This window comes from Schistocerca serialis, chromosome 11, assembly GCF_023864345.2.
Source record: "Schistocerca serialis cubense isolate TAMUIC-IGC-003099 chromosome 11, iqSchSeri2.2, whole genome shotgun sequence".
Taxonomy (NCBI): Eukaryota; Metazoa; Arthropoda; class Insecta; order Orthoptera; family Acrididae; genus Schistocerca; species Schistocerca serialis.
This window is the reverse complement of record NC_064648.1, coordinates 20,020,847-20,165,025: the sequence shown is the minus strand read 5'-3', so window position 1 is coordinate 20,165,025 and position 144,179 is coordinate 20,020,847.

Genomic DNA, 144,179 nt, shown 5'->3' with positions numbered 1-144,179 from the left:
TCACTTTCTATGATTGAAACCTCTCCTGTGAGTCCAGTTTTAGATTCCGATGCTTCACTTCAGGTTTGCTGTATCCCTTGGACCTTCTTATTGACGATGAAACACAGAAATTGCATCGGAATTAAATTCAAAGCGCACAATGCCGACTTAAGTAAAAGAGGACTGACACTAACTTTCTATGATCTGAACCTCTCCTGTGAGTCCAGTTTTAGATTCCGATGCTTAACTTCAGGTTTACTGTATCCCTTGGACCTTCTTATTGACGATGAAACACAGAAATTGATCTGAATTAAATTCAAAAATCACAATGCCGACTTAAGTACAAGAGGACTGACACTCTAACATTCTATGATTTGATCCACTCCTGTGAGTCCAGTTTTAGATTCCGATGCTTCACTTCCAGTTTACTGTATCCCTTGGACCTTCTTATTGAAGATGAAACACAGAGTTTGCATCCAAATTTAATACAAAAGGCACAATGCTGACTTAAGTAAAAGAGGACTGACACTCTAACTTTCTATGATTTGAACCTCTCCTGTGAGTCCAGTTTTAGATTCCGATGCTTCACTTCAGGTTTACTGTATCCCTTGGACCATCTTATTGACGATGAAACACATAAATTGCATCCGAATTTAATAAAAAAGGCACAATACCGACTTAAGTACAAGAGGAGTGACACTCTAACTATCTATGATTTGAATCTCTCCTGTGAGTCCAGTTTTAGATTCCGATGCTTCACTTTAGGTTTACTGTATCCCTTGGACGTTCTTATTGGCGATGAAACACAGAAATTGCATCCGAATTTAATACAAACGGCACAATGCCGACTTAAGTACAAGAGGACCCACACTCCCACTTTAGATGTTTTGAACCTCTCCTGTGAGTCCAGTTTAAGATTCCGATGCTTCACTTCAGGTTTACTGTATCCCTTGGACCTTTGTAATGACGATGAATCACAGAAATTGCATCGGAATTAAATTGAAAAGGCACAATGCCGACTTAAGTTAAAGAGGACTGACACTCTCATTTTCTTGATTTGAACCTCTATTGTGAGTCCAGTTTTAGATTCCGATGCTTCGCTTCAGGTTTACTGTATCGCTTGGACCATCTTATTGACGATGAAACACAGAAATTGCATTGGAATTAAATTCAAAATGCACAATGCCGACTTAAGTAAAAGAGGACTGACACTCCCACTTTCTATGATTTAAATCTCTCCTGTGAGTCCAGTTTTAGATTCCGTGGCTTCACTTCAGGTTTACTGTATCCCTCGGACCCTCTTATTGACGATGAAACACAGAAATTGCATCCGAATTTAATACAAATGCCACAATGCAGACTTAAGTACAAGAGGACTGACACTCTCACTTTCTACGATTTGTACCTTTCCTGTGAATCCAGTTTTAGATTCCGATGCTTCACGTCAGGTTTACTGTATCCCTTGGACCTTCTTATTGACGATGAAACACAGAAATTGCTCCCGAATTTAATACAAATGGCACAATGCCGACTTAAGTACAAGAGGACTGACACTCCCACTTTCTATGATTTGAACCTCTCCTGTTAGTCCAGTTTTAGATACCGATGCTTCACTTCAGGTTAACTGTATCCCTTGGACCTTCTTATTGACGATGAAACACAGAAATTGCATCGGAATTAAATTCAAAACGCACAATGCTGCTTAAGTAAAAGTGGACTGACACTCTCACTTTCTATGATTTGAACTTCTCCTGTGAGTCCAGTTTTAGATTCCGATGCTCAACTTCCTGTTTTCTGTATCCCTTGGACCTTCTAATTGACGATGATACACAGAAATTGCATCGGAATTAAATTCAAAACTCACAATGCCGACTTAAGTACAAGAGGACTGACACTCTAACTTTCTATGATTTGAAACGCTCCCGTGAGTCCAGTTTCAGATTCCGATGCTTCACTTCAGGTTTACTGTATCCCTTGGACTTTCTTATTGACGATGAAACACAGAAATTGCATCGGAATTAAATTCAAAACGCACAATGCTGCTTAAGTAAAAGTGGACTGACACTCTCACTTTCTATGATTTGAACTTCTCCTGTGAGTCCAGTTGTAGATTCCGATGCTTAACTTCAGGTTTACTGTATCCCTTGGACCTTCTTATTGACGATGAAACACAGAAATTGCATCCGAATTTAATACAAAAATCACAATGGCGACTAAAGTACAAGAGTACTGACACTCTCACTTTCTATGAATTGAACCTCTCCTGTGAGTCCAGTTTTAGATTCCGATGCTTCACTTCAGGTTTTCTGTATCCCATGGACGTTCTTATTGACGATTAAACACAGAAATTCCATCCTAATTAAATACAAATGTCACAATGCCGACTTAAGTACAAGAGGACTGACACTCTCATTTTCTATGATTTGAACCTCTCCTGTGAGTCCAGTGTTAGATTCCGATGCTTCACTTCAGGTTTACTGTATACCTTGCTCCTTCTTATTGACGATGAGACACAGAAATTACATCCGAATTTAATACAAAAGGCACAATGCCGACTTAAGTACAAGAGGACTATTATTCTAACTTTCTATGATTTGAACCTCTCCTGTGAATCCAGTTTTAGATTCCGATGCTTCACTTCAGGTTTACTGTATCCCTTGGACATTCTTATTGACGATGAAACACAGAAATTGCTCCCCAATTAAATACAAAAGCACAATACCGACTCAAGTACAAGAGGAGTCACACTCTAATTTTCTATGATTTGAACCTCTCCTGTGAGTCCAGTTTTAGATTCCGATGCTTCACTTCTGGTTTACTGTATCCCATGGACGTTCTTATTGACGATGAAACACAGAAATTCCATCGTAATTAAATACAAATGCCACAATGCCGACTTAAGTACAAGAGGACTGACACTCTCATTTTCTATGATTTGAACCTCTCCTGTGAGTCCAGTTTTAGATTCCGATGCTTCACTTCACGTTTACTGTATACCTTGCTCCTTCTTATTGACGATGAGACACAGAAATTGCATCCGAATTTAATACAAAAGGCACAATGCCGACTTAAGTACAAGAGGACTTACATTCTAACTTTCTATGATTTGAACCTCTCCTGTGAATCCAGTTTTAGATTCCGATGCTTCACTTCAGGTTTACTGTATCCCTTGGACCTTCTTATTGACGATGAAACACAGAATTGCACCCGAATTTAATACAAATGACACAATGCCGACTTAAGTACAAGAGGACTGACACTCTGACTTTCTATGATTTGAACCTCTCCTGAGAGTCCTGTTTTAGATTCCGATGCTTCACTTCAGGTTTACTGTATCCCTTGGACCTTCTTATTGAAGATGAAACACAGAAATTGCATCGCAATTAAATTCAAAACGCACAATGCCGACTTAAGTAAAAGAGGACTGACACTCTCACTCTCTATGATTTGAACCTCTCCTGTGAGTCCTGTTTCAGATTCCGATGCTTCACTCCAGGTTTAATGTATCCCTTGGACATTCTTATTGACGATGAAACCCAGAAATTGCATCGGAATTAAATTCAAAAATCACAATGCCGTCTTAAGTACAAGAGGACTGACACTCTAACTTTCTATGATTTGAACCCCTCCTGTGAGTCCAGTTTTAGATTCCGATGCTTCACTTCAGGTTTACTATCTCCCTTGGACCCTCTTATTGACGATGAAACACAGAAATTGCATCCGAATTTAATATAAAAATCACAATGGCGACTAGAGTACAAGAGTACTGACACTCTCACTTCCTATAATTTGAACCTCTCCTGTGAGTCAAGTTTTAGATTCCGATGCTTTACTTCAGGTTTACTGTATCGCTTGGACATTCTTATTAACGATGAAACACATAGATTGCTACCGCATTTAATACAAATGCTACAATGCCGACTCAAGTACAATAGTACTGACACTCTCACTTTCTATGATTTGAACCTCTCCTGTGAGTCCAATTTTAGTTTCCAATGCTTCACTTCAGGTTTACTGTATACCTTGCACCTTCTTATTGACGATGAAACACAGAAATTTAATCCGAATTTAATACAAAAGTCACAATGCCGACTTAAGTACAAGAGGAGTGACACTCTAACTTTCTATGATTTGAATCTCTCCTGTGAGTACAGTTTTTGATTCCGATGCTTCACTTCAGGTTTACTGTATCCCTTGGACCTTCTTATTGATGATGAAACACAGAAATTGCACCCGAATTTAATACAAATGGCACAATGCCGACTTAAGTACAAGAGGACTGACACTCTCACTTTCTATGATTGAACCTCTCCTGTGAGTCCAGTTTTAGATTCCGATGCTTCACTTCAGGTTTACTGTATCCCTTGGACCTTCTTATTGACGATGGAACACAGATATTGCATCGGAATTAAATTCAAAACGCACAATGCCGACTTAAGTAAAAGAGGACTGACACTCTAACTTTCTATGATTTGAACCTCTCCTGTGTGTCGAGTTCTAGATTCCGATGCTTAACTTCAGGTTTACTGTATCCCTTCGACCTTCTTATTGACGATGAAACACAGAGTTTGCATCAGAATTTAATACAAAAGCACAATGCCGACTTAAGTACAAGAAGACTGACACTCTCACTTTCCATGATTTGAACCTCTCCTGTGAGTCCAGTTTTAGATTCCGATGCTTCACTTCAGGTTCACTGTATCTCTTGGACCTTCTCATTGACGATGAAACACAGAAATTGCATCTGAACTTAATACAAATGGCACAATGCCGACTTAAGTACAAGAGGACCGACACTCTCACTTTCTCTGATTTGAACCTCTCCTGCGAGTCCAGTTTTAGATTCCGATGCTTCACTTCAGGTTTGCTGTATCCCTTGGACCTTCTTATTGAAGATGAAACACAGAAATTGCATCTCAATTAAATTCAAAACGCACAATGCCGACTTAAGTAAAAGAGGACTGACACTCTCACTTTCTATGATTTGAACCTCTCCTGTGAGTCCAGTTTTAGATTCCGATGCTTCACCTCAGGTTTACTGTATCTGTTGGACCTTCTTATTGACGATGAAACACAGAAATTGCATCCGAATTTAATACAAATGTCACAATGCCGACTTAAGTACAAGAGGACTGACACTCTCACTTTCTCTGATTTTAACCTCTCCTGCGAGTACAGTTTTAGATTCCGATGCTTCACTTCAGGTCTGCTGTATCCCTTGGACCTTCTTATTGACGATGAAACACAGAAATTGCATCGGAATTAAATTCAAAATGCACAATGCCGACTTAAGTAAAAGAGGACTGACGCTCTCACTTTCTATGATTTAAATCTCTCCTGTGAGTCCAGTTTTCGATTCTGATGCTTCACTTCAGGTTTACTGTATCCCTTGGACCTTCTTATTGACGATGAAACACAGAAATTGCATCTGAATTAAATTCAAAAATCACAATGCCGACTTAAGTACAAGAGGACTGACACTCTAACATTCTATGATTTGATCCTCTCCTGTGAGTCCAGTTTTAGATTCCGATGCTTCACTTCAAGTTGACTGTATCCCTTGGACCTTCTTATTGAAGATGAAACACAGAGTTTGCATCCGAATTTAATACAAATGGCACAATGCCGACTTAAGTACAAGAGGACCGACACTCTCACTTTCTATGTTTTGAACCACTCCTGTGAGGCCAGTTTTAGATTACGATGCTTCACTTCAGGTTTACTGTATCCCTTGGACCTTCTTAGTGAGGATGAATCACAGAAATTACATCGGAATTAAATTGAAACGGCACAATGCCGACTTAAGTAAAAGAGGACTGACACTCTCAGTTTCTATGATTTGAACCTCTCCTGTGAGTCCAGTTTTAGATTTCGATGCTTCGCTTCAGGATTACTGTATCCCTTGGACCATCTTATTGACGATGAAACACAGAAATTGCATCCGAATTAAATTCATAAGGCACAATGCCGACTGAAGTACAACATGACTGACACTCAAACTTTCTATGATTTGAACTTCTCCTCTGAGTCCGGTTTTAGATTCCGATGCTTCTCTTCAGGTTTACTGTATCCCTTCGACCTTCTTATTGACGATGAAACACAGAGTTTGCATCCGAATTTAATACAAAAGGCACAATGCCGACTTAAGTACAAGAGGACGGACACTCTAACTTTCTATGATTTGAACCTCTCCTGTGAGTCCAGTTTTAGATTCCGATGCTTCACTTCAGGTTTACTGTATCCCTTGGACCTTCATATTGGCGATGAAACACAGGAATTGCATCCGAATGTAATACAAAAAGCACAATGGCGGCATAAGTACAAGAGGACTGACACTCTCACTTTCTATGATTTGATCCTCTCCTGTGAGTCCACTTTTACATTCCGTGCTTAACTTCAGGTTTACTGTATACCTTGCACCTTCTTATTGTCAATGATACACACAAGTTGCATCGGAATTAAATTCAAAATGCACCACGCCGACTTAAGTACAAGAGGACTGACACTTTAACTTCCTATGATTTGAACCTCTCCTGCGAGTCCAGTTTTAGATTCCGATGCTTCACTTCAGGTTTACTGTATCCCTTGGACCTTCTTATTGACGATGAAACACAGATATTGCATCCGAATTTAATACAAATGCCATAATGCAGACTTAAGTACCAGAGGACTGACACTCTCACTTTCTATGATTTTAACCTCTCCTGCGAGTACAGTTTTAGATTCCGATGCTTCACTTCAGGTCTGCTGTATCCCTTGGACCTTCTTATTGACGATGAAACACAGAAATTGCATCGGAATTAAATTCAAAATGCACAATGCCGACTTAAGTAAAAGAGGACTGACACTCTCACTTTCTACGATTTAAATCTCTCCTGTGAGTCCAGTTTTAGATTCTGATGCTTCACTTCAGGTTTACTGTATCCCTTGGACCTTCTAATTGACGATGAAACACAGATATTGCATCCGAATTTAATACAAATGCCATAATGCAGACTTAAGTACCAGAGGACTGACACTCTCACTTTCTATGATTTGAACTTTTCCTGTGAGTCCAGTTTTAGATTCCGATGCTTCACTTCAGGTTTACTGTATCCCTTGGACCTTCTTATTGACGATGAAACACAGAAATTGCACCCGAATTTAATACAAATGGCACAATGCCGACTTAAGTACAAGAGGACTGACACTCCCACTTTCTATGATTTGAACGTAACCTGTCAGTCCAGTTGTAGATTCCGATGCTTCACTTCAGGTTAACTGTACCCCTTGGACCTTCTTATTGACGATGAAACACAGAAATTGCATCGGAATTACATTCACAACGCACAATGCTTCTTAAGTAAAAGTGGACTGACACTCTCACTTTCCTTGATTTGAACTTCTCCTGTGAGTCCAGTTTTAGATTCCGATGCTTAACTTCAGGTTTACTGTATCCCTTGGACCTTCTTATTGACGATGAAACACAGAAATTGCATCGGAATTAAATTCAAAAATCACAATGCCGACTTAAGTACAAGTGGACTGACACTCTAACTTTCTATGATATGAACCTCTCCCGTGAGTCCAGTTTTAGATTCCGATGCTTAACTTCAGGTTTACTGTATCCCTTGGACCTTCTTATTGACGATGAAACACAGAAATTGCATCGGAATTAAATTCAAAAATCACAATGCCGACTTAAGTACAAGAGGACTGACACTCTCACTTTCTATGATTTGAACCTCTCCTGTGAGTCCAGTTTCAGATTCCGATGCTTCACTCCAGGTTTACTGTATACCTTGCACCTTCTTATTGACGATGAAACACAGAGATTGCATCGGAATTAAGTTCAAAATGCACAATGCCGACTTAAGTACAAGAGGACTGACACTCTAACTTTCTATGATTTGAACCTCTCCTGTGAGTCCAGTTTTAGATTCCGATGCTTCACTTTATGTTTACTGTATTCCTTGGACCTTCTTATTGACGATGAAACATAGAAATTGCATCCAAATTTAATACAAATGGCACAATGCCGACATAAGTAAAAGAAGACTGACACTCTAAATTTCTATGATTTGAACCTCTCCTATGAGTCCAGTTTTAGAATCCGATGCTTCACTTCAGGTTTACTGTAACCCTTCGACCTTCTTATTGACGATGAAACACAGAAATTGCATCCGAATTTAATACAAATGTCACAATGCCGTCTTAAGTACAAGAGGACTGACACTCTAACTTTCTATGATTTGAACCCCTCCTGTGAGTCCAGTTTTAGATTCCGATGCTTCACTTCAGGTTTACTATCTCCCTTGGACCCTCTTATTGACGATGAAACACAGAAATTGCATCCGAATTTAATATAAAAATCACAATGGCGACTAGAGTACAAGAGTACTGACACTCTCACTTCCTATAATTTGAACCTCTCCTGTGAGTCAAGTTTTAGATTCCGATGCTTTACTTCAGGTTTACTGTATCGCTTGGACATTCTTATTAACGATGAAACACATAGATTGCTACCGCATTTAATACAAATGCTACAATGCCGACTCAAGTACAATAGTACTGACACTCTCACTTTCTATGATTTGAACCTCTCCTGTGAGTCCAATTTTAGTTTCCAATGCTTCACTTCAGGTTTACTGTATACCTTGCACCTTCTTATTGACGATGAAACACAGAAATTTAATCCGAATTTAATACAAAAGTCACAATGCCGACTTAAGTACAAGAGGAGTGACACTCTAACTTTCTATGATTTGAATCTCTCCTGTGAGTACAGTTTTTGATTCCGATGCTTCACTTCAGGTTTACTGTATCCCTTGGACCTTCTTATTGATGATGAAACACAGAAATTGCACCCGAATTTAATACAAATGGCACAATGCCGACTTAAGTACAAGAGGACTGACACTCTCACTTTCTATGATTGAACCTCTCCTGTGAGTCCAGTTTTAGATTCCGATGCTTCACTTCAGGTTTACTGTATCCCTTGGACCTTCTTATTGACGATGGAACACAGATATTGCATCGGAATTAAATTCAAAACGCACAATGCCGACTTAAGTAAAAGAGGACTGACACTCTAACTTTCTATGATTTGAACCTCTCCTGTGTGTCGAGTTCTAGATTCCGATGCTTAACTTCAGGTTTACTGTATCCCTTCGACCTTCTTATTGACGATGAAACACAGAGTTTGCATCAGAATTTAATACAAAAGCACAATGCCGACTTAAGTACAAGAAGACTGACACTCTCACTTTCCATGATTTGAACCTCTCCTGTGAGTCCAGTTTTAGATTCCGATGCTTCACTTCAGGTTCACTGTATCTCTTGGACCTTCTCATTGACGATGAAACACAGAAATTGCATCTGAACTTAATACAAATGGCACAATGCCGACTTAAGTACAAGAGGACCGACACTCTCACTTTCTCTGATTTGAACCTCTCCTGCGAGTCCAGTTTTAGATTCCGATGCTTCACTTCAGGTTTGCTGTATCCCTTGGACCTTCTTATTGAAGATGAAACACAGAAATTGCATCTCAATTAAATTCAAAACGCACAATGCCGACTTAAGTAAAAGAGGACTGACACTCTCACTTTCTATGATTTGAACCTCTCCTGTGAGTCCAGTTTTAGATTCCGATGCTTCACCTCAGGTTTACTGTATCTGTTGGACCTTCTTATTGACGATGAAACACAGAAATTGCATCCGAATTTAATACAAATGTCACAATGCCGACTTAAGTACAAGAGGACTGACACTCTCACTTTCTCTGATTTTAACCTCTCCTGCGAGTACAGTTTTAGATTCCGATGCTTCACTTCAGGTCTGCTGTATCCCTTGGACCTTCTTATTGACGATGAAACACAGAAATTGCATCGGAATTAAATTCAAAATGCACAATGCCGACTTAAGTAAAAGAGGACTGACGCTCTCACTTTCTATGATTTAAATCTCTCCTGTGAGTCCAGTTTTCGATTCTGATGCTTCACTTCAGGTTTACTGTATCCCTTGGACCTTCTTATTGACGATGAAACACAGAAATTGCATCTGAATTAAATTCAAAAATCACAATGCCGACTTAAGTACAAGAGGACTGACACTCTAACATTCTATGATTTGATCCTCTCCTGTGAGTCCAGTTTTAGATTCCGATGCTTCACTTCAAGTTGACTGTATCCCTTGGACCTTCTTATTGAAGATGAAACACAGAGTTTGCATCCGAATTTAATACAAATGGCACAATGCCGACTTAAGTACAAGAGGACCGACACTCTCACTTTCTATGTTTTGAACCACTCCTGTGAGGCCAGTTTTAGATTACGATGCTTCACTTCAGGTTTACTGTATCCCTTGGACCTTCTTAGTGAGGATGAATCACAGAAATTACATCGGAATTAAATTGAAACGGCACAATGCCGACTTAAGTAAAAGAGGACTGACACTCTCAGTTTCTATGATTTGAACCTCTCCTGTGAGTCCAGTTTTAGATTTCGATGCTTCGCTTCAGGATTACTGTATCCCTTGGACCATCTTATTGACGATGAAACACAGAAATTGCATCCGAATTAAATTCATAAGGCACAATGCCGACTGAAGTACAACATGACTGACACTCAAACTTTCTATGATTTGAACTTCTCCTCTGAGTCCGGTTTTAGATTCCGATGCTTCTCTTCAGGTTTACTGTATCCCTTCGACCTTCTTATTGACGATGAAACACAGAGTTTGCATCCGAATTTAATACAAAAGGCACAATGCCGACTTAAGTACAAGAGGACGGACACTCTAACTTTCTATGATTTGAACCTCTCCTGTGAGTCCAGTTTTAGATTCCGATGCTTCACTTCAGGTTTACTGTATCCCTTGGACCTTCATATTGGCGATGAAACACAGGAATTGCATCCGAATGTAATACAAAAAGCACAATGGCGGCATAAGTACAAGAGGACTGACACTCTCACTTTCTATGATTTGATCCTCTCCTGTGAGTCCACTTTTACATTCCGTGCTTAACTTCAGGTTTACTGTATACCTTGCACCTTCTTATTGTCAATGATACACACAAGTTGCATCGGAATTAAATTCAAAATGCACCACGCCGACTTAAGTACAAGAGGACTGACACTTTAACTTCCTATGATTTGAACCTCTCCTGCGAGTCCAGTTTTAGATTCCGATGCTTCACTTCAGGTTTACTGTATCCCTTGGACCTTCTTATTGACGATGAAACACAGATATTGCATCCGAATTTAATACAAATGCCATAATGCAGACTTAAGTACCAGAGGACTGACACTCTCACTTTCTATGATTTTAACCTCTCCTGCGAGTACAGTTTTAGATTCCGATGCTTCACTTCAGGTCTGCTGTATCCCTTGGACCTTCTTATTGACGATGAAACACAGAAATTGCATCGGAATTAAATTCAAAATGCACAATGCCGACTTAAGTAAAAGAGGACTGACACTCTCACTTTCTACGATTTAAATCTCTCCTGTGAGTCCAGTTTTAGATTCTGATGCTTCACTTCAGGTTTACTGTATCCCTTGGACCTTCTAATTGACGATGAAACACAGATATTGCATCCGAATTTAATACAAATGCCATAATGCAGACTTAAGTACCAGAGGACTGACACTCTCACTTTCTATGATTTGAACTTTTCCTGTGAGTCCAGTTTTAGATTCCGATGCTTCACTTCAGGTTTACTGTATCCCTTGGACCTTCTTATTGACGATGAAACACAGAAATTGCACCCGAATTTAATACAAATGGCACAATGCCGACTTAAGTACAAGAGGACTGACACTCCCACTTTCTATGATTTGAACGTAACCTGTCAGTCCAGTTGTAGATTCCGATGCTTCACTTCAGGTTAACTGTACCCCTTGGACCTTCTTATTGACGATGAAACACAGAAATTGCATCGGAATTACATTCACAACGCACAATGCTTCTTAAGTAAAAGTGGACTGACACTCTCACTTTCCTTGATTTGAACTTCTCCTGTGAGTCCAGTTTTAGATTCCGATGCTTAACTTCAGGTTTACTGTATCCCTTGGACCTTCTTATTGACGATGAAACACAGAAATTGCATCGGAATTAAATTCAAAAATCACAATGCCGACTTAAGTACAAGTGGACTGACACTCTAACTTTCTATGATATGAACCTCTCCCGTGAGTCCAGTTTTAGATTCCGATGCTTAACTTCAGGTTTACTGTATCCCTTGGACCTTCTTATTGACGATGAAACACAGAAATTGCATCGGAATTAAATTCAAAAATCACAATGCCGACTTAAGTACAAGAGGACTGACACTCTCACTTTCTATGATTTGAACCTCTCCTGTGAGTCCAGTTTCAGATTCCGATGCTTCACTCCAGGTTTACTGTATACCTTGCACCTTCTTATTGACGATGAAACACAGAGATTGCATCGGAATTAAGTTCAAAATGCACAATGCCGACTTAAGTACAAGAGGACTGACACTCTAACTTTCTATGATTTGAACCTCTCCTGTGAGTCCAGTTTTAGATTCCGATGCTTCACTTTATGTTTACTGTATTCCTTGGACCTTCTTATTGACGATGAAACATAGAAATTGCATCCAAATTTAATACAAATGGCACAATGCCGACATAAGTAAAAGAAGACTGACACTCTAAATTTCTATGATTTGAACCTCTCCTATGAGTCCAGTTTTAGAATCCGATGCTTCACTTCAGGTTTACTGTAACCCTTCGACCTTCTTATTGACGATGAAACACAGAAATTGCATCCGAATTTAATACAAATGTCACAATGCCGACTTAAGTACAAGAGGACTGACACTCTCACTTTCTCTGATTTTAACCTCTCCTGCGAGTACAGTTTTAGATTCCGATGCTTCACTTCAGGTTTGCTGTATCCCTTGGACCTTCTTATTGACGATGAAACACAGAAATTGCATCGGAATTAAATTCAAAATGCACATTGCCGACTTAAGTAAAGGAGGACTAACACTCTCAGTATCTATGATTTAAATCTCTCCTGTGGGTCCAGTTTTTGATTCTGATGCTTCACTTCAGGTTTACTGTATCCCTTGGACCTTCTTATTGACGATGAAACACAGAAATTGCATTCGAATTTACTACAAATGCCACAATGCAGACTTAAGTACCAGAGGACTGACACTCTCACTTTCTATGATTTGAACCTGTCCTGTCAGTCCAGTTTTAGATTCCGATGCTTCACTTCAGGTTTACTGTATCTGTTGGACCTTCTTATTGACGATGAAACACAGAAATTGCATCCGAATTTAATACAAATGTCACAATGCAGACTTAAGTACAAGAGGACTGACACTCTCACTTTCTCTGATTTTAACCTCTCCTGGGAGTACAGTTTTAGATTCCGATGCTTCACTTCAGGTCTGCTGTATCCCTTGGACCTTCTTATTGACGATGAAACACAGAAATTACATCGGAATTAAATTCATAAGGCACAATGCCGACTTAAGTACAACATGACTGACACTCAAACTTTCTATGATTTGAACCTCTCCTGTGAGTCCAGTTTTAGATTCCGATGCTTAACTTCAGGTTTACTGTATCCCTTGGACCTTCTTAGTGAGGATGAATCACAGAAATTACATCGGAATTAAATTGAAAAGGCACAGTGCCGACTTAAGTAAAAGAGGACTGACACTCTCATTTTCTATGATTTGAACCTCTCCTGTGAGTCCAGTTTTAGATTCCGATGCTTCGCTTCAGGTTTACTGTATCCCTTGGACCATCTTACTGACGATGAAACACAGAAATTACATCGGAATTAAATTCATAAGGCACAATGCCGACTTAAGTACAACATGACTGACACTCAAACTTTCTATGATTTGAACTTCTCCTCTGAGTCCGGTTTTAGATTCCGATGCTTCACTTCAGGTTTACTGTATCCCTTCCACCTTTTTATTGACGACGAAACACAGAGTTTGCATCCGAATTTAATACAAAAGGCACAATGCCGAGTAAAGTACAAGAGGACTGACACTCTAACTTTCTATGATTTGAACCTCTCCTGTGAGTCCAGTTTTAGATTCCGATGCTTCACTTCAGGTTTACTGTATCCCTTGGACCTTCATATAGACGATGAAACACAGAAATTGCATCCGAATGTAATACAAAAAGCACAATGGCGGCTTAAGTACAAGAGGACTGACACTGCCACTTTCTATGATTTGAACCTCTCCTGTGAGTCCAGTTTTCGATTCCGGTGCTTCACTTCAGGTTCACTGTATCCCTTGGACCTTCTTATTTACGATGAAACACAGAAATTGCATCCGAACTTAATACAAATGGCACAATGCCGACCTAAGTACAAGAGGACCGACACTCTCACTTTCTCTGATTTGAACCTCTCCTGCGAGTCCAGTTTTAGATTCCGATGCTTCACTTCAGGTTTGCTTTATCCCTTGGACCTTCTTATTGAAGATGAAACACAGAAATTGCATCGCAATTAAATTCAAAACACACAATGCCGACTTAAGTAAAAGAGGACTGACACTCTCACTTTCTATGATTTGAACCTCTCCTGTGAGTCCAGTTTTAGATTCCGATACTTCACCTCAGGTTTATTGTATCTGTTGGTCCTTCTTATTGACGATGAAACACAGAAATTGCATCCGAATTTAATACAAATGCCACAATGCAGACTTAAGTACCAGAGGACTGACACTCTCACTTTCTATGATTTGAATCTTTCCTCTGACTCCAGTTTTAGATTCCGATGCTTCACTTCAGGTTTACTGTATCCCTTGGACCTTCTTATTGACGATGAAACACAGAAATTGCACCCGAATTTAATACAAATGGCACAATGCCGACTTAAGTACAAGAGGACTGACACTCCCACTTTCTATGATTTGAACCTGTCCTGTCAGTCCAGTTTTAGATTCCGATGCTTCACTTCAGGTTAACTGTATACCTTGGACCTTCTTATTGACGATGAAACACAGAAATTGCATCGGAATTAAATTCAAAACGCACAATGCTTCTTAAGTAAAAGTGGACTGACACTCTCACTGTCTATGATTTGAACTTCTCCTGTGAGTCCAGTTTTAGATTCCGATGCTTAACTTCAGGTTTACTGTATCCCTTGGACCTTCTTATTGACGATGAAGCACAGAAATTGCATCGGAATTAAATTCAAAAATCACAATGCCGACTTAAGTACAAGAGGCCTGACACTCTAACTTTCTATGATTTGAACCTCTCCCGTAAGTCCAGTATTAGATTCTGATGCTTCACTTCAGGTTTACTGTATCCCTTGGACCTTCTTATTGACGATGAAACACAGATATTGCATCCGAATTTAATACAAAGGCACAATGGCGACTTCAGTACAAGAGGACTGACACTCTCACTTTCTATGATTTGAACCTCTCCTGTGAGTCCAGTTTCAGATTCCGATGCTTCACTTCAGGTTTACTGTATACCTTGCACCTTCTTATTGACGATGAAACACAGAGATTGCATCGGAATTAAGTTCAAAATGCACTATGCCGACTTAAGTACAAGAGGACTGACACTCTAACTTTCTATGATTTGAACCTCTCCTGTGAGTCCAGTCTTAGATTCCGATGCTTCACTTTATGTTTACTGTATCCCTTGGACCTTCTTATTGACGATGAAACATAGAAATTGCTTCCGAATTTAATACAAATGGCACAATGCCGTCATAAGTAAAAGAAGACTGACACTCTAAATTTCTATGATTTGAACCTCTCCTATGAGTCCAGTTTTAGATTCCGATGCTTCACTTCAGGTTTACTGTATCCCTTCGACCTACTTATTGACGATGAAACACAGAAATTGCATCCGAATTTAATACAAATGTCACAATGCCGACTTAAGTACAATAGGACTGACACTCTCAGTTTCACTGATTTTAACCTCTCCTGCGAGTACAGTTTTAGATTACGATGCTTCACTTCAGGTTTGCTGTATCCCTTGGACCTTCTTATTGACGATGAAACACAGAAAATGCATCGGACTTAAATTCAAAATGCACAATGCCGACTTAAGTAAAGGAGGACTGACACTCTCACTTCCTATGATTTAAATCTCTCCTGTGAGTCCAGTTTTAGATTCTGATGCTTCACTTCAGGTTTACTGTATCCCTTGGACCTTCTTATTGACGATGAAACACAGAAATTGCATCCGAATTTAATACAAATGCCACAATGCTGACTTAAGTACCAGAGGACTGACACTCTCACTTTCTATGATTTGAACCTTTCCTGTGAGTCCGGTTTTAGATTCCGATGCTTCACTTCAGGTTTACTGTATCCCTTGGACCTTCTTATTGACGATGAAACACAGAAATTGCACCCGAATTTAATACAAATGGCACAATGCCGACTTAAGTACAAGAGGACTGACACTCTCACTTACTATGATTTGAACCTTTCCTGTGAGTCCGGTTTTAGATTCCGATGCTTCACTTCAGGTTTACTGTATCCCTTCGACCTACTTATTGACGATGAAACACAGAAATTGCATCCGAATTTAATACAAATGTCACAATGCCGACTTAAGTACAATAGGACTGACACTCTCAGTTTCTCTGATTTTAACCTCTCCTGCGAGTACAGTTTTAGATTCCGATGCTTCACTTCAGGTTTGCTGTATCCCTTGGACCTTCTTATTGACGATGAAACACAGAAAATGCATCGGAATTAAATTCAAAATGCACAATGACGACTTAAGTAAAGGAGGACTGACACTCTCACTTTCTATGATTTAAATCTCTCCTGTGAGTCCAGTTTTAGATTCCGATGCTTCACCTCAGGTTAACTGTATCCCTTGGACCTTCTTATTGACAATGAAACACAGAAATTGCAGCGCAATTAAATTCAAAACGCACAATGAGTTCTTAAGTAAAAGTGGACTGACACTCTCACTTTCTATGATTTGAAATTCTCCTTTGAGTCCAGTTTTAGATTCCGATGCTTAACTTCAGGTTTACTGTATCCCTTGGACCTTCTTATTGACGATGAAACACAGAAATTGCATCGGAATTAAATTCAAAAATCACAATGCCGACTTAAGTACAAGAGGACTGACACTCTAACTTTCTATGATTTGAACCTCTCCCGTGAGTCCAGTTTTAGATTCCGATGCTTCACTTCAGGTTTACTGTATCCCTTGGACCTTCTTATTGACGATGAAACACAGAAATTGCATCCGAATTTAATACAGAGGCACAATGGCGACTTAAGTACAAGAGGACTGACACTCTCACTTTCTATGATTTGAACCTCTCCTGTGAGTCCAGTATCAGATTCCGATGTTTCACTTCAGGTTTACTGTATACCTTGCACCTTCTTATTGACGATGAAACACAGAGATTGCATCGGAATTAAGTTCAAAATGCACAATGCCGACTTAAGTACAAGAGGACTGACACTCTAACTTTCTATGATTTGAACCTCTCCTGTGAGTCCAGTTTTAGATTCCGATGCTTCACTTTATGTTTACTGTATTCCTCGGACCTTCTTATTGACGATGAAACATAGAAATTGCATCCGAATTTAATACAAATGGCACAATGCCGACATAAGTAAAAGAAGACTGACACTCGAAATTTCTATGATTTGAACCTCTCCTGTGAGTCCAGTTTTAGATTCCGATGCTTCACTTCAGGTTTACTGTATCCCTTGGACCTTCTTATTGACGATGAAACACAGATATTGCATCCGAATTTAATACAAAGGCACAATGGCGACTTAAGTACAAGAGGACTGACACTCTCACTTTCTATGATTTTAACCTCTCCTGTGAGTCCAGTTTCAGATTCCGATGCTTCACTTCAGGTTTACTGTACACCTTGCACCTTCTTATTGACGATGTAACACAGAGATTGCATCGGAATTAAGTTCAAAATGCACAATGTCGACTTAAGTACAAGAGGACTGACACTCTAACTTTCTACGATTTGAACCTCTCCTGTGAGTCCAGTCTTAGTTTCCGAAGCTTCACTTTATGTTTACTGTATCCCTTGGACCTTCTTATTGACGATGAAACATAGAAATTGCATCCGAATTTAATACAAATGGCACAATGCCGACATATCTAAAAGAAGACTGACACTCCAAATTTCTATGATTTGAACCTCTCCTATGAGTCCAGTTTTAGATTCCGATGCTTCACTTCAGGTTTACTGTATCCCTTCGACCTACTTATTGACGATGAAACACAGATATTGCATCCGAATTTAATACAAATGTCACAATGCCGACTAAAGTACAAGAGGACTGACACTCTCACTTTCTCTGATTTTAACCTCTCCTGCGAGTACAGTTTTAGATTCCGATGCTTCACTTCAGGTTTGCTGTATCCCTTGGATATTCTTATTGACGATGAAACACAGAAATTGCATCGGAATTAAATTCAAAATGCACAATGCCGACTTAAGTAAAGGAGGACTGACACTCTCACTTTCTATCATTTAAATCTCTCCTGTGAGTCCAGTTTTAGATTCTGATGCTTCACTTCAGGTTTACTGTATCCCTTGGACCTTCTTACAGACGATGAAACACAGAAATTGCATCCGAATTTAATACAAATGCTACAATGCTGACTTAAGTACCAGAGGACTGACACTCTCACTTTCTATGATTTGAACCTTTCCTGTGAGTCCAGTTTTAGATTCCGATGCTTCACTTCAGGGTTACTGTATCCCTTGGACCTTCTTATTGACGATGAAACACAGATATTGCATCCGAATTTAATACAGAGGCACAATGGCGACTTAAGTACAAGAGGACTGACACTCTCACTTTCTATGATTTGAATCTCTCCTGTGAGTCCAGTATCAGATTCCGATGTTTCACTTCAGGTTTACTGTATACCTTGCACCTTCTTATTGACGATGAAACACAGAGATTGCATCGGAATTTAGTTCAAAATGCACAATGCCGACTTAAGTACAAGAGGACTGACACTCTAACTTTCTATGATTTGAACCTCTCCTGTGAGTCCAGTTTTAGATTCCGATGCTTCACTTCAGGTTTACTGTATCCCTTGGACCTTCTTATTGACAATGAAACACAGAAATTGCACCCGAATTTAATACAAATGGCACAATGCGGACTTAAGTACAAGAGGACTGACACTCTCACTTTCTATGATTTGAACCTGTCCTGTCAGTCCAGTTTTAGATTCCGATGCTTCACTTCAGGTTAACTGTATCCCTTGGACCTTCTTATTGATGATGAAACACAGAAATTGCATCGCAATTAAATTCAAAACGCACCATGCTTCTTAAGAAAAAGTGGACTGACACTCTCACTTTCTATGATTTGAACTTCTCCTGTGAGTCCAGTTTTAGATTCCGATGCTTAACTTCAGGTTTACTGTATTCCTTGGACCTTCTTATTGACGATGAAACACATATATTGCATCCGAATTTAATTCAAAGGCACAATGGCGACTTAAGTACAAGAGGACAGACACTCTCACTTTCTATGATTTGACCCTCTCCTGTGAGTCCAGTTTCAGAATCCGATGCTTCACTTCAGGTTTACTGTATACCTTGCACCTTCTTATTGACGATGAAACACAGAGATTGCATCGGAATTAAGTTCAAAATGCACAATGCCGACTTAAGTACAAGAGGACTGACACTCTAACTTTCTATGATTTGAACCTCTCCTGTGAGTCCAGTTTTAAACTCCGATGCTTCACTTTATGTTTACTGTATCCCTTGACCTTCTTATTGACGATGAAACATAGAAATTGCATCCGAATTTAATACAAATGGCACAATGCCGACATAAGTAAAAGAAGACTGACACTCTAAATTTCTATGATTTGAACCTCTCCTGTGAGTCCAGTTTTAGATTCGGATGTTTCACTTCAGGTTTACTGTATCCCTTGGACCTTCGTATTGACTTTGAATCACAGGAATTGCATCCGAATTTAATACAAATGGCACAATGCCGACTTAAGTACAAGAGGACTGACACTCTCACTTCCTATGATTTGAACCTCTCCTGTGAGTCCGGTTTTAGATTCAGATGCTTCACTTCAGGTTAACTGTATCCCTTGGACCTTCTTATTGACGATGAAACACAGAAATTGCATCGGAATTAAATTCAAAACGCACAATGCTGCTTAAGTAAAAGTGGACTGACACTCTCACTTTCTATGATTTGAACTTCTCCTGTGAGTCCAGTTTTAGATTCCGATGCTTAACTTCAGGTTTACTGTATCCCTTGGACCTTCTTATTGACGATGAAACACAGAAATTGCATCCGAATTTAATACAGAGGCACAATGGCGACTTAAGTACAAGAGGACTGACACTCTCACTTTCTATGATTTGAACCTCTCCTGTGAGTCCAGTATCAGATTCCGATGTTTCACTTCAGGTTTACTGTATACCTTGCACCTTCTTATTGACGATGAAACACAGAGATTGCATCGGAATTAAGTTCAAAATGCACAATGCCGACTTAAGTACAAGAGGACTGACACTCTAACTTTCTATGATTTGAACCTCTCCTGTGAGTCCAGTTTTAGATTCCGATGCTTCACTTTATGTTTACTGTATTCCTCGGACCTTCTTATTGACGATGAAACATAGAAATTGCATCCGAATTTAATACAAATGGCACAATGCCGACATAAGTAAAAGAAGACTGACACTCGAAATTTCTATGATTTGAACCTCTCCTGTGAGTCCAGTTTTAGATTCCGATGCTTCACTTCAGGTTTACTGTATCCCTTGGACCTTCTTATTGACGATGAAACACAGATATTGCATCCGAATTTAATACAAAGGCACAATGGCGACTTAAGTACAAGAGGACTGACACTCTCACTTTCTATGATTTTAACCTCTCCTGTGAGTCCAGTTTCAGATGCCGATGCTTCACTTCAGGTTTACTGTACACCTTGCACCTTCTTATTGACGATGTAACACAGAGATTGCATCGGAATTAAGTTCAAAATGCACAATGTCGACTTAAGTACAAGAGGACTGACACTCTAACTTTCTACGATTTGAACCTCTCCTGTGAGTCCAGTCTTAGTTTCCGAAGCTTCACTTTATGTTTACTGTATCCCTTGGACCTTCTTATTGACGATGAAACATAGAAATTGCATCCGAATTTAATACAAATGGCACAATGCCGACATATCTAAAAGAAGACTGACACTCCAAATTTCTATGATTTGAACCTCTCCTATGAGTCCAGTTTTAGATTCCGATGCTTCACTTCAGGTTTACTGTATCCCTTCGACCTACTTATTGACGATGAAACACAGATATTGCATCCGAATTTAATACAAATGTCACAATGCCGACTAAAGTACAAGAGGACTGACACTCTCACTTTCTCTGATTTTAACCTCTCCTGCGAGTACAGTTTTAGATTCCGATGCTTCACTTCAGGTTTGCTGTATCCCTTGGATATTCTTATTGACGATGAAACACAGAAATTGCATCGGAATTAAATTCAAAATGCACAATGCCGACTTAAGTAAAGGAGGACTGACACTCTCACTTTCTATCATTTAAATCTCTCCTGTGAGTCCAGTTTTAGATTCTGATGCTTCACTTCAGGTTTACTGTATCCCTTGGACCTTCTTACAGACGATGAAACACAGAAATTGCATCCGAATTTAATACAAATGCTACAATGCTGACTTAAGTACCAGAGGACTGACACTCTCACTTTCTATGATTTGAACCTTTCCTGTGAGTCCAGTTTTAGATTCCGATGCTTCACTTCAGGGTTACTGTATCCCTTGGACCTTCTTATTGACGATGAAACACAGATATTGCATCCGAATTTAATACAGAGGCACAATGGCGACTTAAGTACAAGAGGACTGACACTCTCACTTTCTATGATTTGAACCTCTCCTGTGAGTCCAGTATCAGATTCCGATGTTTCACTTCAGGTTTACTGTATACCTTGCACCTTCTTATTGACGATGAAACACAGAGATTGCATCGGAATTTAGTTCAAAATGCACAATGCCGACTTAAGTACAAGAGGACTGACACTCTAACTTTCTATGATTTGAACCTCTCCTGTGAGTCCAGTTTTAGATTCCGATGCTTCACTTCAGGTTTACTGTATCCCTTGGACCTTCTTATTGACAATGAAACACAGAAATTGCACCCGAATTTAATACAAATGGCACAATGCGGACTTAAGTACAAGAGGACTGACACTCTCACTTTCTATGATTTGAACCTGTCCTGTCAGTCCAGTTTTAGATTCCGATGCTTCACTTCAGGTTAACTGTATCCCTTGGACCTTCTTATTGATGATGAAACACAGAAATTGCATCGCAATTAAATTCAAAACGCACCATGCTTCTTAAGAAAAAGTGGACTGACACTCTCACTTTCTATGATTTGAACTTCTCCTGTGAGTCCAGTTTTAGATTCCGATGCTTAACTTCAGGTTTACTGTATTCCTTGGACCTTCTTATTGACGATGAAACACATATATTGCATCCGAATTTAATTCAAAGGCACAATGGCGACTTAAGTACAAGAGGACAGACACTCTCACTTTCTATGATTTGACCCTCTCCTGTGAGTCCAGTTTCAGAATCCGATGCTTCACTTCAGGTTTACTGTATACCTTGCACCTTCTTATTGACGATGAAACACAGAGATTGCATCGGAATTAAGTTCAAAATGCACAATGCCGACTTAAGTACAAGAGGACTGACACTCTAACTTTCTATGATTTGAACCTCTCCTGTGAGTCCAGTTTTAAACTCCGATGCTTCACTTTATGTTTACTGTATCCCTTGACCTTCTTATTGACGATGAAACATAGAAATTGCATCCGAATTTAATACAAATGGCACAATGCCGACATAAGTAAAAGAAGACTGACACTCTAAATTTCTATGATTTGAACCTCTCCTGTGAGTCCAGTTTTAGATTCGGATGTTTCACTTCAGGTTTACTGTATCCCTTGGACCTTCGTATTGACTTTGAATCACAGGAATTGCATCCGAATTTAATACAAATGGCACAATGCCGACTTAAGTACAAGAGGACTGACACTCTCACTTCCTATGATTTGAACCTCTCCTGTGAGTCCGGTTTTAGATTCAGATGCTTCACTTCAGGTTAACTGTATCCCTTGGACCTTCTTATTGACGATGAAACACAGAAATTGCATCGGAATTAAATTCAAAACGCACAATGCTGCTTAAGTAAAAGTGGACTGACACTCTCACTTTCTATGATTTGAACTTCTCCTGTGAGTCCAGTTTTAGATTCCGATGCTTAACTTCAGGTTTACTGTATCCCTTGGACCTTCTTATTGACGATGAAACACAGAAATTGCATCCGAATTTAATACAGAGGCACAATGGCGACTTAAGTACAAGAGGACTGACACTCTCACTTTCTATGATTTGAACCTCTCCTGTGAGTCCAGTATCAGATTCCGATGTTTCACTTCAGGTTTACTGTATACCTTGCACCTTCTTATTGACGATGAAACACAGAGATTGCATCGGAATTAAGTTCAAAATGCACAATGCCGACTTAAGTACAAGAGGACTGACACTCTAACTTTCTATGATTTGAACCTCTCCTGTGAGTCCAGTTTTAGATTCCGATGCTTCACTTTATGTTTACTGTATTCCTCGGACCTTCTTATTGACGATGAAACATAGAAATTGCATCCGAATTTAATACAAATGGCACAATGCCGACATAAGTAAAAGAAGACTGACACTCGAAATTTCTATGATTTGAACCTCTCCTGTGAGTCCAGTTTTAGATTCCGATGCTTCACTTCAGGTTTACTGTATCCCTTGGACCTTCTTATTGACGATGAAACACAGATATTGCATCCGAATTTAATACAAAGGCACAATGGCGACTTAAGTACAAGAGGACTGACACTCTCACTTTCTATGATTTTAACCTCTCCTGTGAGTCCAGTTTCAGATTCCGATGCTTCACTTCAGGTTTACTGTACACCTTGCACCTTCTTATTGACGATGTAACACAGAGATTGCATCGGAATTAAGTTCAAAATGCACAATGTCGACTTAAGTACAAGAGGACTGACACTCTAACTTTCTACGATTTGAACCTCTCCTGTGAGTCCAGTCTTAGTTTCCGAAGCTTCACTTTATGTTTACTGTATCCCTTGGACCTTCTTATTGACGATGAAACATAGAAATTGCATCCGAATTTAATACAAATGGCACAATGCCGACATATCTAAAAGAAGACTGACACTCCAAATTTCTATGATTTGAACCTCTCCTATGAGTCCAGTTTTAGATTCCGATGCTTCACTTCAGGTTTACTGTATCCCTTCGACCTACTTATTGACGATGAAACACAGATATTGCATCCGAATTTAATACAAATGTCACAATGCCGACTAAAGTACAAGAGGACTGACACTCTCACTTTCTCTGATTTTAACCTCTCCTGCGAGTACAGTTTTAGATTCCGATGCTTCACTTCATGTTAACTGTATCCCTTGGACCATCTTATTGGCGATGAAACACAGAAATTGCACCCAAATTTAATACAAATGGCACAATGCCAACTTAAGTACAAAAGGACTGACAGTCTCACTTTCTATGATTTGAACCTGACCTGTCAGTCCAGTTTTAGATTCCGATGCTTCACTTCAGGTTAACTGTATCCCTTGGACCTCATTATTGACGATGAAACACAGAAATTGCATCGGAATTAAATTCAAAACGCACAATTCTTCTTAAGTAAAAGTGGACTGACACTATCACTTTCTATGATTTGAACTTCTCCTGTGAGTCCAGTTTTAGATTCCGATGCTTAACTTCAGGTTTACTGTATCCCATGGACCTTCTTATTGACGATGAAACACAGAAATTGCATCGGAAATAAATTCAAAAATCACAATGCCGACTTAAGTACAAGAGGACTGACACTCTAATTTACTATGATTTGAACCTCTCCCGTGAGTCCAGTTTTAGAATCCGATGCTTCACTTCAGGTTTACTGTATCCCTTGGACCTACATATTGACGATTAAACACAGAAATTGCATCCGAATTTAATACAAATGGCACAATGCCGACATAAGTAAAAGAAGACTGACACTCTAAATTTGTATGATGTGAACCTCTCCTATGAGTCCAGTTTTAGATTCCGATGCTTCACTTCAGGTTTACTGTATCCCTTGGACCTTCTTATTGACGATTGAACACAGAAATTGCATCCGAATTTAATACAAAAGGCACAATGCTGACTTAAGTAAAAGAGGACCGGCACTCTAACTTTCTATGTTTGAACCTCTCCTGTGAGTCCAGTTTTAGATTCCGATGCTTCACTTCAGGTTTACTGTATCCCTTGGACCTTCTTATTGACAATGAAACACAGAAAAAGCATCGGGAATTAAATTCAAAAAGCACAATGCCGACTTAAGTACAAGAGGACTGACATTCTAACTTTCTATGATTTGAACCTGTCCTAAGAGTCCAGTTTTAGATTCCGATGCTTCACTTAAAGTTTACTGTATCCCTTGGACCTTCTTATTGACGAAGAATCACAGAAATTGCATCGGATTTTAATACAAAGGTCTCAATGCCGACTTAAGCACAAGAGGACTGATACTCTAACTTTCTATGATTTGAACCTCTCCTGTGAGTCCAGTGTTAGATTCCGATGCTTCACTTCAGGTTTGCTGTATCCCTTGGACCTTCTTATTGACGAGGAAACACAGAAATAGCATGCGAATGTAATACAAAAGGCACAATACCGACTTAAGTACAAGAGGAGAGACACTCTAACTCTCTATGATTTGAAATTCCCCTGTGAGTCCAGTTTTAGATTCTGATGCTTCACTTCAGGTTTACTGTATCCCTTGGATCTTCTAGTTGACGAAGAATCACAGAAATTGCATATGATTTTAATACAAAAGTCACAATGCCGACTTAAGTACAAGAGGACTGACACTCTCACTTTCTATGATTGGAACCTCTCCTGTGAGTCCAGTTTTAGATTCCGATGCTTCACGTCAGGTTTACTGTATCCCTTGGACCTTCTTATTGAAGATGAAACACAGAAAGTGCATCCGAATTTAATGCAAATGGCACAATGCCGCTTTAAGTACAAGAGGACTGACACTCTAGCTTTCTATGATTTGAATCACTCCTTTGAGTCCAGTTTTAGATTCCGATGCTTCACTTCAGGTTTACTGTATCCCTTGGACCTTCTTTTTGACGATGAAACACAGAAATTGCATCCGAATTTAATACAAAAGGCACAATACCGACTTAAGTACAAGAGGAGTGACACTATATCTATGATTTGAATCTCTCCTGTGAGTCCAGTTTTAGATTCCGATGCTTCACTTCAGGTTTACTGTATCCCTTGGACCTTCTTATTGACAATGAAACACAGAAATTGCATCCGAATTTAATACAAACAGCACAATGGCGACTAAAGTACAAGAGGACTGGCACTCTCACTTTCTATGATTTGAATCTCTCCTGTGAGCCCAGTTTTAGATTCTGGTGCTTCACTTCAGGTTTACTGTATGCCTTGCACCTTCTTATTGACGATGAAACACAGAAGATGCATCGGAATTAAATTCAAAAGGCACCACGCCGACTTAAGTACAAGAGGACTGACACTCTAACTTTCTATGTTTTGAACCTCTCCTGTTAGTCCAGTTTTAGATTCTGATGCTTCACTTCAGGTTTACTGTATCCCTTGGACCCTCTTATTGACGATGAAACACAGAGTTTGCATCCGAATTTAATACAAAAGGCACAATGCCGACTTACGTGCAAGAGGACTGACACTCTAACTTTCTATGATTTGAACCTCTCCTGTGAGTCTAGTTTTAGATTCGGATGCTTCACTTCAGGTTTACTGTATTCCGTGGACCTTCTTATTGAAGATGAAACACAGAAATTGGATCCGAATTTAATACAAATGGTACAAAGCCGACTTACGTGCACGAGGACTGACACTCTAACTTTCTATGATTTGAACCTCTCCTGTGAGTCCAGTTTTAGATTCCGATCCTTCACTTCAGGTTTACTGTATCCCTTGGACCATCTTATTGACGATGAAACACAGAAATTGCATCCGAATTTAATACAAATGGCACAATGCCGACATAAGTACAAGAGGTCTGACACTCTCACTTTCTATTTTTTGAACCTCTCCTGTGAGTCCAGTTTTAGATTCCGATGCTATACTTCAGGTTTACTGTATCCCTTGGACCTTCTTATTGACGATGAAACACAGAAATTGCATCCGAATTTAATACAAAAGGCACAATGGCGACTTAAGTACAAGAGGACTGAGACTCTCACTTTCTATGATTTGAACCTCTCCTGTGAGTCCAGTCTCAGATTCCGATGCTTCACTTCAGGTTTACTGTATACCTTGCACCTTCTTATTGACGATGAAACACAGAAGTTGCATCGGAATTAAATTCAAAAAGCACCACGCCGACATAAGTACAAGAGGACTGACACTCTAACTTTCTATGATTTGAACGTCTCTTCTGAGTCCAGTTTTAGATTCCGATGCTTCACTTCAGGTTTACTGTATCCCTTGGACCTTCTTATTGACGATGAAACACAGAAATTGCATCCGAATTTAATACAAATGGCACAATGCCGACTTAAGTACAAGAGGACTGACACTCTTACTCTCTATGATTCGAACCTCTCCTGTGAGGTCAGTTTTAGATTCGGATGCTTCACTTCAGGTTAACTGTATCCCTTGGACCTTCTTATTGACGAAAAAACACAGAAATTGTATCCGTATTTAATACAAATGGCACAATACCGACTTAAGTACAAGAGGAGTAACACTCTAACTGTCTATGATGTGAACCTCTCCTGTGAGTCCAGTTTTAGATTCCGATGTTTCACTTCATGTTTACAGTATCCCTTGGACCTTCTTATTGACGAAGAATCACAGAAATTGCATCCGATTTTAATACAAGAATCACAATGCCGACTTAAGTACAAGAGGACTGATACTTTTACTTTCTATGATTTGAACCTCGCCTGTGAGTCCAGTTTTAGATTCCGATGCTTCACTTCAGGTTAACTGTATCCCTTGGACCTTCTTATTGACGATGAAACACAGAAATTGCATCCGAATTTAATACAAAAGGCACGATACCGACTTAAGTACAAGAGGAGTGACACTATATCTATGATTTGAATCTCTCCTATGAGTCCAGTTTCAGATTCCGATGCTTCACTTCAGGTTAATTGTATCCCTTGGACCTTCTTATTGACGATGAAACACAGAAATTGCATCCGAATTTAATACAGATGGCACAATGCCGACATAAGTACAAGAGGACCGACACTCTCACTTTCTATGATTTGAACCTCTCCTGTGATTACAGATTTAGATTCCGATACTTCACTTCAGGTTTACTGTATCCCTTGGACCTTCTTATTGACGACGAAACACAGAAATTGCATCAGAATTAAATTCAAAAGGGACAATGCCGACTTCAGTAAAAGTGGACTGACACTCTCACTCTCTATGATTAGAACCTCTCCTGTGAGTCCAGATTTAGATTCCGATGCTTCGCTTAAGGTGTACTGTATCCCTTGGACCATCTTATTGACGATGAAACACAGAAATTGCATCGGAATTAAATGCAAAAGGCACAATGCCGACTTAAGTACAAGAGGACTGACACTCAAACTTTCTATGATTTGAACCTCTCCTGTGATTCCAGTTTCAGATTCCGATGTTTCACTTCAGGTTTACTGTATCCCTTGGACCTTCTGATTGACGATGAAACACAGAGTTTGCATCCGAATTTAATACCAAAGGCACAATTCCGACTTAAGTACAAGAGGACTGACACTCTAACTTTCTATGATTTGAACCTCTCCTGTGAGTCCGGTTTCAGATTCCGATGCTTCACTTCAGGTTTACTGTATACCTTGCACCTTCTTATTGACAATGAAACACAGAAATAGCATCCGAATGTAATACAAAAGGCACAATCCCGACTTAAGTACAGGAGGAGAGACACTCTAACTTTCTATGATTTGAACCTCCCCTGTGAGTCCAGTTTTAGATTCTGATGCATCACTTCAGTTTTGCTGTATCCCTTGGACCTTCTTATTGACGAAGAATCACAGAAATTGCATCCGATTTTAATACAAAAGTCACAATGCCCACTTAAGTACAAGAGGACTGACACTCTCACTTTCTATGATTGGAACCTCTCCTGTGAGTCCAGTTTTAGATTCCGATGCTTCACTTCAGGTTTACTGTATCCCTTGGCCCTTCTTATTGACGATGAAACACAGAAATTGCATCCGAATTTAATACAAAAGGCATAATACCGACTTAAGTACAAGAGGAGTGACACTATATCTATGATTTGAATCTCTCCTGTGAGTCCATTTTTAGATTCCGATGCTTCATTTCAGGTTTACTGTATCCCTTGGACCTTCTTATTGACGATGGAACACAGAAATTGCATCCGAATTTAATACAGATGGCACAATGCCGAATTAAGTACAAGAGGACTGACACTCTCACTTTCTATGATTGGAACCTCTCCTGTGAGTCTAGTTTTAGATTCCGATGCTTCACGTCAGGTTTACTGTATCCCTTGGACCATCTTATTGACGAGGAAACACAGAAATAGCATCCGAATGTAATACAAAAGGCACAATACCGACTTAAGTACAAGAGGAGAGACACTCTAACTCTCTATGATTTGAACCTCCCCTGTGAGTCCAGTTTTAGATTCTGATGCTTCACTTCAGGTTTACTGTACCCCTTGGATCTTCTTGTTGACGAAGAATCACAGAAATTGCATACGATTTTAATACAAAAGTCACAATGCCGACTTAAGTACAAGAGGACTGACACTCTCACTTTCTATGATTGGAACCTCTCCTGTGAGTCAAGTTTTAGATTCCGATGCTTCACGTCAGGTTTACTGTATCCCTTGGACCTTCTTATTGAAGATGAAACACAGAAAGTGCATCCGAATTTAATGCAAATGGCACAATGCCGCTTTAAGTACAAGAGGACAGACACTCTAGCTTTCTATGATTTGAATCTCTCCTTTGAGTCCAGTTTTAGATTCCGATGCTTCACTTCAGGTTTACTGTATCCCTTGGACCTTCTTTTTGACGATGAAACACAGAAATTGCATCCGAATTTAATACAAAAGGCACAATACCGACTTAAGTACAAGAGGAGTGACACTATATCTATGATTTGCATCTCTCCTGTGAGTCCAGTTTTAGATTCCGATGCTTCACTTCAGGTTTACTGTATCCCTTGGACCTTCTTATTGACAATGAAACACAGAAATTGCATCCGAATTTAACACAAACGGCTCAATGGCGACTAAAGTACAAGGGGACTGACACTCTCACTTTCTATGATTTGAATCTCTCCTGTGAACCCAGTTTTAGATTCTGGTGCTTCACTTCAGGATTACTGTATGCCTTGCACCTTCTTATTGACGATGAAACACAGATAATGCATCGGAATTAAATTCAAAAGGCACCACGCCGACTTAAGTACAAGAGGACTGAAACTCTAACTTTCTATGTTTTGAACCTCTCCTGTTAGTCCAGTTTTAGATTCTGATGCTTCACTTCAGGTTTACTGTATCCCTTGGACCTTCTTATTGACGATGAAACACAGAGTTTGCATCCGAATTTAATACAAAAGGCACAATGCCGACTTACGTGCAAGAGGACTGACACTCTAACTTTCTATGATTTGAACCTCTCCTGTGAGTCTAGTTTTAGATTCCGATGCTTCACTTCAGGTTTACTGTATTCCGTGGACCTTCTTATTGAAGATGAAACAAAGAAATTGGATCCGAATTTAATACAAATGGCACAAAGCCGACTTACGTGCACGAGGACTGACACTCTAACTTTCTATGATTTGAACCTCTCCTGTGAGTCCAGTTTTTGATTCCGATCCTTCACTTCAGGTTTACTGTATCCCTTGGACCATCTTATTGACGATGAAACACAGAAATTGCATCCGAATTTAATACAAATGGCACAATGCCGACATAAGTACAAGAGGTCTGACACTCTCACTTTCTATTTTTTGAACCTCTCCTGTGAGTCCAGTTTTAGATTCCGATGCTATACTTCAGGTTTACTGTATCCCTTGGACCTTCTTATTGACGATGAAACACAGAAATTGCATCCGAATTTAATACAAAAGGCACAATGGCGACTTAAGTACAAGAGGACTGAGACTCTCACTTTCTATGATTTGAACCTCTCCTGTGAGTCCAGTTTTAGATTCCGATCCTTCACTTCAGGTTTACTGTATCCCTTGGACCATCTTATTGACGATGAAACACAGAAATTGCATCCGAATTTAATACAAATGGCACAATGCCGACATAAGTACAAGAGGACTGACACTCTAACTTTCTATGATTTGAACGTCTCTTCTGAGTCCAGTTTTAGATTCCGATGCTTCACTTCAGGTTTACTGTATCCCTTGGACCTTCTTATTGACGATGAAACACAGAAATTGCATCCGAATTTAATACAAATGGCACAATGCCGACTTAAGTACAAGAGGACTGACACTCTTACTCTCTATGATTCGAACCTCTCCTGTGAGGTCAGTTTTAGATTCGGATGCTTCACTTCAGGTTAACTGTATCCCTTGGACCTTCTTATTGACGAAAAAACACAGAAATTGTATCCGTATTTAATACAAATGGCATAATACCGACTTAAGTACAAGAGGAGTAACACTCTAACTGTCTATGATTTGAACCTCTCCTGTGAGTCCAGTTTTAGATTCCGATGTTTCACTTCAGGTTTACTGTATCCCTTGGACCTTCTTATTGACGAAGAATCACAGAGATTGCATCCGATTTTAATACAAGAATCACAATGCCGACTTAAGTACAAGAGGACTGATACTTTTACTTTCTATGATTTGAACCTCGCCTGTGAGTCCAGTTTTAGATTCCGATGCTTCACTTCAGGTTAACTGTATCCCTTGGACCTTCTTATTGACGATGAAACACAGAAATTGCATCCGAATTTAATACAAAAGGCACAATACCGACTTAAGTACAAGAGGAGTGACACTATATCTATGATTTGAATCTCTCCTATGAGTCCAGTTTTAGATTCCGATGCTTCACTTCAGGTTAACTGTATCCCTTGGACCTTCTTATTGACGATGAAACACAGAAATTGCATCCGAATTTAATACAGATGGCACAATGCCGACATAAGTACAAGAGGACCGACACTCTCACTTTCTATGATTTGAACCTCTCCTGTGATTACAGTTTTAGATTCCGATACTTCACTTCAGGTTTACTGTATCCCTTGGACCTTCTTATTGACGACGAAACACAGAAATTGCATCAGAATTAAATTCAAAAGGGACAATGCCGACTTCAGTAAAAGTGGACTGACACTCTCACTCTCTATGATTTGAACCTCTCCTGTGAGTCCAGTTTTAGATTCCGATGCTTCGCTTAAGGTTTACTGTATCCCTTGGACCATCATATTGATGATGAAACACAGAAATTGCATCGGAATTAAATTCAAAAGGCACAATGCCGACTTAAGTACAAGAGGACTGACACTCAAACTTTCTATGATTTGAACCTCTCCTGTGATTCCAGTTTCAGATTCCGATGTTTCACTTCAGGTTTACTGTATCCCTTGGACCTTCTGATTGACGATGAAACACAGAGTTTGCATCCGAATTTAATACCAAAGTCACAATTCCGACTTAAGTACAAGAGGACTGACACTCTAACTTTCTATGATTTGAACCTCTCCTGTGAGTCCAGTTTCAGATTCCGATGCTTCACTTCAGGTTTACTGTATACCTTGCACCTTCTTATTGACAATGAAACACAGAAATAGCATCCGAATGTAATACAAAAGGCACAATCCCGACTTAAGTACAAGAGGAGAGACACTCTAACTCTCTATGATTTGAACCTCCCCTGTGAGTCCAGTTTTAGATTCTGATGCTTCACTTCAGTTTTGCTGTATCCCTTGGACCTTCTTATTGACGAAGAATCACAGAAATTGCATCCATTTTAATACAAAAGTCACAATGCCGACTTAAGTACAAGAGGACTGACACTCTAACTTTCTATGATTGGAACCTCTCCTGTGAGTCCAGTTTTAGATTCCGATGCTTCACTTCAGGTTTACTGTATCCATTGGCCCTTCTTATTGACGATGAAACACAGAAATTGCATCCGAATTAAATACAAAAGGCATAATACCGACTTAAGTACAAGAGGAGTGACACTATATCTATGATTTGAATCTCTCCTGTGAGTCCATTTTTAGATTCCGATGCTTCATTTCAGGTTTACTGTATCCCTTGGACCTTCTTATTGACGATGGAACACAGAAATTGCATCCGAATTTAATACAGATGGCACAATGCCGAATTAAGTACAAGAGGACTGACACTCTCACTTTCTATGATTGGAACCTCTCCAGTGAGTCTAGTTTTAGATTCCGATGCTTGACGTCAGGTTTACTGTATCCCTTGGACCTTCTTATTGAAGATGAAACACAGAAAGTGCATCCGAATTTATTGCAAATGGCACAATGCCGCATTAAGTACAAGAGGACTGACACTCTACTTTTCTATGATTTGAATCTCTCCTGCGAGTCCAGTTTTAGATTCCGATGCTTCACTTAAGGTTTACTGTATCCCTTCGACCTTCTTATTGACGATGAATCACAGAAATTGCATCCGAATTTATTACAAAAGGCATAATACCGACTTAAGTACAAGAGGAGTGACACTATATCTATGATTTGAATCTCTCCTGTGAGTCCAGTTTTAGATTCCGATGCTTCACTTCAGGTTTACTGTATCCCTTGGACCTTCTTATTGACGATGAAACACAGAAATTGCATCCGAATTTAATACAAACGGCACAATGGCGACTAAAGTACAAGAGGACTGACACTCTCACGTTCTATGATTTGAATCTCTCCTGTGAGCCCAGTTTTAGATTCTGGTGCTTCACTTCAGGTTTACTGTATGCCTTGCACCTTCTTATTGACGATGAAACACAGAGGTTGCATCGGAATTAAATTCAAACGGCACCACGCCGACTTAAGTACAAGAGGACTGACACTTTAACTTTCTATGTTTTGAACCTCTCCTGTGAGTCCAGTTTTAGATTCTGATGCTTCACTTCAGGTTTACTGTATCCCTTGGACCTTCTTATTGACGATGAAACACAGAGTTTGCATCCGAATTTAATACAAAAGGCACAATGCCGACTTACGTGCAAGAGGACTGACACTCTAACTTTCTATGATTTGAACCTCTCCTGTGAGTCTAGTTTTAGATTCCGATACTTCACTTCAGGTTTACTGTATTCCGGGGACCTTCTTATTGAAGATGAAACACAGAAATTGGATCCGAATTTAATACAAATGGCACAAAGCCGACTTACGTGCAAGAGGACTGACACTCTAACTTTCTATGATTTGAACCTCTCCTGTGAGTCCAGTTTTAGATTCCGATGCTTCACTTCAGGTTTACTGTATCCCTTAGACCATCGTATTGACGATGAAACACAGAAATTGCATCCGAATTTAATACAAATGGCACAATGCTGACTTAAGTACAAGTGGACTGACACTCTTACTCTCTATGATTCGAACCTCTCCTGTGAGGTCAGTTTTAGATTCGGATGCTTCACTTCAGGTTACCTGTATCCCTTGGACCTTCTTATTGACGAAAAAACACAGAAATTGTATCCGTATTTAATACAAATGGCACAATACCGACTTAAGTACAAGAGAAGTGACACTCTAACTTTCTATGATTTGAACCGCTCCTGTGAGTCCAGTTTTAGATTCCGATGCTTCACTTCAGGTTTACTGTATCCCTTGGACCTTCTTATTGACGATGAAACACAGAAATTGCATCCGAATTTAATACAAAAGGCACAATACCGACTTAAGTACAAGAGGAGTGACACTATATCTATGATCTGAATCTCTCCTGTGAGTCCAGTTTTAGATTCCGATGCTTCACTTCAGGTTTACTGTATCCCTTGGACCTTCTTATTGACGATGAAACACAGAAATTGCATCCGAATTTAATACAGATGGCACAATGCCGACATAAGTACAAGAGGACCGACACTCTCACTTTCTATGATTTGAACCTCTCCTGTGATTACAGTTTTAGATTCCGATACTTCACTTCAGGTTTACTGTATCCCTTGGACCTTCTTATTGACGACGAAACACAGAAATTGCATCAGAATTAAATTCAAATGGGACAATGCCGACTTCAGTAAAAGTGCACTGACACTCTCACTCTCTATGATTTGAACCTCTCCTGTGAGTCCAGTTTTAGATTCCGATGCTTCGCTTAAGGTTTACTGTATCCCTTGGACCATCCTATTGACGATGAAACACAGAAATTGCATCGGAATTAAATTCAAAAGGCACAATGCCGACTTAAGTACAAGAGGACTGACACTCAAACTTTCTATGATTTGAACCTCTCCTGTGATTCCAGTTTTAGATTCCGATGTTTCACTTCAGGTTAACTGTATCCCTTGGACCTTCTGATTGACGATGAAACACAGAGTTTGCGTTCGAATTTAATACCAAAGGCACAATTCCGACTTAAGTACAAGAGGACTGACACTCTAACTTTCTATGATTTGAACCTCTCCTGTGAGTCCAGTTTCAGATTCCGATGCTTCACTTGAGGTTTACTGTATGCCTTGCACCATCTTATTGACAATGAAACACAGAAATAGCATCCGATTTTAATACAAAAGTCACAATGCCGACTTAAGTACAAGAGGACTGACACTCTCACTTTCTATGATTGGAACCTCTCCTGTGAGTCCAGTTTTAGATTCCGATGCTTCACTTCAGGTTTACTGTATCCCTTGGACCTTCTTATTGACGATGAAACACAGAAATTGCATCCGAATTTAATACAAAAGGCACAATACCGACTTAAGTACAAGAGGAGTGACACTATATCTATGATTTGAATCTCTCCTGTGAGTCCATTTTTAGATTTCGATGCTTCACTTCAGGTTTGCTGTATCCCTTGGACCTTCTTATTAACGATGGAACACAGAAATTGCATCCGAATTTAATACAGATGGCACAATGCCGAATTAAGTACAAGAGGGCCGACACTCTCACTTTCCATGATTTGAACCTCTCCTGTGAGTCCAGTTTTAGATTCCGATGTTTTACTTCAGGTTTACTGTATCCCTTGGACCTTCTTATTGACGAAGAATCACAGAAATTCGATCCGATTTTAATACAAGAATCACAATGCCGACTTAGGTACAAGAGGACTGATACGTTTACTTTCTATGATTTGAACCTCTCCTGTGAGTCCAGTTTTAGATTCCGATGCTTCACTTCAGGTTTACTGTATCCCTTGGACCTTCTTATTGACGATGAAACACAGAAATTGCATCCGAATTTAATACAAAAGGCACAATACCGACTTAAGTACAAGAGGAGTGACACTATATCTATGATTTGAATCTCTCCTGTGAGGCCAGTTTTAGATTCCGATGCTTCACTTCAGGTTTACTGTATCCCTTGGACCTTCTTATTGACGATGAAACACAGAAATTGCATCCGAATTTAATACAGATGGCACAATGCCGACATAAGTACAAGAGGACCGACACTCTCACTTTCTATGATTTGAACCTCTCCTGTGATTACAGTTTTAGATTCCGATACTTCACTTCAGGTTTACTGTATCCCTTGGACCTTCTTATTGACGACGAAACACAGAAATTGCATCAGAATTAAATTCAAATGGGACAATGCCGACTTCAGTAAAAGTGTACTGACACTCTCACTCTCTATGATTTGAACCTCTCCTGTGAGTCCAGTTTTAGATTCCGATGCTTCGCTTAAGGTTTACTGTATCCCTTGGACCATCTTATTGACGATGAAACACAGAAATTGCATCGGAATTAAATTCAAAAGGCACAATGCCGACTTAAGTACAAGAGGACTGACACTCAAACTTTCTATGATTTGAACCTCTCCTGTGATTCCAGTTTTAGATTCCGATGTTTCACTTCAGGTTAACTGTATCCCTTGGACCATCTGATTGACGATGAAACACAGAGTTTGCGTTCGAATTTAATACCAAAGGCACAATTCCGACTTAAGTACAAGAGGACTGACACTCTAACTTTCTATGATTTGAACCTCTCCTGTGAGTCCAGTTTCAGATTCCGATGCTTCACTTGAGGTTTACTGTATGCCTTGCACCATCTTATTGACAATGAAACACAGAAATAGCATCCGATTTTAATACAAAAGTCACAATGCCGACTTAAGTACAAGAGGACTGACACTCTCACTTTCTATGATTGGAACCTCTCCTGTGAGTCCAGTTTTAGATTCCGATGCTTCACTTCAGGTTTACTGTATCCCTTGGACCTTCTTATTGACGATGAAACACAGAAATTGCATCCGAATTTAATACAAAAGGCACAATACCGACTTAAGTACAAGAGGAGTGACACTATATCTATGATATGAATCTCTCCTGTGAGTCCATTTTTAGATTCCGATGCTTCACTTCAGGTTTACTGTATCCCTTGGACCTTCTTATTGACGATGGAACACAGAAATTGCATCCGAATTTAATACAGATGGCACAATGCCGAATTAAGTACAAGAGGGCCGACACTCTCACTTTCCATGATTTGAACCTCTCCTGTGAGTACAGTTTTAGATTCCGATACTTCACTTCAGGTTTACTGTATCCCTTGGACCTTCTTATTGACTATGAAACACAGAAATTGCATCAGAATTTAATTCAAAAGGCACAATGCCGACTTAAGTAAAAGTGGACTGACACTCTCACTCTCTATGATTTGAACCTCTCCTGTGAGTCCAGTTTTAGATTCCGATGCTTCGCTTAAGGTTTACTGTATCCCTTGGACCATCTTATTGAAGATGAAACACAGAAATTGCATCGGAATTAAATTCAAAAGGCACAATGCCGACTTAAGTACAAGAGGACTGGCACTCTCACTTTCTATGATTTGAACCTCTCCTGTGATTCCAGTTTTAGATTCCGATCCTTCACTTCAGGTTTACTGTATCCCTTGGACCTTCTTATTGACGATGAAACACAGAAATTGCATCCGAATTTAATACCAAAGGCACAATTCCGACTTAAGTACAAGAGGGCTGACACTCTAACTTTCTATGATTTGAACCTCTCCTGTGAGTCCAGTTTTAGATTCCGATGCTATACTTCAGGTTTACTGTATTCCTTGGACCATCTTATAGACGATCAAACACAGAAATTGCATCCGAATTTAATACAAACGGCACAAAGGCGACTAAAATACAAGAGGACTGACACTCTCACTTTCTATGATTTGAACGTCTCCTGTGAGTCCTGTTTTAGATTCCGATGCTTTACTTTAGGTTTACTGTATCCCTTGGACCTTCTTATTGACGATGAAACACAGAAATTGCATCCGAATCTAATACAAAAGGTACAAAGGTGACTTAAGTACAAGAGGACTGACACTCTCACTTTCTATGATTTGAATCTCTCCTGTGAGTCCAGTATTAGATTCGGATGTTTCACTTCAGGTTTACTGTATCCCTTGGACCTTCGTATTGACTTTGAATCACAGGAATTGCATCCGAATTTAATACAAATCGCACAATGCCGACTTAAGTACAAGAGGACTGACACTCTCACTTTCTATGATTTGAACCTCTCCTGTGAGTCCGGTTCTAGACTCCGATGCTTAACTTCAGGTTTACTGTATACCTTGCACTTTCTTATTGACGATGAAACATAGAAATTGCATCGGAATTTAATACAAAAGGCACAATGGCGACTTAAGTACAAGAGGAGTGACACTCTCACTTTCTATGTTTTGAACCTCTCCTGTGAGTCCAGTTTTAGATTCCGATGCTTCTCTTCAGGTATACTGTATCCCTTGGACCTTGTAACTGACGATGAAACACAGAAATTGCATCCGAATTTGATACAAAAGGCACAATACCGACTTAAGTACAAGAGGAGTGACACTCTAACTATCTATGATTAGAAACTCTCCTGTGAGTCCACTTTTAGATTCCGATGCTTCACTGCAGGTTTACTGTATCCCTTGGACCTTCTTATTGATAATGAAACACAGAAAAAGTATCGGGAATTAAATTCAAAAGGCACAATGCCGACTTAAGTACAAGAGGACTGACATCCTAACTTTCTATGATTAGAACCTCTCCTTAGAGACCAGTTTTAGATTCCGATGCTTCACTTAAGGTTTACTGTATCCCTTGGACCTTCTTATTGACGATGAAACACAGAGTTTGCATTCGAATTTAATACAAAGGGCACAATGCCGACTTAAGTACAAGAGGACTGACACTCTAACTTTCTATGATTTGAACCTCTCGTGTGAGTCCAGTTTTAGATTCCGATGCTTCACTTCAGGTTTACTGTATCCCTTGGCCTTCTTATTGACGATGAAACACAGAAATTGCATCCGAATTTAATACAAAAGGCACAATGGCAGCTTAAGTACAAGAGGACTGACACTTTCACTTTCTATGATTTGAACCTTTCCTGTGAGTCCAGTTTTAGATTCCGATGCTTCACTTCAGGTTTACTGTATCCCTTGGACCTTCTTATTGACGATGAAACACAGAAATTGCACCCGAATTTAATACAAATGGCACAATGCCGACTTAAGTACAAGAGGACTGACACTCTCACTTTCTATGATTTGAACCTCTCCTGTTAGTCCAGCTTTAGATTCCGATGCTTCACTTCAGTTTTACTGTATCCTTGGACCTTCTTATTGAAGATGAAACACAGATATTGCATCGGAATTAAATTCAAAACGCACAATGCCGACTTAAGTAAAAGAGGACTAACACTCTCACTTTCTATGATTTTAACCTCTCCTGTGAGTCCAGTTTTAACTTCTGATGCTTCACTTCAGGTATACTGTATCCCTTGGACCTTCTTATTGACGATGAAACACAGAAGTTGCATCCGAATTTAATACAAAAGGCACAATACCGACTTAAGTACAAGAGGAGTGACACTATTTCTATGATTTCAATCTCTCCTGTGAGTCCAGTTTTAGATTCCGATGCTTCACTTCAGGTTTACTGTATCCCTTGGACCTTCTTATTGACGATGAAACACAGAAATTGCATCCGAATTTAATACAGATGGCACAATGCCGACTTAAGTACAAGAGGACCGACACTCTCACTTTCTATGATTTGAACCTCTCCTGTGAGTACAGTTTTAGATTCCGATACTTCACTTCAGGTTTACTGTATCCCTTGGACCTTCTTATTGACGATGAAACACAGAAATTGCATCAGAATTAAATTCAAAAGGCACTATGCCGACTTAAGTAAAAGTGGACTGACACTCTCACCCTCTATGGTTTGAACCTCTCCTGTGAGTCCAGTTTTAGATTCCGATGCTTCGCTTAAGGTTTACTGTATCCCTTGGACCATCTTATTGACGATGAAACACAGAAATTGCATCGGAAATAAATTCAAAAGGCACAATGCCGACTTAAGTACAAGAGGACTCACACTCAAACTCTCTATGATTTGAACCTCTCCTGTGATTCCAGTTTTAGATTCCGATGCTTCACTTCAGGTTTACTGTATACCTTGGACCTTCTTATTGACGATGAAACACAGAGTTTGCATCCGAATTTAATACCAAAGGCACAATTCCGACTTAAGTACAAGAGGACTGACACTCTAACTTTCTATGATTTGAACCTCTCCTGTGAGTCTAGTTTTGGATTCCGATGCTTCACTTCAGGTTTACTTTATCCCTTGGACCTTCTTATTGAAGATGAAAGACAGAAATTGTATCCGAATTTAATACAAATGGCACAATGCCGACTTAAGTACAAGAGGACTGACACTCTCACTTTCTATGATTTGAACCTCTCCTGTGAGTCCAGTTATAGATTCCGATGTTTCACTTCAGGTTTACTGTATCCCTTGGACCTTCTTATTGACTCTGGATCACAGGAATTGCATCCGAATTTAATACAAATGGCACAATGCCGACTTAAGTACAAGAGGTCTGACACTCTCACTTTCTATGATTTGAACCTTTCCTGTGAGTCCAGTTTTAGATTCCGATGCTATACTTCAGGTTTACTGTATCCCTTGGACCTTCTTGTTGACGATGAAACACAGAAATTGCATCCGAATTTAATACAAAAGGCACAATGGCGACATAAGTACAAGAGGACTGAGACTCTCACTTTCTATGATTTGAACCTCTCCTGTGAGTCCAGTTTGAGATTCCGATGCTTCACTTCAGGTTTACTGTATACCTTGCACCTTCTTATTGACGATGAAACACAGAAGTTGCATCGGAATTAAATTCAAAAGGCACCACGTCGACATAAGTACAAGAGGACTGACACTCTAATTTTCTATGATTTGAACGTCTCCTGTGAGTCCAGTTTTAGATTCCGATGCTTCACTTCAGGTTTACTGTATCCCTTGGACCATCTTATTGACGATGAAACACAGAAATTGCATCCGAATTTAATACAAAAGGCACAATGCCGACTTAAGTACAAGAGGACTGACACTCTTACTCTCTATGATTCGATCCACTCCTGTGAGGTCAGTTTTAGATTCGGATGCTTCACTTCAGGTTAACTGTATCCCTTTGACCTTCTTATTGACGAAAAAACACAGAAATTGTATCCGTATGTAGTACAAATAGCAAAATAGCGACTTAAACACAAGAGGAGTGACACTCTAACTTTCAACGATTTGAACCTCTCCTGTGAGTCCAGTTTTAGGTTCCGATGTTTCACTTCAGGTTTACTGTATCCCTTGGACCTTCTTATTGACTATGAATCACAGGAATTGCATACGAATCTAATACAAAAGGCACAATGCCGACTCAAGTGCAAGAGGACTGACACTCTCACTTTCTATGATTTGAACCTCTCCTCTTAGTCCAGTTTTAGATTCCGATGCTTCACTTCAGGTTTACTGTATCCTTGGACCTTCTTATTGACGATGAAACACAGAAATTGCATCGAAATTAAATTCAAAACGCACAATGCTGCTTAAGTAAAAGTGGACTGACTCTCTCACTTTCTATGATTTGAACCTCTCCTGTGAGTCCAGTTTTAGATTCTGATGCTTAACTTCAGGTTTACTGTATCCCTTGGACCTTCTTATTGACGATGAAACACAGAAATTGCATCGGAATTAAATTCAAAAATCACAATGCCGTCTTAAGTACAAGAGGACTGACGCTCTATCTTTCTATGATTTGAACCTCTCCCGTGAGTCCAGTTTTAGATTCCGATGCTTCACTTCATATTCACTGTATCCCTTGGACCTTCTTATTGACGATTTAACACAGAAATTGCATCCGAATTTAATACAAAAGGCACAATACCGACTTAAGTACAAGAGGAGTGACACTATATCTATGATTTGAATCTCTCCTGTGAGTCCAGTTTTAGATTCCGATGCTTCACTTCAGGATTACTGTATCCCTTGGACCTTCTTATTGACGATGAAACACAGAAATTGCATCGGAATTAAATTCAAAACGCACAATGCTGCTTAAGTAAAAGTGGACTGACTCTCTCACTTTCTATGATTTGAACCTCTCCTGTGAGTCCAGTTTTAGATTCTGATGCTTAACTTCAGGTTTACTGTATCCCTTGAACCTTCTTATTGACGATGAAACACAGAAATTGCATCCGAATTTAGTACAAACGGCACAATGGCGACTAAAGTACAAGAGGACTGACACTCTCACTTTCTATGATTTTAAACTCTCCTGTGAGGCCAGTTTTAGATTCCGGTGCTTCACTTCAGGTTTACTGTATACCTTGCACCTTCTTATTGACGATGAAACACAGAAGTTGCATCGGAATTAAATTCAAAAGGCACCACGCCGACTTAAGTACAAGAGGACGACACTCCAACTTTCTATTTTTTGAACCTCTCCTGTGAGTCCATTTTTAGATTCCGATGCTTCACTTCAGGTTTACTGTATCCCTTGGACCTTCTTATTGACGATGAAACACAGAGTTTGCATCCGAATTTAATACAAAAGGCACAAGGCCGACTTACGTGCAAGAGGACTGACACTCTAACTTTCTATGATTTGAACCTCTCCTGTGAGTCCAGTTTTAGATTCCGATGCTTTACTTCAGGTTTACTGTATCCCTTGGACCTTCTTATTGACGATGAAACACAGAAATTGCATCCGAATTTAATACAAAAGGCACAATGGCGACTTAAGTACAAGAGGACTGACACTCTCACTTTCTATGATTTGAACTTCTCCCGTGAGTCCAGTTTTAGATTCCGATGCTTCACTTCAGATTTACTGTATCCCTTGGACCTTCTTATTGACGATGAAACACAGAAATTGCATCGGAATTTAATACAGATGGCACAATGCCGACTTAAGTACAAGAGGACCGACACTCTCACTTTCTATGATTTGAACCTCTCCTGTGAGTCCACTTTCTGATTCCGATACTTCACTTCAGGTTAACTGTATCCCTTGGACCTTCTTATTGACGAGGAAACACAGAAATTGCATCAGATTTAAATTCAAAAGGCACAATGCCGACTTAAGTAAAAGTGGACTGACACTCTCACTCTCTATGATTTGAACCTCTCCTGTGAGTCCAGTTTTAGATTCCGATGCTTCGCTTAAGGTTTACTGTATCCCTTGGACCATCTTGTTGACGATGAAACACAGAAATTGCATCGGAAATAAATTCAAAAGGCACAATGCCGACTTAAGTACAAGAGGACTCACACTCAAACTATCAATGATTTGAACCTCTCCTGTGATTCCAGTTTTAGATTCCGATGCTTCACTTCAGGTTTACTGTATCCCTTGGATCTTCTTATTGACGATGAAACACAGAGTTTGCATCCGAATTTAATACCAAAGGCACAATTCCGACTTAAGTACAAGAGGACTGACACTCTAACTTTCTATGATTTGAACCTCTCCTGTGAGTCTAGTTTTAGATATCGATGCTTCACTTCAGGTTTACTGTATCCCTTGGCCTTCTTATTGAAGATGAAAGACAGAAATTGTATCCGAATTTAATACAAATGGCACAATGCCGACTTAAGTACAAGAGGACTGACACTCTCACTTTCTATGATTTGAACCTCTCCTGTGAGTCCAGTTATAGATTCCGATGTTTCACTTCAGGTTTACTGTATCCCTTGGACCTTCTTATTGACTCTGGATCACAGGAATTGCATCCGAATTTAATACAAATGGCACAATGCCGACTTAAGTACAAGAGGTCTGACACTCTCACTTTCTATGATTTGAACCTCTCCTGTGAGTCCAGTTTTAGATTCCTATGCTATACTTCAGGTTCACTGTATCCCTTGGACCTTCTTATTGACGATGAAACACAGAAATTGTTTCGAAATTAAATTCAAAACGCACAATGCTGCTTAAGTAAAAGTGGACTGACTCTCTCACTTTCTATGATTTGAACCTCTCCTGTGAGTCCAGTTTTAGATACTGATGCTTAACTTCAGGTTTACTGTATCCCTTGGACCTTCTTATTGACGATGAAACACAGAAATTGCATCGGAATTAAATTCAAAAATCACAATGCCGTCTTAAGTACAAGAGGACTGACGCTCTATCTTTCTATGATTTGAACCTCTCCCTTGAGTCCAGTTTTAGATTCCGATGCTTCACTTCATATTCACTGTATCCCTTGGACCTTCTTATTGACGATTTAACACAGAAATTGCATCCGAATTTAATACAAAAGGCACAATACCGACTTAAGTACAAGAGGAGTGACACTATATCTATGATTTGAATCTCTCCTGTGAGTCCAGTTTTAGATTCCGATGCTTCACTTCAGGATTACTGTATCCCTTGGACCTACTTATTGACGATGAAACACAGAAATTGCATCGGAAATTAATTCAAAACGCACAATGCTGCTTAAGTAAAAGTGGACTGACTCTCTCACTTTCTATGATTTGAAACTCTCCTGTGAGTCCAGTTTTAGATTCTGATGCTTAACTTCAGGTTTACTGTATACCTTGCACCTTCTTATTGACGATGAAACACAGAAGTTGCATCGGAATTAAATTCAAAATGCACCACGCCGACTTAAGTACAAGAGGACTGACACTCCAACTTTCTATGTTTTGAACCTCTCCTGTGAGTCCATTTTTAGATTCCGATGCTTCACTTCAGGTTTACTGTATCCCTTGGACCTTCTTATTGACGATGAAACACAGAGTTTGCATCCGAATTTAATACCAAAGGCACAATTCCGACTTAAGTACAAGAGGACTGACACTCTAACTTTCTATGATTTGAACCTCTCCTGTGAGTCTAGTTTTAGATATCGATGCTTCACTTCAGGTTTACTGTATCCCTTGGACCTTCTTATTGAAGATGAAAGACAGAAATTGTATCCGAATTTAATACAAATGGCACAATGCCGACTTAAGTACAAGAGGACTCACACTCTCACTTTCTATGATTTGAACCTCTCCTGTGAGTCCAGTTATAGATTCCGATGTTTCACTTCAGGTTTACTGTATCCCTTGGACCTTCTTATTGACTCTGGATCACAGGAATTGCATCCGAATTTAATACAAATGGCACAATGCCGACTTAAGTACAAGAGGTCTGACACTCTCACTTTCTATGATTTGAACCTCTCCTGTGAGTCCAGTTTTAGATTCCGATGCTATACTTCAGGTTTACCGTATCCCTTGGACCTTCTTATTGACGATGAAACACAGAAATTGCATCCGAATTTAATACAAAAGGCACAATGGCGACATAAGTACAAGAGGACTGAGACTCTCACTTTCTATGATTTGAACCTCTCCTGTGAGTCCAGTTTGAGATTCCGGTGCTTCACTTCAGGTTTACTGTAAACCTTGCACCTTCTTATTGACGATGAAACACAGAAGTTACATCGGAATTAAATTCAAAAGGCACCACGTCGACATAAGTACAAGAGGACTGACACTCTAATTTTCTATGATTTGAACGTCTCCTGTGAGTCCAGTTTTAGATTCCGATGCTTCACTTCAGTTTTACTGTATCCCTTGGACCTTCTTATTGACGATGAAACACAGAAATTGCATCCGAATTTAATACAAAAGGCACAATGCCGACTTAAGTACAAGAGGACTGACACTCTTACTCTCTATGATTCGATCCTCTCCTGTGAGGTCAGTTTTAGATTCGGATGCTTCACTTCAGGTTAACTGTATCCCTTTGACCTTCTTATTGACGAAAAAACACAGAAATTGTATCCGTATGTAATACAAATGGCAAAATACCGACTTAAATACAAGAGGAGTGACACTCTAACTTTCTACGATTTGAACCTCTCCTGTGAGTCCAGTTTTAGGTTCCGATGTCTCACTTCAGGTTTACTGTATCCCTTGGACCTTCTTATTGACTATGAATCACAGGAATTGCATTAGAATCTAATACAAAAGACACAATGCCGACTCAAGTGCAAGAGGACTGACACTCTCACTTTCTGTGATTTGAACCTCCCCTCTTAGTCCAGTTTTAAATTCCGATGCATCACTTCAGGTTTACTGTATCCTTGGACCTTCTTATTGACGATGAAACACAGAAATTGTTTCGAAATTAAATTCAAAACGCAAAATGCTGCTTAAGTAAAAGTGGACTGACTCTCTCACTTTCTATGATTTGAACCTCTCCTGTGAGTCCAGTTTTAGATTCTGATGCTTAACTTCAGGTTTACTGTATCCCTTGGACCTTCTTATTGACGATGAAACACAGAAATTGCATCGGAATTAAATTCAAAAATCACAATGCCAAGTACAAGAGGACTGACGCTCTATCTTTCTATGATTTGAACCTCTCCCGTGAGTCCAGTTTTAGATTCCGATGCTTCACTTCATATTCACTGTATCCCTTGGACCTTCTTATTGACGATTTAACACAGAAATTGCATCCGAATTTAATACAAGAGGCACAATACCGACTTAAGTACAAGAGGAGTGACACTATATCTATGATTTGAATCTCTCCTGTGAGTCCAGTTTTAGATTCCGATGCTTCACTTCAGGATTACTGTATCCCTTGGACCTTCTTATTGACGATGAAACACAGAAATTGCATCGGCATTAAATTCAAAACGCACAATGCTGCTTAAGTAAAAGTGGACTGACTCTCTCACTTTCTATGATTTGAAACTCTCCTGTGAGTCCAGTTTTAGATTCTGATGCTTAACTTCAGGTTTACTGTATCCCTTGAACCTTCTTATTGACAATGTAACACAGAAATTGCATCGGAATTAAATTCAAAAGGCACAATGCCGACTTAAGTAAAAGAGGACTGACACTCTCACTCTCTATGATTTGAACCTCTCCTGTGAGTCCAGTTTTAGATACCGATGATTCGCTTAAGGTTTACTGTATCCCTTGGACCATCTTATTGACCATGATACACAGAAATTGCATCGGAATTAAATTCAAAAGGCACAATGCCGACTTAAGTACAAGAGGACTGACACTCAAACTTTCTATGATTTGAACCTCTCCTGTGATTCCAGTTTTAGTTTCCGATGCTTCACTTCAGGTTTACTGTATCCCTTGGACCTTCTTATTGACGATGAAACACAGAAATTGCATCCGAATTTAGTACAAACGGCACAATGGCGACTAAAGTACAAGAGGACTGACACTCTCACTTTCTATGATTTTATACTCTCCTGTGAGGCCAGTTTTAGATTCCGGTGCTTCACTTCAGGTTTACTGTATACCTTGCACCTTCTTATTGACGATGAAACACAGAAGTTGCATCGGAATTAAATTCAAAATGCACCACGCCGACTTAAGTACAAGAGGACTGACACTCCAACTTTCTATGTTTTGAACCTCTCCTGTGAGTCCATTTTTAGATTCCGATGCTTCACTTCAGGTTTACTGTATCCCTTGGACCTTCTTATTGACGATGAAACACAGAGTTTGCATCCGAATTTAATACAAAAGGCACAAGGCCGACTTACGTGCAAGAGGACTGACACTCTAACTTTCTATGATTTGAACCTCTCCTGTGAGTCCAGTTTTAGATTCCGATGCTTTACTTCAGGTTTACTGTATCCCTTGGACCTTCTCATTGACGATGAAACACAGAAATTGCATCCGAATTTAATACAAAAGGCACAATACCGACTTAAGTACAAGAGGAGTGACACTATATCTATGATTTGAATCTCTCCTGTGAGTCCAGTTTTAGATTCCGATGCTTCACTTCAGGTTTACTGTATCCCTTGGACCTTCTTATTGACGATGAAACACAGAAAATGCATCGGAATTTAATACAGATGGCACAATGCCGACTTAAGTACAAGAAGACCGACACTCTCACTTTCTATGATTTGAACCTCTCCTGTGAGTCCACTTTTAGATTCCGATACTTCACTTCAGGTTAACTGTATCCCTTGGACCTTCTTATTGACGATGAAACACAGAAATTGCATCGGAATCAAATTCAAAAGGCACAATGCCGACTTAAGTAAAAGAGGACTGACACTCTCACTCTCTATGATTTGAACCTCTCCTGTGAGTCCAGTTTTAGATTCTGATGCTTCGCTGAAGGTTTACTGTATCCCTGGACCATCTTATTGACGATGATACACAGAAATTGCATCGGAATTAAATTCAAAAGGCACAATGCCGACTTAAGTACAAGAGGTCAGACACTCAAACTTTCTGTGATTTGAACCTCTCCTGTGATTCAAGTTTTAGATTCCGATGCTTCACTTCAGGTTTACTGTATCCTTTGGACCTTCTTATTGACGATGAAACACAGAGTTTGCATCCGAATTTAATACAAAAGGCACAATGCCGACTTCCGTGCAAGAGGACTGACACTCTAACTTTCTATGATTTGAACCTCTCCTGTGGGTCTAGTTTTAGATTCCGATGCTTCACTTCAGGTTTATTGTATCCCTTGGACCTTCTTATTGAAGATGAAACACAGAATTTGCATCCGAATTTAATACAAATGGCACAATGCCAACTTAAGTACAAGAGGACTGACACTCTAACTTTCTATGTTTTGAACCTCTCCTGTGAGTCCATTTTTAGATTCCGATGCTTCACTTCAGGTTTGCTGTATCCTTTGCACCTTCTTATTGACGATGAAACACAGAGTTTGCATCCGAATTTAATACAAAAGGCACAATGCCGACTTAAGTACCAGAGGACTACCACTCTAACTTTCTATGATTTGAACCTCTCCTGTGAGTCCACTTTTAGATTCCGATGCTTCACTTCAGGTTTACTGTATCCCTTGGACCTTCTTATTGACGATGAAATACAGATATTGCATCCGAATTTAATACAAAAGGCACAATAGCGACTTAAGTACAAGAGTACTGAGACTCTCACTTTCTATGATTTGAACCTCTCCTGTGAGTCCAGTTTCAAATTCCGATGCTTCACTTCAGGTTTACTGTATACCTTGCACCTTCTTATTGACGATGAAACACAGAAGTTGCATCGGAATTAAATTCAAAAGGCACCACGCCGACATAAGTACAAGAGGACTGACACTCTAACTTTCTATGATTTGAACCTCTCCTGTGAGTCCAGTTTTAGATTCGGATGCTTCACTTCAGGTTAACTGTATCCCTTTGACCTTCTTATTGACGAAAAAACACAGAAATTGTATCCGTATGTAATACAAATGGCAAAATACCGACTTAAATACAAGAGGAGTGACACTCTAACTTTCTACGATTTGAACCTCTCCTGTGAGTCCAGTTTTAGGTTCCGATGTCTCACTTCAGGTTTACTGTATCCCTTGGACCTTCTTATTGACTATGAATCACAGGAATTGCATTAGAATCTAATACAAAAGACACAATGCCGACTCAAGTGCAAGAGGACTGACACTCTCACTTTCTGTGATTTGAACCTCCCCTCTTAGTCCAGTTTTAAATTCCGATGCATCACTTCAGGTTTACTGTATCCTTGGACCTTCTTATTGACGATGAAACACAGAAATTGTTTCGAAATTAAATTCAAAACGCAAAATGCTGCTTAAGTAAAAGTGGACTGACTCTCTCACTTTCTATGATTTGAACCTCTCCTGTGAGTCCAGTTTTAGATTCTGATGCTTAACTTCAGGTTTACTGTATCCCTTGGACCTTCTTATTGACGATGAAACACAGAAATTGCATCGGAATTAAATTCAAAAATCACAATGCCAAGTACAAGAGGACTGACGCTCTATCTTTCTATGATTTGAACCTCTCCCGTGAGTCCAGTTTTAGATTCCGATGCTTCACTTCATATTCACTGTATCCCTTGGACCTTCTTATTGACGATTTAACACAGAAATTGCATCCGAATTTAATACAAGAGGCACAATACCGACTTAAGTACAAGAGGAGTGACACTATATCTATGATTTGAATCTCTCCTGTGAGTCCAGTTTTAGATTCCGATGCTTCACTTCAGGATTACTGTATCCCTTGGACCTTCTTATTGACGATGAAACACAGAAATTGCATCGGCATTAAATTCAAAACGCACAATGCTGCTTAAGTAAAAGTGGACTGACTCTCTCACTTTCTATGATTTGAAACTCTCCTGTGAGTCCAGTTTTAGATTCTGATGCTTAACTTCAGGTTTACTGTATCCCTTGAACCTTCTTATTGACAATGTAACACAGAAATTGCATCGGAATTAAATTCAAAAGGCACAATGCCGACTTAAGTAAAAGAGGACTGACACTCTCACTCTCTATGATTTGAACCTCTCCTGTGAGTCCAGTTTTAGATACCGATGATTCGCTTAAGGTTTACTGTATCCCTTGGACCATCTTATTGACCATGATACACAGAAATTGCATCGGAATTAAATTCAAAAGGCACAATGCCGACTTAAGTACAAGAGGACTGACACTCAAACTTTCTATGATTTGAACCTCTCCTGTGATTCCAGTTTTAGTTTCCGATGCTTCACTTCAGGTTTACTGTATCCCTTGGACCTTCTTATTGACGATGAAACACAGAAATTGCATCCGAATTTAGTACAAACGGCACAATGGCGACTAAAGTACAAGAGGACTGACACTCTCACTTTCTATGATTTTATACTCTCCTGTGAGGCCAGTTTTAGATTCCGGTGCTTCACTTCAGGTTTACTGTATACCTTGCACCTTCTTATTGACGATGAAACACAGAAGTTGCATCGGAATTAAATTCAAAATGCACCACGCCGACTTAAGTACAAGAGGACTGACACTCCAACTTTCTATGTTTTGAACCTCTCCTGTGAGTCCATTTTTAGATTCCGATGCTTCACTTCAGGTTTACTGTATCCCTTGGACCTTCTTATTGACGATGAAACACAGAGTTTGCATCCGAATTTAATACAAAAGGCACAAGGCCGACTTACGTGCAAGAGGACTGACACTCTAACTTTCTATGATTTGAACCTCTCCTGTGAGTCCAGTTTTAGATTCCGATGCTTTACTTCAGGTTTACTGTATCCCTTGGACCTTCTCATTGACGATGAAACACAGAAATTGCATCCGAATTTAATACAAAAGGCACAATACCGACTTAAGTACAAGAGGAGTGACACTATATCTATGATTTGAATCTCTCCTGTGAGTCCAGTTTTAGATTCCGATGCTTCACTTCAGGTTTACTGTATCCCTTGGACCTTCTTATTGACGATGAAACACAGAAAATGCATCGGAATTTAATACAGATGGCACAATGCCGACTTAAGTACAAGAAGACCGACACTCTCACTTTCTATGATTTGAACCTCTCCTGTGAGTCCACTTTTAGATTCCGATACTTCACTTCAGGTTAACTGTATCCCTTGGACCTTCTTATTGACGATGAAACACAGAAATTGCATCGGAATCAAATTCAAAAGGCACAATGCCGACTTAAGTAAAAGAGGACTGACACTCTCACTCTCTATGATTTGAACCTCTCCTGTGAGTCCAGTTTTAGATTCTGATGCTTCGCTGAAGGTTTACTGTATCCCTGGACCATCTTATTGACGATGATACACAGAAATTGCATCGGAATTAAATTCAAAAGGCACAATGCCGACTTAAGTACAAGAGGTCAGACACTCAAACTTTCTGTGATTTGAACCTCTCCTGTGATTCAAGTTTTAGATTCCGATGCTTCACTTCAGGTTTACTGTATCCTTTGGACCTTCTTATTGACGATGAAACACAGAGTTTGCATCCGAATTTAATACAAAAGGCACAATGCCGACTTCCGTGCAAGAGGACTGACACTCTAACTTTCTATGATTTGAACCTCTCCTGTGGGTCTAGTTTTAGATTCCGATGCTTCACTTCAGGTTTATTGTATCCCTTGGACCTTCTTATTGAAGATGAAACACAGAATTTGCATCCGAATTTAATACAAATGGCACAATGCCAACTTAAGTACAAGAGGACTGACACTCTAACTTTCTATGTTTTGAACCTCTCCTGTGAGTCCATTTTTAGATTCCGATGCTTCACTTCAGGTTTGCTGTATCCTTTGCACCTTCTTATTGACGATGAAACACAGAGTTTGCATCCGAATTTAATACAAAAGGCACAATGCCGACTTAAGTACCAGAGGACTACCACTCTAACTTTCTATGATTTGAACCTCTCCTGTGAGTCCACTTTTAGATTCCGATGCTTCACTTCAGGTTTACTGTATCCCTTGGACCTTCTTATTGACGATGAAATACAGATATTGCATCCGAATTTAATACAAAAGGCACAATAGCGACTTAAGTACAAGAGTACTGAGACTCTCACTTTCTATGATTTGAACCTCTCCTGTGAGTCCAGTTTCAAATTCCGATGCTTCACTTCAGGTTTACTGTATACCTTGCACCTTCTTATTGACGATGAAACACAGAAGTTGCATCGGAATTAAATTCAAAAGGCACCACGCCGACATAAGTACAAGAGGACTGACACTCTAACTTTCTATGATTTGAACCTCTCCTGTGAGTCCAGTTTTAGATTCCGATGCTTCACTTCAGGTTTACTGTATGCCTTGGACCTTTTTATTGACGATGAAACACAGAAAATGCATCCGAATTTAATCCAAAAGGCACAATACCGACTTAAGAACAAGAGGACTGACAATCTCACTTTCTATGATTTGAACCTTTCCTGTGAGTCCAGTTTTAGATTCCGATGCTTCACTTCAGGTTTACTGTATCCCCTGGACCTTCTTATTGACGATGAAACACAGAAATTGCACCCGAATTTAATACAAATGGCACAATGCCGACTTAAGTACAAGAGGACTGACACTCTCACTTTCAATGATTTGAACCTCTCCTGTTAGTCCAGTTTTAGTTTCCGATGCTTCACTTCAGGTTTACTGTATCCCTTGGACCTTCTTATTGAAGATGAAAGACAGAAATTGTATCCGAATTTAATACAAATGGCACAATGCCGACTTAAGTACAAGAGGACTGATACTCAAACTTTCTATGATTTGAACCTCTCCTGTGAGTCCAGTTTTAGGTTCCGATGCTTCACTTCAGGTTTACTGTATCCCTTGGACCTTCTTATTGACGAGGAAACACAGAAATAACATCCGAATTTAATACAAAAGGCACAATACCGACTTAAGTACAAGAGCAGAGACACTCTAACTCTCTATCATTTGAACCTCTCCTGTGAGTCCAGTTTTTGATTCTGATGCTTCACTTCAGGTTTACTGTATCCCTTGGACCTTCTTATTGACGATGAATCACAGAAATTGCATCAGATTTTAATACAATAGTCACAATGCCGCCTTAAGTACAAGAGGACTGACACTCTCACTTTCTATGATTAGAACCTCTCCTGTGAGTCCAGTTTTAGAATCCGATGCTTCACTTCAGGTTTACTGTATCCCTTGGACCCTCTTATTGAAGATGATACACAGAAAGTGCATCCGAATTTAATACAAATGGCACAATGCCGACTTAATTACAAGAGGACTGACACTCTCACTTTCCATGATTTGAACCTCTCCTGTGAGTCCGGTTTTAGATTCCGATGCTTCACTTCAGGTTTACTGTGTTTCTTGCACCTTCTTATTGGCGATGAAACATAGAAATTGCATCGGAAGTTAATACAAAAGGCACAATGATGACTTAAGTAAAAGAGGACTGACACTCTAAATTTCTATGATTTGAACCTCTCCTGTGAATCCAGTTTTAGATTCCGATGCTTCACTTCAGGTTTACTGTATCCCTTGGACCTTCTTATTGACGATGAAACACAGAGTTTGCATCCGAATATAATACAAAAGGCACAATTCTGACTTAAGTTCAAGAGGACTGACACTCTATCTTTCTATGGTTTGAACCTCTCATGTGAGTCCAGTTTTCGATTCCGATGCTATACTTCAGGTTTACTGTATCCCTTGGACCTTCTTATTGACGATGAAACACAGAAATTGCATCCGAATTTAATACAAAAGGCACAATACCGACTTAAGTACAAGAGGACTAACACTCTAACTATCTATGATTTGAATCTCTCCTGTGAGTCCAGTTTTAGGTTCTGATGCTTCACTTCAGGTTTACTGTATTCCTTGGACCTTCTTATTGACGATGAAACACAGAAATTGCATCTGAATTTAATACAAATGGCACAATGGCGACTTAAGTACAAGAGGACTGACACTCTAACTATCTATGATTTGAATCTCTCCTGTGAGTCCAGTTTTAGGTTCCGATGCTTCACGTCAGGTTTACTGTATACCTTGGACCTTCTTATTGACGATGAAACACAGATATTGCATCCGTATTTAATACAAAAGGCACAATACCGACTTAAGTACAAGAGGACTGACGCTCTAACTATCTATGATTTGAATCTCTCCTGTGAGTCCAGTTTTAGGTTCCGATGCTTCACTTCAGGTTTACTGTATCCCTTGGAACTTCTTATTGACGATGAAACACAGAAATTGAATCCGAATTTAATACAAATGGCACAATGCCGACTTAAGTACAAGAAAACTGACTCTTCTTACTGTCTATGTTTTGAACCATTTCTGGGACACTAGTTATTGATTCCGATACTTCACTTCAGTTTAATGTATCCCTCTGTCCTTGTTATTGACGATGAAACACAGAAATTGCATCGGAATTAAATACAAAAGGCACAATGCCGACTTAAGCACAAGAAAACTGACTCTTCTTACTGTCTATGTTTTGAACCATTCCTGTGACAATAGTTACAGATTCCGATGCTTCACTTCCGGTTTACTGTATCCCTCTGACCTTCTTATTGACGATGAAACACAGAAATTGCTTCGGAATTAAATACAAAAGGCACAATGCCGACTTAAGTACAAAAAAATTGACTCTTCTTACTGTCTATGTTTGAAACATGCCTGTGACACTAGTTATGGATTCCGATGCTTCACTTCAGGTTTACTGTATCCCTCTGACCTTCTTATTGACGATGAAACACAGAAATTGCATCGGAATTAAATACAATAGGCACATTGCCGACTTAAGTACAAGTAAACTGACTCATCTTACTGTCTATGATTTGAACCATTCCTGTTACACTAGTTATAGATTCCGATGTTACACTTCAGGTTTACAGTATCTCTCTGTCCTTCGTATTGACGATGACACAGAGAAATTGCATCGGAATTAAATACAAAAAGCACAATGCCGACTTAAGTACAAGAAAACTGACTCTTCTTACTGTCTATGTTTTGAACCATTCCTGTGACACTAGTTATAGATTCCGATGCTTCCCTTCAGGTTATTTCATCCCTCTGACCTTCTTATTGACGATGAAACTCTGAAATTGCAGCGTAATTAAATACAAATGGCACAATGCCGACTTAAGTACAAGAAAACTGACTCTTCTTACTCTCTATGTATTGAACCATTCTTGTGACACTAGTTATAGATTCCGATTCTTCACTTCAGGTTCACTGTATCCCACTGTCCTTCTGATTGACGATGAAACACAGAAATTGCATCGGAATTAAATACAAAAGGCACAATGCCGACTTAAGTACAAGAAAAATGACTCTTCTTACTGTATATGACTTGAACCATTCCTGTTACACTAGTTATAGATTGCGATACTTCACTTCAGGTTTACTGTATCCCTCTGACCTTCATATTGACGATGAAACACAGAAATTGCATCGGAATTATATACGAAAGGCACAATGCCGACTTAAGTATAAGAAAACTGACTCTTCTTACTGTCTATGCATTGAACCATTTCGGTGATACTAGTTATCGATTCCAATGCTTCACTTCAGGTTTTCTGTATACCTGTGACCTTCTTGTTGACGATGAAACACAGAAATTGCATCGGAATTGAATACAAAAGGCACAATGCCGACATAAGTACAAGAAAACTGACTCTTCTTACTATCTATGTTTTGAACCATTCCTGTGACACTAGTTATAGATTCCGATGCTTCACTTCAGGTTTACTGTATCCCTCTGACCTTCTTATTGACGATGAAACACGGAAATTGCATCGGAATTAAATACAAAAGGCACAATGCCGACATAAGTACTAGATGACTGACTCTTCCTACTGTCTATGCTTTGAACCATTTCTGTGACACTAGTTATAGATTCCGATGCTTCACTTCAGGTTTACTGTATCCCTCTGACCTTCTTATTGACGATGAAACACAGAAATTGCATTGGAATTAAATACAAAAGGCTCAATGCCGACTCAAGTACAAGAAGACTGGCTCTTCTTACTGTCTATGTTTTGAACCATTCCTCTGACACTAGTTACAGATTCCGATGCTTCACTTCAGGTTTACTGTATCCCTCTGCTCTTCTTATTGACGATGAAACACAGATATTGCATCGGAATTAAATACAAAAGGCACAATGCCGACTTAAGTACAAGAAGAATGACTCTTCTTGCTGTCTATGTTTTGAACCATTCCTGTGACACTAGTTATAGATTCCGATGCTTCACTTCCGGTTTACTGTATCCCTCTGACCTTCTTATTGGCGATGAAACACAGAAATTGCATCGGAATTAAATACAAAAGGCACAACGCCGACTTAAGTACAAGAAATTTGACTCTTCTTACTGTCTATGATTTGAACCATTCCTGTGACACTAGTTATAGATTCCGATGCTTCACTTCAGGTTTACTGTGTCCCTCTGACCTTCTTATTGACGAAGAAACACAGAAATTGCATCGGAATGAAATACAAAACGCAAAATGTCAACATAAGTGCAAGAAAAACGGTCTCTTCTTAATGTCTATGCTTTGAACCATTCCTGTGACACTAGTTATAGATTCCGATGCTTCACTTCAGGTTACTGTATCCCACTGACCTTCTTATTGACGATGAAACACAGAAATTGCATCGGAATTAAATACAAAAGGCACAATGCCGACTTAAGTACAAGAAAACTGACTCTTCTTACTGTATATGACTTGAACCATTCCTGTTACACTAGTTATAGATTGCGAAGCTTCACTTCAGGTTTACTGTTTCCCTCTGACGTTCCTATTGACGATGAAACACAGAAATTGCATCGGAATTAAATACAAAAGGCACAATGCCGAATTAAGTACAAGATAACTGACTCTACTTACTGTCTATGTTTTGAACCATTCCTGTGACACTAGTTATAGATTCCGATGCTTCACTTCAGGTTATTGTATCCCTCTGACCTTCTTATTGACGATGAAACACTGAAATTGCAGCGGAATTAAATACAAATGGCACAATGCCGACTTAAGTAAAGAAAACTGACTCTTCTTACTCTCTATGTTTTGAGTCATTCCTGTGACACTAGTTATAGATTCCGTCTCTTCACTTCAGGTTTACTGTATCCCTCTGTCCTTCTTATTGACGATGAAACACAGAAATTGCATCGGAATTAAATACAAAAGGCACAATGCCGTTTTAAGTACAAGAAAACTAACTCTTCTTACTGTATATGTTTTGAACCATTCCTGTGACACTAGTTATCGATTCCGATGCTTCACTTCAGGTTTACTGTATCCGTGTGACCTTCTTATTGACGATGAAACACAGAAATTGCATCGGAATTGAATACAAAAGGCTCAATGCCGACTCAAGTACAAGAAGACTGGCTCTTCTTACTGTCTATGTTTTGAACCATTTCTGTGACACTAGTTATAGATTCCGATGCTTCACTTCCAGTTTACTGTATCCCTCTGACCTTCTTATTGGCGATGAAACACAGAAATTGCATCGGAATTAAATACAAAAGGCCCAACGCCGACTTAAGTACAAGAAAATGGACTCTTCTTACTGTCTATGTTTAGAACCATTTCTGTGACACTGGTTATAGATTCCGATGCTTCACTTCAGGTTTACTGTATCCCTCTGACCTTCTTGGTGACGAAGAAACACAGAAATTGCATCGGAATGAAATACAAAACGCACAATGCCAACTTAAGTGCGAGAAAAACGGTCTCTTCTTACTGTCTATGTTTTGAACCATTCCTGTGACACTAGTTATAGATTCCGATGCTTCACTTCAGGTTACTGTATCCCTCTGACCTTCTTATTGACGATGAAACACAGAAATTGCAGCGGAATTAAATACAAATGCCACAATGCCGACTTAAGTACAAGAAAACTGACTCTTCTTACTGTCTATGGTTTGAATTATTCCTGTGACACTAGTTATAGATTCCGATACTTCACTTCAGGTTTACTGTCTCCCTCTGACCTTCTTATTGACGCTGAAACACAGAAATTGCATCGGAATTAAATACAAAAGGCACAATGCGGACTTAAGTACAAGAAAACTGACTCTTCTTACTGTATATGCCTTGAACCATTCCTGTTACACTAGTTATAGATTGCGATGCTTCACTTCAAGTTTACTGTATCCCACTGACCTTCATGTTGACGATGAAACACAGAAATTGCATCGGAATTAAATATAAAAGGCACAATGCCGACATAAGTACAGGAAAACTGATTCTTCTTACTGTCTATGATTTGTACCATTCCTGTGACAATAGTTACAGATTCAGATGTTTCACTTCAGGTTTACTGTATCCCTCTGACCTTCTTATTGACGATGAAACACAGAAGTTGCATCGGAATTAAATACCAAAGGCACAATGCCGAGTTAAGTACAAGAAAACTGACGCTTCTTACTGTTTATGCTTTGAACCATTCCAGTGACACTGGTTATAGATTCCGATGCTTCACTTCAGGTTTACTGTAACCCTGTGACCGTCTAATCGACGATGAAACACAGAAATTGCATCGGAATTAAATACAAAAGGCACAATGCCGACTTAAGTACAAGAAAACTGACTCTTCTTACTGTCTATGTTTTGAACCATTCCTGTGGTACTAGTTATAGATTCCGATGCTTCACTTCAGGTTTACTGTAACCCTCTGACCGTCTTATTGACGAAGTAACACAGAAATTGCATCGGAATTAAATACAAAAGGAACAATGCCGACTTAAGTACAAGAAGACTGACTCTTCTTACTGTCTAAGCTTTGAACCATTCCTGTGACACTTGTTATAGATTCCGATGCTTCACTTCAGGTTTACTGTATCCCTCTGACCTTACTATTGACGATAAAGCACAGAAATTGCATCGGAATTAAATACAAAAAACACAATGCCGAATTAAGTATAAGTAAACTGACTCTTCTTACTGTCTATGTTATGAACTATTCCTGTGACACTAGTTATAGATTCCGATGATTCACTTCAGGTTTACTGTATCCCTCTGACCTTCTTATTGACGATAAAACACAGAAATTGCATCGGAATTAAATACAAAAGTCACAATGCCCACTTAAGTACAAGAAAACTGACTCTTCTTACTGTCTATGTCTTGAACCATTCCTGTGACACTAGTTATAGAATCCGATGCTTCACTTCAAGTTTACTGTATCCCTCTGACCTTCTTATTGACGATGAAACACAGAAATTTCATCGGCATTAAATACAAAAGGCACAATGCTGACTTACGTACAAGGAAACTGACCCTTCTTACTGTCTATGTTTTGAACTACTCCTGTGAAAATAGTTACAGATTCAAATGCTTCACTTCAGGTGTACTGTATCCCCCTGACCTTCTTAATTACGAAGAAACACAGAAATTGCATCGGAATTAAATACAAGAGGCACAATGCCGACTTAAGTACTAGAAGACTGACTCTTCCTACTGTCTATGTTTTGAACCATTTCTGTGACACTAGTTATAGATTCCGATGCTTCACTTCGGGTTTACTGTATCCGTCTGACCTTCTTATTGACGATGAAACACAGAAATTGCATCGGAATGAAATACAAAACGCACAATGCCAACTTAAGTGCAAGTAAACTGACTCTTCTTACTGTCTATGATTTGAACCATTCCTGTGATACTAGTTATAGATTCCGATGCTTCACTTCAGGTTTACTGTATCCCTCTGACCTTCCTATTGACGATAAAACAACGAAATTGAATCGGAATTAAATACAAAATGCATAATGCCGAATTAAGTACAAGTAAACTGACTCTTCTTACTGTCTATGTTGCGAACTATTCCTGTGACACTAGTTATAGATTCCGATGCTTCACTTCAGGTTTACTGTATCCCTCTGACCTTCTTATTGACGATGAAACACAGAAATTGCATCGGAATTAAATACAGAAGTCACAATGCCCACTTAAGTTCAAGAAAACTGACTCTTCTTACTGTCTATGTCTTGAACCATTCCTGTGACACTAGTTATAGATTCCGATGCTTCACTTCAGGTTTACTGTATCCCTCTGACCTTCGTATTGTCGATGACACACAGAAATTGCATCGGAATTAAATACAAGAGGCACAATGCCGACTTAAGTACTAGAAGACTGACTCTTCCTACTGTCTATGTTTTGAACCATTTCTATGACACTAGTTATAGATTCCGATGCTTCACTTCGTGTTTACTGTATCCCTCTGACCTTCTTATTGACGATGAAACACAGAAGTTGCATCGGAATTGAATACAAAAGGCACAATGCCGAGTTAAGTACAAGAAAACTGACGCTTCTTACTGTTTATGCTTTGAACCATTCCAGTGACACTAGTTATAAATTCCGATGCTTCACTTCAGGTTTACTGTATCCCTGTGACCGTCTAATTGACGATGAAACACAGAAATTGCATCGGAATTAAATAATAAAGGCACAATGCCGACTTAAGTACAAGAAAACTGACTCTTCTTGCTGTCTATGTTTTGAACCATTCCTGTGGCACTAGTTATAGATTCCGATGCTTCACTTCAGGTTTACTGTAACCCTCTGACCGTCTTATTGACGAAGTAACACAGAAATTGCATCGGAATTAAATACAAAAGGCACAATGCCGACTGAAGTTCAAGAAAACTGACGCTTCATATTGTATATGTCTTGAACCATTCCTGTTACACTAGTTATAGATTGCGATGCTTCACTTCAGGTTTACTGTATCCCTCTGACCTTCATATTGACGATGAAACACAGAAATTGCATCGGAATTAAATACAAAAGGCACAATGCCGACTTAAGTACAAGAAAACTGTCTCTTCTTACTGTCTATGTTTTCAACCATTCCTGTGACAATAGTTACAAATTCCGATGCTTCACTTCAGGTTTACTGTATCCCTCTGACCTACTTATTGACGATGAAACACAGAAGTTGCATCGGAATTAAATACAAAAGGCACAATGCCGACTTAAGTACAAGTAAACTGACGCTTCTTACTGTTTATGTTTTGAACCATTCCTGTGACACTAGTTATAGATTCCGATACTTCACTTCAGGTTTACTGTCTCCCTCTGACCTTCTTGTTGACGATGAAACACAGAAATTGCATCGGAATTAAATACAAGATGCACAATGCTGAGTTAAGTACAAGAAAACTGACTCTTCTTACTGTATATGGCTTGAACCATTCCTGTTAAACTAGTTATAGTTTGCGATGCTTCACTTCAAGTTTACTGTATCCCTCTGACCTTCATATTGACGGTGAAACACAGAAATTGCATCGGAATTAAATACAAAAGGCCTAATGCCGACTTAAGTACAAGAAAACTGACTCTTCTTACTGTCTATGATTTGAACCATTCCTGTGATAATAGTTACAGATTCCGATGCTTCACTACAGGTTTACTGTATCCCTCTGACCTTCTTATTGACGATCAAACACAGAAGTTGCATCGGAATTAAATACAAAAGGCACAAGGCCGACTTAAGTACAAGAAAATTGACTCTTCTTACTGTCTATGTTTTGAACCATTCCTGTGACACTAGTTATAGATTCCGATGCTTCACTTCAGGTTTACTGTATCCCTCTGACCTTCTTATTGACGATGAAACACAGAATTTGCATCGGAATGAAATACAAAACGCACAATGACAACTTAAGTGCAAGTAAACTGACTCTTCTTACTGTCTATGATTTGAACCATTCCTGTGACACTAGTTATAGATTCAGATGCTTCACTTCAGGTTTACTGAATCCCTCTGACCGTCTTATAGACGATGAAACACAGAAATGGCATTCGAATTAAATACAAAAGGCACAATGCCGACTCAAGTACAAGAAGACTGGCTCTTCTTACTGTCTATGTTTTGAACCATTCCTGTGACAATAGTTACAAATTCCGATGCTTCACTTCAGGTTTACTGTATCCCTCTGACCTTCTTATTGACGATGAAACACAGAATTTGCATCGGAATGAAATACAAAACGCACAATGACAACTTAAGTGCAAGTAAACTGACTCTTCTTACTGTCTATGATTTGAACCATTCCTGTGACACTAGTTATAGATTCAGATGCTTCACTTCAGGTTTACTGAATCCCTCTGACCGTCTTATAGACGATGAAACACAGAAATGGCATTCGAATTAAATACAAAAGGCACAATGCCGACTCAAGTACAAGAAGACTGGCTCTTCTTACTGTCTATGTTTTGAACCATTCCTGTGACAATAGTTACAAATTCCGATGCTTCACTTCAGGTTTACTGTATCCCTCTGACCTTCTTATTGACGATGAAACACAGAAGTTGCATCGGAATTACATACAAAAGGCACAATGCCGACTTAAGTACAAGAAAACTGACGCTTCTTACATTTTATGTTTTGAACCATTCCTGTGACACTAGTTATAGATTCCGATGCTTCACTTCAGGTTTACTGTATCCCTCTGACCTTCTTATTGACGATGAAACACAGAAGTTGCATCGGAATTAAATACAAAAGGCACAATGACGACTTAAGTACAAGAAAACTGACTCGTATCTCTGTCTATGTTTTGAACCATTCGTGAGACACTAGTTATGGATTACGATGCTTCACTTCAGGTTTACTGTATCCCTCTGACCTTCTAATTGACGATGAAACACAGAAATTGCATCGGAATTAAATACAAAAGGCACAATGCCGACTTAGGTACAAGAAGACTGACTTTTCCTACTGTCTATGTTTTGAACCATTTCTGTATCACTAGTTATAGATTCCGATGCTTCACTTCAGGTTTACTGTATCCCTCTGACCTTCTAATGGACGATGAAACACAGAAATTGCATCGGAATTAAATACAAAAGACACAATGCCGACTTAAATACAAAAAGAGTGAATCTTCTTACTCTCGATGTTTTGAACCATTTCTTTGACACTAGTTATAGATTCCGATGCTTCACTTCAGGTTTCCTGTATCCCTCTGACCTTCTTATTGACGATGAAGCACAGAAAATGCATCGGATTTAAATACAAAAGGCACAATGCCGACTTAAGTACAAGAAAACTGACTTTTCTTAATGTCTATGTTTTAAACCATTCCTGTGACACTAGTTGTAGATTCAGATGCTTCACTTCAGGTTTACTGAATCCCTCTGACCGTCTTATTGACGATGAAACACAGAAATTGCATCGTAATTGAATACAAAAGGCACAATGCCGACTTAAGTACAAGAAGACTGGCTCTTCTTACTGTCTATTATTTTGAACAATTCCTGTGACACCAGTCATGGTGTCCGATGCTTCACTACTGGTTTACTGTATCCCTCTGACCTTCACATTGACGATGAAACACAGAAATTGCATCGGAATTATATACAAAAGGCACAATACCGACTTAAGTACAAGAAGACTGACTCTTCTTATGGTCTATGTTTTGAACCATTCCAGTGTCACTAGTTAAGGATTCCGATGCTTCACTTCAGGTTTACTGTATCACTCTGACCTTATTATTGACGATGAAACACAGAAATTGCATCGTAATTGAATACAAAAGGCACAATGCCGACTTAAGTACTAGAAGATTGACTCTTCTTACTGTCTATGTTTTGAACCATTCCTGTGACACTACTTATAGATTCCAATGCTTCACATCAGGTTTGTTGTATCCCTCTGACCTTCTTATTTACGATGAAACACAGAAATTGCATCGGAATTAAATACAAAAGGCACAATGCCGACTCAAGTACAAGAAGACTGGCTCTTCATACTGTCTATGTTTTGAACCATTCCTGTGACACTAGTTTTAGATTCCGATGCTTCACTTCAGGTTTACTGTATCCCTTGGACCTTTTTATTGACGATGAAACACAGAAATTGCAACCGAATATAATACAAAAGGCACAATGCCAACTTAAGAACAAGAGGACTGACACTCTCACTTTGTATGATTTGGACCTCTCCTGTGAGTCAAGTTTTAGATTCCGATGCTTGACTTCAGGTTTACTGCATTCCTTGGACGTTCTTATTGACGATGAAACACAGAAATTGCATCCGAATTTAATACAAAAGGCACAATGCCAACTTAAGAACAAGAGGACTGACACTCTCACTTTGTATGATTTGAACCTCTCCTGTGAGTCCAGTTTTAGATTCCGATGCTTCACTTCAGGTTTACTGTATACCTTGCACGGTCTTATTGACGATGAAACACAGATATTGCATCCAAATTTAATACAAAAGACACAATGCCGACTTAAGTACAAGAGGACTGACACTCAAACTTTCTATGATTTGAACCTCTCCTGTGATTCCAGTTTTAGATTCCGATGCTTCACTTCAGGTTTACTGTATCCCTTGGACCTTCTTATTGACGATAAAACACAGAGTTTGCATCAGAATTTAATACAAAAGGCACAATTCGGAGTTAAGTACAAGAGGACTGACACTCTAACTTTCTATGATTTGAACCTCTCCTGTGAGTCCAGTTTTAGATTCCGATGCTATACTTCAGGTTTACTGTATCCCTTGGTCCTTCTTATTGACGATGAAACACAGAAATTGCATCCGAATTTAATACAAACGGCACAATGGCGACTAAAGAACAAGAGGACCGACACTCATACTTTCTATGATTTGAACCTCTCCTGTGAGCCCAGTTTTAGATTCCGGTGCTTCACTTCAGGTTTACTGTATACCTTGCACCTTCTTATTGACGATGAAACACAGAAGTTGCATCGGAATTAAATTCAAAAGGCACCACGCCGACTTAAGTACAAGAGGACTGACACTCTTACTTTCAATGATTCGAGGCTCTCCTGTGAGGTCAGTTTTAGATTCGGATGCATCACTTTAGGTTAACTGTATCCCTTGGACCTTCTTATTGACGAAAAAACACATAAATTGCATCCGTATTTAATACAAGTGGCACAATAGCGACTTAAGTACAAAAGGAGTGACACTCTAACTTTCTATGATTTGAACCTCTCCTGTGAGTCCAGTTTTAGATTCCGATGTTTCACTTCAGGTTTACTGTATCCCATGGACCTTCTTATTGACTATGAAACTCAGGAATTCCATCCGAATTTAATACAAATGGCACAATGCCGATTTAAGTACAAGAGGACTGACACTCTCACTTTCTATGATTTGAACCTCTCCTGTGAATCCAGTTTTAGATTCCGATGCTTCACTTCAGCTTTACTATATCCCTTGGACCGTCTTATTGACGATGAAAACTGAAATTGCATCCGAATTTAATAAAAAATCACAATGGCGACTTAAGAGCAAGAGGACTGACACTCTCACTCCCTATGATTTGAACCTCTCCTGTGAGTCCAGTTTTAGATTCCGATGCTTCACTTCAGGTTTACTGTATACCTTGCACCTTCTTATTGACGATGAAACACAGAGTTTGCATCTGAATGTAATACAAAAGGCACAATGCCGACTTAAGTACAAGAGATTGACACTCTAACTTTCTATGATTTGAACCTCTCCTGTGAGTCCTGTTTTAGATTCCGATGCTTCACTTCAGGTTTACTGTATCCCTTGGACCGTCTTATTGACGATGAAACACAGAAATTGCATCCGAATTTAATACAAAAATCACAATGGCGACTTAAGTGAAAGAGGACTGACACTCTCATACCCTATGATTTGAACCTCATCTGTGAGGCCAGTTTTAGATTCCGATTCTTCAGGTTTACTGTATACCTTGCACCTTCTTATTGACGATGAAACACAGAAATTGCATCCGAATTATAATACAAAAGGCACAATACCGACTCAAGTACGAGAGGAGTGACACTCTCACTTTCTGCGATCTGAACCTCTCCTGTGAGTCCAGTTTTAGATTCCGATTCTTCAGGTTTACTGTATAGCTTGCACCTTCTTATTGACGATGAAACACAGAAATTGCATCCGAATTTAATACAAAAGGCACAATGCCGACATAAGTACATGAGGACTGACATTCTAACTTCTATGATTTGAACCTCTCCTGTGAGCCCAGTTTTAGATTCCAATGCTTCACTTCAGGTTTACTGTATCCCTTGGATGTTCTTATTGACGATGAAACACAGAGTTTGCATCCGAATTTAATACAAAAGGCCTAATACCGACTCAAGTACAAGAGGAGTGACACTCTAACTTTCTATGATTTGACCTCTCCTGTGAGTCCAGTGTTAGATTCCGATGTTCACATAAGGCTTACTGTATCCCTTGGACCTTCTTATTGACGATGAAACACAGAAATAGCATCCGAATTTAACACAAAAGGCACAATACCGACTTGAGTACAAGCAGAGTGACACTTTAACTTTCTATTATTTGAATCTCTCCTGTGGGTCCAGTTTTAGATTCCGATGCTTCACTTCAGGTTTATTGTATCCCTTAGACCTTCTTATTGACGATGAAACACAGAAATTGCATCCGAATTTAATACAAATGGCACAATGCCGGCTTAAGTACAAGAGGACTGACACTCTCACTTTCTGTGAATCGGAACCTCTCCTGTGAGTCCAGTTTTAGATTCCGATGCTTCACTTCAGGTTTACTGTATACCTTGCACCTCCTTATTGACGATGAAACACAGAAATTGCATCGGAATTAAATTTAAAAGGCACAATGCCGACTTAAGTACAAGAGGACTGACACTCTAACTTTCTGTGATTGGAATCCCTCCTGTGAGTCCAGTTTTAGATTCCGATGCCTCACTTTGGGTTTACTGTATCCCTTGGACCTTCTTATTGACGATGAAACACAGAAATTGCAACCGAATTTAATACAAATGGCACAATGCCGACTTAAGTACAAGAGGACTGACACTCTCACTTTCTATGATTTGAATCTCTCCTGTGAGTCCAGCTTTAGATTCCGATGCTTCACTTAATGTTTACTGTATCCCTTGAGACCTTCTTATCGGCGATGAAACACAGAAATTGCATCGGAATTAAATACAAAAGGCACAACGCCGACTTAAGTACAAGAAAATTGACTCTTCTTACTGTCTATGTTTAGAACCATTTCTGTGACACTAGTTATAGATTCCGATGCTTCACTTCAGGTTTACTGTATCCCTCTGACCTTCTTATTGACGAAGAAACACAGAAATTGCATCGGAATGAAATACAAAACGCACAATGCCAACTTAAGTGCAAGAAAAACGGTCTCTTCTTACTGTCTATGTTTTGAACCATTCCTGTGACACTAGTTATAGATTCCGATGCTTCACTTCAGGTTACTGTATCCCTCTGACCTTCTTATTGACGATGAAGCACAGAAATTGCAGCGGAATTACATGCAAATGCCACAATGCCGACTTAAGTACAGGAAAACTGATTCTTCTAACTGTCTATGATTTGAACCATTCCTGTGACAATAGTTACAGATTCAGATGTTTCACTTCAGGTTTACTGTATCCCTCTGACCTTCTTATTGACGATGAAACACAGAAGTTGCATCGGAATTAAATACCAAAGGCACAATGCCGAGTTAAGTACAAGAAAACTGACGCTTGTTACTGTTTATGCTTTGAACCATTCCAGTGACACTGGTTATAGAATCCGATGCTTCACTTCAGGTTTACTGTATTCCTGTGACCGTCTAATCGACGATGAAACACAGATATTGCATCGGAATTAAATACTAAAGGCACAATGCCGACTTAAGTACAAGAAAACTGACTCTTCTTACTGTCTATGTTTTGAACCATTCCTGTGGTACTAGTTATAGATTCCGATGCTTCACTTCAGGTTTACTGTAACCCTCTGACCGTCTTATTGACGAAGTAACACAGAAATTGCATCGGAATTAAATACAAAAGGCACAATGCCGACTTAAGTACAAGAAGACTGACTCTTCTTACTGTCTATGCTTTGAACCATTCCTGTGACACTTGTTATAGATTCCGATGCTTCACTTCAGGTTTACTGTATCCCTCTGACCTTCTTATTGACGATGAAACACAGAAATTGCATCGGAATGAATTACGAAACGCACAATGCCAACTTAAGTGCAAGTAAACTGACTCTTCTTACTAACTATGATTTGAACCATTCCTGTGACACTAGTTATAGATTTCGATGCTTCACTTCAGGTTTACTGTATCCCTCTGACCTTACTATTGACGATAAAACACAGAAATTGCATCGGAATTAAATACAAAAAACACAATGCCGAATTAAGTACAAGTAAACTGACTCTTCTTACTGTCTATGTTATGAACTATTCCTGTGACACTAGTTATAGATTCCAATGATTCACTTCAGGTTTACTGTATCCCTCTGACCTTCTTATTGACGATGAAACAAAGAAATTGCATCGGAATTAAATACAAAAGTCACAATGCCCACTTAAGTACAAGAAAACTGACTCTTCTTACTGTCTATGTCTTGAACCATTCCTGTGACACTAGTTATAGAATCCGATGCTTCACTTCAAGTTTACTGTATCCCTCTGACCTTCTTATTGACGATGAAACACAGAAATTTCATCGGCATTAAATACAAAAGGCACAATGCTGACTTACGTACAAGTAAACTGACCCTTCTTACTGTCTATGTTTTGAACTATTCCTGTGAAAATAGTTACAGATTCAAATGCTTCACTTCAGGTGTACTGTATCCCCCTGACCTTCTCAATTACGAAGAAACACAGAAATTGCATCGGAATTAAATACAAGAGGCACAATGCCGACTTAAGTACTAGAAGACCGACTCTTCCTACTGTCTATGTTTTGAACCATTTCTGTGACACTAGTTATAGATTCCGATGCTTCACTTCGGGTTTACTGTATCCGTCTGACCTTCTTATTGACGATGAGACACAGAAATTGCATCGGAATGAAATACAAAACGCACAATGCCAACTTAAGTGCAAGTAAACTGACTCTTCTTACTGTCTATGATTTGAACCATTCCTGTGACACTAGTTATAGATTCCGATGCTTCACTTCAGGTTTACTGTATCCCTCTGACCTTCCTATTGACGATAAAACACAGAAATTGAATCGGAATTAAATACAAAATGCATAATGCCGAATTAAGTACAAGTAAACTGACTCTTCTTACTGTCTATGTTACGAACTATTCCTGTGACAGTAGTTATAGATTCCGATGCTTCACTTCCGGTTTACTGTATCCCTCTGACCTTCTTATTGACGATGAAACACAGAAATTGCATCGGAATTAAATACAGAAGTCACAATGCCCACTTAAGTTCAAGAAAACTGACTCTTCTTACTGTCTATGCCTTGAACCATTCCTGTGACACTAGTTATAGATTCCGATGCTTCACTTCAAGTTTACTGTATCCCTCTGACCTTCTTATTGACGATGTAACACAGAAATTTCATCGGCATTAAATACAAAAGGCACAATGCTGACTTACGTACAAGAAAACTGACTCTTCTTACTGTCTATGTTTTGAACTATTCCTGTGACACTAGTTATAGATTCCGATGCTTCACTTCAGGTTTACTGTATCACTCTGACCTTCTTATAGACGATGAAACACAGAAATTGCATCGGAATTAAATAAAAAATGCACAATGCCGACTTAAGTACAAGATAATTGACTCTTCGTACTGTCTATGATTTGAACCATTCCTGTGACACTAGTTATAGATTCCGATGCTTCACTTCAGGTTTACTGTATCCCTCTGACCTTCGTATTGTCGATGACACACAGAAATTGCATCGGAATTAAATACAAGAGGCACAATGCCGACTTAAGTACTAGAAGACTGACTCTTCCTACTGTCTATGTTTTGAACCATTTCTATGACACTAGTTATAGATTCCGATGCTTCACTTCGGGTTTACTGTATCCCTCTGACCTTCTTATTGACGATGAAACACAGAAGTTGCATCGGAATTGAATACAAAATGCACAATGCCGAGTTAAGTACAAGAAAACTGACGCTTCTTACTGTTTATGCTTTGAACCATTCCAGTGACACTAGTTATAGATTCCGATGCTTCACTTCAGGTTTACTGTATCCCTATGACCGTCTAATTGACGATGAAACACAGAAATTGCATCGGAATTAAATAATAAAGGCACAATGCCGACTTAAGTACAAGAAAACTGACTCTTCTTGCTGTCTATGTTTGAACCATTCCTGTGGCACTAGTTATAGATTCCGATGCTTCACTTCAGGTTTACTGTAACCCTCTGACCGTCTTATTGACGAAGTAACACAGAAATTGCATCGGAATTAAATACAAAAGGCACAATGCCGACTGAAGTACAAGAAAACTGACGCTTCATATTGTATATGTCTTGAACCATTCCTGTTACACTAGTTATAGATTGCGATGCTTCACTTCAGATTTACTGTATCCCTCTGACCTTCATATTGACGATGAAACACAGAAATTGCATCGGAATTAAATACAAAAGGCACAATGCCGTCTTAAGTACAAGAAAACTGTCTCTTCTTACTGTCTATGTTTTGAACCATTCCTGTGACAATAGTTACAAATTCCGATGCTTCACTTCAGGTTTACTGTATCCCTCTGACCTTCTTATTGACGATGAAACACAGAAGTTGCATCGGAATTAAATACAAAAGGCACAATGCCGACTTAAGTACAAGTAAACTGACGCTTCTTACTGTTTATGTTTTGAACCATTCCTGTGACACTAGTTATAGATTCCGATACTTCACTTCAGGTTTACTTTCTCCCTCTGACCTTCTTGTTGACGATGAAACACAGAAATTGCATCGGAATTAAATACAAAATGCACAATGCTGACTTAAGTACAAGAAAACTGACTCTTCTTACTGTATATGGCTTGAACCATTCCTGTTAAACTAGTTATAGTTTGCGATGCTTCACTTCAAGTTTACTGTATCCCTCTGACCTTCATATTGACGGTGAAACACAGAAATTGCATCGGAACTAAATACAAAAGGAACAATGCCGACTTAAGAACAAGAAAACTGACTCTTCTTACTGTCTATGATTTGAACCATTCCTGTGATAATAGTTACAGATTCCGATGCTTCACTACAGGTTTACTGTATCCCTCTGACCTTCTTATTGACGATCAAACACAGAGGTTGCATCGGAATTAAATACAAAAGGCACAAGGCCGACTTAAGTACAAGAAAATTGACTCTTCTTACTGTCTATGTTTTGAACCATTCCTGTGACACTAGTTATAGATTCCGATGCTTCACTTCAGGTTTACTGTACCCCTCTGACCTTCTTATTGACGATGAAACACAGAATTTGCATCGGAATGAAATACAAAACGCACAATGACAACTTAAGTGCAAGTAAACTGACTCTTCTTACTGTCTATGATTTGAACCATTCCTGTGACACTAGTTATAGATTCCGATGCTTCACTTCAGGTTTACTATATCCCTCTGACCTTCTTATTGACGATGAAGCACAGAAATTACGTCGGATTTAAATACAAAAGGCACAATGCCGACTTAAGTACAAGAAAACTGACTTTTCTTAATGTCTATGTTTTAAACCATTCCTGTGACACTAGTTATAGATTCAGATGCTTCACTTCAGGTTTACTGAATCCCTCTGACCGTCTTATAGACGATGAAACACAGAAATGGCATTCGAATTAAATACAAAAGGCACAATGCCGACTCAAGTACAAGAAGACTGGCTCTTCTTACTGTCTATGTTTTGAACCATTCCTGTGACAATAGTTACAAATTCCGATGCTTCACTTCAGGTTTACTGTATCCCTCTGACCTTCTTATTGACGATGAAACACAGAAGTTGCATCGGAATTACATACAAAATGCACAATGCCGACTTAAGTACAAGAAAACTGACGCTTCTTACTGTTTATGATTTGAACCATTCCTGTGACACTAGTTATAGGTTCCGATGCTTCACTTAGGGTTTACTGTATCCCTCTGACCTTCTTATTGACGATGAAACACAGAAGTTGCATCGGAATTTAATACAAAAGGCACAATAACGACTTAAGTACAAGAAAACTGACTCGTCTCTCTGTCTATGTTTTGAACCATTCGTGAGACACTAGTTATGGATTCCGATGCTTCACTTCAGGTTTACTGTATCCCTCTGACCTTCTAATTGACGATGAAACACAGAAATTGCATCGGAATTAAATACAAAAGGCACAATGCCGACTTAGGTACAAGAAGACTGACTTTTCCTACTGTCTATGTTTTGAACCATTTCTGTATCACTAGTTATAGATTCCGATGCTTCACTTCAGGTTTACTGTATCCCTCTGACCTTCTAATGGACGATGAAACACAGAAATTGCATCGGAATTAAATACAAAAGACACAATGCCGACTTAAATACAAAAAGAGTGAATCTTCTTACTCTCGATGTTTTGAACCATTTCTTTGACACTAGTTATAGATTCCGATGCTTCACTTCAGGTTTCCTGTATCCCTCTGACCTTCTTATTGACGATGAAGCACAGAAATTGCATCGGATTTAAATACAAAAGGCACAATGCCGACTTAAGTACAAGAAAACTGACTCTTCTTAATGTCTATGTTTTAAACCATTCCTGTTACACTAGTTGTAGATTCAGATGCTTCACTTCAGGTTTACTGAATCCCTCTGACCGTCTTATTGACGATGAAACATAGAAATTCCATTCGAATTAAATACAAAAGGCACAATGCCGACTCAAGTACAAGAAGACTGGGTCTTCTTACTGTCTATTATTTTGAACAATTCCTGTGACACCAGTCATAGTGTCCGATGCTTCACTACTGGTTTACTGTATCCCTCTGACCTTCACATTGACGATGAAACACAGAAATTTCATCGGAATTATATACAAAAGGCACAATACCGACTTAAGTACAAGAAGACTGACTCTTCTTATGGTCTATGTTTTGAACCATTCCAGTGACACTAGTTAAGGATTCCGATGCTTCACTTCAGGTTTACTGTATCACTTTGACGTTATTATTGACGATGAAACACAGAAATTGCATCGTAATTGAATACAAAAGGCACAATGCCGACTTAAGTACTAGAAGATTGACTCTTCTTACTGTCTATGTTTTGAACCATTCCTCTGACACTACTTATAGATTCCGATGCTTCACTTCAGGTTTATTGTATCCCTCTGACCTTCTTGTTTACGATGAAACACAGAAATTGCATCGGAATTAAATACAAATGGCACAATGCCCGCTCAAGTACAAGAAGACTGGCTCTTCATACTGTCTATGTTTTGAACCATTTCTGTGACACTAGTTATAGATTCCGATGCTGCACTTCAGGTTTGCTGTATCCCTCTGACCTTCTTATTGACGATGAAACACAGAAATTGCATCTGTATTGAATACAAAAGGCACAATGCCGACTTAAGTACTAGAAGATTGACTGTTCTTAATGTCTATGTTTTGAACCATTCCTGTGACACTACTTATAGATTCCAATGCTTCACATCAGGTTTATTGTATCCCTCTGACCTTCTTATTTACGATGAAACACAGAAATTGCATCGGAATGAAATACAAAAGGCACAATGCCGACTCAAGTACAAGAAGACTGGCTCTTCATACTGTCTATGTTTTGAACCATTCCTGTGACACTAGTTTTAGATTCCGATGCTTCACTTCAGGTTCACTGTATCCCTTGGACCTTTTTATTGACGATGAAACACAAAAATTGCAACCGAATATAATACAAAAGGCACAATGCCAACTTAAGAACAAGAGGACTGACACTCTCACTTTGTATGATTTGGACCTCTCCTGTGAGTCAAGTTTTAGATTCCGATGCTTCACTTCAGGTTTACTGCATTCCTTGGACGTTCTTATTGACGATGAAACACAGAAATTGCATCCGAATTTAATACAAAAGGCACAATACCAACTTAAGAACAAGAGGACTGACACTCTCACTTTGTATGATTTGAACCTCTCCTGTGAGTCCAGTTTTAGATTCCGATGCTTCACTTCAGGTTTACTGTATACCTTGCACGGTCTTATTGACGATGAAACACAGATATTGCATTCAAATTTAATACAAAAGACACAATGCCGACTTAAGTACAAGAGGACTGACACTCAAACTTTCTATGATTTGAACCTCTCCTGTGATTCCAGTTTTAGATTCCGATGCTTCACTTCAGGTTTACTGTATCCCTTGGACCTTCTTATTGACGATGAAACACAGGGTTTGCATCCGAATTTAATACAAAAGGCACGATTCCGACTTAAGTACAAGAGGACTGACACTCTAACTTTCTATGATTTGAACCTCTCCTGTGAGTCCAGTTTTAGATTCCAATGCTATACTTCAGGTTTACTGTATCCCTTGGTCCTTCTTATTGACGATGAAACACAGAAATTGCATCCGAATTTAATACAAACGGCACAATGGCGACTAAAGAACAAGAGGACTGACACTCTTACTTTCTATGATTTGAACCTCTCCTGTGAGCCCAGTTTTAGATTCCGGTGCTTCACTTCAGGTTTACTGTATACCTTGCACCTTCTTATTGACGATGAAACACAGAAGTTGCATCGGAATTAAATTCAAAAGGCACCACGCCGACTTAAGTACAAGAGGACTGACACTCTTACTTTCTATGATTCGAGGCTCTTCTGTGAGGTCAGTTTTAGATTCGGATGCTTCACTTTAGGTTAACTGTATCCCTTGGAACTTATTATTGACGAAAAAACACAGAAATTGCATCCGTATTTAATACAAGTGGCACAATAGCGACTTAAGTACAAAAGGAGTGACACTCTAACTTTCTATGATTTGAACCTCTCCTGTGAGTCCAGTTTTAGATTCCGATGTTTCACTTCAGGTTTACTGTATCCCTTGGACCTTCTTATTGACTATGAAACTCAGGAATTCCATCCGAATTTAATACAAATGGCACAATGCCGATTTAAGTACAAGAGGACTGACACTCTCACTTTCTATGATTTGAACCTCTCCTGTGAATCCAGTTTTAGATTCCGATGCTTCACTTCAGGTTTACTGTATACCTTGCACCTCCTTATTGACGATTAAACACAGAAATTGCATCGGAATTAAATTTAAAAGGCACAATGCCGACTTAAGTACAAGAGGACTGACACTCTAACTTCCTATGATTGGGAGCTCTCCTGTGAGTACAGTTTTAGATTCCGATGCCTCACTTCAGGTTTACTGTATCCCTTGGACCTTCTTATTGACGATGAAACACAGAAATTGCAACCGACTTTTATACAAATGGCACAATGCCGACTTAAGTACAAGAGGACTGACACTCTCACTTTCTATGATTAAAACCTCTCATGTGAGTCCAGTTTTAGATTCCGATGCTTCACTTCAGCTTTACTGTATCCCTGGGACCGTCTTATTGACGATGAAAACAGAAATTGCATCCGAATTTAATAAAAAATCACAATGGCGACTTAAGAGCAAGAGGACTGACACCCTCACTCCCTATGATTTGAACCTCTCCTGTGAGGCCAGTTTTAGATTCCGATTCTTCAGGATTACTGTATACCTTGCACCTTCTTATTGACGATGAAACACAGAAATTGCATCCGAATTATAATACAAAAGGCACAATACCGACTCAAGTACGAGAGGAGTGACACTCTCACTTTCTGTGATCTGAACCTCTCCTGTGAGTCCAGTTTTAGATTCCGATTCTTCAGGTTTACTGTATACCTTGCACCTTCTTATTGACGATGAAACACAGAAATAGCATCCGAATTTAATACAAAAGGCACAATGCCGACTTAAGTACATGAGGACTGACATTCTAACTTCTATGATTTTAACCTCTCCTGTGAGCCCAGTTTTAGATTCCAATGCTTCACTTCAGGTTTACTGTATCCCTTGGATCTTCTTATTGACGATGAAACACAGAGTTTGCATCCGAATTTAATACAAAAGGCCCAATACCGACTCAAGTACAAGAGGAGTGACACTCTAACTTTCTATGATTTGACCTCTCCTGTGAGTCCAGTTTTAGATTCCGAGTTCACATAAGGCTTACTGTATCCCTTGGACCTTCTTATTGACGATGAAACACAGAAATTGCATCCGAATTTAATACAAAAGGCACAATACCGACTTAAGTACAAGCGGAGTGACACTTTAACTTTCTATTATTTGAATCTCTCCTGTGGGTCCAGTTTTAGATTCCGATGCTTCACTTCAGGTTTATTGTATCCCTTAGATCTTCTTATTGACGATGAAACACAGAAATTGCATCCGAATTTAATACAAATGGCACAATGCCGGCTTAAGTACAAGAGGACTGACACTCTCACTTTCTGTGATTTGAACCTCTCCTGTGAGTCCAGTTTTAGATTCCGATGCTTCACTTCAGGTTTACTGTATACCTTGCACCTCCTTATTGACGATGAAACACAGAAATGGCGTCGGAATTAAATTCAAAAGGCACAATGCCGACATAAGTACAAGAGGACTGACACTCTAACTTTCTGTGATTGGAATCCCTCCTGTGAGTCCAGTTTTAGATTCCGATGCCTCACTTTGGGTTTACTGTATCCCATGCACCTTCTTATTGACGATGAAACACAGAAATTGCTACCGAATTTAATACAAATGGCACAATGCCGACTTAAGTACAAGAGGACTGACACTCTCACTTTCTGTGATTTGAACCTCTCCTGTGAGTCCAGTTTTAGATTCCGATGCTTCACTTCAGGTTTACTGTATACTTTGCACCTCCTTATTGACGATGAAACACAGAAATTGCACCGAGATTAAATTCAAAAAGCACAATGCCGACTTAAGTACAAAACGACTGACACTGTAACTTTCAATGTTTTGAACCTCTCCTGTGAGGCCAATCTTAGATTCCGATGCTTCACTTCATGTTTACTGTACCTCTTGGAACTTCATATTGACGATGAAACGCAGAAATTGCATCAAAATTTAATACCATAGGCGCAATACCGACTTAAGTACAAAAGGAGTGACACTCTAACTTTCTATGATTTGACCTCTCCTGTGAGTCCAGTATTAGATTCCGATGTTTCACTTCAGGTTTACTGTATCCCTTGGACCTTCTTATTGACTATGAAACTCAGGAATTCCATCCGAATTTAATACAAATGGCACAATGCCGATTTAAGTACAAGAGGACTGACACTCTCACTTTCTATGATTTGAACCTCTCCTGTGAATCCAGTTTTAGATTCCGATGCTTCACTTCAGGTTTACTGTATACCTTGCACCTCCTTATTGACGATTAAACACAGAAATTGCATCGGAATTAAATTTAAAATGCACAATGCCGACTTAAGTACAAGAGGACTGACACTCTAACTTCCTATGATTGGGAGCTCTCCTGTGAGTACAGTTTTAGATTCCGATGCCTCACTTCAGGTTTACTGTATCCCTTGGACCTTCTTATTGACGATGAAACACAGAAATTGCAACCGACTTTTATACAAATGGCACAATGCCGACTTAAGTACAAGAGGACTGACACTCTCACTTTCTATGATTAGAACCTCTCATGTGAGTCCAGTTTTAGATTCCGATGCTTCACTTCAGCTTTACTGTATCCCTGGGACCGTCTTATTGACGATGAAAACAGAAATTGCATCCGAATTTAATAAAAAATCACAATGGCGACTTAAGAGCAAGAGGACTGACACTCTCACTCCCTATGATTTGAACCTCTCCTGTGAGGCCAGTTTTAGATTCCGATTCTTCAGGATTACTGTATACCTTGCACCTTCTTATTGACGATGAAACACAGAAATTGCATCCGAATTATAATACAAAAGGCACAATACCGACTCAAGTACGAGAGGAGTGACACTCTCACTTTCTGTGATCTGAACCTCTCCTGTGAGTCCAGTTTTAGATTCCGATTCTTCAGGTTTACTGTATACCTTGCACCTTCTTATTGACGATGAAACACAGAAATAGCATCCGAATTTAATACAAAAGGCACAATGCCGACTTAAGTACATGAGGACTGACATTCTAACTTCTATGATTTTAACCTCTCCTGTGAGCCCAGTTTTAGATTCCAATGCTTCACTTCAGGTTAACTGTATCCCTTGGATCTTCTTATTGACGATGAAACACAGAGTTTGCATCCGAATTTAATACAAAAGGCCCAATACCGACTCAAGTACAAGAGGAGTGACACTCTAACTTTCTATGATTTGACCTCTCCTGTGAGTCCAGTTTTAGATTCCGAGTTCACATAAGGCTTACTGTATCCCTTGGACCTTCTTATTGACGATGAAACACAGAAATTGCATCCGAATTTAATACAAAAGGCACAATACCGACTTAAGTACAAGCGGAGTGACACTTTAACTTTCTATTATTTGAATCTCTCCTGTGGGTCCAGTTTTAGATTCCGATGCTTCACTTCAGGTTTATTGTATCCCTTAGATCTTCTTATTGACGATGAAACACAGAAATTGCATCCGAATTTAATACAAATGGCACAATGCCGGCTTAAGTACAAGAGGACTGACACTCTCACTTTCTGTGATTTGAACCTCTCCTGTGAGTCCAGTTTTAGATTCCGATGCTTCACTTCAGGTTTACTGTATACCTTGCACCTCCTTATTGACGATGAAACACAGAAATGGCGTCGGAATTAAATTCAAAAGGCACAATGCCGACTTAAGTACAAGAGGACTGACACTCTAACTTTCTGTGATTGGAATCCCTCCTGTGAGTCCAGTTTTAGATTCCGATGCCTCACTTTGGGTTTACTGTATCCCATGGACCTTCTTATTGACGATGAAACACAGAAATTGCTACCGAATTTAATACAAATGGCACAATGCCGACTTAAGTACAAGAGGACTGACACTCTCACTTTCTGTGATTTGAACCTCTCCTGTGAGTCCAGTTTTAGATTCCGATGCTTCACTTCAGGTTTACTGTATACTTTGCACCTCCTTATTGACGATGAAACACAGAAATTGCACCGAGATTAAATTCAAAAGGCACAATGCCGACTTAAGTACAAAACGACTGACACTGTAACTTTCAATGTTTTGAACCTCTCCTGTGAGGCCAATCTTAGATTCCGATGCTTCACTTCATGTTTACTGTACCTCTTGGAACTTCATATTGACGATGAAACGCAGAAATTGCATCAAAATTTAATACCATAGGCGCAATACCGACTTAAGTACAAAAGGAGTGACACTCTAACTTTCTATGATTTGACCTCTCCTGTGAGTCCAGTATTAGATTCCGATGCGTCACTTCGGGTTTACTGTATCCCTTGGACCTTCTTATTGACGATGAAACACAGAAATTGCATCCGAATTTATTACAGATGGCACAATGCCGACTTAAGTACAAGAGGACCGACACTCTCACTTTCTATGATTTGAACCTCTCCTGTGTGTACAGTTTTAGATTCCGATACTTCACTTCAGGTTCACTGTATACCTTGGACCTTCTTATTGACGATGTAACACAGAATTGCATCGGAATTCAATTCAAAAGGCACAATGCCGACTTAAGTAAAAGAGGACTGACACTCTCACTCTCTATGATTTGAACCTCTCCCGTGAGTCCAGTTTAAGATTCCGATGCTTCGCTTAAGGTTTACTGTATCCCTTGGACCATCTTATTGACGATGAAACACAGAAATTGCATCGGAATTAAATTCAAAAGGCACAATGCCGACTTAAGTACAAGAGGACTGACACTCAAACTTTCTATGATTTGAACCTCTCCTGTGATTCCAGTTTTAGATTCCGATGCTTCACTTCAGGTTTACTGTATCCCTTGGACCTTCTTATTGACGATGAAACACAGAAATTGCAACCGAATTTAATACAAATGGCACAATGCCGACTTAACTACAAGAGGACTGAGACTCTCACTTTCTATGATTTGAACCTCTCCTGTGAGTCCAGTTTCAGATTCCGATGCTTCACTTCAGGTTTACTGTATACCTTGCACCTTCTTATTGACGATGAAACACAGAAGTTGCATCGGAATTGAATTCAAAACGCAACACGCCGACATAAGTACAAGAGGACTGACACTCTAACTTTCTATGACTTGATCCTCTCCTGGGAGTTCAGTTTTAGATTCCGATGCTTCACTTCAGGTTAACTGTATCCCTTGGACCTTTTTATTGACGAAAAAACACAGAAATTGCATCCGTATTTAATACAAGAGGCAGAATAGCGACTTAAGTACAAGAGGAGTGACACTCTAATTTTCTATGATTTGAACCTCTCCTGTGAGTCCAGTTTTAGATTCCGATGTTTCACTTCAGGTTTACTGTATCCCTTAGACCTTCTTATTGACGATGAAACACAGAAATTGCATCCAAATTTAATACAAATGGCACAATGACGGCTTAAGTACAAGAGGACTGACACTCTCACTTTCTATGATTTGAACCTCTCCTGTGAGTCCAGTTTTAGATTCCGATGCTTCACTTCAGGTATACTGCATACCTTGCACCTCCTTATTGACGATGAAACACAGAAATTCCATCCGAATTTAATACAAAAGGCACAATACCGACTTAAGTACAAGAGGAGTGACACTCTAACTCTCTATGATTTGAACCTGTCCTGTGAGTCAGGTTTTAGATTCTGATGCTTCACTTCAGGTTTACTGCATTCCTTGGACCTTCTTATTGACGATGAAACACAGAAATTGCATCTGAAGTTAATACAAAAGGCACAATGCCAACTTAAGAACAAGAGGACTGACACTCTCACTTTGTATGATTTGAACCTCTCCTGTGAGTCCAGTTTTAGATTCCGATGCTTCACTTCAGGTTTACTGTATATCTTGCACCGTCTTATTGACAATGAAACACAGAAATTGCATCCGAATATAATACAAACGGCACAATGCCGACTTAAGTACAAGAGGACTGACACTCTCACTTTCTATGATTTGAACCTCTACTGTGAGTCTAGTTTTAGATTCCGATGTTTCACTTCAGGTTTACTGTATCCCTTGGTTCTTCTTATTGACGATGAAGCACAGAGTTTGCATCCGAATTTAATACAAAAGGCACAATGCCGACCTAAGTACAAGAGGACCGACACTCTAAGTTTCTATGATTTGAACCTCTGCTGTGAGTCCAGTTTTAGATTCCGATGCTTCACTTCAGGTTTACTGTATACCTTGCACCTTCATATTGACGATGAAACACAGAAATTGCATCCGAATTAAATACAAAAGGCACAATGCCGACTTAAGTGCAAGAGGACTGACACTCTCACTTTCTATGATTTGAACCTCTACTGTGAGTTCAGTTTAGAATCTGATGCTTCACTTCAGGTTTACTGTATCCCTTGGACCTTCTTATTGACGATGAAACACAGAGTTTGCATCCGACTTTAATACAAAAGGCACAAAGCCGACTTAAGTGCAAGAGGACTGACACTGTAAATTTCTATGATTTGAACCTCTCCTGTGAGTCTAGTTTTAGATTCCGATGCTTCACTTCACGTTTACTGTATCCCTTGGAACTTGTTATTGACTATGAACCACAGAAATTGAATCGCAATTAAATTGAAAAGCGACAATGCCGACTTAAGTGAAAGAGGACTGACACTCTAATATTCTATGTTTTGAACCTCTCCTGTGAGTCCAGTTTTAGATACCGATGCTTCATATAAGGTTTACTGTATCCCTTGGACCTTCTTATTGACGATGAAACACAGAAATTGCATCCGAATTTAATACAAAAGGCACAATACCGACTTAAGTACAAGCGGAGTGACACTCTAAATTTCTATGATTTGAATCTATCCTGTGGGTCCAGTTTTAGATTCCGATGCTTCACTTCAGGTTTACTGTATACCTTGCGCCTTCTTGTTGACGATGAAACACAGAAATTGCACCGGAATTAAATTCCAAAGGCACAATGCCGACTTAAGTACAAGACGACTGACACACTAACTTTCTGTGATTTGAACCTCTCCTGTGAGGCCACATTTAGATTACGATGCTTCACTTCATGTTTATTGTATCTTTTGGACCTTGTTATTGACGATGAAACGCAGAAAATGCATCCGAATTTAATACAAAAGGCACAATACCGACTTAAGTACAAAAGGAGTGACACTCTAACTTTCTATGATTGGAACCTATCCTCTGAGTCCAGTTTTAGATTCCGATGCTTCACTTCAGGTTTACTGTATACCTTCCACCTCCTTATTGACGATGAAACACAGAAATTGCATCGGAATTAAATTTAAAAGTCACAATTCCGACTTAAGTACAAGAGGACTCACACTCTAACTTTCTATGATTTGAACCTCTCCTGTGAGTCCAGTTTTAGATTCCGATGCCTCACTTCAGGTTTACTGTATCCCTTGGAACGTCTTATTGACGATGAAACACTGAAATTGCATCCGAATTTAATACAAAATTCACAATGGCGACTTAAGTGCAAGAGGACTGACACTCTCACTCCCTATGATTTAAACCTCTCCTGTGAGTCCAGTTTTAGATTCCGATGCTTCACTTCAGGTTTACTGTATACCTTGCGCCTTCTTGTTGACGATGAAACACAGAAATTGCACCGGAATTAAATTCCAAAGGCACAATGCCGACTTAAGTACAAGACGACTGACACACTAACTTTCTGTGATTTGAACCTCTCCTGTGAGGCCACATTTAGATTACGATGCTTCACTTCATGTTTATTGTATCTTTTGGACCTTGTTATTGACGATGAAACGCAGAAAATGCATCCGAATTTAATACAAAAGGCACAATACCGACTTAAGTACAAAAGGAGTGACACTCTAACTTTCTATGAATTGACCTCTCCTGTGAGTCCAGTTATAGCTTCCGATGCTTCACTTCAGGTTTACTGTATCCCTTGGACCTTCTTATTGACGATGAAACACAGAAATTGCATCCGAATTTAATACAAATGGCGCAATGCCGACTTAAGTTCAAGAGGACTGACACTCTCACTTTCTATGATGTGAACCTCTCCTGTGAGTCCAGTTGTGGATTCCGATTCTTCAGGTTTACTGTATACCTTGCACCTTCTTATTGACGATGAAACACAGAAATTGCATCCGAATTTAATACAAAAGGCACAATGCCGACTTAAGTAAAAGAGGACTGACATTCTAACTTTCTATGATTTGAACCTCTCCTGTGAGCCCAGTTTTAGATTCCGATGCTTCACTTCAGGTTTACTGTATCCCTTGGTCTTTCTTATTGACGATGAAACACAGAGTATGCATCCGAATTTAATAAAAAAGGCACAATACCGACTAAAGTACAAGAGGACTGACCCTCAAACTTTCTATCGTTTGAACCTTTCCTGTGAGTCCAGTTTTAGATTCAGATGCTCCACTTCAGGTTTACTGTTTCTCTTGGACCTTCTTATTGACGATGAAACACAGAAATTGCATCCGAATTTAATACAAATGGCATAATGCCGCCTTAATTACAAGATGACTGACACTCTCACTTTCTATGATTTGAACCTATCCTGTGAGTCCAGCTTTAGATTCCGTTGTTTCACTTCAGGTTTACTGTATCCCTTGGACCTTCTTATTGACGATGAAACACAGAAATTGCATCCGAATTTAATACAAAAGGCACAATACCGACTTAAGTACAAGCGGAGTGACACTCTAACTTTCTATGATTTGAACCTCTCCTGTGAGTCCAGTTTTAGATTCCGATGCTTCACTTCAGGTTTACTGTATCGCTTGGTCCTTCTTGTTGACGATGAAAGACAGAAATTGCATCCGAATTTAATGCAAAAGGCACAATGGCGACTTAAGTACAAGTGGACTGACACTCTCACTTTCTATGATTTGAACCTCTCCTGTGAGTCCAGTTTTAAATTCCGATGCTTCACTTCTGGTTTACTGTATACCTTGCACCTTCTTATTGACGATGAAACACAGAAATTGCATCGGAATTAAATTCAAAAGGCACAATGCCGACTTAAGTACAAGAGGACTGACACTCTCACTTTCTATAATTTGAACATCTCCTCTGAGTCCAATTTTAGATTCCGATGCTTCACTTCATGTTTACTGTATCCCTTGAGACCTTCTTATCGGCGATGAAACACAGAAATTGCATCCGCATTTAATACAAATGGCACATTGCCGACTAAAGTACAAGAGCACTGACACTTTCACTTTCTATGATTTGAACCTCTCCTGTGAGTTCAGTTATAGATTCCGATGCTTCACTTCAGGTTTACTGTATACCTTGCACCTTCTTATTGACGATGAAACACAGAGTTTGCATCTGAATTTAATACAAAAATGCACAATGCCGACTTAAGTACAAGAGGACTGAAACACTAACTTTCTATGATTTGAACCTCTCCTGTGAGTCCAGTTTTAGATTCCGATGCTTCACTACAGGTTTACTGTATCCCTTGGACCGTCTTATTGACGATGAAACACAGAAATTGCATCCGAATTTTATACAAAAATCACAATGGCGACTTAAGTGCAAGAGGACTGACACTCTCACTCCCTATGATTTGTACCTCTCCTGTGAGTCCAGTTTTAGATTCCGATGCTTCACTTCAGGTTTACTGTATACCTTGCACCTTCTTACTGACGATGAAACACAGAAATTGCACCGGAATTAAATTCAAAAGGCACAATGCCGACTTAAGTACAAGACGACTGACACTCTAACTTTCTATGATTTGACCTCTCCAGTGAGTCCAGTTTTAGATTCTGATGCTTCACTTCAGGTTTACTGTATGCCTTGGACCTTCTTGTTGACGATGAAACACAGAAATTCCATCCGAATTTAATACAAATGGCACAATGCCGACTTAAGTACAAGAGGACTGACACTCTCACTTTCTATGATTTGAACCTCTCCTGTGAGTCCAGTTTTAGATTCCAATTCTTCAGGTTTACTGTATACCTTGCACCTTCTTATTGACGATGAAACACAGAAATTGCATCCGTATTTAATACATAAGGCACAATGCCGACTTAAGTACAAGACGACTGACATTCTAACTTTCGATGATTTGAACCTCTCCTGTGAGCTCTGTTTTAGATTCCGATGCTTCACTTCAGGTTTACTGTATCCCTTGGACTTTCTTATTGACGATGAAACAAAGAAATTGCATCCGAATTTAATACAAAAGGCACAATGCCGACTTAAGTACAAGAGGACTGACACTCACACTTTCTATGGTTTGAACCATTCCTGTGAGTCCAGTTTTAGATTCAGATGCTTCACTTCAGGTTTATTGTATCTCTTGGACCTTCTTATTGACGATGAAACACAGAAATAGCATCCGAATTTAATACAAAAGGCACAATACCGACTTAAGTACAAGCGGAGTGACACTCTAACTTTCTATGATTTGAACCTCTCCTGTGAGTCCAGTTTTAGATTCCGATGCTTTACTTCAGGTTTACTATATCGCTTGGTCCTCCATGTTGACGATGAAAGACAGAAATTGCATTCGAATTTAATACAAAAGGCACAATGGCGACTTAAGTACAAGTGGACCGACACTCTCACATTCTATGATTTGAACCTCTCCTGAGAGTCCAGTTTTAGATTCCGATGCTTCACTTCAGGTTTACTGTATACCTTGCACCTTCTTATTGACGATGAAACACAGAAATTGCATCGGAATTAAATTCAAAAGGCACAATGCCGACTTAAGTACAAGAGGACTGACCCTCTCACTTTCTATGATTTGAAACTCTCCTGTGAGTCCAGTTTTAGATTCCGATGCTTCTCTTCAGGTTTACTGAATCCCTTGGACCTTCTTAGTGACGATGAAACACAGAAATAGCATCCGAATATAATTCAAAATGCACAATGCCGTCTTAAGTAAAAGAGGACTGACACTCTCACTTTCTATGATTTGAACCTCTCCTGTGAGTCCAGTTTTAGATTCCGATGTTTCACTTCAGGTTTACTGTATACCTTGCACCTCCTTATTGACGATGGAACACAGATATTGCATCGGAACTTAATTCAAAAGGCACAATGCCGACTTAAGTACAAGAGGACTGACACTCTAACTTTCTATGATTAGAACCTCTCCTGTGAGTCCAGTTTTAGAATCCGATGCCTCACTTCAGGTTTACTGTATCCCATAGACCTTCTTATTGACGATGAAACACAGAAATTGCATCCGAATTTAATACAAAAGGCATAATGCCGACTTAAGTACAAGATGAGTGACACTAACACTTTCTATGATTTGAACCTTTCCTGTGAGCCCAGTTTTAGATTCCGATGCTTCACTTCAGGTTTACTGTAGCTCTTGGACCTTCTTATTGACGATGAAACACAGAAATTGCATCCGAATTTAATACAAAATGCACAATGCCGTCTTAAGTAAAAGAAGACTGACACTCTAATATTCTATGATTTGAACCTCTCCTGTGAGTCCAGTTTTAGATTCCGATGCTTCATTTCAGGTTTACTGTATACCTTACTCCCTCTTACTGACGATGAAACACAGAAATTGCATCGGAATTAAATTCAAAAGGCACAATGCCGACTTAATTACAAGATGACTGACACTCTCACTTTCTATGATTTGAACCTCTCCTGTGAGTCCAGTTTTAGATTCCGATGCTTCACTTCAGGTTTACTGTATCCCTTGGACCTTCTTATTGACGATGAAACACAGAAATTGGATCCGAATTTATTACAAAATGCACAATGCCGTCTTAAGTAAAAGAGGACTGACACTCTAATATTCTATGATTTGAACCTCTCCTGTTAGTCCAGTTTTAGATTCCGGAGCTTCACATAAGGTTTACTGTATCCCTTGGACCTTCTTATTGACGATGAAACACAGAAATTGCATCCGAATTTAATACAAATGGCACAATGCCGACTTAAGTACAATTATACTAACACTCTCACTTTCTATGATTTGAACCTCTACTGTGAGTCTAGTTTTAGATTCCGATGCTTCGCTTCAGGTTTACTGTATCTCTTGGTTCTTCTTATTGACGATGAAACACCGAAATTGCATTCGAATTTAATACAAATGGCATAATGCCGACTTAATTACCAGATGACTGACACTCTCACTTTCTATGATTTGAACCTATCCTGTGAGTCCAGTTTTAGATTCCGATGTTTCACTTAAGGTTTACTGTATCCCTTGGACATTCTTATTGACGATGAAACACAGAAATTGCATCCGAATTTAATACAAAAGGCACAATACCGACTTAAGTACAAGCGGAGTGACACTCTAACATTCTATGATTTGAACCTCTCCTGTGGGTCCAGTTTTAGATTCCGATGCTTCACTTCTGGTTTACTGTATTGCTTGGTCCTTCTTGTTGACGATGAAAGGCAGAAATTGCATCCGAATTTAATTCAAAAGGCACAATACCGACTTAAGTACAAGCGGAGTGACACTCTAAAATTCTATGATTTGAACCTCTCCTGTGGGTCCAGTTTTAGATTCCGATGCTTCACTTCAGGTTTACTGTATCGCTTGGTCCTTCTTGTTGACGATGAAAGGCAGAAATTGCATCCGAATTTAATACAAAAGGCACAATGCCGTCTTAAGTAAAAGAGGACTGACACTCTAATATTCTATGATTTGAACCTCTCCTGTGAGTCCAGTTTTAGATTCCGATGCTTCACATAATATTTACTGTATCCCTTGGACCTTCTTATTGACGATGAAACACAGAAATTGCATCCGAATTTAATACAAATGGCACAATGCCGACTTAAGTACAAGATGACTGACACTCTCACTTTCTATGATTTGAATCTCTCCTGTGAGTCCAGTTTTAGATTCCGATGCTTCACTTCAGGTATACGGTATACTTTGCACCTTCTTATTGACGATGAAACACAGAAATTGCATCCGAATTTAATACAAATGGCACAATGCCGGCTTAAGTACAAGAGGAGTGACACTCACACTTTCTATGATTTGAACCTTTCCTGTGGGTCCAGTTTCAGATTCCGATGCTTCACTTCAGGTTTACTGTATCCCTTGGACCTTCTTATTGACGATGAAACACAGAAATTGCATCCGAATTTATTACAAAATGCACAATGCCGTCTTAAGTAAAAGAGGACTGACACTCTAATATTCTATGATTTGAACCTCTCCTGTTAGTCCAGTTTTAGATTCCGGTGCTTCACATAAGGTTTACTGTATCCCTTGGACCTTCTTATTGACGATGAAACACAGAAATTGCATCCGAATTTAATACAAATGGCACAATGCCGACTTAAGTACAATTATACTAACACTCTCACTTTCTATGATTTGAACCTCTACTGTGAGTCTAGTTTTAGATTCCGATGCTTCGCTTCAGGTTTACTGTATCCCTTGGTTCTTCTTATTGACGATGAAACACCGAAATTGCATTCGAATTTATTACAAATGGCATAATGCCGACTTAATTACCAGATGACTAACACTCTCACTTTCTATGATTTGAACCTATCCTGTGAGTCCAGTTTTAGATTCCGATGTTTCACTTAAGGTTTACTGTATCCCTTGGACATTCTTATTGACGATGAAACACAGAAATTGCATCCGAATTTAATACAAAAGGCACAATACCGACTTAAGTACAAGCGGAGTGACACTCTAACATTCTATGATTTGAACCTCTCCTGTGGGTCCAGTTTTAGATTCCGATGCTTCACTTCAGGTTTACTGTATCGCTTGGTCCTTCTTGTTGACGATGAAAGGCAGAAATTGCATCCGAATTTAATTCAAAAGGCACAATACCGACTTAAGTACAAGCGGAGTGACACTCTAAAATTCTATGATTTGAACCTCTCCTGTGGGTCCAGTTTTAGATTCCGATGCTTCACTTCAGGTTTACTGTATCGCTTGGTCCTTCTTGTTGACGATGAAAGGCAGAAATTGCATCCGAATTTAATACAAAAGGCACAATGCCGTCTTAAGTAAAAGAGGACTGACACTCTAATATTCTATGATTTGAACCTCTCCTGTGAGTCCAGTTTTAGATTCCGATGCTTCACATAATATTTACTGTATCCCTTGGACCTTCTTATTGACGATGAAACACAGAAATTGCATCCGAATTTAATACAAATGGCACAATGCCGACTTAAGTACAAGATGACTGACACTCTCACTTTCTATGATTTGAATCTCTCCTGTGAGTCCAGTTTTTGATTCCGATGCTTCACTTCAGGTATACGGTATACTTTGCACCTTCTTATTGACGATGAAACACAGAAATTGCATCCGAATTTATTACAAAAGGCACAATACCGACTCAAGTACAAGAGGAGTGACACTCTAACCTTCTATGATTTGACCTCTCCTGTTAGGCCAGTTTTAGATTCCGATGCTTCACTTCAGGTTTACTGTATCCCTTGGACCTTCTTACTGACGATGAAACACAGAAATTACATCCGAATTTCATACAAATGGCACAATGCCGACTTAAGTACAAGAGGAGTGACACTCACACTTTCTATGATTTGAACCTTTCCTGTGGGTCCAGTTTCAGATTCCGATGCTTCACTTCAGGTTTACTGTATCCCTTGGACCTTCTTATTGACGATGAAACACAGAAATTGCATCCGAATTTATTACAAAATGCACAATGCCGTCTTAAGTAAAAGAGGACTGACACTCTAATATTCTATGATTTGAACCTCTCCTGTTAGTCCAGTTTTAGATTCCGGTGCTTCACATAAGGTTTACTGTATCCCTTGGACCTTCTTATTGACGATGAAACACAGAAATTGCATCCGAATTTAATACAAATGGCACAATGCCGACTTAAGTACAATTATACTAACACTCTCACTTTCTATGATTTGAACCTCTACTGTGAGTCTAGTTTTAGATTCCGATGCTTCGCTTCAGGTTTACTGTATCGCGTGGTCCTTCTTGTTGACGATGAAAGGCAGAAATTGCATCCGAATTTAATTCAAAAGGCACAATACCGACTTAAGTACAAGCGGAGTGACACTCTAAAATTCTATGATTTGAACCTCTCCTGTGGGTCCAGTTTTAGATTCCGATGCTTCACTTCAGGTTTACTGTATCGCTTGGTCTTTCTTGTTGACGATGAAAGGCAGATATTGCATCCGAATTTAATACAAAAGGCACAATGGCGACTTAAGTACAAGTGGACTGACACTCTCACATTCTATGATTTGAACCTCTCCTGTGAGTCCAGTTTTAGATTCCGATGCTTCACATAAGGTTTACTGTATCCCTTGGACCTTCTTATTGACGATGAAACACAGAAATTGCATCCGAATTTAAAACAAATGGCACAATGCCGACTTAAGTACAAGAAGACTGACACTCTCACTTTCTATGATTTGAATCTCTCCTGTGAGTCCAGTTTTAGATTCCGATGCTTCACTTCAGGTATACTGTATACCTTGCACCTTCTCATTGACGATGAAACACAGATATTGCATCGGAATGAAATTCAAAAGGCACAATTCACACTTAAGTACAAGAGGACTGACACTCTAACTTTCTATGATTGGAACCTCTCCTGTGTGTCCAGTTTTAGATTCCGATGCTTCACTTCACGTTTACTGTATCCCTTGGACCTTCTTATTGGCGATGAAACACAGATATTGCATCCGCATTTAATACAAATGGCACAATGCCGACTTAAGTACAAGAGGACTGACACTCTCACTTTCTATGATTTGAACCTCTCCTGTGTGTTCAGTTTTAGATTCCCATGATTCACTTGAGGTGTACTGTATACCTTGCACCTTCTTATTGACGATGAAACACAGAGTTTGCATCCGAATGTAATACAAAAGGCACAATGCCGACTTAAGTACAAGAGGACTGACACTCTAACTTTTTATGATTTGAACCTCTCTTGTGAGTCCAGTTTTAGATTCCGATGCTTCACTTCATGTTTACTGCATTCCTTGGACCTTCTTATTGACGATGAAACACAGAAATTGCATCCGAATTTAATACAAAAGGAACGATTCCAACTTAAGAACAAGAGGACTGACACTCTCACTTTCTATGATTTGAATCTCTCCTGTGAGTCCAGTTTTAGATTCCGATGCTTCACTTCAGGTATACTGTATACTTTGCACCTTCTTATTGACGATGAAACATAGAAATATCATCCGAATTTAATACAAAAGGCACAATACCGACTCAGGTACAAGAGGAGTGACACTCTAACCTTCTATGATATGACCTCTCCTGTGAGGCCAGTTTTAGATTCCGATGCTTCACTTCAGGTTTACTGTATCCCTTGGACCTTCTTATTGACGATGAAACACAGAAATTACATCCGAATTTAATACAAATGGCACAATGCCGACATAAGTACAAGAGGAGTGACACTCACACTTTCTATGATTTGAACCTTTCCTGTGAGTCCAGTTTCAGATTCAGATGCTTCACTTCAGGTTTACTGTATCTCTTGGACCTTCTTATTGTCGATGAAACACAGAAATTGCATCCGAATTTAATACAAATGGCATAATGCCGACATAATTACAAGATGACTGACACTCTCACTTTCTATGATTTGAACCTATCCTGTGAGTCCAGTTTTAGATTCAGATGTTTCACTTAAGGTTTACTGTATCCCTTGGACCTTCTTATTGACGATGAAACACAGAAATTGCATCCGAATTTAATACAAAATGCACAATACCGACTTAAGTACAAGAGGACTATCACTCTCACTTTCTATAATTTGAACATCTCCTGTGAGTCCAGTTTTAGATTCCGATGCTTCAATTCAGGTTTACTGTATACCTTGCTCCCTCTTACTGACGATGAAACACAGAAATTGCATCGGAATTAAATTCAAAAGGCACAATGCCGACTTAATTACAAGATGACTGACACTCTCACTCTCTATGATTTGAACCTCTCCTGTGAGTCCAGTTTTAGATTCCGATGCTTCACTTCAGTTTTACTGTATCCCTTGGACCATCTAATTGACGATGAAACACAGAAATTGGATCCGAATTTAATACAAAATGCACAATGCCGTCTTAAGTAAAAGAGGACTGACACTCTAATATTCTATGATTTGAAACTCTCCTGTGAGTCCAGTTTTAGATTCCGGTGTTTCACATAAGGTTTACTGTATCCCTTGGACCTTCTTATTGACGATGAAACACAGAAATTGCATCCGAATTTAATACAAATGGCACAATGCCGGCTTAAGTACAAGAGGACTGACACTCTCACTTTCTATGATTTGAACCTCTCCTGTGAGTCCAGTTTTAGATTCCGATGCTTCATTACAGGTTTACTGTATACCTTGCTCCCTCTTATTGACGATGAAACACAGTAATTGCATCGGAATTAAATTCAAAAGGCACAATGCCGACTTAATTACAAGATGACTGACACCCTCACTTTCTATGATTTGAACCTCTCCTGTGAGTCCAGTTTTAGATTCCGATGCTTCACTTCAGGTTTACTGTATCCCTTGGACCTTCTTATTGACGATGAAACACAGAAATTGCATCAGAATTAAATTCAAAAGGCACAATGCCGACTTAATTACAAGATGACTGACACTCTCACTTTCTATGATCTGAACCTCTCCTGTGAGTCCAGTTTTAGATTCCGATGCTTCACTTCAGGTTTACTGTATCCCTTGGACTTTCTTATTGACGATGAAACACAGAAATTGCATTCGAATTTAATACAAAATGCACAATGCCGTCTTAAGTAAAAGAGGACTGACACTCTAATATTCTATGATTTGAACCTCTCCTGTGAGTCCAGTTTTAGATTCCGATGCTTCACATAATATTTACTGTATCCCTTGGACCTTCTTATTGACGATGAAACACAGAAATTGCATCCGAATTTAATACAAATGGCACAATGCCGACTTCAGTACAAGATGACTGACACTCTCACTTTCTATGATTTGAATCTCTCCTTTGAGTCCAGTTTTAGATTCCGATGCTTCACTTCAGGTATACTGTATACTTTGCACCTTCTTATTGACGATGAAACACAGAAATTGCATCCGAATTTAATACAAGAGGCACAATACCGACTCAAGTACAAGAGGAGTGACACTCCAACCTTCTATGATTTGACCTCTCCTGTTAGGCCTGTTTTAGATTCCGATGCTTCACTTCAGGTTTACTGTATCACTTGGACCTTCTTATTGACGATGAAACACAGAAATTACATCCGAATTTATTGCAAATGGCACAATGCCGACTTAAGTACAAGGGGAGTGACACTCACACTTTCTATGATTTGAACCTTTCCTGTGGGTCCAGTTTCAGATTCCGATGCTTCACTTCAGGTTTACTGTATCCCTTGGACCTTCTAATTGACGATGAAACACAGAAATTGCATCCGAATTTAATACAAAATGCACAATGCCGTCTTAAGTAAAAGAGGACTGACACTCTAATATACTATGATTTGAACCTCTCCTGTTAGTCCAGTTTTAGATTCCGGTGCTTCACATAAGGTTTACTGTATCCCTTGGACCTTCTTATTGACGATGAAACACAGAAATTGCATCCGAATTTAATACAAATGGCACAATGCCGACTTAAGTACAAGAATACTAACACTCTCACTTTCTATGATTTGAACCTCTACTGTGAGTCTAGTTTTAGATTCCGATGCTTCACTTCAGGTTTACTGTATCCCTTGGTTCTTCTTATTGACGATGAAACACAGAAATTGCATTCGAATTTAATACAAATGGCATAATGCCGACTTAATTACCAGATGACTGACACTCTCACTTTCTATGATTTGAACCTATCCTGTGAGTCCAGTTTTAGATTCCGATGTTTCACTTAAGGTTTACTGTATCCCTTGGACATTCTTATTGACGATGAAACACAGAAATTGCATCCGAATTTAATACAAAAGGCACAATACCAACTTAAGTACAAGCGGAGTGACACTCTAACATTCTATGATTTGAACCTCTCCTGTGGGTCCAGTTTTAGATTCCGATGCTTCACTTCAGGTTACTGTATCACTTGGTCCTTCTTGTTGACGATGAAAGGCAGAAATTGCATCCGAATTTAATACAAATGGCACAATGCCGACTTAAGTACAAGGGGAGTGACACTCACACTTTCTATGATTCGAACCTTTCCTGTGAGTCCAGTTTCAGATTCAGATGCTTCACTTCAGGTTTACTGTATCTCTTGGACCTTCTTATTAACGATGAAACACAGAAATTGGATCCGAATTTAATACAAAATGCACAATGCCGTCTTAAGTAAAAGAGGACTGACACTCTAATATTCTATGATTTGAACCTCTCCTGTGAGTCCAGTTTTAGATTCCGGTGTTTCACATAAGGTTTACTGTATGACTTGGACCTTCTTATTGACGATGAAACACAGAAATTGCATCCGAATTCAATACAAATGGCACAATGCCGGCTTAAGTACAAGAGGACTGACACTCTCACTTTCTATGATTTGAACCTCTCCTGTGAGTCCAGTTTTAGATTCCGATGCTTCATTTCAGGTTTACTGTATACCTTGCTCCCTCCTATTGACGATGAAACACAGAAATTGCATCGGAATTAAATTCAAAGGGCACAATGCCGACTTAATTACAAGATGACTGACACTCTCACTTTCTATGATTTGAATCTCTCCTGTGAGTCCAGTTTTCGATTCCGATGCTTCACTTCAGGTATACTGTATACTTTGCACCTTCTTATTGACGATGAAACACAGAAATTGCATCCGAATTTAATACAAAAGGCACAATACCGAATCAAGTACAAGAGGAGTGACACTCTAACCTTCTATGATTTAACCTCTCCTGTTAGGCCAGTTTTAGATTCCGATGCTTCACTTCAGGTTTACTGTATCCCTTGGACCTTCTTATTGACGATGAAACACAGAAATTACATCCGAATTTAATACAAATGGCACAATGCCGACTTAAGTACAAGAATACTAACACTCTTACTTTCTATGATTTGAACCTCTACTGTGAGTCTAGTTTTAGATTCCGATGCTTCACTTCAGGTTTACTGTATCCCTTGGTTCTTCTTATTGACGATGAAACACAGAAATTGCATTCGAATTTAATACAAATGGCATAATGCCGACTTAATTACCAGATGACTGACACTCTCACTTTCTATGATTTGACCCTATCCTGTGAGTCCAGTTTTAGATTCCGATGTTTCACTTAAGGTTTACTGTAACCCTTGGACATTCTTATTGACGATGAAACACAGAAATTGCATTCGAATTTAATACAAATGGCATAATGCCGACTTAATTACCAGATGACTGACACTCTAACTTTCTATGATTTGAACCTCTCCTGTGAGTTCAGTTTTAGATTCCCATGATTTACTTGAGGTGTACTGTATACCTTGCACCTTCTTATTGACGATGAAACACAGAGTTTGCATCCGAATGTAATACAAAAGGCACAATGCCTACTTAAGTACAAGAGGACTGACACTCTAACTTTTTATGATTTGAACCTCTCCTGTGAGTCCAGTTTTAGATTCTGATGCTTCACTTCATGTTTACTGCATTCCTTGGACCTTCTTATTGACGATGAAACACAGAAATTGCATTCGAATTTAATACAAAAGGAACAATTCCAACTTAAGAACAAGAGGACTGACACTCTCACTTTCTATGATTTGAATCTCTCCTGTGAGTTCTGTTTTAGATTCCGATGCTTCACTTCAGGTTTACTGTATACCTTGCACCTTCTTATTGACGATGAAACACAGAAATTGCATCCGAATTTAATACAAAATGCACAATGCCGTCTTAAGTAAAAGAAGACTGACACTCTAATATTCTATGATTTGAACCTCTCCTGTGAGTCCAGTTTTAGATTCCGATGCTTCACATAAGATTTACTGTATCCCTTGGACCTTCTTATTGACGATGAAACACAGAAATTGCATCCGAATTTAATACAAATGGCACAATGCCGACTTAAGTACAAGATGACTGACACTCTCACTTTCTATGATTTGAATCTCTCCTGTGAGTCCAGTTTTAGATTCCGATGCTTCCCTTCAGGTTTACTGTATCGCTTGGTCCTTCTTGTTGACGATGAAAGGCAGAAATTGCATCCGAAATTAATACAAATGGCACAATGCCGACTTAAGTACAAGAGGAGTGACACTCACACTTTCTATGATTTGAACCTTTCCTGTGAGTCCAGTTTCAGATTCAGATGCTTCACTTCAGGTTTACTGTATCTCTTGGACCTTCTTATTGACGATGAAACACAGATATTGCATCCGAATTTAATACAAATGGCATAATGCCGACATAATTAAAAGATGACTGACACTCTCACTTTCTATGATTTGAACCTATCCTGTGAGTCCAGTTTTAGATTCAGATGTTTCACTTAAGGTTTACTGTATCCCTTGGACCTACTTATTGACGATGAAACACAGAAATTGCATCCGAATTTAATACAAAATGCACAATACCGACTTAAGTACAAGAGGACTATCACTCTCAGTTTCAATAATTTGAACATCTCCTGTGAGTCCATTTTTAGATTCCGATGCTTCAATTCAGGTTTACTGTATACCTTGCTCCATCTTACTGACGATGAAACACAGAAAATGCATCGGAATTAAAATCAAAAGGCACAATGCCAACTTAATTACAAGATGACTGACACTCTCACTTTCTATGATTTGAACCTCTCCTGTGAGTCCAGTTTTAGATTCCGATGCTTCACTTCAGGTTTACTGTATCCCTTGGACCTTCTTATTGACGATGAAACACAGAAATTGGATCCGAATTTAATACAAAATGCACAATGCCGTCTTAAGTAAAACAGGACTGACACTCTAATATTCTATGATTTGAACCTCTCCTGTGAGTCCAGTTTTAGATTCCGGTGTTTCACATAAGGTTTACTGTATCCCTTGGACCTTCTTATTGACGATGAAACACAGAAATTGCATCCGAATTTAATACAAATGGCACAATGCCGGCTTAAGTACAAGAGGACTGACACTCTCACTTTCTATGATTTGAACCCCTCCTGTGAGTCCAGTTTTAGATTCCGATGCTTCATTTCAGGTTTACTGTATACCTTGCTCCCTCTTATTGACGATGAAACACAGAAACTGCATCGGAATTAAATTCAAAAGGCACAATGCCAACTTAATTACAAGATGACTGACACTCTCACTTTCTATGATTTGAACCTCTCCTGTGAGTCCAGTTTTAGATTCCGATGCTTCACTTCAGGTTTACTGTATCCCTTGGACCTTCTTATTGACGATGAAACACAGAAATTGCATTCGAATTTAATACAAAATGCACAATGCCGTCTTAAGTAAAAGAGGACTGACACTCTATTATTCTATGATTTGAACCTCTCCTGTGAGTCCAGTTTTAGATTCCGATGCTTCACATAATATTTACTGTATCCCTTGGACCTTCTAATTGACGATGAAACACAGAAATTGCATCCGAATTTAATACAAATGGCACAATGCCGACTTAAGTACAAGATGACTGACACTGTCACTTTCTATGATTTGAATCTCTCCTGTGAGTCCAGTTTTCGATTCCGATGCTTCACTTCAGGTATACTGTATACTTTGCACCTTCTTATTGACGATGAAACACAGAAATTGCATCCGAATTTAATACAAAAGGCACAATACCGAATCAAGTACAAGAGGAGTGACACTCTAACCTTCTATGATTTGACCTCTCCTGTTAGGTCAGTTTTAGATTCCGATGCTTCACTTCAGGTTTACTGTATCCCTTGGTTCTTCTTATTGACGATGAAACACAGAAATTGCATTCGAATTTAATACAAATGGCATAATGCCGACTTAATTACCAGATGACTGACACTCTCACTTTCTATGATTTGAACCTATCCTGTGAGTCTAGTTTTAGATTCCGATGCTTCACTTCAGGTTTACTGTATCCCTTGGTTCTTCTTATTGACGATGAAACACAGAAATTGCATCCGAATTTAATACAAAAGGCACAATGGCGACTTAAGTACAAGTGGACTGACACTCTCACATTCTATGATTTGAACCTCTCCTGTGAGTCCAGTTTTAGATTCCGATGCTTCACATAAGGTTTACTGTATCCCTTGGACCTTCTTATTGACGATGAAACACAGAAATTGCATCCGAATTTAAAACAAATGGCACAATGCCGACTTAAGTACAAGAAGACTGACACTCTCACTTTCTATGATTTGAATCTCTCCTGTGAGTCCAGTTTTAGATTCCGACGCTTTACTTCAGGTATACTGTATACCTTGCACCTTCTTATTGACGATGAAACACAGATATTGCATCGGAATGAAATTCAAAAGGCACAATTCCCACTTAAGTACAAGAGGACTGACACTCTAACTTTCTATGATTGGAACCTCTCCTGTGAGTCCAGTTTTAGATTCCGATGCTTCACTTCACGTTTACTGTATACCTTGGACCTTCTTATTGGCGATGAAACACAGAAATTGCATCCGCATTTAATACAAATGGCACAATGCCGACTTAAGTACAAGAGGACTGACACTCTCACTTTCTATGATTTGAACCTCACCTGTGAGTTCAGTTTTATATTCCCATGATTCACTTGAGGTGTACTGTATACCTTGCACCTTGTTATTGACCATGAAACACAGAGTTTGCATCCGAATGTAATACAAAAGGCACAATGCCGACTTAAGTACAAGAGGACTGACACTCTAACTTTTTATGATTTGAACCTCTCCTGTGAGTCCAGTTTTAGATTCCGATGCTTCACTTCATGTTTACTGCATTCCTTGGACCTTCTTATTGACGATGAAACACAGAAATTGCATCCGAATTTAATACAAAAGGAACAATTCCAACTTAAGAACAAGAGGACTGACACTCTCACATTCTATGATTTGAATCTCTCCTGTGAGTTCTGTTTTAGATTCCGATGCTTCACTTCAGGTTTACTGTATACCTTGCACCTTCTTATTGACGATGAAACACAGAAATTGCATCCGAATTTAATACAAAATGCACAATGCCGTCTTAAGTAAAAGAAGACTGACACTCTAATATTCTATGATTTGAACCTCTCCTGTGAGTCCAGTTTTAGATTCCGATGCTTCACATAAGTTTTACTGTATCCCTTGGACCTTCTTATTGACGATGAAACTCAGAAATTGCATCCGAAATTAATACAGATGGCACAATGCCGACTTAAGTACAAGATGACTGACACTCTCACTTTCTATGATTTGAATCTCTCCTGTGAGTCCAGTTTTAGATTCCGATGCTTCACTTCAGGTTTACTGTATCCCTTTTACCTTCTTATTGACGATGAAACACAGAAATTACATCCAAATTTAATACAAATGGCACAATGCCGACTTAAGTACAAGAGGAGTGACACTCACACTTTCTATGATTTGAACCTCTCCTGTGAGTCCAGTTTCAGATTCGGATGCTTCACTTCAGGTTTACTGTATCTCTTGGAACTTCTTATTGACGATGAAACACAGAAATTGCATCCGAATTTAATACAAATGGCATAATGCCGACATAATTACAAGATGACTGACACTCTCACTTTCTATGATTTGAACCTATCCTGTGAGTCCAGTTTTAGATTCAGATGTTTCACTTAAGGTTTACTGTATCCCTTGGACCTTCTTATTGACGATGAAACACAGAAATTGCATCCGAATTTAATACAAAATGCACAATACCGACTTAAGTACAAGAGGACTAACACTCTCACTTTCTATAATTTGAACATCTCCTGTGAGTCCAGTTTTAGATTCCGATGCTTCAATTCAGGTTTACTGTATACCTTGCTCCCTCTTACTGACGATGAAACACAGAAATTGCATCGGAATTAAATTCAAAAGGCACAATGCCGACTTAATTACAAGATGACTGACACTCTCACTTTCTATGATTTGAACCTCTCCTGTGAGTCCAGTTTTAGATTCCGATGCTTCACTTCAGGTTTACTGTATCCCTTGGACCTTCTTATTGACGATGAAACACAGAAATTGGATCCGAATTTAATACAAAATGCACAATGCCGTCTTAAGTAAAAGAGGACTGACACTCTAATATTCTATGATTTGAACCTGTCCTGTGAGTCCAGTTTTAGATTCCGGTGTTTCACATAAGGTTTACTGTATCCCTTGGACCTTCTTATTGACGATGAAACACAGAAATTGCATCCGAATTTAATACAAATGGCACAATGCCGGCTTAAGTACAAGAGGACTGACACTCTCACTTTCTATGATTTGAACCTCTCCTGTGAGTCCAGTTTTAGATTCCGATGCTTCATTTCAGGTTTACTGTATACCATGCTCCCTCTTATTGACGATGAAACACAGAAATTGCATCGGAATTAAATTCAAAAGGCACAATGCCGACTTAATTAGAAGATGACTGACACTCTCACTTTCTATGATTTGAACCTCTCCTGTGAGTCCAGTTTTAGATTCCGATGCTTCACTTCAGGTTTACTGTATCCCTTGGACCTTCTTATTGACGATGAAACACAGAAATTGCATCCGAATTTAATACAAAATGCACAATGCCGTCATAAGTAAAAGAGGACTGACACTCTAATATTCTATGATTTGAACCTCTCCTGTGAGTCCAGTTTTAGATTCCGATGCTTCACATAATATTTACTGTATCCCTTGGACCTTCTTATTGACGATGAAACACAGAAATTGCATCCGAATTTAATACAAATGGCACAATGCCGACTTAAGTACAAGATGACTGACACTCTCACTTTCTATGATTTGAATCTCTCCTGTGAGTCCAGTTTTAGATTCCGATGCTTCACTTCAGGTATACTGTATACTTTGCACCTTCTTATTGACGATGAAACACAGAAATTGCATCCGAATTTAATACAAAAGGCACAATACCGACTGAAGTACAAGAGGAGTGACACTCTAACCTTCTATGATTTGACCTCTCCTGTTAGGCCAGTTTTAGATTCCGATGCTTCACTTCAGGTTTACTGTATCCCTTGGACCTTCTTATTGACGATGAAACACAGAAATTACATCCGAATTTAATACAAATGGCACAATGCCGACTTAAGTACAAGAGGACTGACACTCTCACTTTCTATGATTTGAACCTCTCCTGTGAGTCCAGTTTTAGATTCCGATGCTTCATTTCAGGTTTACTGTATGCCTTGCTCCCTCTTATTGACGATGAAACACAGAAACTGCATCGGAATTATATTCAAAAGGCACAATGCCAACTTAATTACAAGATGACTGACACTCTCACTTTCTATGATTTGAACCTCTCCTGTGAGTCCAGTTTTAGATTCCGATGCTTCACTTCAGGTTTACTGTATCCCTTGGACCTTCTTATTGACGATGAAACACAGAAATTGCATTCGAATTTAATACAAAATGCACAATGCCGTCTTAAGTAAAAGAGGACTGACACTCTAATATTCTATGATTTGAACCTCTCCTGTGAGTCCAGTTTTAGATTCCGATGCTTCACATAATATTTACTGTATCCCTTGGACCTTCTAATTGACGATGAAACACAGAAATTGCATCCGAATTTAATACAAATGGCACAATGCCGACTTAAGTACAAGATGACTGACACTGTCACTTCCTATGAATTGAATCTCTCCTGTGAGTCCAGTTTTCGATTCCGATGCTTCACTTCAGGTATACTGTATACTTTGCACCTTCTTATTGACGATGAAACACAGAAATTGCATCCGAATTTAATACAAAAGGCACAATACCGACTCAAGTACAAGAGGAGTGACACTCTAACCTTCTATGAATTGACCTCTCCTGTTAGGCCAGTTTTGGATTCCGATGCTTCACTTCAGGTTTACTGTATCCCTTGGACCTTCTTATTGACGATGAAACACAGAAATTACATCCGAATTTAATACAAATGGCACAATGCCGACTTAAGTACAGGAATACTAACACTCTTACTTTCTATGATTTGAACCTCTACTGTGAGTCTAGTTTTAGATTCCGATGCTTCACTTCAGGTTTACTGTATCCCTTGGTTCTTCTTATTGACGATGAAACACAGAAATTGCATTCGAATTTAATACAAATGGCATAATGCCGACTTAATTACCAGATGACTGACACTCTCACTTTCTATGATTTGAATCTATCCTGTGAGTCCGGTTTTTGATTCCGATGTTTCACTTAAGGTTTACTGTAACCCTTGGACATTCTTATTGACGATGAAACACAGAAATTGCATCCGAATTTAATACAAAAGGCACAATACCGACTTAAGTACAAGCGGAGTGACACTCTAACTTTCTATGATTTGAACCTCTCCTGTGGGTCCAGTTTTAGATTCCGATGCTTCACTTCAGGTTTACTGTATCGCTTGGTCCTTCTTGTTGACGATGAAAGGCAGAAATTGCATCCGAATTTAATACAAAATGCACAATGCCGTCATAAGTAAAAGAGGACTGACACTCTCACATTCTATGATTTGAACCTCTCCTGTGAGTCCAGTTTTAGATTCCGATGCTTCACATAAGGTTTACTGTATCCCTTGGACCTTCTTATTGACGATGAAACACAGAAATTGCATCCGAATTTAAAACAAATGGCACAATGCCGACTTAAGTACAAGAAGACTGACACTCTCACTTTCTATGATTTGAATCTCTCCTGTGAGTCCAGTTTTAGATTCCGACGCTTTACTTCAGGTATACTGTATACCTTGCACCTTCTTATTGACGATGAAACACAGATATTGCATCGGAATGAAATTCAAAAGGCACAATTCCCACTTAAGTACAAGAGGACTGACACTCTAACTTTCTATGATTGGAACCTCTCCTGTGAGTCCAGTTTTAGATTCCGATGCTTCACTTCACGTTTACTGTATCCCTTGGACCTTCTTATTGGCGATGAAACACAGAAATTGCATCCGCATTTAATACAAATGGCATAATGCCGACTTAAGTACAAGAGGACTGACACTCTCACTTTCTATGATTTGAACCGCTCCTGTGAGTTCAGTTTTAGATTCCCATGATTCACTTGAGGTGTACTGTATACCTTGCACCTTCTTATTGACCATGAAACACAGAGTTTGCATCCGAATGTAATACAAAAGGCACAATGCCGACTTAAGTACAAGAGGACTGACACTCTAACTTTTTATGATTTGAACCTCTCCTGTGAGTCCAGTTTTAGATTCCGATGCTTCACTTCATGTTTACTGCATTCCTTGGACCTTCTTATTGACGATGAAACACAGAAATTGCATCCGAATTTAATACAAAAGGAACAATTCCAACTTAAGAACAAGAGGACTGACACTCTCACATTCTATGATTTGAATCTCTCCTGTGAGTTCTGTTTTAGATTCCGATGCTTCACTTCAGGTTTACTGTATACCTTGCACCTTCTTATTGACGATGAAACACAGAAATTGCATCCGAATTTAATACAAAATGCACAATGCCGTCTTAAGTAAAAGAAGACTGACACTCTAATATTCTATGATTTGAACCTCTCCTTTGAGTCCAGTTTTAGATTCCGATGCTTCACATAAGTTTTACTGTATCCCTTGGACCATCTTATTGACGATGAAACACAGAAATTGCATCCGAATTTAATACAAATGGCACAATGCCGACTTAAGTACAAGATGACTGACACTCTCACTTTCTATGATTTGAATCTCCCTGTGAGTCCAGTTTTAGATTCCGATGCTTCACTTCAGGTTTACTGTATCCCTTGGACCTTCTTATTGACGATGAAACACAGAAATTACATCCAAATTTAATACAAATGGCACAATGCCGACTTAAGTACAAGAGGAGTGACACTCACACTTTCTATGATTTGAACCTCTCCTGTGAGTCCAGTTTTAGATTCCGATGCTTCATTTCAGGTTTACTGTATACCTTGCTCCCTCTTATTGACGATGAAACACAGAAATTGCATCGGAATTAAATTCAAAAGGCACAATGCCGACTTAATTACAAGATGACTGACACTCTCACTTTCTATGATTTTAACCTCTCCTGTGAGTCCAGTTTTAGATTCCGATGCTTCACTTTAGGTTTACTGTATCCCTTGGACCTTCTTATTGACGATGAAACACAGAAATTGAATCCGAATTTAATACAAAATGCACAATGCTGTCTTAAGTAAAAGAGGACTGACACTCTAATATTCTATGATTTGAACCTGTCCTGTGAGTCCAGTTTTAGATTCCGGTGTTTCACATAAGGTTTACTGTATCCCTTGGACCTTCTTATTGACGATGAAACACAGAAATTGCATCCGAATTTAATACAAATGGCACAATGCCGGCTTAAGTACAAGAGGACTGACACTCTCACTTTCTATGATTTGAACCTCTCCTGTGAGTCCAGTTTTAGATTCCGATGCTTCATTTCAGGTTTACTGTATACCTTGCTCCCTCATATTGACGATGAAACACAGAAATTGCATCGGAATTAAATTCAAAAGGCACAATGCCGACTTAATTAGAAGATGACTGACACTCTCACTTTCTATGATTTGAACCTCTCCTGTGAGTCCAGTTTTAGATTCCGATGCTTCACTTCAGGTTTACTGTATCCCTTGGACCTTCTTATTGACGATGAAACACAGAAATTGCATCCGAATTTAATACAAATGGCACAATGCCGACTTAAGTACAAGAGGAGTGACACTCACACTTTCTATAATTTGAACCTTTCCTGTGGGTCCAGTTTCAGATTCCGATGCTTCACTTGAGGTTTACTGTATCCCTTGGACCTTCTTATTGACGATGAAACACAGAAATTGCATCCGAATTTAATACAAAATGCACAATACCGACTTAAGTACAAGAGGACTATCACTCTCACTTTCTATAATTTGAACATCTCCTGTGAGTCCAGTTTTAGATTCCGATGCTTCATTTCAGGTTTACTGTATACCTTGCTCCCTCTTACTGACGATGAAACACAGAAATTGCATCGGAATTAAATTCAAAAGGCACAATACCGACTTAATTACAAGATGACTGACACTCTCACTTTCTATGATTTGAACCTCTCCTGTGAGTCCAGTTTTAGATTCCGATGCTTCACTTCAGGTTTACTGTATCCCTTGGACCTTCTTATTGACGATGTAACACAGAAATTGGATCCGAATTTAATACAAAATGCACAATGCCGTCTTAAGTAAAAGAGGACTGACACTCTAATATTCTATGATTTGAACCTCTCCTGTGAGTCCTGTTTTAGATTCCGGTGTTTCACATAAGGTTTACTGTATCCCTTGGACCTTCTTATTGACGATGAAACACAGAAATTGCATCCGAATTTAAAACAAATGGCACAATGCCGGCTTAAGTACAAGAGGACTGACACTCTCACTTTCTATGATTTGAACCTCTCCTGTGAGTCCAGTTTTAGATTCCGATGCTTCATTTCAGGTTTACTGTATACCTTGCTCCCTCTTATTGACGATGAAACACAGAAATTGCAACGGAATTAAATTCAAAAGGCACAATGCCGACTTAATTACAAGATGACTGACACTCTCACTTTCTATGATTTGAACCTCTCCTGTGAGTCCAGTTTTAGATTCCGATGCTTCATTTCAGGTTTACTGTATCCCTTGGACCTTCTTATTGACGATGAAACACAGAAATTGCATCCGAATTTAATACAAAATGCACAATGTCGTCTTAAGTAAAAGAGGACTGAAACTCTAATATTCTATGATTTGAACCTCTCCTGTGAGTCCAGTTTAAGATTCCGATGCTTCACATAATATTTACTGTATCCCTTGGACCTTCTTATTGACGATGAAACACAGAAATTGCATCCGAATTTAATACAAATGGCACAATGCCGACTTAAGTACAAGATGACTGACACTCTCACTTTCTATGATTTGAATCTCTCCTGTGAGTCCAGTTTTAGATTCCGATGCTTCACTTCAGGTATACTGTATACTTTGCACCTTCTTATTGACGATGAAACACAGAAATTGCATCCGAATTTAATACGAAAGGCACAATACCGACTCAAGTACAAGAGGAGTGACACTCTAACCGTCTATGATTTGACCTCTCCTGTTAGGCCAGTTTTAGATTCCGATGCTTCACATCAGGTTTACTGTATCCCTTGGACCTTCTTATTGACGATGAAACACAGAAATTACATCCGAATTTAATACAAATGGCACAATGCCGACTTAAGTACAAGAGGAGCGACACTCACACTTTCTATGATTTGAACCTTTCCTGTGGGTCCAGTTTCAGTTTCCGATGCTTCACTTCAGGTTTACTGTATCCCTTGGACCTTCTTATTGACGATGAAACACAGAAATTGCATCCGAATTTAATACAAAATGCACAATGCCTTCTTAAGTAAAAGAGGACTGACACTCTAATATTCTATGATTTGAACCTCTCCTGTTAGTCCAGTTTTAGATTCCGGTGCTTCACATTAGGTTTACTGTATCCCTTGGACCTTCTTATTGACGATGAAACACAGAAATTGCATCCGAAATTAATACAAATGGCACAATGCCAACTTAAGTACAAGAATACTAACACTCTCACTTTCTATGGTTTGAACCTCTACTGTGAGTCTAGTTTTAGATTCCGATGCTTCACCTCCGGTTTACTGTATCCCTTGGTTCTTCTTATTGACGGTGAAACACAGAAATTGCATTCGAATTTAATACAAATGGCATAATGCCGACTTAATTACCAGATGACTGACACTCTCACTTTCTATGATTTGAACCTATCCTGTGAGTCCAGTTTTAGATTCCGATGTTTCACTTAAGGTTTACTGTATCCCTTGGACATTCTTATTGACGATGAAACACAGAAATTGCATCCGAATTTAATACAAAAGGCACAATACCGACTTAAGTACAAGCGGAGTGACACTCTAACTTTCTATGATTTGAACCTCTCCTGTGGGTCCAGTTTTAGATTCCGATGCTTCACTTCAGGTTTACTGTATCGCTTGGTCCTTCTTGTTGACGATGAAAGGCAGAAATTGCATCCGAATTTAATACAAAAGGCACAATGGCGACTTAAGTACAAGTGGACTGACACTCTCACATTCTATGATTTGAACCTCTCCTGTGAGTATAGTTTTAGATTCCGATGCTTCACTTGAGGTTTACTGTATACCTTGCACATTCTTATTGACGATGAAACACAGAAATTGCATCGGAATTAAATTCAAAAGGCACAATGCCGACTTAAGTACAAGAGGACTGACACTCTAACTTTCTATGATTGGAACCTCCCCTGTGAGTCCAGATTTATATTCCGATGGTTCACTACAGGTTTACTGTATCCCTTGGACCTTTTTATTGACGATGAAACACAGAAATTGCATCCGAATGTAATACAAAAGGCACAATGCCGACTTCAGTACAAGAGGACTGACACCCTCACTTTCTATAATTTGAACAACTCCTGTGAGTCCAGTTTTAGATTCCGATGCTTCATTTCAGGTTTACTGTATACCTTGCTCCCTCTAATTGACGATGAAACACAGAAATTGCATCGGAATTAAATTCAAATGCCACAATGCCGACTTAATTACAAGATGACTGACACTCTCACTTTCTATGATTTGAACCTCTCCAGTGAGTCCAGTTTTAGATTCCGATGCTTCACTTCAGGTTTACTGTATCCCTTAGACCATCTTATTGACGATGAAACACAGAAATTGCATCCGAATTAAATACAAATGGCACAATGCCGACTTAAGTTCAAGGGGACTGACACTCACACTTTCTATGATTTGATCCTTTACTGTGAGTCCAGTTTTAGATTCAGATGCTTCACTTCAGGTTTACTGTATCTCTTGGACCTTCTTATTGACGATGAAACACAGAAATTGCAACCGAATATAATACAAATGGCCCAATGCCGATTTAATAGAAGATGACTGACACTCTCACTTTCTATGATTTGAACGTCTCCTGTGAGTCCAGTTTTAGATTCCGATGCTTCACTTCAGGTTTACTGTATCCCTTGGACATTCTTAGTGACGATGAAACACAGAAATTGCATCCGAATTTAATACAAAATGCACAATGCCGTCTTAAGTAAAAGAGGATTGACACTCTAATATTCTATGATTTGAACCTCTCCTGTGAGTCCAGTTTTAGATTCCGATGCTTCACATAACGCTTACCGTATCCCTTGGACCTTCTTATTGACGATGAAACACAGAAATTGCAACCGAATTTAATACAAAAACACAATACCGACTTAAGTACAAGCGGAGTGACACTTTAACTTTCTATAATTTGAATCTCTCCTGTGGGTCCAGTTTTAGATTCCGATGCTTCACTTCAGGTTTACTGTATCCCTTAGACCTTCTTATTGACGATGAAACACAGAAATTGCATCCAAATTTAATACAAATGGTACGATGCCAGCTTAAGTACAAGAGGACTGACACTCTCACTTTCTATGATTTGAACCTCTCCTGTGAGTCCAGTTTTAGATTCCGATGCTTCACTTCAGGTTTACTGTATACCTTGGACCTCCTTATTGACGATGAAACACCGAAATTGCATCGGAATTAAATTCAAAAGGCACAATGCCGACTTAAGTACAAGAGGACTGACACTCTAACTTTCTATGATTGGAACCTCTCCTGTGAGTCCAGTTTTAGATTCCGATGATTCACTTCAGGTTTACTGTATCCCTTGGACCTTATAATTGAAGATGAAACACAGAAAGTGCATCCGAATTTAATACAAATGGCACAATGCCGACTTAAGTACAAGAGGACTGACACTCTCACTTTCTATGATTTGAACCTCTCCTGTGAGTCCATTTTTAGATTCCGATGCTTCACTTCAGGTTTACTGTATCCCTTGGGCCTTCTTATTGACGACGAAACACAGAAATTGCATCCGAATTTAATACAAATGGCACAATGCCGACTAAAGTACAAGAGGACTGACACTCTCACTTTCTATGATTTGAACCTCTTCTGTGAGTTCGGTTTTGAATTCCGATTCTTCACTTCAGGTTTACTGTATATCTTGCACCTTCTTATTGACGATGAAACATAGAAATTGCATCGGAAGTTAATACAAAAGGCACAATGATGACTTAAGTAAAAGAGGTCTGACACTCTAACTTTCTATGATTTGAACCTCTCCTGTGAGTCCAGTTTTAGATTCCGATGCTTCACTTCAGGTTTACTGTATCCCTTGGACATTCTTATTGACGACGAAACACAGAAATTGCATGCGAATTTAATACAAAAGGCAGAATACCGACTTAAGTACAAGAGGAGTGACACTATATCTATGATTTGAATCTCTCCTGTGAGTCCAGTTTTAGATAACGATGCTTCACTTCAGGTTTACTGTATCCCTTGGACCTTCTTATTGACGATGAAACACAGAAATTGCTTCCGAATTTATTACAGATGGCACAATGCCGACTTAAGTACAAGAGGACCGACACTCTCACTTTCTATGATTTGAACCTCTCCTGTGTGTACAGTTTTAGATTCCGATACTTCACTTCAGGTTTACTGTATCCCTTGGACCTTCTTATTGACGATGAAACACAGAAATTGCATCGGAATTAAATTCAAAAGGCACAATGACGACTTAAGTAAAAGAGGACAGACACTCTCACTCTCTATGATTTGAACCTCTCCTGTGAGTCCAGTTTTAGATTCCGATGCTTCGCTTAAGGTTTACTGTATCCCTTGGACCATCTTATTGACGATGAAACTCAGAAATTGCATCGGCATTAAATTCAAAAGGCACAATGCCGACTTAAGTACAGGAGGACTGACACTCAAACTTTCTATGATTTGAACCTCTCCTGTGAGTCCAGTTTTAGATTCCGATGCTATACTTCTAGTTTACTGTATCTCTTGGACCTTCTTATTGACGATGAAACACAGAAATTGCATCCGAATTTAATACAAACGGCACAATGGCGACTAAGGTACAAGAGGACTGACACTCTTACTTTCTATGATTTGAACCTCTCCTGTGAGCCCAGTTTTAGATTCCGGTGCTTCACTTCAGGTTTACTGTATGCCTTGCACCTTCTTTTTGACGATGAAACACAGAAGTTGCATCGGAATTAAATTCAAAAGGCACCACGCCGTCTTAAGTACAAGAGGACTGACACTCTTACATTCTATGATTCGAGCCTCTCCTGTGAGGTCAGTTTTAGATTCCGATGCTTCACTTCAGGTTAACTGTATCCCTTGGACCTTCTTATTGACGAAAAAACACAGAAAATCCATCCGTATTTAATACAAATGGCACAATAGCGACTTAAGTACAACAGGAGTGACACTCTAACTTTCTATGATTTGAACCTCTCCTGTGAGTCCAGTTTTAGATTCCAATGTTTCACTTCAGGTTTACTGTATCCCTTGGACCTTGTTATTGACTATGAATCACAGGAATTGCATCCGAATTTAATACAAATGGCACAATGCCGATTTAAGTACAAGAGGACTGACACTCTCACTTTCTATGATTTGAACCTCTCCTGTGAGTCCAGTATTAGATTCCGATGCTTCACTTCAGGTTTACTGTATACCTTGCACCTCCGTATTGACGATTAAACACAGAAATTGCATCGGAATTAAATTTAAAATGCACAATGCCGACTTAAGTACAAGAGGACTGACACTCTAACTTTCTATGATTGGAATCTGTCCTGTGAGTCCAGTTTTAGATTCCGATGCCTCACTTCAGGTTTACTGTATCCCTAGGACCTTGTTATTGACGATGAAACACAGAAATTTCAACCGAATTTAATACAAATGGCACAATGCCGACTTAAGTACAAGAGGACTGACACTCTCACTTTCTATGATTTGAACCTCTCCTGTGAGTGCAGTTTTAGATTCCGATGCTTCACTTCATGCTTACTGTATCCCTTGAGACCTTCTTATCGGCGATGAAACACAGAAATTGCATCCGCATTTAATACAAATGGCACATTGCCGACTTAAGTACAAGAGCACTGACACTTTCACTTTCTATGATTTGAACCTCTCCTGTGAGTTCAGTTTTAGATTCCGATGCTTCACTTCAGGTTTACTGTATAACTTGCACCTTCTTATTGACGATGAAACACAGAGTTTGCATCTGAATTTAATTCAAAAGGCAAAACGCCAACTTAAGTACAAGAGGACTGACACTCTAACTTAATATGATTTGAACCTCTCCTGTGAGTCCAGTTATAGATTCCGATGCTTCACTTCAGCTTTACTGTATCCCTTGGACCGTCTTACTGACGATTAAACACAGAAATTGCATCCGAATTTAATAAAAAATCAAAATGGCGACTTAAGTGCAAGAGGACTGACACTCTCACTCCCTATGATTTGAACCTCTCCTGTGAGTCCAGTTTTAGATTCCGATGCTTCACTTCAGGTTTACTGTATTCCTTGCACCTTCTTATTGACGATGAAACATAGAAATTGCACCGGAATTAAATTCAAAAGACACAATGCCGTCTTAAGTACAAGACGACTGTCACTCTAACTTTCTATGATTTGAACCTCTCCTGTGAGGCCAGTTTTAGATTCCGATTCTTCAGGTTTACTGTATACCTTGCACCTTCTTATTGACGATGGAACACAGAAATTGCATCCGAATTTAATACAAAAGGCACAATACCGACTCAAGTACAAGAGGAGTGACACTCTCACTTTCTGTGATTTGAACCTCTCCTGTGAGTCCAGTTTTAGATTCCGATTCTTCAGGTTTACTGTATACCTTGCACCTTCTTATTGACGATGAAACACAGAAATTGCATCCGAATGTAATACAAAAGTCACAATGCCGACATAAGTAAAAGAGGACTGACATTCTAACTTCTATGATTTGAACCTCTCCTGTGAGCCCAGTTTTAGATTCCGATGCTTCACTTCAGGTTTACTGTATCCCTTTGACCTTCTTATTAACGATGAAACACAGAGTTTGCATCCGAATTTAATACAAAAGGCACAATACCGATTCAAGTACAAGAGGAGATACACTCTAACTTTCTATGATTTGACCTCTCCTGTGGGTCCAGTTTTAGATTCCGATGATTCACTTCAGGTTTACTGTATCCCTTGGACCTTCTTATTGACGATGAAACACAGATATTGCATCCGAATTTAATACAATTGGCACAATGCCGACTTAAGTACAAGAGGACTGACACTCACACTTTCTATGGTTTGAACCTTTCCTGTGAGTCCAGTTTTAGATTCAGTTTTTTCACTTCAGGTTACTGTATCTCTTGGACCTTCTTATTGACGATGAAACACAGAAATTGCATCCGAATTTAATACAAATGGCATAATGCCGACTTAATTACAAGATGACTGACACTCTCACTTTCTATGATTTGAACCTATCCTGTGAGTCCAGTTTTGGATTCCGATGTTTCACTTAAGGTTTACTGTATCCCTTGGACCTTCTTATTGACGATGAAACACAGAAATTGCATCCGAATTTAATGCAAAAGGCACAATACCGACTTAAGTACAAGCGGAGTGACACTCTAACTTTCTAAGTTTTGACCCCCTCTCCTGTGAGTCCAGTTTTAGATTCCGATGCTTTACTTCAGGTTTACTGTATCGCTTGGTCCTTCTTGTTGACGATGAAAGACAGAAATTGCATCCGAATATAATACAAAAGGCACAATGGCGACTTAAGTACAAGTGGACTGACACTCTCACGTTCTATGATTTGAACCTCTCCTGTGAGTCCAGTTTTAGATTCCGATGCTTCACGTCAGGTTTACTGTATACCTTGCACCTTCTTATTGACGATGAAACACAGAAATTGCATCGGAATTAAATTCAAAACGCACAATGCCGACTTAAGTACAAGAGGACTGACACTCTAACTCTCTATGATTGGAACCTCTCCTGTGAGTCCAGATTTATATCCCGATGCTTCACTACAGGTTTACTGTATCCCTTGGACCTTCTTATTGACAATGAAACACAGAAATTGCAACCGAATTTAATACAAATGACACAATGCCGACTTAAGTACAAGAGGACTGACACTCTCACTTTCTATGATTTGAACCTCTTCTGTGAGTCCAGTTTGAGATTCCGTTGCTTCACTTCATGTTTACTGTATCCCTTGAGACCTTCTTATCGGCGATGAAACACAGAAATTGCAACCGCATTGAATACAAATGGCACATTGCCAACTTAAGTACAAGAACACAGACACTCTCACTTCCTATGTTTTGAACCTCTCCTGTGAGTTCAGTTTTAGATTCCGATGCTTCACTTCAGGTTTACTGTATACCTTGCACCTTCTTATTGACGATGAAACCCAGAAATTGCACCGCAATTAAATTCAAAAGGCACAATGCCGACTTAAGTACAAGACGACTGACACTCTAACTTTCTATGACTTGAACCTCTCCTGTGAGGCCAATTTTAGATTCCGATGCTTCACTTCATGCTTACTGTACCTCTTGGACCTTCTTATTGACGATGAAACACAGAAATTGCATCCGAATTTAATACAAAAGGCACAATGCCGACTTAAGTACAAGAGGACTGACACTCTCACTTTCTATGATTTGAACCTCTACTGTGAGTTCAGTTTAGAATCTGATGCTTCACTTCAGGTTTACTGTATCCCTTGGACCTTCTTATTGTCGATGAAACACAGAGTTTGCATCCGACTTTAATACAAATGGCACAATGCCGACTTTAGTGCAAGAGGACTGACACTGTAAATTTCTATGATTTGAACCTCTCCTGTGAGTCTAGTTTTAGATTCCGATGCTTCACTTCAGGTTTACTGTATCCCTTGGAACTTGTTATTGACTATGAACCACAGGAATTTCATCCGAATTTAATACAAATGGCACAATGCCGACTTAAGTACAAGAGGACTGACACTCTCACATTCTATGATTTGAACCTCTCCAGTGAGTACAGTTTTAGATTCCAATGCTTCACTTCAGGTTTACTATATCCCTTGAACCTTCGTATTGACGATGAAACACAGATTTTGCATCCGAATGTAACAATAAAGGGCCAATGCCGACTTAAGTACAAGAGGACTGACACTCTAACTTTCTAAGAATTGAACCTCTCCTGTGAGTCCAGTTTTAGACTCCCATGCTTCACTTCAGGTTTACTATTTCCCTTGGACTATCTTATTGACGATGAAACGCAGAAATTGCATCCGAATTTAATACCATAGGCACAATACCGACTTAAGTACAAAAGGAGTGACACTCTAACTTCCTATGATTTGACCTCTCCTGTGAGTCCAGTTTTAGATTCCGATGCTTCACTTCAGGTTAACTGTATCCCTAGGACCTTCTTATTGACGATGAACCACAGAAATTGCATCCGAATTTAATACAAATGGCACAATGCCGACTTAAGTACAAGAGGACCGACACTCTCACTTTCTATGATTTGAACCTCTCCTTTGAGTCCAGTTTTAGATTCCGATTCTTCAGGTTTACTGTATACCTTACACCTTCTTATTGACGATGAAACACAGAAATTGCATCCGAATTTAATACAAAAGGCACAATGCTGACTTAAGTACAAGAGGACTGACATTCTAACTTTCTGTGATTTGAACCTCTCCTGTGAGCCCAGTTTTAGATTCCGATGCTTCACTTCAGGTTTACTGTATCCCTTGGACCTTCTTATTGAAGATGAAACACAGAGTTTGCATCCGAATTTAATACAAAAGGCACACTACCGACTCAAGTACAAGAGGAGTGACACTCTAACCTTCTATGATTTGACCTCTCCTGTGAGTCCAGTTTTAGATTCCGATGCTTCACTTCAGGTTTACTGTATCCCTTGGACCTTCCTATTGACGATGAAACACAGAAATTGGATCCGAATTTAATACAAATGGCACAATGGCGACTTAAGTACAAGAGGACTGAGATTCTCACTTTCTATGATTTGAACCTCTACTGTGAGTCTAGTTTTAGATTCCGATGCTTCACTTCAGGTTTACTGTATCCATTGGTTCTTCTTATTGACGATGAAACACAGAGTTTGCATCTGAATTTAATACAAAAGGCACAATGCCGACTTAAGTACAAGAGGACTGACACTCTAAGTTTCTATGATTTGAACCTCTCCTGTGAGTCCCGTTTTAGATTCCGATGCTTCACTTCAGGTTTACTGTATTCCTTGCACCTTCTTATTGACGATGAAACACAGAAATTGCATCCGAATTTAATACAAAAGGCACAATGCCGACTTAAGTACAAGAGGACTGACACTCTCACTTTCTATGATTTGAACCTCTACTGTGAGTTCAGTTTAGAATCTGATGCTTCACTTCAGGTTTACTGTATCCCTTGGACCTTCTTATTGTCGATGAAACACAGAGTTTGCATCCGACTTTAATACAAAAGGCACAATGCCGACTTTAGTGCAAGAGGACTGACACTGTAAATTTCTATGATTTGAACCTCTCCTGTGAGTCTAGTTTTAGATTCCGATGCTTCACTTCAGGTTTACTGTATCCCTTGGAACTTGTTATTGACTATGAACCACAGGAATTTCATCCGAATTTAATACAAATGGCACAATGCCGACTTAGGTACAAGAGGACTGACACTCTCACATTCTATGATTTGAACCTCTCCAGTGAGTACAGTTTTAGATTCCGATGCTTCACTTCAGGTTTACTGTATCCCTTGGAACTTGTTATTGACTATGAACCACAGGAATTTCATCCGAATTTAATACAAATGGCACAATGCCGACTTAGGTACAAGAGGACTGACACTCTCACTTTCTATGATTTGAACCTCTCCTGTGAGTCCAGTTTTAGATTCTGATGCTTAACTTCAGGTTTACTGTATCCCTTGAACCTTCTTATTGACAATGTAACACAGAAATTGCATCGGAATTAAATTCAAAAGGCACAATGCCGACTTAAGTAAAAGAGGACTAACACTCTCACTCTCTATGATTTGAACCTCTCCTGTGAGTCCAGTTTTAGATACCGATGATTCGCTTAAGGTTTACTGTATCCCTTGGAACATCTTATTGACGATGATACACAGAAATTGCATCGGAATTAAATTCAAAACGCACAATGCCGACTTATGTACAAGAGGACTGACACTCAAACTTTCTATGATTTGAACCTCTCCTGTGATTCCAGTTTTAGTTTCCGATGCTTCACTTCAGGTTTACTGTATCCCTTGGACCTTCTTATTGACGATGAAACACAGAAATTGCATCCGAATTTAGTACAAACGGCACAATGGCGACTAAAGTACAAGAGGACTGACACTCTCACTTTCTATGATTTTAAACTCTCCTGTGAGGCCAGTTTTAGATTCCGGTGCTTCACTTCAGGTTTACTGTATACCTTGCACCTTCGTATTGACGATGAAACACAGAAGTTGCATCGGAATTAAATTCAAAAGGCACCACGCCGACTTAAGTACAAGAGGACGACACTCCAACTTTCTATGTTTTGAACCTCTCCTGTGAGTCCATTTTTAGATTCCGATGCTTCACTTCAGGTTTACTGTATCCCTTGGACCTTCTTATTGACGATGAAACACAGAGTTTGCATCCGAATTTAATACAAAAGGCACAAGGCCGACTTACGTGCAAGAGGACTGACACTCTAACTTTCTATGATTTGAACCTCTCCTGTGAGTCCAGTTTTAGATTCCGATGCTTTACTTCAGGTTTACTGTATCCCTTGGACCTTCTTATTGACGATGAAACACAGAAATTGCATCCGAATTTAATACAAAAGGCACAATGGCGACTTAAGTACAAGAGGACTGACACTCTCACTTTCTATGATTTGAACCTCTCCCGTGAGTCCAGTTTTAGATTCCGATGCTTCACTTCAGATTTACTGTATCCCTTGGACCTTCTTATTGACGATGAAACACAGAAATTGCATCCAAATTTAATACAAAAGACACAATGCCGACTTAAGTACAAGAGGACTGACACACTAACTTTCTATGATTTGAACGTCTCTTTTGAGTATAGTTTTAGATTCCGATGCTTCACTTCAGGTTTACTGTATACCTTGCACCTTCTTATTGACGATGAAACACAGAAATTGCATCCGAATATAATACAAAAGGCACAATGGCAACTTAAGTACAAGTGGACTGACACTCTCACGTCCTATGATTTGAACCTCTCCTGTGAGACCAGTTTTAGATTCCGATGCTTCACGTCAGGTTTACTGTATACCTTGCACCTTCTTATTGACGATGAAACACAGAAATTGCATCGGAATTAAATTCAAAACGCACAATGCCGACTTAAGTACAAGAGGACTGACACTCTAACTCTCTATGATTGGAACCTCTCCTGTGAGTCCAGATTTATATTCCGATGCTTCACTACAGGTTAACTGTATCACTTGGACCTTTTTATTGACGATGAAACACAGAAATTGCATCCGAATTTAATACAAATGGCACAATTACGACTTAAGTACAAGACGACTGACACTCTCACTTTCTATAATTTGAACATCTCCTGTGAGTCCAGTTTTAGATTCCGATGCTTCATTTCAGGTTTACTGTATACCTTGCTCCCTCTTATTGACGATGAAACACAGAAATTGCATCGGAATTAAATGGAAAAGGCACAATGCCGACTTAATTACAAGATGACTGACACTCTCACTTTCTATGATTTGAACCTCTCCTGTGAGTCCAGTTTTAGATTCCGATGCTTCACTTCAGGTTTACTGTATCCCTTGGACCTTCTTAGTGACGATGAAACACAGAAATTGCATCCGAATTTAATACAAAATGCACAATGCCGTCTTAAGTAAAAGAGGACTGACACTCTAATATTCTATGATTTGAACCTCTCCTGTGAGTCCAGTTTTAGATTCCGATGCTTCACATAAGGCTTACTGTATCCCTTGGACCTTCTTATTGACGCTGAAACACAGAAATTGCATCGGAATTTAATACAAAAGGCACAATACCGACTTAAGTACAAACGGAGTGACACTTTTACTTTCTATTATTGGAATCTCTCCTGTGGGTCCAGTTTTAGATTCCGATGCTTCACTACAGGTTTACTGTATCCGTTAGACCTTCTTATTGACGATGAATCACAGAAATTGCATCCGAATTTAATACAAATGGCACAATGCCGGCTTAAGTACAAGAGGACTGACACTCTAACTTTCTATGATTGGACCCTCTCCTGTGAGTCCAGTTTTCGATTCCGATGCCACACTTCAGGTTTACTGTATCCCTTGGACCTTCTTATTGACAATGAAACACAGAAATTGCAACCGAATTTAATACAAATGACACAATGCCGACTTAAGTACAAGAGGACTGACACTCTCACTTTCTATGATTTGAACCTCTTCTGTGAGTCCAGTTTGAGATTCCGTTGCTTCACTTCATGTTTACTGTATCCCTTGAGACCTTATTATCGGCGATGAAACACAGAAATTGCATCCGCATTGAATACAAATGGCACATTGCCGACTTAAGTACAAGAACACAGACACTCTCACTTCCTATGATTTGAACCTCTCCTGTGAGTTCAGTTTAAGATTCCGATGCTTCACTTCAGGTTTACTGTATACCTTGCACCTTCTTATTGACGATGAAACCCAGAAATTGCACCGCAATTAAATTCAAAAGGCACAATGCCGACTTAAGTACAAGACGACTGACACTCTAACTTTCTATGACTTGAACCTCTCCTGTGAGGCCAATATTAGATTCCGATGCTTCACTTCATGTTTACTGTACCTCTTGGACCTTCTTATTGACGATGAAACGCAGAAATTTGCATCCGAATTTAATACCATAGGCACAATACCGACTTAAGTACAAAAGGAGTGACACTCTAACTTTCTATGATTTGACCTCTCCTGTGAGTCCAGTTTTAGATTCCGATGCTTCACTTCAGGTTTACTGTATCCCTAGGACCTTCTTATTGACGATGAAACACAGAAATTGCATCCGAATTTAATACAAATGGCACAATGCCGACTTAAGTACAAGAGGACCGACACTCTCACTTTCTATGATTTGAACCTCTCCTTTGAGTCCAGTTTTAGATTCCGATTCTTCAGGTTTACTGTATACCTTACACCTTCTTATTGACGATGAAACACAGAAATTGCATCCGAATTTAATACAAAAGGCACAATGCCGACTTAAGTACAAGAGGACTGACACTCTCACTATCTATGATTTGAACCTCTACTGTGAGTTCAGTTTAGAATCTGATGCTTCACTTGAGGTTTACTGTATCCCTTGGACCGTCTTATTGTCGATGAAACACAGAGTTTGCATCCGACTTTAATACAAAAGGCACAATGCCGGCTTTAGTGCAAGAGGACTGACACTGTAAATTTCTATGATTTGAACCGCTCCTGTGAGTCTAGTTTTAGATTCCGATGCTTCACTTCAGGTTTACTGTATCCCTTGGAACTTGTTATTGACTATGAACCACAGGAATTTCATCCGAATTTAATACAAATGGCACAATGCCGACTTAGGTACAAGAGGACTGACACTCTCACTTTCTATGATTTGAACCTCTCCAGTGAGTACAGTTTTAGATTCCAATGCTTCACTTCAGGTTTACTATATCCCTTGAACCTTCGTATTGACGATGAAACACAGATTTTGCATCCGAATGTAACAATAAAGGGTCAATGCCGACTTAAGTACAAGAGGACTGACACTCTAACTTTCTAAGAATTGAACCTCTCCTGTGAGTCCAGTTTTAGACTCCCATGCTTCACTTCAGGTTTACTATTTCCCTTGGACTATCTTATTGACGATGAAACACAGATATTGCATCCAAATATAATACAAAAGACACAATGCCGACTTAAGTACAAGAGGACTGACACACTAACTTTCTATGATTTGAACGTCTCTTGTGAGTATAGTTTTAGATTCCGATGCTTCACTTCAGGTTTACTGTATACCTTGCACCTTCTTATTGACGATGAAACACAGAAATTGCTTCCGAATTAAATACAAAAGGCACAATGCCGACTTAAGTACAAGAGGACTGACACTCTCACTTTCTATGATTTGAACCTCTCCTGTGAGTCCAGTTTTAGATTCCGATGCTTCACATAAGGTTTACTGTATCCCTTGGACCTTCTTATTGACGATGAAACACAGAAATTGCATCCGAATTTAATACAAAAGGCACAATACCGACTTAAGTACAAGCGGAGTGACACTCTAACTTTCTATGATTTTTATATCTCCTGTGGGTCCAGTTTTAGATTCCGATGCTTCACTTCAGGTCTACTGTATCCCTTGGACCTTCTTATTGACGATGAAACACAGAAATTGCATCCGAATTTAATACAAATGGCACAATGCTGGCTTAAGTACAAGAGGACTGACACTCTCACTTTCTATGATTGGAACCTCTCCTCTGAGTCCAGTTTTAGATTCCGATGCTTCACTTCAGGTTTACTGTATACCTTGCACCTCCTTATTGAAGATGAAACAAATAAATTGCATTGGAATTAAATTTAAAATTCACAATTCCGACTTAAGTACAAGAGGACTGACATTCAAACTTTCTATGATTTGAACCTCTCCTGTGCGCCCAGTTTTAGATTCCGATGCTTCACTTCAGGGATACTGTATTCCTTGGACCTTCTTATTGACGATGAAACACAGAAATTGCATCCGAATTTAATACAAATGGCACAATGCCGACTTATGTACAAGAGGACTGACACTCACACTTTCTATGGTTTGAACCTTTCCTGTGAGTCCAGTTTTAGATTCAGATGCTTCACTTCAGGTTTACTGTATCTCTTGGACCTTCTTATTGACGATGAAACACAGAATTTGCATCCGAATTTAATACAAATGGCATAAAGCCGACTTAATTACAAGATGACTGACACTCTCACTTTCTATGATTTGAACCTATCCTGTGAGTCCGGTTTTAGATTCCGATGTTTCACTTAAGGTTTACTGTATCCCTTGGACCTTCTTATTGACGATGAAACACAGAAATTGCATCTGAATTTAATACAAAAGGCACAATACCGACTTAAGTACAAGCGGAGTGACACTCTAACTTTCTATGATTTGAACCTCTCCTGTGAGTCCAGTTTTAGATTCCGATGTTTCACTTCAGGTTTACTGTATCGCTTGGTCCTTCTTGCTGACGATGAAAGACAGAAATTGCATCCGAATTTAATACAAAAGGCACAATGGCGACTTAAGTACAAGTGGACTGACACTCTCACATTCTATGATTTGAACCTCTCCTGTGAGTCCAGTTTTAGATTCCGATGCTTCACTTCAGGTTTACTGTATACCTTGCACCTTCTTATTGAAGATGAAACTCAGAAATTGCATCGGAATTAAATTCAAAAGGCACAATGCCGACTTAAGTACAAGAGGACTGACACTCTAACTCTCTATGATTGGAACCTCTCCTGTGAGTCCAGATTTATATTCCGATGCTTCACTACTGGTTTACCGTATCCCTTGGACCTTTTTTTTGACGATGAAACACAGAAATTGCATCCGAATTTAATACAAAAGGCACAATGCCGACTTAAGTACAAGAGGACTGACACTCTCACTTTCTATAATTTGAACATCTCCAGTGTGTCCAGTTTTAGATTCCGATGCTTCACTTCATGTTTACTGTATCCCTTGAGACTTTCTTATCGGTGATGAAACACAGAAATAGCATCCGCATTTAATACAAATGGCACAATGCCGACTTAAGTACAAGAGCACTGACACTTTCACTTTCTATGATTTGAACCTCTCCTGTGAGTTCAGTTTTAGTTTCCGGTGCTTCACTTCAGGTTTACTGTATACCTTGCACCTTCGTATTGACGATGAAACACAGAGTTTGCATCTGAATTTAATACAAAAAGGCACAATGCCGACTTAAGTACAAGAGGACTGACACACTAACTTTCTAAGATTTGAACCTCTCCTGTGAGTCCAGTTTTAGATTCCGATGCTTCACTTCAGGTTTACTGTATCCCTTGGACCGTCTTATTGACGATGAAACACAGAAATTGCATCCGAATTTAATACAAAAATCACAATGGTGACTTAAGTGCAAGAGGACTGACACTCTCACTCCCTATGATTTGAACCTCTCCTGTGCGTCCAGTTTTAGATTCCGATGCTTCACTTCAGGTTTACTGTATACCTTGCACCTTCTTATTGACGATGAAACACATAAATTGCACCGGAATTAAATTCAAAAGGCACAATGCCGACTTAAGTACAAGACGACTGACACTCTAACTTTCTATGATTTGAACCTCTCCTGTGAGGCCAGTTTTAGATTCGGATGCTTCACTTTATGTTTACTGTATCTCTTGGACCTTCTTATTGACGATGAAACGCCTAAATTGCATCCATATTTAATACAAAAGTCACAATACCGACCTAAGTACAAAAGGAGTGACACTCTAACTTTCTATGATTTGACCTCGCCAGTGAGTCCAGTTTTAGATTCTGATGCTTCACTTCAGGTTTACTGTATCCCTTGGACCTACTTATTGACGATGAAACATAGAAATTGCATCCGAATTTAAAACAAATGGCACAATGCAGACTTAAGTACAAGAGGACTGACACTCTCACTTTCTATGATTTGAACCTCTCCTGTGAGTCCAGTTTTAGATTCCAATTCTTCAGGTTTACTGTGTACCTGGCACCTTCTTATTGACGATGAAACACAGAAATTGCATCCGAATTTAATACAAATGGCACAATGCCGACTTAAGTACAAGAGGATGCCACTCACACTTTCTATGGTTTGAACCTTTCCTGTGAGTCCAGTTTTAGATTCAGATGCTTAACTTCAGGTTTACTGTATCTCTTGGACCTTCTTATTGACGATGAAACACAGAAATTGCATCCGAATTTAATACAAATGGCACAATGCCGACTTAAGTACAAGAGGACTGACACTCTCACTTTCTATGATTTGAACCTCTCCTGTGAGTCCAGTTTTAGAGTCCGATGCTTCACTTCATGTTTACTGTATCGCTTGGTCCTCCTTGTTGACGATGAAAGACAGAAATTGCATTCGAATTTAATACAAAAGGCACAATGGCGACTTAAGTACAAGTGGACTGACACTCTCACATTCTATGGTTTGAACCTCTCCTGTGAGTCCAGTTTTAGATTCCGATTCTTCACTTCAGGTATACTGTATACCTTGCACCTTCTTATTGACGATGAAACACAGAATTGGCATCGGAATTAAATTCAAAAGGCACAATGCCGACTTAAGTACAAGAGGACTGACACTCTAACTCTCTATGATTGGAACCTCTCCTGTGAGTCCAGATTTATATTCCGATGCTTCACTACAGGTTTACTGTATCACTTGGACCTTTTTATTGACGATGAAACACAGATATTGCATCCGAATTAAATTCAAAAGGCACAATTCCGACTTAAGTACAAGTGGACTGACACTCTCACTTTCTATAATTTGAACATTTCCTGTGAGTCCAGTTTTAGATTCCGATGCTTCATTTCAGGTTTACTGTATACCTTGCTCCTTCTTATTGACGATGAAACACAGAAATTGCATCTGAATTTAATACAAAAGGCACAATACCGACTTAAGTACAAGCGGAGTGACACTCTAACTTTCTATGATTTGAATCTCTCCTGTGGGTCCAGTTTTAGATTCCGATGCTTCACTACAGGTTTACTGTATCCCTTAGACCTTCTTATTGACGATGAAGCACAGAAATTGCATCCGAATTTAATACAAATGGCACAATGCCGACTTAAGTACAAGAGGACTGACACTCTCACTTTCTATGATTTGAACCTCTCCTGTGAGTCCAGTTTTAGATTCCGATGCTTCACTTCAATTTTACTGTATCCCTTGAGTCCTTCTTATCGGCGATGAAACACAGAAATTGCATGCGCATTTAATACAAATGGCACATTGCCGTCTTAAATAAAAGAGGACTGACACTCTAATATTCTATGATTTGAACCTCTCCTGTGAGTCCAGTTTTAGATTCCGATGCTTCACATAAGGTTTACTGTATCCCTTGCACCTTCTTGTTGACGATGAAACACAGAGTTTGCATCCGAGTGTAATACAAAAGGCACAATGCCGACTTAAGTACAAGAGGACTGACACTCTAACTTTTTGTGATTTGAACCTCTCCGGTGAGTCCAGTTTTAGATTCCGATGCTTCACTTCATGTTTACTGCATTCCTTGGACCTTCTTATTGACGATGAAACACAGAAATTGCATCCGAATTTAATACAAAAGGAACAATTCCAACTTAAGAACAAGAGGATTGACACTCTCACTTTCTATGATTTGAACCTCTCCTGTGAGTCCTGTTTTAGATTCCGATGCTTCACTACAGGTTTACTGTATACCTTGCACCCTCTTATTGACGATGAAACACAGAAATTGCAACCGAATTTAATACAAAATGCACAATGCCGTCTTAAGTAAAAGAGGACTGACACTCTAATATTCTACGATTAGAACCTCTCCTGTGAGTCCAGTTTAAGATTCCGATGCTTCACATAAGGTTTACTGTATCCCACGGACCTTCTTATTGACGATGAAACACAGAAATTGCATTCGAATTTAATACAAATGGCACAATGCCGACTTAAGTACAAGATGACTGACACTCTCACTTTCTATGATTTGAATCTCTCCTGTGAGTCCAGTTTTAGATTCCGATGCTTCACTTCAGGTATACTGTATACCTTGCACCTTCTTATTGACGATGAAACACAGATATTGCATCGGAATTAAATTCAAAAGGCACAATTCCCACTAAAGTACAAGAGGACTGACACTCTAACTTTTTATGATTTGAACCTCTCCTGTGAGTCCAGTTTTAGATTCCGATGCTTCACATCATGTTTACTGCATTCCTTGGACCTTCTTATTGACGACGAAACACAGAAATTGCATCCGAATTTAATACAAAAGGAACAATTCCAACTTAAGAACAAGGGGACTGACATTCTCACTTTATATGATTTGAACCTCTCCTGTGAGTCCTGTTTTAGATTCCGATGCTTCACTTCAGGTATACTGTATACCTTGCACCTTCTTATTGACGATGAAACACAGATATTGCATCGGAATTAAATTCAAAAGGCACAATTCCCACTAAAGTACAAGAGGACTGACACTCTAACTTTTTATGATTTGAACCTCTCCTGTGAGTCCAGTTTTAGATTCCGATGCTTCACATCATGTTTACTGCATTCCTTGGACCTTCTTATTGACGACGAAACACAGAAATTGCATCCGAATTTAATACAAAAGGAACAATTCCAACTTAAGAACAAGGGGACTGACATTCTCACTTTATATGATTTGAACCTCTCCTGTGAGTCCTGTTTTAGATTCCGATGCTTCACTTCAGGTTTACTGTATACCTTGCACCTTCTTATTGACGATGAAACACAGAAATTGCATCCGAATTTAATACAAAATGCACAATGCCGTCTTAAGTAAAAGAGGACTGACACTCTAATATTCTACGATTTGAACCTCTCCTGTGAGTCCAGTTTTAGATTCCGGTGCTTCATATCAGGTTTACTGTATCCCTTTGACCTTCTTATTGACGATGAAACACAGAAATTGCATCCGAATTTAATACCAATGGCACAATGCCGACTTAAGTACAAGAGGACTGACACTCTCACTTTCTATGATTTGAACCTCTACTGTGAGTCTAGTTTTAGATTCCGATGCTTCACTTCAAATTTACTGTATCCCTTGGTTCTTCTTATTGACGATGAAACACAGAAATTGCATCCGAATTTAATACAAATGGCATAATGCCGACTTAATTACCAGATGACTGACACTCTCACTTTCTATGATTTGAACCTATCCTGTGAGTCCAGTTTTAGATTCCGATGTTTCACTTAAGGTTTTCTGTATCCCTTGGACCTTCTTATTGACGATGAAACACAGAAATTGCATCCGAATTTAATACAAAAGGCACAATGGCGACTTAAGTACAAGTGGACTGACACACTCACATTCTATGATTAGAAACTCTCCTGTGAGTCCAGTTTTAGATTCCGATGCTTCACTTGAGGTTTACTGTATACCTTGCACCTTCTTATTGACGATGAAACACAGAAATTGCATCGGAATTAAATTCAAAAGGCACAATGCCGATTTTAGTACAAGAGGACTGACAGTCTAACTTTCTATGATTGGAACCTCTCCTGTGAGTCCAGATTTATATTCCGATGCTTCACTACAGGTTTACTGTATCCCTTGGACCTTTTTATTGACGATGAAACACAGAAATTGCATCCGAATGTAATACAAAAGGCACAATGCCGACTTAAGTGCAAGAGGACTGACACCCTCACTTTCTATAATTTTAACATCTCCTGTGAGTCCAGTTTTAGATTCCGATGCTTCATTTCAGGTTTACTGTATACCTTGCTCCCTCTTATTGACGATGAAACACTGAAATTGCATCGAAATTAAATTCAAAAGGCACAATGACGACTTAATTACAAGATGACTGACACTCTCACTTTCTATGATTTGAACCTCTCCTGTGAGTCCAGATTTATATTCCGATGCTTCACTACAGGTTTACTGTATCACTTGGACTTTTTTTTTTATTGACGATGAAACACAGATATTGCATCCGAATTTAATACAAAAGGCACAATTCCGACTTAAGTACAAGAGGACTGACACTCTCACTTTCTATTCTTTGAACATCTCCTGTGAGTCCAGTTTTAGATTCCGATGACTCATTTCATGTTTACTGTATACCTTGCTCCTTCTTATTGACGATGAAACACAGAAATTGCATCCGAATTTAATACAAAAGGCACAATACCGACTTAAGTACAAGCGGAGTTACACTCTAACATTCTATGATTTGAATCTCTCCTGTGGGTCCAGTTTTAGATTCCGATGCTTCACTACAGGTTTACTGTATCCCTTAGACCTTCTTATTGACGATGAAACACAGAAATTGCATCCGAATTTAATACAAATGGCACAATGCCGGATTTAGTACAAGAGGACTGACACTCTCACTTTCTATGATTTGAACCTCTCCTGTGAGTCCAGTTTTAGATTCCGATGCTTCACTTCAGGTTTACTGTATACCTCGCACCTCCTTATTGACAATGAAACACAGAAATTGCATCGGAACTAAAATCAAAAGGCACAATGCCGACTTAAGTACAAGAGGACTGACACTCTAACTTTCTATGATTGGAACGTCTCCTGTGAGTCCAGTTTTAGATTCCGATGCCTCACATCAGGTTTACTGTATCCCTTGGACCTTCTTATTGACGATGAAACACAGAAATTGCAACCGAATTTAATACAAATGGCACAATGCCGACTTAAGTACAAGAGGACTGACACTCTCACTTTCTATGATTTGAACCTCTCCTGTGAGTCCAGTTTTAGATTCCGATGCTTCACTTCATTTTTACTGTATCCCTTGAGTCCTTCTTATCGGCGATGAAACACAGAAATTGCATGCGCATTTAATACAAATGGCACATTGCCGACTTAAGTACAAGAGCACTGACACTCTCACTTTCTATGATTTGAACCTCTCCTGTGAGTTCAGTTTTTGATTCCGATGCTTCACTTCGGGTTTACTGTATACCTTGCACCTTCTTATTGACGATGAAACACAGAAATTGCACCGGAATTAAATTCTACAGGCACAATGCCGACTTAAAAACGAGACGACTGACACACTAACTTTCTATGATTTGAACCTCTCCTGTGAGGCCAGTTTTGATTCCGATGCTTCACTTCATGTTTACTGTACCTCTTGGACCTTCTTATTGACGATGAAACGGAGAAATTGCATCCGAATTTAATACCATAGGCACAATACAGACTTAAGTGCAAAAGGAGTGACACTCAAACTTTCTATGATTTGACCTCTCCTGTGTGTCCAGTTTTAGATTCCGATGCTTCACTTCAGGTTTACTGTACCTCTTGGGCCTTCTTATTGACGATGAAACACAGAAATTGCATCCGAATTTAATACAAATGACACAATGCCGACTTAAGTACAAGATGACTGACACTCTCACTTTCTATGATTTGAATCTCTCCTGTGAGTCAAGTTTTAGATTCCGATGCTTCACTTCAGGTATACTGTATACTTTGCACCTTCTTATTGACGATGAAACACAGAAATTGCATCCGAATTTAATACAAAAGGCACAATACCGACTCAAGTACAAGAGGAGTGACACTCACACTCTCTATGATTTGAACCTTTCCTGTGAGTCCAGTTTCAGATTCAGATGCTTCACTTCAGGTTTACTGTATCTCTTTGACCTTCTTATTGACGATGAAACACAGAAATTGCATCCGAATTTAATACAAATGGCATAATGCTACTTAATTACAAGATGACTGACACTCTCACTTTCTATGATTTGAACCTGTCCTGTGAGTCCAGTTTTAGATTCAGATGTTTCACTTAAGGTTTACTGTATCCCTTGGACCTTCTTATTGACGATGAAACACAGAAATTGCATCCGAATTTAATACAAAAGGCACAATACCGACTTAAGTACAAGCGGAGTGACACTCTAACTTTCTATGATTTGAACCTCTCCTGTGAGTCCAGTTTTATATTCCGATGCTCCACTTCAGGTTTACGGTATCGCTTGGTCCTTCTTGTTGACGATGAAAGACAGAAATTGCATCCGAATTTAATACAAAAGGCACAATGGCGACTTAAGTACAAGTGGACTGACACTCTCACATTCTATGATTTGAACCTCCCCTGTAAGTCCAGTTTTAGATTCCGATGCTTCTCTTGAGGTTTACTGTATACCTTGCACCTTCTTATTGACGATGAAACACAGAAATTGCATCGGAATTAAATTCAAAAGGCACAATGCCGACTTAAGTACAAGAGGACTGACACTCTAACTTTCTATGATTGGAACCTCTCCTGTGAGTCCAGATTTATATTCCGATGCCTCACTACAGGTTTACTGTATCCCTTGGACCTTTTTATTGACGATGAAACACAGAAATTGCGAACGAATGTAATACAAAAGGCACAATGCCGACTTAAGTACAAGAGGACTGACACCCTCACTTTCTATAATTTGAACATCTCCTGTGAGTCCAGTTTTAGATTCCGATGCTTCATTTCAGGTTTACTGTATACCTTGCTCCCTCTTATTGACGATGAATCACAGAAATAGCATTGAAATTAAATTCAAAAGGCACAATGCCGACTTAATTACAAGATGACTGACACTCTCACTTTCTATGATTTGAACCTCTCCTGTGAGTCCAGATTTATATTCCGATGCTTCACTACAGGTTTACTGTATCACTTGGACCTTTTTATTGACTATGAAACACAGATGTTGCATCCGAATTTAATACAAAAGGCACAATTCCGACTTAAGTACAAGAGGACTGACACTCTCACTTTCTATAATTTGAACATCTCCTGTGAGTCCAGTTTTAGATTCCGATGCTTCATTTCAGGTTTACTGTATACCTTGGACCTTCTTATTGACGATGAAACACAGAAATTGCATCCGAATTTAATACAAATGGCACAATGCCGACTTAAGTACAAGAGGACTGACACTCTCACTTTCTATGATTTGAACCTCTCCTGTGAGTCCAGTTTTAGATTCCGATGCTTCACTTCATTTTTACTGTATCCCTTGAGTCCGTCTTATCGGCGATGAAACACAGAAAATGCATGCGCATTTAATACAAATGGCACATTGCCGACTTAAGTACAAGAGCACTGACACTCTCACTTTATATGATTTGAACCTCTCCTGTGAGTTCAGTTTTTGATTCCGATTCTTCACTTCGGGTTTACTGTATACCTTGCACCTTCTTATTGACGATGAAACACAGAAATTACGCCGGAATTAAATTCAAAATGCACAATGCCGACTTAAGTATGAGACGACTGACACTCTAACTTTCTATGATTTGAACCTCTCCTGTGAGGCCAGTTTTGATTCCGATGCTTCACTTCATGTTTACTTTACCTCTTGGACCTTCTTATTGACGATGAAACGCAGAAATTGCATCCGAATTTAATACCATAGGCACAATACAGACTTAAGTACAAAAGGAGTGACACTCAAACTTTCTATGATTTGACCCCTCCCGTGTGTCCAGTTTTAGATTCCGATGCTTCACTTCAGGTTTACTGTATCTCTTGGGCCTTCTTATTGACGATGAAACACAGAAATTGCATCCGAATTTAATACAAATGGCACAATGCCGACTTAAGTACAAGAGGACTGACACTCTCACTTTCTATGATTTGAACCTCTCCTTTGAGTCCAGTTTTAGATTCCGATTCTTCAGGTTTACTGTATACCTTATACCTTCTTATTGACGATGAAACACATAAATTACATCCGAATTTAATACAAATGGCATAATGCCGACTTAAGTACAAGATGAGTGACACTCACACTTTCTATGATTTGAACGTTTCCTGTGAGTCCAGTTTCAGATTCAGATGCTTCACTTCAGGTTTACTGTATCTCTTGGAACATCTTATTGACGATGAAACACAGATATTGCATCCGAATTTAATACAAATGGCATAATGCCGACTTAATTAGAAGATGACTGACACTCTCACTTTCTATGATTTGAACCTATCCTGTGAGTCCAGTTTTAGATTCCGATGCTTCACTTCAGGTTTACTGTATCCCTTGGACCTTCTTATTGACGATGAAACACAGAAATTGCATCCGAATTTAATACAAAATGCACAATGCCGTCTTAAGTAAAAGAGGACTGACACTCTAATATTCTATGATTTGAACCTCTCCTGTGAGTCCAGTTTTAGATTCCGATGCTTCACATAAGGTTTACTGTATACCTTGCACCTTCTTATTGATGATGAAACACAGAAATTGCATCCGAATTTAATACAAAATTCACAATGCCGTCTTAAGTAAAAGAGGACTGACACTCTAATATTCCATGATTTGAACCTCTCCCGTGAGTCCAGTTTTAGATTCCGATGTTTCACATAAGGTTTACTGTATCCCTTGGACCTTCTTATTGACGATGAAACACAGAAATTGCATCCGAATTTAATACAAATGGCACAATGCCGACTTAAGTACAAGATGACTGACACTCTCACTTTCTATGATTTGTATCTCTCCTGTGAGTCCAGTTTTAGATTCCGATGCTTCACTTCAGGTATACTGTATACTTTGCACCTTCTTATTGACGATGAAACACAGAAATTGCATCCGAATTTAATACAAAAGGCACAATACCGACTCAAGTACAAGAGGAGTGACACTCTAACCTTCTATGATTTGACATCTACTGTGAGGCCAGTTTTAGATTCCGATGGTTCACTTCAGGTTTACTGTATCCCATGGACCTTCTTTCTGACGACGAAACACAGAAATTACATCCGAATTATATACAAATGGCACAATGCCGACATAAGTACAAGAGGAGTGACACTCACACTTAATATGATTTGAACCTTTCCCGTGAGTCCAGTTTCAGATTCAGATGCTTCACTTCAGGTTTACTGTATCTCTTGGACCTTCTTATTGACGATGAAACACAGAAATTGCATGCGAATTTAATACAAATGGCATAATGCCGACTTAATTAGAAGATGACTGACACTCTCACTTTCTATGATTTGAACCTATCCTGTGAGTCCAGTTTTGGATTCAGATTTTTCACTTAAGGTTTACTGTATCCCTTGGACCTTCTTATTGACGATGAAACACAGAAATTGCATCCGAATTCAATACAAAAGGCACAATACCGACTTAAGTACAAGTGGACTGACACTCTCACTTTCTATAATTTGAACATCTCCTGTGAGTCCAGTTTTAGATTCCGATCCTTCATTTCAGGTTTACTGTATACCTTGCTCCCTCTTATTGACGATGAAACACAGAAATTGCATCGGAATAAAATTCAAAAACACAATGCCGACTTAATTGCAAGATGACTGACACTCTCACTTTCTATGATTTGAACCTCTCCTGTGAGTCCAGGTTTAGATTCCGATGCTTCACTTCAGGTTTACTGTATCCCTTGGACCTTCTTATTGACGATGAAACACAGAAATTGCATCCCAATTTAATACAAAATGCACAATGCCGTCTTAAGTAAAAGAGGACTGACACTCTCACTTTCTATGATTTGAATCTCTCCTGTGAGTCCAGTTTTAGATTCCGATGCTTCACTTCAGGTATACTGTATACCTTGCACCTTCTTATTGACGATGAAACACAGATACTGCATCGGAATTAAATTCAAAAGGCACAATTCCCACTTAAGTACAAGAGGACTGACACTCTAACTTTCTATGATTTGAATCTCTCCTGTGAGTCCAGTTTTAGATTCCGATGCTTCACTTCAGGTTTACTGTATCCCTTGGACCTTCTTATTGACGATGAAACACAGAAATTGCATCCCAATTTAATACAAAATGCACAATGCCGTCTTAAGTAAAAGAGGACTGACACTCTAATATTCTATGATTTGAACCTCTCCTGTGAGTCCAGTTTTAGTTTCCGATGCTTCACATAAGGTTTACTGTATCCCTTGGACCTTCTTATTGACGATGAAACAGTGAAATTGCATCCGCATTTAATACAAATGGCACAATGCCGACTTAAGTACAAGAGGACTGACACTCTCACTTTCTATGATTTGAACCTCTCCTGTGAGTCCAGTTTTAAATTCCGATGCTTCATTTCAGGTTTAGTGTATCCCTTGGACCTTCTTATTGATGATGAAACACAGAAATTGCATCCGAATTTAATACAAAATGCACAATACCGACTTAAGTACAAGCGGAGTGACACTCTAACTTTCTATGATTTGAATCTCTCCTGTGGGTCCAGTTTTAGATTCCGATGCTTCACTACAGGTTTACTGTATCCCTTAGACCTTCTTATTGACGATGAAACACAGAAATTGCATCCGAATTTAATACAAATGGCACAATGCCGGATTTAGTACAAGAGGACTGTCACTCTCACTTTCTATGATTTGAACCTCTCCTGTGAGTCCAGTTTTAGATTCCGTTGTTTCACTTCAGGTTTACTGTATACGTTGGGGCTCCTTATTGACGATGAAACACAGAAATTGCATCGGAACTAAATTCAAAAGGCACAATGCCGACTTAAGTACAAGAGGACTGACACTCTAACTTTCTATGATTGGAACCTCTCCTGTGAGACCAGTTTTAGATTCCGATGCCTCTCTTCAGGTTTACTGTATCCCTTGGACCTTCTTATTGACGATGAAACACAGAAATTGCATCCGAATTTAATACAAAAGGCACAATGCCGACTTAAGTACAAGAGGACTGACACTCTCACTTTCTATGATTTGAACCTCTCCTGTGAGTCCAGTTTTAGATTCCGATGCTTCACTTCATTTTTACTGTATCCCTTGAGTCCGTCTTATCGGCGATGAAACACAGAAAATGCATGCGCATTTAATACAAATGGCACATTGCCGACTTAAGTACAAGAGCACTGACACTCTCACTTTCTATGATTTGAACCTCTCCTGTGAGTTCAGTTTTTGATTCCGATGCTTCACTTCGGGTTTACTGTATACCTTGCACCTTCTTATTGACGATGAAACACAGAAATTGCACCGGAATTAAATTCAAAAGGCACAATGCCGACTTAAGTACGAGACGACTGACACTCTAACTTTCTATGATTTGAACCTCTCCTGTGAGGCCAGTTTTGATTCCGATGCTTCACTTCATGTTTACTGTACCTCTTGGACCTTCTTATTGACGATGAAACGCAGAAATTGCATCCGAATTTAATACCATAGGCACAATACAGACTTAAGTACAAAAGGAGTGACACTCAAACTTTCTATGATTTGACCTCTCCCGTGTGTCCAGTTTTAGATTCCGATGCTTCACTTCAGGTTTACTGTATCTCTTGGGCCTTCTTATTGACGATGAAACACAGATATTGCATCCGAATTTAATACAAATGGCACAATGCCGACTTAAGTACAAGAGGACTGACACTCTCGCTTTCTATGATTTGAACCTCTCCTTTGAGTCCAGTTTTAGATTCCGATTCTTCAGGTTTACTGTATACCTTATACCTTCTTATTGACGATGAAACACAGAAATTACATCCGAATTTAATACAAATGGCATAATGCCGACTTAAGTACAAGATGAGTGACACTCACACTTTCTATGATTTGAACGTTTCCTGTGAGTCCAGTTTCAGATTCAGATGCTTCACTTCAGGTTTACTGTATCCCTTGCACCTTCTTATTGACAATGAAACACAGAGTTTGCATCCGAATGTAATACAAAAGGCACAATGCCGACTTAAGTACAAGAGGACTGACACTCTAACTTTTTATGATTTGAACCTCTCCGGTGAGTCCAGTTTTAGATTCCGATGCTTCACTTCATGTTTACTGCATTCCTTGGACCTTCTTATTGAATATGAAACACAGAAATTGCATCCGAATTTAATACAAAAGGAACAATTCCAACTTAAGAACAAGAGGACTGACACTCTCACTTTCTATGAATTGAACCTCTCCTGTGAGTCCTGTTTTAGATTCCGATGCTTCACTTCAGGTTTACTGTATACCTTGCACCTTCTTATTGATGATGAAACACAGAAATTGCATCCGAATTTAATACAAAATTCACAATGCCGTCTTAAGTAAAAGAGGACTGACACTCTAATATTCCATGATTTGAACCTCTCCTGTGAGTCCAGTTTTAGATTCTGATGTTTCACATAAGGTTTACTGTATCCCTTGGACCTTCTTATTGACGATGAAACACAGAAATTGCATCCGAATTTAATACAAATGGCACAATGCCGACTTAAGTACAAGATGACTGACACTCTCACTTTCTATGATTTGAATCTCTCCTGTGAGTCCAGTTTTAGATTCCGATGCTTCACTTCAGGTATACTGTATACTTTGCACCTTCTTATTGACGATGAAACACAGAAATTGCATCCGAATTTAATACAAAAGGCACAATACCGACTCAAGTACAAGAGGAGTGACACTCTAACCTTCTATGATTTGACATCTGCTGTGAGGCCAGTTTTAGATTCCGATGGTTCACTTCAGGTTTACTGTATCCCATGGACCTTCTTTCTGACGACGAAACACAGAAATTACATCCGAATTAAATACAAATGGCACAATGCCGACATAAGTACAAGAGGAGTGACACTCATACTTTCTATGATTTGAACCTTTCCCGTGAGTCCAGTTTCAGATTCAGATGCTTCACTTCAGGTTTACTGTATCTCTTGGACCTTCTTATTGACGATGAAACACAGAAATTGCATCAGAATTTAATACAAATGGCATCATGCCGACTTAATTAGAAGATGACTGACACTCTCACTTTCTATGATTTGAACCTATCCTGTGAGTCCAGTTTTGGATTCAGATGTTTCACTTAAGGTTTACTGTATCCCTTGGACCTTCTTATTGACGATGAAACACAGAAATTGCATCCGAATTCAATACAAAAGGCACAATACCGACTTAAGTACAAGAGGACTGACACTCTCACTTTCTATAATTTGAACATGTCCTGTGAGTCCAGTTTTAGATTCCGATCCTTCATTTCAGGTTTACTGAATACCTTGCTCCCTCTTATTGACGATGAAACACAGAAATTGCATCGGAATTAAATTCAAAAGCACAATGCCGACTTAATTACAAGATGACTGACACTCTCACTTTCTATGATTTGAACCTCTCCTGTGAGTCCAGTTTTAGATTCCGATGCTTCACTTCAGGTTTACTGTATCCCTTGGGCCTTCTTATTGACGATGAAACACAGAAATTGCATCCCAATTTAATACAAAATGCACAATGCCGTCTTAAGTAAAAGAGGACTGACACTCTAATATTCTATGATTTGAACCTCTCCTGTGAGTCCAGTTTTAGTTTCCGATGCTTCACATAAGGTTTACTGTATCCCTTGGACCTTCTTATTGACGATGAAACAGTGAAATTGCATCCGAATTTAATACAAATGGCACAATGCCGACTTAAGTACAAGAAGACTGACACTCACACTTTCTATTATTTGAATCTCTCCTGTGAGTCCAGTTTTAGATTCCGATGCTTCACTTCAGGTATACTGTATACCTTGCACCTTCTTATTGACGATGAAACACAGATACTGCATCGGAATTAAATTCAAAAGGCACAATTCCCACTTAAGTACAAGAGGACTGACACTCTAACTTTCTATGATTTGAATCTCTCCTGTGAGTCCAGTTTTAGATTCCGATGCTTCACTTCAGGTTTACTGTATCCCTTGGACCTTCTTATTGACGATGAAACACAGAAATTGCATCCCAATTTAATACAAAATGCACAATGCCGTCTTAAGTAAAAGAGGACTGACACTCTAATATTCTATGATTTGAACCTCTTCTGTGAGTCCAGTTTTAGTTTCCGAAGCTTCACATAAGGTTTAGTGTATCCCTTGGACCTTCTTATTGACGATGAAACAGTGAAATTGCATCCGCATTTAATACAAATGGCACAATGCCGACTTAAGTACAAGAGGACTGACACACTCACTTTCTATGATTTGAACCTTTCCTGTGAGTTCTGTTTTAGATTCCCATGCTTCACTTCAGGTTTACTGTATACCTTGCACCTTCTTATTGACGATGAAACACAGAGTTTGCATCCGAATGTAATACAAAAGGCACAATGCCGACTTAAGTACAAGTGGACTGACACACTAACTTTTTATGATTTGAACCTCTCCTGTGAGTCCAGTTTTAGATTCCGATGCTTCACTTCATGTTTACTGCATTCCTTGGACCTTCTTATTGACGACGAAACACAGAAATTGCATCCGAATTTAATACAAAAGGAACAATTCCAACTTAAGAACAAGAGGACTGACACTCTCACTTTCTATAATTTGAACCTCTCTTGTGAGTCCTGTTTTAGATTCCGATGCTTCACTTCAGGTTTACTGTACACCTTGCACCTTCTTATTGACGATGACACACAGATATTGCATCCGAATTTAATACAAAATGCACAATGCCGTCTTAAGTAAAAGAGGACTGACACTCTAATATTCTATTATTTGAACCTCTCCTGTGAGTCCAGTTTTAGATTCCGATGCTTACATAAGGTTTACTGTATCCCTTGGACCTTCTTATTGACGATGGAACACAGAAATTACATCCGAATTTAATACAAATGGCACAATGCCGACTTAAGTACAAGATGACTGACACTCTCACTTTCTATGATTTGAATCTCTCCTGTGAGTCCAGTTTTAGATTCCGATGCTTCACTTCAGGTATACTGTATACTTTGCACCTTCTTATTGACGATGAAACACAGAAATCGCATCCGAATTTAATACAAAAGGCACAATACCGACTCAAGTACAAGAGGAGTGACACTCTAACCTTCTATGATTTGACCTCTCCTGTGAGGCCAGTTTTAGATTCCGATGCTTCACTTTAGGTTTACTGTATCTTTTGGACCTTCTTATTGACGATGAAACACAGAAATTGCATCCGAATTTAATACAAAAATCGCAATGGCGAGTTAAGTACAAATGGACTGACACTCTCACTTTCTATGAATTGAACCTCTCCTGTGAGTCCAGTTTTAGATTCCGATGCTTCACTTCAGGTTTACTGTATCAGTTAGACCTTCTTATTGACGAAGAAACACAGAAATTGCATCCGAAATTAATACAAATGGCACAATGCCGACTTAAGTTCAAGGGGACTGACACTCACACTTTCTATGATTTGAACGTTTCCTGTGAGTCCAGTTTTAGATTCAGATGCTTCACTTTAGGTTTACTGTATCTCTTGGACCTTCTTATTGACGATGAAACACAGAATTTGCATCCGAATATAATACAAATGGCACAATGCTGACATAATTACAAGATGACTGACACTGTCACTTTCTATGATTTGAACCTATCCTGTGAGTCCAGTTTTAGATTCCGATGTTTCACTTAAGGTTTACTGTATCCCTTGGACCTTCTTATTGACGATGAAACACAGAAATTGCATCGGAATTAAATTCAAAAGGCACAATGCCGACTTAAGTACAAGAGGACTGACACTCTCACTTTCTATAATTTGAACATCTCCTGTGAGACAAGTTTTAGATTCCGATGCTTCATTTCAGGTTTACTGTATACCTTGCTCCCTCTTATTGGCGATGACATACAGAAATTGCATTGGAATTAAATTCCAAAGGCACAATGCCGACTTAATTACAAGATGACTGACACACTCACTTTCTATGATTTGAACCTCTCCTGTGAGTCCAGTTTTAGATTCCGATGCTTCACTTCATGTTTACTGTATCCCTTGGACCTTCTTATTGACGATGAAACACAGAAATTGCATCCGAATTTGATACAAAATGCACAATGCCGTCTTAAGTAAAAGAGGACTGACACTCTAATATTCTATGATTTGAACCTCTCCTGTGAGTCCAGTTTTAGATTCCGATGCTTCACATAAGGTTTACTGTATCCCTTGGACCTTCTTATTGACGATGAAACACAGAAATTGCATCCGAATTTAATACAAATGGCACAATGCCGACTTAAGTACAAGAGGACTGACACTCTCACTTTCTATAATTTGAACATCTCCTGTGAGACAAGTTTTAGATTCCGATGCTTCATTTCAGGTTTACTGTATACCTTGCTCCCTCTTATTGGCGATGACATACAGAAATTGCATTGGAATTAAATTCCAAAGGCACAATGCCGACTTAATTACAAGATGACTGACACACTCACTTTCTATGATTGGAACCTCTCCTGTGAGTCCAGTTTTAGTTTCCGATGCTTCACTTCACGTTTACTGTATCCCTTGGACCTTCATATTGGCGATGAAACAAAGAAATTGCATCCGCATTTAATACAAATGGCACAATGCCGACTTAAGTACAAGCGGACTGACACTCTCACTTTCTATGATTTGAACCTCTCCTGTGAGTCCAGTTTTAGATTCCGATGCTTCGCTTCAGGTTTACTGCATTCCTTGGACCTTCTTATTGACTATGAAACACAGAAATTGCATCCGAATTTAATACAAAAGGCACAATGCCAACTTAAGAACAAGAGGACTGACACTCTCACTTTCTATGATTTGAACCTCTCCTGTGAGTCCAGTTTTAGATTCCAATGCTTCACTTCAGGTTTATTGTATACCTTGCACCTTCTTATTGACGATGGAACACAGAAATTGCATCCGAATTTAATACAAACCGCACAATGCCGACTTAAGTACAAGAGGACTGACACTCTCACTTTCTATGATTTGTACCTCTACTGTGAGTCTAGTTTTAGATTCCGATGCTCCACTTCAGGTTTACTGTATCCCTTGGTTCTTCTTATTGACGATGAAACACAGAGTTTGCATCCGAATTTAATACAAAAGGCACAATGCCGACTTTAGTACAAGAGGACTGACTCTCAAAGTTTCTATGATTTGAACGTCTCCTGTGAGTCCAGTTTTAGATTCCGATGCTTCACTTCAGGTTTACTGTATACCTTGCACCTTCTTATTGACGATGAAACACAGAAATTGCATCCGAATTTAATACAAAAGGCACAATGCCGACTTAAGTACAAGAGGACTGACACTCTCACTTTCTATGATTTGAACCTCTACTATGAGTTCAGTTTAGAATCCGATGCTTCACTTCAGGTTTACTGTATCCCTTGGACCTTCTTATTGACGATGAAACACAGATTTTGCATCCGAATTTAATACAAAAGGCACAATGCCGACTTAAGTGCAAGAGGACTGACACTGTAAATTTCTTTGATTTGAACCTCTCCTGTGAGTCTAGTTGTAGATTCCGATGCTTCACTTCAGGTTTACTGTATCCCTTGGACCTTGTTATTGACTATTAACCACAGGAATTGCATCCGAATTTAATACAAATGGCACAATACAGACTTAGGTACAAGAGGACTGACACTCTCACTTTCTATGATTTGAACCTCTCCTGTGAGTCCGGTTTTAGATTCCGATGCTTTACTTCAGGTTTACTGTATCCCTTGGACCTTCTTATTGACGATGAAACACATAAATTGCATCGGAATTTAATACAAATGGGCACAATGCAGACTTCAGTACAAGATGACTGACACTCTCACTTTCTATGATTTGAATCTCTCCTGTGAGGCCAGTTTTGATTCCGATGCTTCACTTCAGGTTTACTGTATCCCTGGGACCTTCTTATTGACGATGAAACACAGAAATTACATCCGAATTTAATACAAATTGCACAATGCCGACTTAAGTACAAGAGGAGTGACACTCACAATTTCTATGATTTGAACCTTTCCTGTGAGTCCAGTTTCTGATTCAGATGCTTCACTTCTGGTTTACTGTATCTCTTTGACCTTCTTATTGACGATGAAATACAGAAATTGCATCCGAATTTAATACAAATGGCATAATGCCGACTTAATTACAAAATGACTGACACTCTCACTTTCTATGATTTGAACCTATCCTGTGAGTCCAGGTTTGGATTCAGATGTTTCACTTAAGGTTTACTGTATCCCTTAAACCTTCTTATTGACGATGAAACACAGAAATTGCATCCGAATTTAATACAAAATGCACAATGCCGTCTTAAGTAAAAGAGGACTGACACTCTAATATTTTATGATTTTAACCTCTCCTGTGGGTCCAGTTTTAGATTCCGGTGCTTCACATAAGGTTTACTGTATCCCTTGGAGCTTCTTATTGACGATGAAACACAGATGTTGCATCCGAATTTAATACAAAAAACGCAATGGCGAGTTAAGTACAAATGGACTGACACACTCACTTTCTATGAGTTGGACCTCTCCTGTGAGTCCAGTTTTAGATTCCGATGCTTCACTTCAGGTTTACTGTATCCCTTAGACCTTCTTATTGACAATGAAACACAGAAATTGCAACCGAATTTAATACAAATGGCACAATGCCGACTTAAGTTCAAGAGGACTGACACTCACACTTTCTATGATTTGAACGTTTCCTGTGAGTCCAGTTTTAGATTCAGATGCTTCACTTCAGGTTTACTGTATCTCTTGGACCTTCTTATTGACGATGAAACACAGATTTGCATCCGAATATAATACAAATGGCACAATGCCGACTTCATTACAAGATGACTGACACTGTCACTTTCTATGATTTGAACCTATCCTGTGAGTCCAGTTTTAGATTCCGATGTTTCACTTAAGGTTTACTGTATCCCTTGGACCTTCTTATTGACGATGAAACACAGAAATTGCATCCAAATTTATCACAAAAGGCACAATACCGACTTAAGTACAAGCGGAGTCACTCTCTAGATTTCTTTGATTTGAACCACTCCTGTGAGTCCAGTTTTAGATTCCGATGCTTCACTTCAGGTTTACTGTATCGCTTGGTCCCTCTTGTTGACGATGAAAGGCAGAAATTGCATCCGAATTTAATAGAAAAGGCACAATGGCGACTTAAGTACAAGTGGATTGACACTCTCAAATTCTATGATTTGAACCTCTCCTTTGAGTCCAGTTTTAGATTCCGATGCTTCACTTCAGGTTTACTGTATACCTCGCACCTTCTTATTGACGGTGAAACACAGAAATTGCAGCGGAATTAAATTCAAAATGCACAATGCCGACTTAAGTACAAGAGGACTGACACTCTAACTTTCTATGATTGGAACCTCTCCTGTGAGTCCAGATTTATGTTCCGATGCTTCACTACAGGTTTACTGTATCCCTTGGACCTTTTTATTGACGATGAAACACAGAAATTGCATCCGAATTTAATACAAATGGCACAATGCCGACTTAAGTACAAGAGGACTGACACTCTCACTTTCTGTAATTTGAACATCTCCTGTGAGACAAGTTTCAGATTACGATGCTTCATTTCAGGTTTACTGTATACCTTGCTCCCTCTTATTGGCGATGAAACACAGAAATTGCATCGGAATTAAATTCAAAAGGCACAATGCCGACTTAATTACAAGATGACTGGCACACTCACTTTCTATGATTTGAACCTCTCCTGTGAGTCCAGTTTTAGATTCCGATGCTTCACTTCAGGTTTACTGTATCCCTTGGACCTTCTTATTAACGATGAAACACAGAAATTGCATCCGAATTTAATACGAAATGCACAATGCCGTCTTAAGTAAAAGAGGACTGACACTCTAATATTCTATGATTTGAACCTCTCCTGTGAGTCCAGTTTTAGATTCCGATGCTTCACATAAGGTTTTCTGTATCCCTTGGACCTTCTTATTGACGATGAAACACAGAAATTGCATCCAAATTTAATACAAATGGCACATTGCCGACTTAAGTACAAGAGGACTGACACTCTCACTTTCTATAATTTGAACATCTCCTGTGAGACAAGATTTAGATTCCGATGCTTCATTTCAGGTTTACTGTATACCTTGCTCCCTCTTATTGGCGATGAAACACAGAAATTGCATCCGAATTAAATTCAAAAGGCACAATGCCGACTTAATTACAAGATGACTGACACTCTATTTTTCTATGATTGGAACCTCTCCTGTGAGTCCAGTTTTAGATTCCGATGCTTCACTTCACGTTTACTGTATCCCTTGGACCTTCTTATTAGCGATGAAACACAGAAATTGCATCCGCATTTAATACAAATGGCACAATGCCGACTTAAGTACAAGCGGACTGACACTCTCACTTTCTATGATTTGAACCTCTCCTGTGAGTCCAGTTTTAGATTCCGATGCTTCGTTTCAGGTTTACTGCATTGCTTGGACCTTCTTATTGACGATGAAACACAGAAATTGCATCCGAATTTAATACAAAAGGCACAATGCCAACTTAAGAACAAGAGGACTGACACTCTCACTTTCTATGATTTGAACATCTCCTGTGAGTCCAGTTTTAGATTCCGATGCTTCACTTCAGGTTTACTGTATACCTTGCACTTTCTTATTGACGATGAAACACAGAAATTGCATCCGAATTTAATACAGACGGCACAATGCCGACTTAAGTACAAGAGGACTGACACTCTCACTTTCTATGATTTGTACCTCTACTGTGAGTCTAGTTTTAGATTCCGATGCTCCACTTCAGGTTTACTGTATCCCTTGGTTCTTCTTATTTACGATGAAACACAGAGTTTGCATCCGAATTTAATACAGAAGGCAAAATGCCGACTTTAGTACAAGAGGACTGACACTCAAAGTTACTATGATTTGAACGTCTCCTGTGAGTCCAGTTTTAGATTCCGATGCTTCACTTCAGGTTTACTGTATACCTTGCACCTTCTTATTGACGATGAAACACAGAAATTGCATCCGAATTTAATACAAAAGGCACAATGCCGACTTAAGTACAAGAGGACTGACACTCTCACTTTCTATGATTTGA